Below are 144,179 nucleotides of genomic sequence, written 5' to 3'. Positions count from 1 at the left end.
AAAGGCCGCTCAGCAAGAAGCCACTGCTCCAAAACCGCCATTAAAAAAAGCCAGACTACGGTTTATAACTGCACATGGGGACAAAGATCATACTTTTTGAATAAATGTCCTCCGATCTGATGAAACAAAAATAGAACTGTTTGGCCATAATGACCATTGTTATGTTTGGAGGAAAAGGGGGATGCTTTCAAGCAGAAGAACACCATCCCAACAGTGAAGCACGGGGGTGGCAGCATCATGTTGTGGGGGTGCTTTGCTGCAGGAGGGACTGGTGCACTTCACAAAATAGATGGCATTATGAGGAGGAAAGTTATGTGGATAAATTGAAGCAACATCTCAAGACATCAGAGGAAGTTAAAGCTTGATCACAAATGGGTCTGCTTGGGGTAATTGTCCATTTGGAAGACTAATTTACTATCAAGTTTTAACTTGTCTCAATATGTTGCATCAGATGTCCTGGCCTCCACAATCGCCCGACCTCAACCCAATTGAGATGGTTTGGGATGAGTTGGTCCGCAGAGTGAAGGAAAAGCAGCCAACAAGTGCTCAACATATGTCGGAACTCCTTCAAGACGGATGGAAAAGCATTAATCATGAAGCTGGTTGAGAGAATGCCAAGAGTGTGCAAAGCTGCCATCAAGGCAAAGTGTGGTAACTTTGAAGAGTTCAAAATCTGAAATATTTTTCAGTCACTACATGATTTCATATGTGTTATTTCATCATTTTGATGTCTTCACTATTATTCTACAATGTAGAAAATAGTAAAAAGAAAGAAAAACCCTTGAATGAGTAGGTGTGTCCAAACCTTTAACTGGTACTGTATATATTTCACTGTGACCCGCTGCTGTCTGTCAGGCAATGAGGCAGGCTCTGGCTGAGTGAGTGAGTGAGTGAGTGAGTGAGTGAGTGAGTGAGTGAGTGAGTGAGTGAGTGAGTGAGTGAGTGAGTGAGTGAGTGAGTGAGTGGTAGGGAGGGCCGGAGGGGTGTGTGTAACTATGTGTGTTGAGAGAGCACTACATCTATTGGTCTCCTCACGTGAGCGAGAGGAGACCAGTTGTAGGTAGACTATTTAGATTGTCACTCAGTCTGCTGAGTGGAAGACGGCTCATAATAATGGTTGGAAAGGAGTGAATGGAATGGCATCAAACACATGAAACCTATGTTTGATGTATTTTAACCATTCCACTCCAGCCATTACCATGAGCCTGTCCTCCTCAATTAAGTTGTATACCACGGCTAACGGCTCTATCCAGACAATATGTGTTGCATCACATAAGAATAGCCCTTAGGCGCGGTATGTTGGCCATATACCAAAGTCCCTTGTGCCTTATTGGTTAATCATAGCAGCCAAACTCGTTAAATCGCCACCCATTGATGGAAAATTATCTGTTGAGTTTAATAAGGGCAAGTTATCTTTTCTCTTGTGACATATTCAAACTCCTTTATTGCATCATGTGATAGCATGCAATAATTATTATTTTGAGGAAAAACAAATTTAGCTTCTAATGTCATTACAAGTTACTACGATATTCCTTTTTAATTGTCTCACTAACGTTATGGGGCTTTTAAATGTAAATGTAAATGTAAATGTTAAATGCTTTTTGTACACAGGTGTAAATCCCAGGGGGATGGGGGACCCAGGGGGATGGGGGACCCCCACCCCCAATATATCACTGTAAACATAAGTATGTACATTCAATAATATTAATAATATGCAATGAAAGCACTTGTGCTGATTGTAGACAATTAATAGCGTGTTTCTAAGTTTAAAAGATTGCGCCCCCAACATTTGCCTCACAATGGTTTGAGTTTGAGTCAATGAGAAAAGCTAGCAATGCAATGTAGTGTTCCTTAGCTGGCAAGGTGACAGAGTGTTCGTGTCTAGCTTCTGAAAGGCACTCAGTTCACGTGGCTAACATGAAGTTAATCCAGTCATTCGCACCATAGCGAATTCGTTTTATGTTGGCAGGGTTCACACACACAATGGCTGAATTTGCAGAGCTCTAGCCAGCAAACCAATGGAGCAAACTAAAGCATACATTAGCTAGTAAGCTAGCTAGCATCTATTCCATTTATGTGGCATCGTCAAATATAGAATCTTTGCTATCATCAGTTTATTCTGCAATCAGCATGCAGCTGTAGTACTTCAAGTCCCTGTGATAAGGTTAGAGATAAACTGAACTCCAAACTGAACAGAACTACACTCTTCTACCATTGTCTTAAATATGTTTAATGGTCTCGTAGCAAAAGCTAAATTGTTGCTAGGGGACTTTGAAGCACCTGTGTGCCAATCTTGGAATAAACTGACGATAGCAAATATTATAGCAAACACCACAGAAACGGAATTGGTGCTCGCTAGCTCTGCAAATTCAGCTATTGTGGGAAGCCAGCCAATATAAAACGAAAACATAAACTATATTAAAATTACAAAAGTTTGCATTGTGTAAATGGTGAACTCATACAGCTGTCAACCCTTGTCACTGCAATCTGTTTCACATTTGCTAGCTGACTAGCTAGCTACCTGGTAGATCGAAGCCCATTGTAAAATGATAGAAGATAATAGATGATAGAAGCCCATCTCCTATTGTAGATAACCTGCACACTGTGCGTGTGCAGCCAGGTAGAAAAATGGCAGAAAAAATAATGAAGACGGACATGAGAGCATTTCCTTAGTACACCAAAATGCAACGAACCCTCGTAGCCTAATATCTCAAAGACTAGTTGATAAAATAAGAAATGAGTGAAATGCTAATGGAAATGTTTCATAATGATGTCATTAAACAGAGCAGGTGTAACGGATGTGAAATGGCTAGCTAGTTAGCGGTGGTGCGCGCTAATAGCGTTTCAATCGGTGACGTCACTTGCTCTGAGACCTTGAAGTAGTGGTTCCCCTTGCTCAGCAAGGGCCACGGCTTTTGTGGAGCGATGGGTAACGATGCTTTGTGCGTGTCAGTGGTTGCTGTGTGCAGAGGGTCGCTGGTTTGAGACCGGGTATGGGCGAGGGGACGGACTAAAGTCTATACGGTTACATTTTTTTGTTTGTGTGAATTGGATTCATCCCCTCTACCACACGGAACCCCACTAATCAGCTCTCTTTTGATGACTTCTGTAACCGTAATAGCCTTGGTTTCATATGCATGTTAACATTAGAAGCCTCCTCCCTAAGTTTGTTCTATTCACTGCTTTAGCACGCTCTGCCAACCCGGATGTTCTAGCTGTGTCTGAATCCTGGCTTAGGAAGACCACCAAAAATTCTGAAATTCCCAAACTACAACATTTTCAGACAAGATAGAACTGCCAAAGGGGGCAGTGTTGCAATCTACTGCAAAGAGTTCTGTCCTACTATCCAGGTCTGTACCCAAACAATTTGAACTTCTACTTTTAAAAATCCACCTCTCTAAAACAAGTCTCTCACCATTGCCGCCTGCTATAGACCACCCTCTGCCCCCAGCTGTGCTCTGGACACCATATGTGAACTGATTGCCCCCCATCTATCTCCAGAGCTCGTGCTGCTAGGCGACCTAAACTGGAACATGCTTAACACCCCAGTCATCCTACAATCTAAGCTTGATGCCCTCAATCTCACACAAATTATCAATGAACCTACCAGGTACCTCCCCAAGCCTTAACACGGGCACCCTCATAGATATCATCCTAACCAACTTGCCCTCTAAATACACCTCTGCTGTCTTCAACCAAGATCTCAGCGATCACTGCCTCATTGCCTGCATCCGTAATGGGTCAGCGGTCAAACGACCTCCACTCATCACTGTCAAACGCTCCCTGAAACACTTCAGCGAGCAGGCCTTTCTAATCGACCTGGCCGGAGTATCCTGGAAGGATATTGATCTCATCCCGTCAGTAGAGGATGCCTGGGTATTTTTTTTAAACGCTAACTCAAAAAAGTTCTGGGACACTGTGAAGTCCATGGAGAATAAGAACACCTCCTCCCAGCTGCCCACTGCACAAGAAGATTGGGCTGGTGAAATAAGAAACCCAGGAAAGCACTGAAGGAATCCAACTTTTTCTAATAGAGTAATCTGACTTTAGCGTTGTCAGTCACCAAAAATACTCCTCAATTTGAGTGGCCTAAAATCAAAGAATGTGCTCAACCTCTTTTGTATTTTAAATATTATTTCTCGCTTATATAAAAGTTCCAAAGATATCCAAAACAGTATTGCAAGTGTGGTGCATTTGCATTTCGACAGAGCGTCAGGAATAAACAAGAGCATTGATAAATCCACCATAATTGAGAATTTCAATAAGCATTTTTCTACGGCTCGCCATGCTTTCCACCTGGCTACTCCTACCCCGGTCAACAGCACTGCACCCCCCACAGCAACTCGCCCAGGCCTTCCCCATTTATCCTTCTACCAAATCCAGTCAGCTGATGTTCTGAAAGAGCTGCAAAATCTGGACCCCTACAAATCAGCCGGGCTAGACAATCTGGACCCTTTCTTTCTAAAATTATCTGCCGAAATTGTTGCCACCCCTATTACTAGCCTGTTCAACCTCTCTTTCGTGTCGTCTGAGATTCCCAAAGATTGGAAAGCAGCTGCGGTCATCCCCCTCTTCAAAGGGGGGGACACCCTGGACCCAAACTGCTACAGACCTATATCTATCCTACCTTGCCTTTCTAAGGTCTTTGAAAGCCAAGTCAACAAACAGATTACCGACCATTTAGAATCTCACCATACCTTCTCTGCTATGCAATCTGGTTTCAGAGCTGGTCATGGGTGCACCTCAGCCACGCTCAAGATCCTAAACGATATCTTAACCGCCATCGATAAGAAACATTACTGTGCAGCCGTATTCATTGATCTGGCCAAGGCTTTCGACTCTGTCAATCACCACATCCTCATCGGCAGACTCAACAGCCTTGGTTTCTCAAATGATTTCCTTGCCTGGTTCACCAACTACTTCTCTGATAGAGTTCAGTGTGTCAAATCGGAGGGTCTGCTGTCCAGACCTCTGGCAGTCTCTATGGGAGTGCCACAGGGTTAAATTCTTGGACCGACTCTCTTCTCTGTATACATCAATGATGTCGCTCTTGCTGCTGGTGAGTCTCTGATCCACCTCTACGCAGACGACACCATTCTGTATACTTCTGGTCCTTCTTTGGACACTGTGTTTACCAACCCTCCAGGCAAGCTTCAATGCCATACAACTCTCCTTCCGTGGCCTCCAATTGCTCTTAAATACAAGTAAAACTAAATGCATGCTCTTCAACCGATCGCTGCCTGCACCTGCCCGCCTGTCCAACATCACTATTCTGGACGGCTCTGACTTAGAATACGTGGACAACTACAAATACCTAGGTGTCTGGTGAGGCTGTAAACTCTCCTTCCAGACCCACATCAAACATTTCCAGTCTAAAGTTAAATCTAGAATTGGCTTCCTATTTCGCAACAAAGCATCCTTCATTCATGCTGCCAAACATACCCTTGTAAAACTGACCATCCTACCAATTCTCGACTTCGGTGATGTCATTTACAAAATAGCCTCCAATACCCTACTCAACAAATAGGATGCAGTCTATCACAGTGCAATCCGTTTTGTCACCAAAGCCCCATATTCTACCCACCATTGCGACCTGTACTCTCTCGTTGGCTGGCCCTCGCTTCATACTCGTCGCAAAACCCACTGGCCCCATGTCATCTACAAGACCCTGCTAGGTAAAGTCCCCCCTTATCTCAGCTCGCTGGTCACCATAGCATCACCCACCTGTAGCACGCGCTCCAGCAGGTATATCTCTCTGGTCACCCCCAAAACCAATTCTTTCTTTGGCCGCCTCTCCTTCCAGTTCTCTGCTGCCAATGACTGGAACGAACTACAAAAATCTCTGAAACTGGAAACACTTATCTCCTTCACTAGCTTTAAGCACCAACTGTCAGAGCAGCTCACAGATTACTGCACCTGTACATCGCCCACCTATAATTTAGCCCCAACAACTACATCTTTCCCTACTGTATTATTTTATTTATTTATTTATTTTGCTCCTTTGCACCCCATTATTTTTATTTCTACTTTGCACATTCTTCCACTGCAAATCTACAATTCCAGTGTTTTACTTGCTATATTGTGTTTGCTTTGCCACCATGGCCTTTTTTTTGCATTTACCTCCCTTATCTCACCTCATTTGCTCACATCGTATATAGACTTGTTTATACTGTATTATTGACTGTATGTTTGTTTTACTCCATGTGTAACTCTGTGTCGTTGTATGTGTCGAACTGCTTTGCTTTATCTTGGCCAGGTTGCAATTGTAAATGAGAACTTGTTCTCAACTTGCCTACCTGGTTAAATAAAGGTGAAATAAAAAAAAATATATATAACATTGGTGCCGTGACCCGGATCACTGGTTGCTGCGGAAAAGGAGGAGGTCAAAAGGGGGGTGAGTGAAATGGCTAGCTAGTTAGCGGTGGTGCGCTCTAATAGCGTTTCAATCGGTGACGTCACTTGCTCTGAGACCTTGAAGTAGTGGTTCCCCTTGCTCTGCACGGGCCGTGGCTTTTGTGGAGCGATTGGTAACGATGCTTTGTGGGTGTCAGATGTTGATGTGTGCAGAGGAGCCCGGGTATGGGCGAGGGGACGGACTAAAGTCTATACGGTTACACAGGCAACAGATGGCACACAGACAGCAGAGCTGTGAACAGATAGGCAGGGACAGACTGGCAGAGACAAGGAGTCTCAGGTAAGTTTGTTGAGTCTTTGTTTGTCAACATTATGGTTCTCTCTTTTTTAGACTTGTAAAATAGGGACATAATTGGACAATGCCATGGATACCCCCACTCTCAACTTAAACTGGTGACTGAATCAAGATTTGTTTAAGGCAATGGTATTGCTGTTGTGATTAATTGTGTAGTTTTGGGTACCGGTAGTTAGGAGTACGGTAAACACCTTATTTATTTTCTAGGAGACAGACTGTGAGTCAGTGAGTGTAGTGAAAGGGAAAGAGCCAGGGATAGAGACTTCAGATGACAGTGTCACAGCCACGACAGAACCAGGTGTCAACCTTGTTGCCAGCAGCACCAGTATAGGGGACAGTGGCACAGCATTGTCCAGTTACCTCAGTGATGTCACAAAACCATATCAGCAACACCCACAATTTATAAAACCGCAAACTCTGTGTGTTGACGTTTCAAGAGAAATGGTTTTGCAATTTCCCCTGGCTACATTATAATCCATCAAAGGAGTGTTGTGTTTTCACTGTAGCCAAGGGTTTTCAAGCCAGCCATCTTTTGGCCAAAGGCCAGATGCTGCCTTCGTTAGTACAGTATTTAGGAACTGGAGAAAAGCCATTGTCAAATTCACAGCACATCAAAACTGCCAAACCCACCGCTACTTTGTAACTGTAACATCACACTAGCTAAATCCAATCAGTGCTCAGTTATTTTCAGTAATTGTTGATGGTACTCAAGATGTCTCTGGTGCTGAACAGGAGAGTGTCTGCCTACGTTACGTTGACCATGACCTTGTCTCTCACGAAGAGTTTATTGGGCTATAAAGGATGTCGGAGACAACAAGCGAGGGCATTGCGAAAGTAGCAACTGATGTGTTGTTGAGGCTCAATTTGCCCATGTCTGGCTTACGTGGGCAGAGTTACGATGGTGCTCAAACATGACTGGAAAATACACAGGTGCAAAGGCAATTGTGAGGAGGCAGCAGCCATTAGCCCTCTATGTGCATTGTGGAGCACACTGTGTAAATCTGATTACACAGGACGTCTGAAGATACACATCTGACCACCCTGAAACCCCTATGCCCAACAAGGTGGACTGTGCGGAATACTGCTATTAGAGCTGTGCTAGGGCAGTATAAGCGGGGTACCAAGCAGCCTAGAGGAGATGGCAAAAACTGCATGCAAGACAGCTTCAACTGCCAGTGGATTATTTGAGCACTTCAGGAAGGGCAAGACTGTGTTGGGCCTCACACTTGCCTCTCATGTTCTTGGAGAGCTTGAACGCCTAAACATTTCACTGCAGAAGAAAACTCAGACTGTCTCTGGTATGGAGGCTGAAGTCGAGTGTGTGCAGTCATCTCTTCGGGGCAAGAGAAATGTCGAAAGCTACCTTGCGCTGTATGAGAAAGCAACTACATTGATTGACCACTGAATTCATTGAATCTATTGACACACTCAATATGATTTTCTGGCAAAGCAGTGGATCAGAGCATACTTTTTTAAAATGTTGGATGGTGTGGAGGTTCAGTTTGGCAACCTTTTTGACCGAGGTAGTCTAAACGTCCTGCAAAAGTTGGAAAGAACACTTCTCACGGGGGAGTTGGAGTCTCTAGATCAGTGTTGGCTCCGGGCTAGCATGGGCCAAGAGAGGCTGTAATGTACATGAAGAGGGAAAATATCTGCCAGCAATTTGTTAGATTCATTGAAACCCGCAAATATATGTTTGGTTCTTTTGTTCATTAGTTCAGTAGTGTGTATAGCAGTGGTTCTCAACCTTTTTTGGGTACTGGAACCCCTGCATATTTTGAGGCAAGGCAGGCAAGGTTTTGAGCGGCCCTTAGGGACCCCCACCCCCTCTATATCATATGTAAAGTTACTGGAAACCATGTGGTGCTGAATATGTTCATGACACTTTTTATTTCACAGACCCCTTGCAATTACACCACGGACCCCTGTTTGAGAATCCCTGGTGTATAGTATGATATTTGTTATTTTGTTTAGTCGTTTTCAGTTTTTAGTATGTGACAGTACACTTACTAATAATTTGTTTTATGTTATTTAATTTAAAATGTCATACTTTGTGTGACATACTTGTACATAGCTGTTGTTTGAAGAGTTGAGAATAAGTATGAATGAGTATGAATAAGTATTTTTGAAGGATATTTTGTTTGATTTATTTGGATTATTCATTGAAGTAGTTCTTTCGCTTTTAGAACTGTACTTATTTGGATCTTTTTGTTCTTGTTATTTGGATCTTTTTGTTCTTGCTCATTGTATTTACGAAAACTGCTCCCATACAGTGTACAGTACCATTGCCACCTACTGGCCTTTCTTGGTATTGCTGGTTGTAAATACATACCTTCACACATACTGGACTGATAAGGAACACTGCTATAACCATTAGTAGTAGTCATATTATAATGATTTGAATAAGTTGGGACAGCCCTTCAGTTATCATCAATTCAGTTATCAGTTATCATCAATCATCAATTATCCAGTAGTAGTGATTATTGTTCCTAAATATACATTTAACATATAACAACGTAGGTTGTGTTACAGCACTACTTTTGGTGTTCCCCTCAGGAAATGATATTGAGAAAAGTTGAAATCAGATTTTCGCCCCTGTTTTTGTAGAAATATTGCAACTTCTTTTTTGCTGTGAACATGTTTTTTGGGCTATTTTTCAGGCCTTTTGGTTGGATTTTGAGTCATAATTTTTCTGGAAAGTTCAGGGAACAGAACTGAAATCTGAAAATACCTGAATTTTTCAAGGAACAGAATCAAAACCGGGAACGAAAGTGTTCTATACAGTTCCGGAACAGAAGCATCATTTTAAAAGCAATGGAACCGTTTTTATTTATTTAACTAGGCAAGTCAGTTAAGAACAAATTCTTATTTACAATGATGGCCAAACCTTCCCCTAACTTGGGCGACGCTGGGCCAATTGTGTACCGCCCTATGGGACTCCCAATCACGGCCGGTTGTGATACATCCCGGGATCGAACCCTGGTCTGTAGCAATGCGATGCAGTGCCTTAGACCGCTGCGGCACTCCCTCCAAAGCATAGTCTACTGTAGCCTATTGTCAGGTATACTCACTCTCTGTCCTCTAGGTCATCAGGCTGCTGATTATCCCGCACAGCTGTCACCATCGTCTCACGCACCTGCGCCTCATGACACTCACATGGACTCCATCACCTCCTTGATTATCTTCCCTATATCTGTCACTCCCCTTGGTTCTTTCCTCAGGTGTTATTGACTCTGTTTTCATGTCGGTGCGTTTGTGGTTTGTGGTTTGTGGTTGTTTTATGTATTCAGAAATTAGGGAGAGAGATGTTTTATTCGAGAAGATTGGATTAGTTGGATTTAATAATTGGAAAAAGGTAAGATATATTTTTTAATGATTTTAGAGGTTTAAAAAAGTAACAGAAAAGAATGATATAACCATAACTTTTCAGAACTTTTTTTGCTGATCGGAAAATGGAAAGAAAAAATTGAACGAAAAAAACAACGGTAGTGTTCAGGAGCAAAACGATTAGCAAATCATTTTGGTTTCAACCCCTACTTAAAATTCCTATCCGGGCATTGTAAGATCTGGCATGCTTCAGCAATGCCTGGGCAGAGTAATGTGCCCACTATCTAAACATGATAGTGTTGACTTTTATCAAGGCAACCAAAGGAACAGTATCTTGCTTTATCAAAGAGCGCAGAGTGACGGAAAAGCAGCAAACAAGTGCTCAGCATACACTACCGTTCAAAAGTTTGGGGTCACTTAGAATGTCCTTGTTTTTTTAAAGAAAAGCACTTTTTTGTCCATTAAAATAACATCAACTTGATCAGAAATACAGTGTTGACATTGTTAACGTTGTAAATGACTATTGTAGCTGGAAACGGCAGATTTATTTTTAATGGAATGTCTATATATGCGTACAGAGGCCCATTATCAGCATCTATCGCTCCTGTATTCCACTGGCACGTTGTGTTAGCTAATCCAAGTTTATCATTTTTAAAGGATAATTGATCATTAGAAAACCCTTTAGTTGAGTATTTAGAACATCAGCATTTGTGTGTTCAGTTACAGGCTCTAAATGGCCAGAAACAAAGCACTTTCCTCTGACACCTGTTAGTCTATTCTTGTTCTGAGAAATGAAGGCTATTCCATGTGAGAAATTGCCAAGAAACTGAAGATCTTGTACAACGCTGTGTACTACTCCCTTCACAGGACAGCACAAACCGGCTCTAACCAGAATAGAAAGAGGAGTTGGAGGCCCCGGTGCACAACCGAGCAAGAGGACAAGAACATTAGAGTGTCTAGTTTGAGAAACAGATGCCTCACAAGTCCTCAACTGGCAGCTTCATTAAATATAGTACCCGCAACTCCAGGATGCTGGCCTTCAAGCTTGAAATCTTGCACCCGGAGGCTGCTTTCCTTGTTGCCGTCGATTTTAAGACACGTGATGCCCATCTTCCATTAACACGTCTCCTTCGCAACTAGAGGCGATAAAGACCACTGTTACTTTACCCACAAGAAAGCATACAAGGCCCTCCCTCGTCCCCCACTCGGCAAATCAGATCATGACTTTGTACTCCTGCTTCCTGTTTGAGCTTCTGCTTGTTAACAGGAAGTACCCATGACTCGCTCCATTGAGAAATGGTAATCAGAATCAGAGATTATGCTATAGGACAACTTTGCTAGCACTGATGGGAATACGGTATGTTCAGAGACTCTGCTGATAACATCGACGAGCTAACCACCTCCGTCACCGGCTTCATTGGGAAATACATAGGCAATGTTGTCCCCACAGTGAAGGTTTGCTGCTTCCACAATCAAAAGCCTTGGATTAACACGGAGGTTGGCGCTGAACTAAAGGACAGGGCTACCGCAGAGAGGGCTATTACAGACAACCCTGCGGCTACGGCTGAGGACAGGAATAAGTACATAAAGTCCCACTACGGCATAGACATCAAAAAAGGACAATCTAGGAATAAGGTGGAATCATATTAGGCAGGCTCCGACACAGGGGCTACAGTCCATTACGGATTACAAAGGAAGACCCAGCTGCCATCTGGTGAATGATGCCTCTCTGTCAGATTAACTCAATGCATTTTATGCACGCCTCGAAAATAACAACACTGTGCCGTGCGTGAGGGCCCCCACCACCCCGGAGGACTGGGTGATCTCACTGTCCGAGACCGACGTGAGTAAGGTCTTTAACCAGGTCAACACTCACAAGACCGGGGGCCAGATGGTATTCCAGGGCACATTCTCAGAGGATGCACATAACAGTGCCTTTAGATACTTCTGTCAGATGTTACTATGGAATACTGAAGTATAATTACAAGCATTTAATAAGTGTCAAAGGCTTTTATTGACTATTACATGAAGTTGATGCAAAGAGTCAATATTTGCAGTGTTGACCCTTCTTTTTCAAGACCTCTGCAATCCGCCCTGGCATGCTGTCAATTAACTTCTGGGCCAAATCCTGACTGATGGCAAGCCCATTCTTGCATAATCAGTGCTTGGAGTTTGTCAGAATTTGTGGGTTTTTGTTTGTCCACCCGTTCTCAATGGGATTAAGTTCTGGGGAGTTTCCTGGCCTGGCCAAAATATCAATGTTTTGTTCCCCGAGCCACTTAGTTATCACTTTTGCCTTATGGCAAGGTGCTCCATCATGCTGGAAAAGGCATTGTTCGTCACCAAACTGTTCCTGGATGGTTGAGAGAAGTTGCTCTCGGAGGATGTGTTTGTACCATTCTTTATTCGTGGCTGTGTTCTTAGGCAAAATTGTGAGTGAGCCCACTGCCTTGGCTGAGAAGCAACCCCACACATGAATGGTCTCAGGATGCTTTACTGTTGGCATGATACAGGACTTATGGTAACGCTCACCTTGTCTTCTCCGGACAAGCTTTTTTCTGGATGCCCCAAACAAAGGGGATTCATCAGAGAAAGGGGATTCATCAGAGAAAATGACTTTACCCCAGTCCTCAGCAGTCCAATCCATGTACCTTTTGCAGAATATCAGTCTGTTCCAGATGTGTTTCCTGGAGAGATTTGGCTTCTTTGCTGCCCTTCTTGACACCAGGCTATCCTTCAAAACTATTTGCCTCACTGTTGTCGTGGAAATTTCCTCTATTTACCAAATCATGGGAGCAAACCACACACACAAGTCAGAGTTAGTTATCAAAGTCCATCTTTAATTATATGAGCTCTATCACAATCCTGTGACTCTCAGGTAATTCAGTGTCTCTCAGTGAATTCTCTGAGAGACCCTTCTGCATTGCAACTGCGATCCTTTAATAGCAAAGAACACACATAGTCAGACAGCATAGACATAATAAATCGTTCAGCTTTGTCTCCTTACTCAAACCCCAGAACCATAAACCAATCCTCCATATCAACAGGCATATACCAAATCCATCCTATCTTGACAAGATCACAGAGACACACTGACTGGCACACAGACATTGTGGAGCCAAGAGATACACGCTTGATGAATCCTTGACCTCTCCCCTCTCTGTGGCCCATGCAACTTAGTCTTGACATAGAACAGATACTGCAACCCTGCCACAGTATTATACAAAAATAACATTCTTGATGAGAAGTAACTTACAAACATATGATGAATATAAAACATCTTACCTATGTTACCAACCAATTCTGATTATTTCCACAACACTGTGCATGCAGATGCACTCACACCTGCCTGCTGTCATTCCTGAGCAAGCTCTGTACTGGTGGTGCCCTGATCCCGCAGCTGAATCAACTTTAGGAGACGGTCCTGGCGCTTGCTGGACTTTCTTGGGCACCCTGAAGTCTTCTTCACAACAATTGAACCGCTCTCCTTGATGTTCTTGATGATCAGATAAATGGTTGATTTAGTTGCAATCTTACTGGCAGCAATATCCTTGCCTGTGAAGCCCTTTTTGTGCAAAGCAATGATGACAGCACGTGTTTCCTCGCAGGTAACCATGCTTGACAGAGGTAGAGTGATTCCAAGCACCAGCTTTCAGCCTGTTATTCAAACTCAATGACAGAGTGATCTCCAGCCTTGTCCTCGTCAACACTCACACCTGTGTTAATGAGAGAATCACTGACATGATGTCAGCTGGCCACGACTGTACTTGGCACGTGACATTAACACTTGAAACTGAAACATAGAACATTTGATTTAGTTGATTTATTCCAATGATTTATATATACATTAGATGACTCATCGGGCACTGTTTTGATGCCACCGTGCCTCCCACTTGGTACTCCCCCACCGTTGTAAAAAATATTTTTTAGAAACTATAGAAATGCATTTGTCAATGTCCACACTTTGTTTTTGCCACATTTATTCCAGTACAGACAGCTTAATGTATACGTTTTAATTATATTATGTGAGCTAAACAAAAAAAAGATATAAAAACATTTTCCTTTCATTTTCATTTATTTTACCAGGGAAGATTTAAATTAAATTTTCACAGAACTGCTTGTTGCAATTTCCATGAGGCTCTCTTTTTCATATATCGGTAAGTGGACCTGAGGAAGGGCATGAAAATGATAACATATCCAGTTGTTTGTGTCATCTGTTTTGGAAAAGTACCTGTGTAGTTGCTCACCCATTGCTCACCCAACTCACTCAGGTGCTTCGCTATATCACATTTGACATTGTCTGTAAACTTGTGTTATTTTACACACAAAAAAATTATACAATGATGTAAAGACCTGTGTGTTGTCCTTGTTAATGCAGACAGAGAAGAGCTCCAACTTCTTAATCATAGCCTCAATTTTGTCCCGCACATTGAATAAAGTTGCGGAGTGTGACTGTAATCCTAGATTCAGATCATTCAGATGAGAAGAAACATCACCCAGATAGGCCAGTCTTGTGAGAAACTCGTCAACTTTTAGCTCGTCTCTCAATTTAAAAATACATGTCAATACTTTGCCCCTTGATAACCAGCGCACTTCTGTATGTTGTAAAGGCATTACATGGTCACTGCTCATATCATTGCATTGTGCAGAAAATACATGAGAGTTCAGGGGCCTTGCTTTAACAAAGTTAACCATTTTCACTGTAGTGTCCAAAACGTCTTTCAAGTCAGGCATTCCCTTGGCTTCTCGTGGATGCTGCAGTGTACCCAAGTGGCGTCGGGAGCAACGACTTGCATGTCTCTATGTCTCTATGTCTCCCTGTCATGGTTTTTGCTCCATCAGTACAGATACCAACATGAGCAGCAGCTACGTTTGGCTACATACGGCCCATTAGTGGAATTCCCACAAGAGAGTAATGGGATTGGATGTTAATTATTTGACTACGCTACCTTTATTTGACATTGTGTTGTTATTTCGCTGAATTATTGGTGGATGGTTTAATTTTATTTTGGGCAGTGAAAGTAAACCCGACGGCATTGCGCGTACCCCAGTTGGGAATACCTGGCTTAGATCATAGGAATCACCGTGCTGACATATTTATAGACCTATCCAAGCCTTTGATACTGTTGACTGTCCCGTTACTCATTCAAAGGTTGTCTGAAATGGGCCTCGACCAGCGGTGTAAAGTACTTAAGTAAAAATACTTTCAAAATCTACTTAAGTAGATTTTTTGGGTATCTGTACTTTACTATTTCTATTTATGACTACTTTTACTTTTACTCCAATACATTCTTAAAAAATTATGTACTTTTTACTCCATACATTTTCCCTGACACCCAAAAGTACTTATTACATTTCGAATGCTTAGCAGGACAGATTTGTTTCTATCCAATTCACACACTTATCAAGAGAACATCCCTGGTCATCCCTACTGCCACAAATGCTTTGTTTGTCAATTATGTCATCAATGTGTCCTTGACTATCCGTAAAATAATAAAACAAGACAATCATGCCGTCTGGTTTGCTTAATATAAGGAATGTTAAATTATTTATACTTTTACTTTACCTTTTGATACTTAAGTGTACTGTATTTAATCAATTACATTTGTTTTGATACTTAACTATATTTAACACCAAATACTTTTAGACTTTTACTCAAGTAATATTTTACAGGGTGACTAACTTTATTTGATTCATTTTCTATTAAGGTATCTTTACTTTTACTCAAGTATGACAACTGGGTACTTTTTCCACCACTGGCCTCGACCAGGCGTCTTGCAAATGGTTTGGGAAATATCTGTCAGACAGGACACAATGTGTGCTTTCTGATGGTGTCAAGTCAAGTTACAACAATATTACTAAAACTGTAGGGATCGATTTTGGGAGCTGTCCTCTTGACTATTTCTATAAGTTCTATTGGTCTATCTGCAAAAAACCTGTAACATTCATCTGTATGCAGGTGACACTGTTGTGTACGCTATTGCCCATATGGCTGACCATGCAATGTTGGAGCTGCAATCAGATTGTGTTGCCTTGCAGAAAGTCCTTGTTGTTGCAAAATTGGTACTTAAATGCAGGAATAACTAAATGTATGTTATTTTCTAATTCTCTTCGAGCAGGTTCCCGCCTATAAATATCTGGGCTTTTGTATTGACAATAGTTTGACATTTACAGCGCCATGCTCTACCAACTGAGCTACAGAAGGACCACTTTCTAGTTTATTTTCTTTTTATTGATCATTTTGATGTTGTTGTATTGTTGTCCTCAGGGCACCATTGTAAATGAGACCCTGGTCGTAATGGTTCCCCTGAATAAATAAGTAAAATAATAATTTGGTCCAAGGGTACCAGTGAAAACAAAGTGCCTGGTCACGTTAGTTTTTGGTTACCAATTTGTTTTTTGTTTTTTATTATCATAATTTATTCAAACAGTAATGTACAATTGACCAAAAATAAACCAACCCCTGTCTATGTGTGTGCAGTGCAGGTAGGGCCTATACACTGAGTATACCCCAACAATAGGAACTAATATTGAAAGCGTTCCACAGGGGTGCTGGCCCATGTTGATTCCAATGCTTCCCACAGTTGTGTCAAGTTGGCTGGATGTCCTTTGGGTGGTGGACCATTGTTGATACACACGGGAAACTGTTGAGTGTGAAAACTCAGCAGCGTTGCAGGTCTTGACACAAACCGGTGCACCTGGCACCTATTTCCCCTAAAGCCAAAATGATATCACCTAATTTGCCTACTCCTGTCTATACAGAAAGAAATAAAATCATTCAACATAGGCTACTACACTAGAAAGCATGATTTGGCCACAGATGATCATTAGCTTATTAAAAAAAATAAGCTGTGGATTGTTTTAAATCACATTGCCTAATGTCGGCAGGGCCCGCAATTTGGGCAGCATGCACAGAAAATACCACGTAGATGATTGTTGAGTTGCGACTGTCAGTGAAAAGTAGAGGCTGAGATAGGCATTTCGCAATATTTTATCACAGTTTGGAAAGAAACTCGCTATTGCTGTTATAAAGAGAAGACAATGAAAATGCTGTAATCCGTCTTTTAAAGTTATCAAAATTCTCAACTGAATTTATTGAAAAGTATATATATTATTTGCACAAGTGGAGACCATCAGACATATCCCTGGTGAGTGCGCATATTCATTTTATAATTGGCTAGGTTTCCATCCAATTGGCGACAGATTTTCATGCAAATATTCTATTTAAAAAATAATGTATGTGCATTTTCCGACCAGTGGTATCCCAGCAAAGCAGTGGATTTGGGCCGATTCCGACTGAGAGTCGGGGCACTCGGCTGAGAGTCAGACTCCGCCGACGTCTTGTGACCCGGGTCTGGGCTGCCTTAGGCAGTATTACTTATGGCTAGGATGTGGGGATTGAGCTCAGGACGATTCATGTGTGAGTTATCTGTCCCAAATATATTACTTGGGGCTCGGGTTATTCCGATGTGAGTTATCTGTCCCAAATATATTACTTGGGGCTCGGGTTATTCCGGTTATTCCGGTGTGAGTTATCTGGCCCAAATATATTACTTGGGTCTCGGGCCGATTGGGCTACTATCTGGCAGATGATTACACGGGCTGCTTTATATAATTAACATTTCATTATGTATTTATTTTTCCATATTCTCTCATTGTTTCTGTGATCAAAAAATACAATTTGCATTTAAGAGTCCTGTTTAAGTTGTATTTGAGTATTTTTATACTTTGTGCAGGGTAATTGATAAGCATTAAAAACTTTGGATGGAGCCTCCCGAGGTGCGCAGCAGTCTAAGACACTGCATCGCAGTGTAAACTGCGTTGCTACAGATGCTGGTTCAAGACCCGTCCCTGCGGCGACAGGGAGACCCAAGTGACACACAATTTGCCCAGTGTCGTCCGAGTTAGGGGAAGGTTTGGCCGGCCGGGATGTCCTTATCCCATCGCGCTGTAGCGACTCTTGTGGCGGGCCAGGCGCATGCATGCTGACACGTTCACCATGTGTACGGTATTTCCTCCGAAATACATTTTTTTTTTGGTGGATGGGTATAATTTGTATGCATAACATGTATTATAGTAATATTTAAAATGACTCAATCGGGTAATTTTGTATACATTTATTTACATTTGCATCAGGCCGCTTTCTGGGGGGATTCTGGTAAGATGCCGGCAAAGTCGGGTGAATTCCAGTAGACTGAAACGGTCAGATGTACTTGGGCTGTCATTCATTTTGATTCCGGGCTGAGTCCGACAACCGATTCCTGCCTGATTCAATCAGTTCCGGCCCCCCGGAAGAGGGCCGCTTCTGGGGCGATTCCTCATTGCTAGCTGGGATGTTTCAATCAAATGGACTTGATGCAGATATAAATTGGTGCTGATGATGTAGTGTACACAAAATGTACTTTTTCGCTTAAGTTTTCATGCACCAAGTAAAAATCTAAAGTTTGATGGTTTCCATCGCATTTTCAACTCCATTGATAGTTTTGTCACAGAAACTGTTGCGTTAAATAGCTAATGTGCCTACTCTGGTCTTGGCACCTGCTCTCTAGCCAACAGCTCGCAGATACAATGCTGGTAGGAGGTGCAGGTTGTCGAGTATACAGTACATGAAAAGATTATTGTGGATAAGAGAGAGGATATTTTTATTTGTCAAACGGCAGTCAAACATCGATCATCACGTCACCAGAATAATTTATGGAGGAGGAAATTATATTTTAGATGCTTGTCGGCATCATTTTATTTTCATTTGTTTTGAAGTAGAAAAGTCACCAGAACTGACTTTCTCACAATTGTGGTAAAGGGTACAAAAATAAGAATAATGGGTTTTGACATTTAAATGTAGTTAAAACAGGGGTTCCGTGGTGACATTCTGAACTGTTTGAGTTAGACCAACAGTTGAAAGTAAGGGACTGTATGTTATTTATAATCAAATCCAATTGTATTAGTCACATGCGTTGAATACAACAGGTATAGATAGACCTTACAGTGAAATGCTTACTTACAAGCCCCTAACCAACAATGCAGTTTAAAAAATATGAATAAGAATAAGAAATAAAAGTTTCAAGTAGTTAGAGAGCAGCAGTAAATATAACAATAGTGAGACTATATACAGGGTGTAACTGCACAGATGGGGGATACCCTGTGAAAATCGGACCTCTGAAATTAAAATGGGCGGCCCTCCATTCAGTAAAGCATATTTTTTAGCAGACCCTCCCTGAACACTTGAAAAAAAACAATTGACCCTCCCCTATACACAAAATAATAATTTAAACATAAAGTGGATAACAGAGAACATGCCTACCATGTACTCTCACTCCTAGGACAGACCAGAGCAGATTTAGGAACTGTTCTTCATTTTGAAAGCATTAGATTGAAAAGTAGCCAGAAGATTGTGGATTCGGAGACCACCGTGGCCAAGGGTAGAGGTTCAAAAGATATCCATTATCTGTCATTGTATTTGCAGTAATTTCCTAATGTATTCTATTTTATTACATGACTGGGCAAACTTGTGTTTGCTAAAACTGAAGTTTTAGAAACACCAAGTTTGCCCAGTCTTTAGTTTGAGGATCATGCAGTGGAGTATGCATGCAGTGGAGTATGCATGCCTAGTTTGTTAATTTAGCTTAGCAGATGCTCTTATCACAGTCAACACAAATCTATTTCGGAACAACAATATCATGTAATAAAATAGAATACATTAAACAACAAATGGCTTGAGTATGCCTGCCGAGTATGCATGCCTAGTTTGTAGAATGACTGTATAGCCAAATAAGGGATTTTTCGTTTAATTATAATTTAATTCTAAGTCATTTCAAAAATATATACAATTTTAAACAGTGAAATGTATAGGCATGTTGTTGAAGTGCTGTTGATGATGTGTTGTTGAAATGTTGAGTGCTCCTGCATGCCACAAATGCTTCACAACTGATTTCTTAAAAGGCAGGCTATAGCTTGAAATAATAATAATAATACAAACTAAATCATCCATTTTGACTGATTTAGAGTTAGTATGTTGTTTTAAGAGCCTGTTGAAATGTCAAACATCAATTGATAGTGACAGAATCACACATTGTCACATGGTGTGAGTATCCAAATAGGTCAGATCAGGTATTCAATAAATAACTTCAACCAGACCCCCTCTCACCCACAGATGGGGAAGGAGGGAACTGGTGGGGATGAACAACTCACGCCCTGTTGTAAATCGAGGAGAGAAGTCTCCCTCTCTAAATCCACCAAAGGAATGTGCCTTTGTTTCAAGAGACTCTTCCCGCCAAAACTCTAACACGTTACAATTAGCGCATTCATCCCCCCTCCTACATTTACATTTAAGTCATTTAGCAGACGCTCTTATCCAGAGCGACTTACAAATTGGTGCATTCACCTTACGACATCCAGTGGAACAGCCACTTTACAATAGTGCATCTAAATCTTTTAGGGGGGTGAGAAGGATTACTTATCCTATCCTAGGTATTCCTTAAAGAGGTGGGGTTTCAGGTGTCTCCGGAAGGTGGTGATTGACTCCGCTGTCTCCTCTCCCCTATAACTACTCCCCAGGTCGTTGCTGTAAATGAGAATGTGTTCTCAGTCAACTTACCTGGTAAAATAAGGGTTAAATAAATTAAATAAAAACGTTCAAAAGCGAATACTGGAACAATATTTCTAGCATAGAACATGGGGAATAGTCTGAGGCGATCTATAGAACATTAATGTAATTTTGCTTGTTATTTTGTGATGTCATTAAGAATGTTATAAAGGAAATACTGTAACTTGGAAAGTATACCCACTACATGTCTGAAGTGTCCATCCTATGCGTTATGCAGATACAAGGAGGTTACAACTGTTATAATGAAGGTTATAGGGTTATAATGAATAAATTGACTGTTTATAGATGTGATAGGTAAAGACCTTTAGAGTTTAATTTGGGAGATGGTAACTCTTTAAAGAACTGCTCTCATAGTGCACCAGAAACTAATGAGTTAATTGTTACATGATTAATTTAATTGGGCAACAATTAAACATATTTAGGTAATTAGATAAATAACAGTCTTCAGATTAATGTTAAAGTCAAGATAACATTTTACCTTTATTTAACTGGGCAAGTCAGTTAAGAACAAATTCTTATTTTCAATGACAGCCTAGGAACAGTGGGCTAACTGCCTTGTTCAGGGATAGAACAACAGATTTTTACCTTGTCAGCTTGGGGATTTGATCTTGCAACTTTTCAGTTACTAGTCCAATGCTCTAACCACTAGGCTAACTGCCACCCCATTAGGAGGGATCTTAGACCATTCCTCCATACAGAATTTTTCAAAGAAACCACATTTGTTTAGCAAGTCAGCAAGTCAGTTATGTTTTTTTAAAGTCAGTAAATGAGGCTGAATGAACTGTTTCGCTGCCAGACAAGGCTCTGCTGATAGCCAGGTGTAGATGTGGTAAGGTGTTGTGACTGCTGTTGGGACTCTGCTTGTTGGGACAGCTTTAAGTAGGTCCTAACAGTTTGTGGGCACGGTTTGTCACCATTATAGTGCAATTAATGTATAGTTTAGTGTTGTGTTGTGTAGTGGCTTTGCTGGCATGCATCCCACTTAATTTTAAAAAAATTTTTTGCTTTTTGCCCCACCAAGATTTACATGATAAAATTGCCACTGCTCACACTGCCAGAGAGTGAGGAGGGTATGAGTGAGTGACATAGTGTGAGTGAGAGAGAATGAGAGAAAGTGAGTGACTGAGAGATTGAGTGAGAGTGGGAGTCTCTATCACTCACGTTCACTCACTCTCCCCCTCTCTCTGTCACTCCTTCACATGCACTCTCTCTCTCACTCACTTGTTATGACCTGCTGTTCTCTGTCTCTCATCATATGTTTTTATTTCACTGTTTATCAATGATAAAACATAATGCAAGTTCTCAAGTCTAATATAAATATAATATCATTACACTTATTAAAAGTGTACTTTATACTAATCATTTTTCCAGTATTTTAATATGCTATAAATAAACTATCATCAACCTTCAGTATACTTATTAAAAGTGTACTTTAAATTCATTAAAGTATACTATATGCTCACTATCATTCAACTTAAACACACTCATTAAAACTATACTTCAATTTCAATCACTTTAATTGTAATTTATTATATTAATTCAAAAGACAGTTTTGTTTTTATGAAACTCTGCTTGTGAGTGATCAAGTACACTATAAGTATACAGTGCCTTGCAAAGGTATTCATACCCTTTGTATTTCTTAAAATGTTATTGCGTTAAAAAGTGGGATTAAAATTCTTTTCATTGTAATTTGTTGTCAGCAATGAATTCAAAGTACTCTGTAATGTCAAAGTAAAAAAATTATAATACAAATTAGATAACTAAAATATAACCATTGCATACGAATTCAGCCCCTTTGTTTACAGCAAGCCTAAATTAGTCAAATGTGGCTTAACAAATCACATAATATGCTACATGGACTATGTGTGAAGTAATAGGGGTTGACATTATTTGTTTATGATTAACATTTCCTCTGTCCCCCATACAACATTTGTAAGGTCCCTCAGTCAAGTATTGATTTTCAAGCACAGATTCAACGACAAAGACCAGAGAGCCGTTTGAACGCCTCATAAAAGGGCAGTGATTGATGGTAACACTATCAAATCAGACATTGAATATACATAATCCACAGCATAATTATTCACTTGACCATGCTTACAGAAGCATGGTCAAGTGAATAATTATGCTGTGGATTATGTATTACACCACCCAGAAATATCAAAGATACTTCTGAAATGAGCTGCAGGACAGGAATGAAACTGCATATAGGGATGTTACCATGAAGCGATTGGTGATTGTAAAACAGTTACCGAGTTAAATGGCTGTGATAGGAGAAAACTAAGGTTGGAACAACAACATTGTAGTGACTCCACAATAACGATTTAAATGACTGAGTGAAAAGAATAATACAAATATACAGAATAAACAGTTTCCTATAGCTGGCTAGCTAGTTTTATAGTCATTTATTCTAATAAATTTCAACATTCCAAAAAATATGTTTATAAATCTAGCTACGTTTTATAGGCTCACTACAAGAGTAAGCCAATTTGACAACGCTAAAATCAATGTGTATATATATTTTCTAGCAAGCTAGCTTCGTATTTTTTGCTGACATGCCGAAAATGCAGCCTTGTTGATTAAATTTGACACTTCGCGGCCACAAGTTTGACATGTGACTACAGTTTGCAATTGAATTGTGTGTCATATCAACCCTGCAAGTTGTTCACCCGCTCCCTCAAGATAAATTCAGGGCCGAGGTGGAAACGTAAGTGAATTGGATTTCTACTTAAGATGGCAATCAAACTGCATCCGGTTTCGACTGGGATTCCCGAGAGGGAAAGTGGCTAGCGCAAGGGCTGAGGAGGTAAAAATGACGTGTTTGGACTGCAGCCAGTATCTATTATTTTGGAAAAAAAAGTATGTAATATATTAGATCAATAAAAACAAAGGCAATTAATATACCTATTTTTATTTCTCGCTTTAACTAGGTAACTGTTTTACAATCACCAATCGCTTCATGGTAACATCCCTATATGCAGTTTCATTCCTGTCCTGCAGCTCATTTCAGAAGTATCTTTGATATTTCTGGGTGGTGTAATCTCGAAGATGCATATCTTTCCTTTTTTTAGCGGAAGAAGGCTATACTGACTGTCGAATTGAAACTTAAATGAACATTTATATGAAGCGGAAAAAGTAGCCGGTTTACAGTGAGTCGGCTATTTCAACAATGGCCGGCCCTTATGGAAAACATTTTTATATAAAGACCTTTCTTCCAGGTCTTCCATTGTGGCAGTAAGGGTCATCCTAGCTTTACAGTTCCTATTACAATTATTCCAAATCAATTATTGGGTTGAATGCACACGCGACAGAAATACTATATTAATATAAAATAAATGTGTATTACACATTCCAGTTTCTCTGTGTGATACATGTATATATATACAACTTCAGGTGTATTTTATTCATCTGATCCATAGAGTATATTCGTTTATCAAATATATCAGTTGACACTTCAGTCTATTCTAAAGTAGATCCTTCATGATTAAGAAAACATTATAGATAACATGTTTATTCCTTTACTCACCAAACCCAATTGGTCGGAGATATCTCTCTCTAGCTGATGATTTATATACAGTATAAAACATGAATTCAAACCTCAATAGAACAAAGTAAAACATTGCCAAGGACACCAGTACAATTTGAGAAAAGGGGATTCTAAACAAGTCAAATATCAAATGCAATTATATTACTTGAATCACAATACGTATGATGACCGATACATGGACAATCGTAATTTAATCATAGGTAATATAATATTATGACAGCTGACGGATGGTGACCGCTGACTCATACCAGACCCAAAAGCCTGGGTAGACAGGCTCGGCAAAGGAGGCCTTGAAGCGGTGTATGAGAGACATGGTGTCCCCCACAGTGTAGAATGAGAGGGTGCCTGCTGAGTGGTCCAGGAAGACACCTATCCTGGAGGAGTAGGGTGCATTGATTTCCACCTGGTCTTTACCATATCGGGCGGAATAACTGGAATCGGAGCAGAAAAGGCTCCAGGACTTGCGGTTGTAGCCGATGCGGCAGCTGTCCCCGTAGCCTACTCTCTTGATGCCCTTGTAGGTGACCCCCACGGAGGCCCCCTCTCCACTCCACTCCACCTCCCAGTAGTAGGCACCTCCAGTCAGGGGCTCTTTGCAGAGAACCTGGGGCAGGCAGTCAAACCTGGAGGCACTGTCAGCATAGTCCTGCGGTTCTCTCTTCAGGGCTGCCTTCCTGTTGCCTCTAGACAGGTATAGCTGGCGGTAGGCTGTGTTGGGGTCCAGGGTGAGAGCGCAGGCATCTGAGAGAGGAGAGAGAGAAGGCATGTCATGAGTGAGTGCCACTGTGTGAACTGAATGCTCTTCTTTCAATACTAGAAATTACAAGGTTAGTTATGGAATGTAAAAGGTTGTTTAAAACCAATACTATACACAATTATACAAAACATTGGCTGCATTTAGACAAGTAGCCCAATTCTGATATGTTTTTCACTAACTGGTCTTTTGACCAATCAGATCAGCTCTAAAACATATTTGATGTGATTGGTCAAAATACCAATTAGTGGGATATTTTTTTTGAATTCCCCTTCCCTGACCCCCCTCACTATAATTACAGAGTTGTAGCCACAGCCTTATATATGGAATCTCTTCAGCAGCATATTTTGTCTTAAAAAACATAAATAAGTTCACAATTCTGAACATTACAATTAAGTTAGCAGACTTGATGAATAAGGGTGGGTAATGATGGAAATGGTTTAATGAAAACAAGATATGACATACAGTGCATTTGGAAAGTATTCAGACCCCTTGACTTTTTCCACATTTCGTTACGTTACAGCCTTATTCTAAAATGGATTAAATTGTTCCCCCCCTCAATCTACACACAATACCCCATGTTTGCAAATTTATTTAAAATTAAAACTGAAATATCACATAAACATAAATATTCAGACCCTTTACTCAGTACTTTGTTGAAGCACCTTTAGCAGTGATTACAGCCTTGAGTCTTCTTGGGTATGATGCTACAAGCTTGACACACCTGTATTTGGGGAGTTTCTCCCACTCTTCTCTGCATATCCTCTAAAGCTCTATCAGGTTGGATAGGGAGCGTTGCTGCACAGCTATTTTCAGGTCTCTCCAGAGATGTTCAATCGGGTTCAAGTCCGGGCTCTGGCTGGGCCACTCAAGGACATTCAGAGACTTGTCCCGAAGCCACTTCTGCGTGTCATGGCTGTGTGCTTAGGGATGATGTCCTGTTGGAAGTTGAACCTTTGCCCAAGTCTGAGGTTCTGAGCGCTCTGAAGGAGGTTTTCATCAAGGATCTCTCTGTACTTTGCTGCGTTCATCTTTCCATTGATCCTGATTAGTCTCTCAGTTCCTGCTGCTGAAAAACAGCCACAGCATGATGCTGCCAACACCATGCTTCACCGTAGGGATGGTGCCAGGTATCCTCCAGACGTGACACTTGGCATTCAGGCCAAAAAGTTCAATCGTGGTTTCATCAGACCAGAGAATCTTGTTTGTCATGGTCTGAATGTCCTTTTGGTTGCTTTTGACAAACTCCAAGCGGGCTCTTTTACTGAGGAGTGGCTTCCATCTGGCCACTCTACCATAAAGGCCTGATTGGTGGAGTGCTGCAGAGATGGTTGTCCTTCTGGAAGGTTCTTCCATCTCCACAGAGGAACTCTGGTGCTCTGTCAGAGTGAACATCGGGTTCTTGGTCCCCTCACTGAACAAGGCCCTTCTCCCCCGATTGCTCAGTTTGGCCGGGCGTCCAGCTCTAGGAAGAGTCTTGGTGGTTCCAAACTTCTTCCATTTAAGAATGATGGAGGCCACTGTGTTCTTGGGGACCTTCAATGCTGCAGCAATGTTTTGGTACCCTTTCCCAGATCTGTGCTTCAACAAAATCCTGTCTCGGAGCTCTACGGACAATTCCTTCAACCTCATGGCTTGGTTTTTGCTCTGACATGCACTGTCAACTGTGGGACCTTATATAGACAGGTTTGTGCCTTTCAAAGTCATGTCCAATCAATTGAATTTACCAAAGGTGGACTCCAACATCAAGGATAATCAATGGAAACAGGATGGACCTGTGCTCAATTTAGAATCTCATATCAAAGAGTCTGAATACTTATGTAAATAACGTTTCAGTTTTCTTTATTTGTAATACATTTGCAAACATTTATAAAAAACTGTTTTCGCTTTGTTATTATGGGGTATTGTGTGTAGATAGATGAGGAACAAATTGTATTTAATCAATTTTAGAATAAGGCTGTAATGTAACAAAATGTGGAAAAACGGAAGAGGTCTGAACACTTTCTGAATACACTGCATATAAACAACTTTTAGAAAGCTCATGTTCTGAGCTAGCCATTAAAAGTATAGTCCTCAGATCCAAGTGAATCTGAACAACCCTTTAACTGGAACAGAGTATGGAAAAATATGACCTTGACATCCCATAATCTGAGCCATCAATTTACACTTTATTTGAACTGTATTTAACACCAAGGAAAGTTATATGATGAAATTGACCCCATGCCTAACTATTCACTGTGTGCCCTAAATCAGGTAGGCACAGTCCTTCATATAATGTGGGTGTGACCTGCAGTTAAATGCTTCTGGGACAAAGTTACACATTTTTTTTCAAAGTGCATGAATGTAAATGTTCAATCTGCTATGTTATATTACTTAACGGTGATAGCTCCTTGAATATCTCAGATGATTACTGCTGGCAGGGGGAAGGCATGATATGGGGAGGGTTCTCTGGTCTCTGGGAGGAAATGGGAAGGGAGGGAGGATGTAAAAGCATCCTCAGTTGACAAGGAACCTTGGCTGTTTAAGGGAGTGGGCACTGACAACTAACCTGTGTTGCTAGACGGGTGGAAAACATGGTTACATACCAATTGTACTATTACAAAATCCTTTTTGATCAAAATAATTATTTCTGTATGTATTTCTTACTTTAAAAAAAAGTTGAGTGGAGCCCATAGGTACATGTTATATAAACTGAATATATGAATTGACACTGTACCTGTAAACCACCAAACAAAAATATTCCGAAATATAAACTTGTGACCCTGCAGGACAGGTGTGCACCAGCATGCAGGTAGAGCAGAACAGCTACAGTAGCTCATGTACTATAGACTTGGTTCACCTGGCTGTGCTGCTGTGTGTGCGCCTGCACCCCCTCAGCCAGGTCAGAACTGGTGGTACTCTCTGTAGCCACGGCTAGGACGAGATGACCGACCACTCGGCCCATCTGGTCTGGAAGATCGACCACTTGGCCTATCATCTGGAATACCACCGGAGGCAGAGCCATTTATTTACATGTATAGCTCGGACCACAGTTATTCAAATCTGCTTGTGACCGATGTTTCCCTTTCCGCATGCTCAGTACGCACTTCTATTCTATACCTTGATTGTCCTATTCAGAGCAGGTTTTAAACTTGCTGAAGCTGTAGTGTCCAATAGTTGTAGTAGTCAAGTAACGTAGCTTAGAAAGATTTGCCAACACAGTGATGTCATTCTGTATAACCCTTTTACAAACCTATACTCCCACTCACCGCAGTAAAACGGTATAAAGTTCATTGAGCATGCCCACTTACAAACCTAGTATCTAAGGAATGTGGTAAGACTACTCCCATCACAGCACTAGCCTGTTTCCATGTGGGCTGGGAGCCAGGTAGTATTTTAGACTAACTCCTGTCTTTATAGTGGTTTTAACGCAATTTATGAACAGTAGTTCACACTTAAATGATCAAATAGTATGAATAATTAAATGGCACTAGAATGAACCCTGAGTCCTATAGTATTTGATTAGGTAAGTATAGTCACAGAAGGTGAATCACTAAATAGACGTACATTTCAGGAAGTCTTCTCTGTGCTGGGGCTCCTGGCTTGGTGTCTTGTACACGGCAACAACTGCATCGGCTACAAAGAGAAGGAAATGCAAAAGAAAACAAAAAACATACACAACACTGTATTTGGATTGTACAATATAGCCTGATCCTGCATGCATGGAAATTTACTTTACAATCTTGGGATTTATTAGTGTTTCGGATATCCCCAGAAAATCCAACTTTAATGAGTGCGTGTTTGTGTAGAACTGCTTGATGCGTGTGTGGTGTTCTAAGAGAGTTAACTTATCAGCCAATGTAAATATTCAGGGCCACTTGAGCCACCACCTGACCATTGAGTGCCCTCTAATAAAAATCAAGGTGCTCCGACTACTTTACTATTCCAACAATACTAGAGGAACCATTTTGTTTTCTTACGCACAGCAGAGCAATATAAGGAAATTATAATCACTCCAGGAGCCATTTGAAATTCAGATTATGCCGTGATTGTCCTGTGAAAATGTTATTACTGGAATTTAGCTACAACAGAAGGCAAGCCCATATTTCCTCAGCAACCACCTAACAATGTTGTTTGATGGAGGCCCGGTGGAGTGGTGGGGTCGATATTCTTGTTTTTGAACTAATACCATTCCAAGTATTTTCCAGAATGAGATCAGTGGGGAGTTTCATGTTGATTGACTCACCTTTCACAGTATTTCTCCTTTTGGCTTCATCCAGTTGGCAGAAAGGCATTTTGTTCACTGAAACAGGAAAAGTTCTGGTTGAGTAAATATTCTCTATAAGAATATACTGTAAATTACTGAAGCATTTCCAAGTCCATGGTTTTAAAAAGGACAAAAGCCTGGGGTTTAATCTATTCAGCCATGGCAGTAACTAACTGAAGTTACAGTGCATTATCTCACTTCCTCACCAGTCTTGGCCACTTTGACCAGCTCCTCATTGCTGATGTCATGGAGATGAACCTTCATCTCAGAGACAGCCTTGGTGACGGGTCCGAAGGAGAAGTAGGGGTTCACTGAGACTGTGGGCAGCTCCTCAGCCTCCGTCTGAGCGATTAGCATGTGGTAGCTCTACAACAGAGAGGTGATGACACGTTCATAATTTGAATTGGCTCGTGTCATTTCCTGGCTTCATATTTCCTGGCTTGAATTATTATAGACAGGTTGGTTGTTTAACAACAAAACCGACGCGTGTGCAACTATGGGTCAAAACAGACTGGGTTGAAGATAATAAAGATAAAACTAGCCAGCTACGAGTCTCCACATTGCAGCTTCTTATCATTGTTACCATCTGGCCATCCGGAATCACAACAACACACGGCCTTCTGCCCCATTGAAGCGGCAGGAGCATTGGGCCAGTAACCGAAAGGTCGCCAGTTCGAATCCTGAGCCAACTAGGTGACACATCTGTCAATGTGCCCTTGAGCAAGGCACTTAACCCAAATTGTGCATAGAGTTCTGGTTATTTTGGGGTGATGAGCTTGGCGGGCCACTCAAATATGAGATATATAGTGTTAGGGGGAAGGCAATGTTTAAAATGGCTTGTGTCATTCCTTGGCTTGAGCCCAAATATTATAGTAGTTGTTTTAGGGTGAGGGGTGTTAGACTTTAAAGCCCGAGAGAACTAGCACCTCTGAACATCATTTGCGAACCAAGTGCTCACAGATTTTACGGTGGTTTCTAAAACAAAGCGCACTGAACGATCGCAAGACAAAACGCTAGAACCACATTCGGTGCGATGTGTGCAAGCCTTTAGTCACCTGGATGAAGTGTATGTGGTCCTCTGTGCGTGACAGCTGTGTGATCTCGTTGTCTCGCTTCTTGAGGTCAGCGATCTCGTGGGTCAGACGCTCGAGGTGACCCTCAGCGTTGTTCAGTGCTGCCCTCTTATTGGAGGAAATTAGCTTGGTCATTTCCTGTTGCATCCTCTCGATGGAACGCATCATGTCGCCAAACAACTTCTCACACTCCTGCATAGCCCTCTGGGCTGAGCTCTGGAGAGGAAAGGGGCACACTTAATGGGCATGCTGTTAAAATCTCTAAAGCATTTTGGGTTGTACCAATACACCCAGGAGGTCAGTCATAATGGAACTCTATTGGTGATGTATTGATATTTGTGATCATGAAATCTCTTGGTGGGAAAATATAATTTGTCTCTCCAGGACACACATTAGAAATATATACACTGTGAGTACACCTACAGTATGTTTAGTATGACTTAACAGTCTATTGTAATTGTGTCATTTCACAACCCACTGTGTTTTATGTGCTATAGAGACATGTACCTTGAGTGAATCCACAGCTTGTTTCAGCTCCTCCATCTGCTTAAGCCTCTCATGGATCCTCTCCTGGATCTCTGCCTGGGTGGCACCCAGACGTTGCTATGGATGGAGGACACAGGACGTCAGTGACATAGCCCCACAAGTCAGACAATTATTTCCAAAATATTCCAAATACTGATCAACCGAAATGCTACAGACAAAAATCGTGGCTGAGTGAAGTGGCATCTTTTTCCTCCCCATTCATGTCATTTGAAATGGCCTTCAAAATGCATTATTACAATGTGCATTAGGTTCAGACAATGCAGTAATAAAATCTAGCCAATAGTAGTTCTTGGAATAGAAGGTTGCAACACCCCACCCCAGCCCACACACATTTACAGTAACTGCTTTCACTCATGTGGGTGGATCTAACTGATTGCCTGAAGTATTTGTTTTTGGGGCTTGGCTGATACTAGCTACTCTATTCCAACAATCAACCTGTCGCTCTCAGTCACACAACTGCAGTCAATTGGCTACAGAAACCTTATGGTTTTGAAAAGGCAAATGATTGAAAAGCCTAGAAAAAAGTAGTCATTTTTCCCCCCTGTTACACGAATGGCGTTTGTCATTTAACAATACAGAACATCAACTACTTCAAAGAGATAAATCATCGTAATCGTAATATAAAAGTTTGAATCAAAAATCATGCAAAGCCGTTTTACCTGTTCTTCTGACCTCTCCTGTTCGGCAGATACCATGTCGTGACCTTTGTGCTCCTTCACAGTGCACAGAACACAGATACACATCTGGTCCGTCTTGCAGAAGAGCTCCAGACCCTTCTGATGCTGGGGGCAAATCTGTCTGTCCAGATGGCCGATCTCATCCACCAGCTTGTGCCTCTTGAAGGCAGGGTTCTCATAGTGGGGCTTTAGATGCCTCTCACAGTAGGACGCCAGGCACATCAGGCATGTCTTGATGGCTTTGTGCTTCTTCCCAATACAGATATCACATCCCACATCTTGTGGTCCGGCGTAGTTGTAGTCTGGGTCTGGAGGTGGAGGAGGGTAGGTCTCAGACATCCTGGGATGCGAGTGGGTTGAGTGTGTGGAGGAGCGGGAGGTCTGGAGGCGGCGCGGGGTGGGTCTCTTGTTGTAGGTGACCCGACAACGTGGGCAGTTGTAGGAACCGGTGTGGTCAGCGTGGTCCCAGTAGGTCTTCAGGCAGATGGAGCAGAAGATGTGGCCGCACGGGATGGAGACTGGGTCCCTCAGGTCTTCCTTACACAGATGGCAGCTCTCCTGGTCAGTAGACATGGGGATTGACTGATGCACCCTGGTGCTGTTAGGTTCTTGGTAGTAGTAGGCGAAAGACGAAGTGAGAAATTTTCGGTCTGTCCTGTCCGTCAGGTCTGAGCAAAGTGAGCAACAGGTGCTTCCGCAGCATGTTATATAAAGTAAATAGCCAGGAAGGGAAGGAGACTAAACTGGTTAAGCAGAAACTAGTAAAACGTGGGTGGGGCCAGGTGAGGACAGAGTGTCAATGGAACCATTCAACAGCCGTCAATCAGGAAGAGGAGTGTGAATACAGAAAGTGAGAGGAATGATTGAATTGTGTGATCTCAGGTTTGAACTTTGTTTTGACAGCACTGCAAATAGATACTGTAGTTACAAATATAGATAACTGTTGGTTTCCATAATTTCCAACAGGGACTCTATCCCAGACACAGCTCACATTTTGACCCTTGTGTTGTTTGTTTATGCAGTGCAATATTTTTATTTAACATGTGACATAAAACATGGTTCACTGCACAAGGTTTAATTTCACATTGGATTTCCCTGCACATCTAATAATGTAAGATACGTGTCACACTGGACTTCACTGCACATCTAATGAAGTACCAACATCAGTTGTACACAAGTGATACGTTTCTTTGATAAGTCACACTACAAAAGGGTAAACTATTAGTCTAACCCACTAAATGACAAGAAGTGGTTTGTCTAATCTTTTCAAATTCAGCCATGTTTCAATACTAAGAACCAAGGACAAAAAAACTGGTTGGAGTTGCCTTTTTATCAACAGCACAATTACTAAATATGCCATTAGAATCTTTACCATTAAATCACAATACAGTTTTCAGAGGTTACTTTAATTTCTTTTTAAACAAACTTACAAATAGGCCATCTTTCACACTAGTTCTAAAGTCTGGCCCGATGCTTCGATGAATCCATCAACACCTAGACAATGACAAAACATGTTAGATACATTGTATACACAATTCCATCATACAAGTAGATTTGCAGATCAGTTAAGGTCTACCTTCAGCGTCACAAACAAACACATGGCCAACAGAATCTCAGGTAAGATGGCTTTCAAGATGGCTGATTCCATTTCCCTCATTACTGCCACTTATTGGTAGACCTCTGACAATGCCCGATCTATTACAATATTTTAAACATTAAACACATTCTTCTAAAATGCATTCTAATTTTAAATGTACTCTCTGTCAGTTAATGGAAACAAAAAAGATCAATGACCATATATCTCAAATGCCATAGGGAATACATATTTTTTTCTCAGGAGGCATAGGGAGGGGGCATGTTTTTGCATGTAAGAATTGTCCATATAGCGAGATGAATCTGAATCTGTTAACATTGTCACTGATAAATGTGGCCCCTAGTTCAGGAATTTGGCTTCAGAGTATTGCTGCTGGTTGATAGCCTCCAGCTTGTAGTGAGGGCATGGCTGTGGGGAAGAGTGATATGATGGATGCCCACTCAGGTCCAGGTACACACTGACCTCTTGGTACTTGGAGAGCTAAAGCCTGGTTGCAAATCAAAGAGGGGAGGGTAAAGAAGACATTTTTTGTGGACTTTTCTTTAGAGTGACTAATGACAAAACGAATCCCCTTGCCCTTCCGCTATAAATTAAGTTGGCTGGTTGGAATCTGGCTTGAGCAACAGGAAGTGACTTGCAATAGGTGTTCATCACCCTGCTATGCGATTGAGAGCAGTTAATTATCAACTGTTTATTTCCCATTTCCCTTCCACTCATTTCCCCTCAATCCAAATCCTGATTCTAATTGGATGTTATTTTTTCTCCACATTTCTCCTCTTCACATCAGCCTAAACATTCCTCTGTCCATTCCAAGATGGCTGTCAGCTTGTTAGCTCTGTGGAGTTTCAGGGTTGTTAAAAATGAAGAATGTAATGTGACCAGGCTAGATGGCCCAGATAACACCAGTGTAAAGAAAACTGCTTTTAAAAAAGTACATTGTGTTAGTCAGAGCATAGTGGCTATATTCTACACACCAAATGTCATTTTTATAGGGTCTGCAAGTCATCCTGAACAAGTACTGTAGCTGACATGCTACTCACAAAATGTCCAGTGTCATGTTTGACGAGATGGTTGCAAGAGATTATTGCACATGAGGTGATCTGGTCAGTTTTTTGTGTTGTAGAATGTAGGTAGAGATTGAAATCTAGGTTTAACCTGAAATTGCCCCAGGGCCAGGGAAATTATAACATGATCAACATTTGCCAAGCAATTCATCTTATTAGTTCTAGATATTTAAAAAACAGTTTCTTTACAACTCTCTAATTCTAAGTTTGGGGTTTCAGTGTCTGACCGTTTTAGGAGAAGCCTTGATATTTTTATAGCTGGCTCACTCACAGCAGTAGTGCTGTTACAATTATCCAGTTTGTAAATCTGTGAATCTTGCACACACAAAACAGAAGACCGCAATGCTTTATTTATTGGTTGGATTGACTCTGTACTTTGTTTGGGTATACCAAACATTAGGAACACCCCCTTTTGCCCTCAGAACAGTCTCAATTTGTCGGGGCATAGACTCTACTGCAAGGTTTTCGAAAGCGTTCCACAGGGATGCTGGCCCATGTTGACTCCAATGCTTCCCTCAGTTGTGTTAAGTTGGTTGGATGTCCTTTGGGTGGTGGCCCATTCTTGATACACACGGGAAACTGTTGAGCGTAAAACAAAACAGCAGCATTGCAGTTCTTGACACAAACCGGTGCACTTGACACCTATTACCATACCCAGTTCAAAGGCATCTTTTGTCTTGCTCATTCACCCTCTGAATGGCACACATACACAATCCATGTCTTACATTGTCTCAATGGATTCACTGGTTGCTTTCATACATTTCCATGCAGAGCCAATGTTAAATCTACAACCTACATTTGCATAATACATTTCTGTTTCCCAGGTACTTTTCCAAGTGAACTGTCCAAAGTACCACACAAATGTCATAAAAAATATATATTTAATCCACATCAACAATTGTCCCTTTTTGCCCCTATTTGTTGTGGAGGGCTGTTCTGCAGTGTGCAGCAACAACCTGTTCCCTGTGATCTGGCCCCTGTCCAGACTCCTCCTCGCCAGCCCTGTGTATCTGCCAGCCAGCACTAACAAAGGTAACCATTGTTCCAAGGCAACACTTGTAAATACTTTGTCTCTCTCCATATTCTGACCAATCACACACAGACACAGCTGGGTCTTTGACTTCTAGGTTGCGTATCAAATGGCACCCAATTCCCTACACAGTTCACTACCTTGACCAGCAACCTATGAGCCCTAGTGCACTATATAGGTATTAGGGAGCCATTTAGGAAGTAATCCTACACTCACACAGCCATTTTGTAATTTCTTACTCACTGACTCTCCACAACAACATCCCCTGACTGAAATCTCCTGGTTACCCCTCACTACACCTGATGCAAGAGAATGTTTGGTTTAATGAATGTTGACCTTTCACCTTGTAAACCATAGGGTTTTATGCCTGACTGATCAAAAGACATAACTAGGACATGTTTATGCATTTATGACAACCGAACTGCTTCCTCACCCAATAACTTTGAGTGATGGGCATTAGTCTTTGAGTTTATTAAGTACATTGCAAGACATTGCAGGCCTTGTGCATTGCTTTTCATAAAAATGGGAAGTGTCTGTACCTAATCAGATGAGCCTAACTTGTATACCTGTGTGTTGTTACTGTATAACTAGATTATTTTTTTTCACATAAATCAAGACCATGCATTTGGCAGTGTATGACCCTTTCCATCATAGTCTGCCTCTTTCTCGCTCTCGCTCTCTCTCTCTCTCTCTCTCGTTAATCAATAAGGAAAACAGAGGGCTGCTTTTACTCTGGATTGGTCTACTTTCCTGGTATCTGATCCACACACAAAAAAAGAGGAAGAGAAACTGGCTTATCAGAAACCTGACCAAATATGGAGAGAGGCGAAACTATCTCTAAAGTGCAATGATGTAAGATATGCAATGAGGGAGGAGTTGCGTACACGGCCTTACGCAACCGGTTGTTTCGGTGGCCCTGTAATTTAAATAATTGTAAATTTAGTATGCCTATCAACTCTTCTGGAATAAGATAATTCAGCAAACCATTTTATCTCTAAGGTCCACTACCTCACACATTACCTTGTGGCTACAGGGTAATGGCTTCTCATTTAGGTCCTCTTTAGTGAACTAGTGAGAGAGAGAAATGTGTACTACAGTATGGCAACATCCTTGGCCCAATAGGAAACCCAGGTGTAAATTGAAATGCAAATGAGATAATTAGTTCATGATGTCAGAATTGATCCAGAATTCTAGGGTGAGAATGGGCCATCCCACTGGGCACACACGTTAATTCAATGTCTATTCCATGTTGGTTTCATTGAAACAATGTTTATTCAACCAGTGTGTGCCCAGTGGGATGGGTCTTTAAAGCGAAACCAGCAGTTGAAACATTAACAAAGCATCCTCCCGGTCCCTGTTTCCATAGAAAGCTGAGGGATTGGCCTGGAGAAATGTATCAAAGAAATGTCAGCAACTCTGGTATGCTCCCATGGTGAATTAATCAGATACACAAAAAAAAAGACAACGTTTTGATCCGAGTTTGATCTTCGTCAGGTCATAGACAAATTAATAAACAGAGCTATGGATGCAAGGACTGACCATCCATGATATCAAAAATAGTTTTACCATGTTTTGAAGCTATATAGTGTTAGTTTACATTTACTTTGTTTACAAACATTGTAGTACAACAAGCTTATATTTGGGGTTCTGATTGGGTATGACACTTGAAATAAGCTCACAAGTTATATTCTTCAAGTATCAATGGGTACATATAATTAATTTTTAATTACAAAAATGTATGTAGCAACTGCAGATTGCCCCTTTAAAGGCTTACTCTTTAAAGCCTTTGTAATATTACTGTAATATTACTAAATACGCCTGTCATGGGAGAAAGAGGATAGGATGACACTTGGCAATATAGAAACCAAGGTGTGTTTCTTGAAAGATGGACTCTGCTGGTTTTAGACTATAGCTAATAAAGACACAGGATATGTATATCCTGTACATACCAAATACTAAAGTAACAAGGGGACTTAAGTCATGGGCTAGATGTGCATTTTTACATAGCACAATATCTTAAAAATATGTGAAGCATTCAGATCGACATCAGACAGATAAACCTGTAAGAGATAGGAATGTTTTGTCAAACATGTTTCTGTGATTGCAATGTTCTCTTTTGGCTGCCTCAAATTAGCATTTTTTTTCTCTCTCTGTTTAACACACACCATATCTACTTTTACTACTCAATGCACCTCTGGTGGAGGCTGCTCACAATAATGGCTGGAACGGAGCAAATGGAATGGCATCCAACACATTGGAACCATGTGCTTGCTGTATTTGAAACCATTATACATATTCCGTTCCAGCTATTACCACGAGGCCTACCTCCCCAATTAAGGTGCCACCAACCTCCTGGGATGCATCTGTTGGGCAGTTAGACTAGTTCAACAGGCTGCTGTTTAAATATATACAATAACTTCTGTCCTGAACTCTAACTGCTCTTTGTCAAAACACCTGTGGCAGGCAGTTCAAACAGTGACAGGTACCGCTGTTTGTTTTGGGTCACAAATGATAGAAAAAGATCCCCTCTGAAATTTGAAAGGTATCCTATCCTGTTTGTGGTGGCAGCAGGTTTGTTTGTTCAGTGGGTGGACTCCTGCCCCTTCAAAACCTGATCTTCCACAAAATGTGCATTTATGTCTATTCAACTGCATCTAATGTAGGGCCTATGACATCTGAAATTCTGTTCACTTTTCCAGTTGAGTTTGAGGGTGAAAATGGGAAAAAATGTTTATATTTGAAAACAATGCTGTATCTCTATCTCTGTATCGTAGTCTCTGATCAGCACACAAAACAATGATTAACTGATCCAGCCTACAGTGTAGTTTGTACACTATCAAGTCAAATACAGTTTAAAAAAAATAGAATCAGACCAAACACTGAAACCCCCCAAAAATGCAGGCATATTTAGCAGCAGTTAGTGCCTCCCTGTGTGATACAATTCATTCATTCTCCCTGCCTCAGCCTATCCCCTTTTTATTTTTTTAAATCTCCTTTCAGCCTGCCCCCTCGCTCTCTCCCCCTCCCTTTAAGTCTCCTTACAGCCTTTGCTCAACCTGTTTATCTGAACTGGGCTGAGCTCCACATACTCTCTCAGGCAGCACAGGGGTAGAGCCTGCTTTCAATCAATAACCTCTGGAATTCAGAAATACAAGTAGGTCCTGTCTCTGGCAGGCTCTGCCACACTCTTGTGGACGGCGGACTCCCTAGTGCACTGGTTAGATCCCTCTGTGGATTCCTCTGTCTGTCTGCCTTTCTCTCTCTCTCTACAGTTCTGAGGAGTGTTTGTGTAGTGTAGTGAGTAGCGACGATGGCTGATCCCACGTCTTCGGATTACTTCAGCTGCCCACTGTGTGTGGGGCTGCTGAGAGACCCCGTGGCTATCCCCTGCGGACACAGTTTCTGCATGGACTGCATCAGCGGCTACTGGAATGAGGCAGACTACACAGGGATCTACATCTGCCCCCAGTGTAAGATCACCTTCACCCAGAGGCCTGTGCTCAGGCCCAACACTATGCTCACCAAGGTGGCAGAGAAGATCAAGAAGACTGGTGCCAACCTCAACCTGAACCTCACACCCCCAGGGAACACCTTTGCTGGGCCTGCCGACGTGCCCTGTGACTACTGCTCTGGAAAGAAGCTCAAGGCTGTTAAGTCCTGCTTGAACTGCCTGGCCTCATACTGTGAGAAGCACCTGAAGCCCCACTATGAGTCAGCCACATTCAAAAGGCACAAGCTGGTGGACGAGCTGGGGAACCTGGACAGAAAGATCTGCCCCCAGCACCAGAAGTCCCTGGAGCTGTTTTGCCGGACTGACCAGATGTGTATCTGTGCCATCTGTACTGTCAGCGAACACAAGGGACATGACATCGTCTCAGCCGAGACAGAGAGGAGTGAGAAACAGGTAAGGAGAAGAGACATGTTTCTTTCTATCCGAGTGTCAGGCTTAACTGTGAGTTTTATGGGAGTAGCCCAGACCTTGACTTGTAGGTTTACAATTTTTCACAGAATGATTTGTATTTTGAAATCAAAATATTAATAATTTAAACTGAAATCAAGTGTGATGTGAGGATATCTGGATACTTTACATACAATGTAAATAACTTGTTCAGTCGGTCATATGGCAGAAATCAGTACTCACAGAAGGTACAAGGCACAGTCACTTTTAAGGGGAGTGTTCTAGAACTGACTCAAAGGTTAACTGACTAATGGTTTATTCACCAACACCTCCTTCCCTCCTAAAGAAGGAGTGAGCGAACAGAACTAGGTAGTTAGTCAGAGGGGAAATACGGGACAGGGATGTGAGTGAGTGGCCAGTGGATTATGGTGGTGCGTGTTGATGATACAGGAATGTGGGGTTAGGCAGACGCGTAGTATTCCCAACCCCCACTCCTCCACCCCCCCGTTTGTACTTTGACCCAGCTAGCTCACCAACCAGCGAGCGTTACCACCCACTCCTGCAGGTCAGGCAAGCACACTCACACATCCAAAAAAGTACACCTCTCTGATTAGCTGTGAGTTTGATCGAGGAATGTGTTCTTAATATGTGGTAAAGGTTTGTGGTGTTCCAGCTGTGCTTGATGAGACAGTGTTCCCAATCTGATAGCCATGTTCCCGGCTTACAAACAGGGGTCTCAAGTCCCAGGAAGACCCAAATACACCAAGGGCAGACCCAGGGTTTCTAGCCTGGTGTATTTGGGGCTATTTTATTACAGAAACTAGAGACTCTAGTTTCCTGGACTGAACTTTGAAACCCACCTATGGGAAGGGGCTGGGTTTAAGCCTGGTAGTGGGGATGGTGATAATGGAATGCAGTTGTACCAGAATGCAGAGACTGAATCAAGGCCTTGTCTAACCGCATGTCCTATTTATGATCAACAAACCATTGACCTGACCATGACCAGCCACTGCGTCCAAATCAGTCTCTATTCGAATGGACTGCCAGAATTGGCAGTCAAAAGCTACAGTTTTTAAAACAGCCACCGTTGGGCCACATCACACTAATATACAGTGTGTTACTTTTACATTAGTATCACCAATATTTATGACATTAATGTATATCAAGGACATTTATATGACATCATCGTAATACTGTGAAGAAAAGATTTTTACAAAGGCCATAATTCAGCCTTTCTGTTTGCTAAATGGGGAGACTGGTTCCTCTCATCCCCAGATTTACAACCTGACTCTCCTCTCCCATGGCTTCACTCCTTCTCTTTCACACTCCCCTGCCTCTCTTCCCCCTATCCCCTCTCCCCAGATTCCCCACATTCCTTGAGCTTATCTTGAAGAATGGGCTGGTAGGTTTTGAGTAAAGGCTGAATTAGCTCTCTCTCTCCTCCATTACTGTATAGGCCAGTATGTGTGCACCTTCAAACATCTCTTTAGAAGTCAGGCTCAGGCATACAGCAGTAGTTTCACATTCCTGGCATGGTCAGGATTCCATGAGGCTGTTTTTTCCCCCTCCTTCGGAGGTAAAGCCGCCCATTCTGAAGTAGATCTTTAGAGCTAAGCTTATTATGGGAAAAAGGCACTATTACTCTCATAGTATAATCGCATCTTTGTCACATAAGATACGTTTTTTAACTTCATAAAGAAACACAAACGACCTATTAACTAATAACAGTATGAGAAATAAGCATTCGATTTTAATTGCAGAGTATAACATAAACACATGCAATGCCCCTCAAGATAACGCTGTACACTGTCACTGTTAACCACAAATAAACCATTCAGTGACATTACATAATCAATGCCAAGTTGGAAGGCATAACAAATCTAATGATACTAATCGTGAACTGAATGACATGCAAGGCCCTTAAATATTCACTCACGGGAGGCTGCTGAATGGAGGACGGGCTCATAATGATGCCTGGAATGCGATACCATTCCATTGATTCCGTTCCAGCCATTACTATGAGCCCGTCCTCCCCAATTAAGGTGCCGCTTGTGACTCACTTGTAAGAGGCATTGTGTTGATGATTCTGTGGTGTCACCTAAACAGAAACTCCTGGGAGTTGCTCAAGCTGAGATCAGACAGAAATGTCAGGACAGGGTGAAGGAGCTGGAGGAACTGAGAACAGCAGTGGACTCACTAAAGGTAAGGAGAAAATGTCTTGAAAACATTGTCTGGGGATTGTCTATTTCATACACTAACTCATAACTGCTCTGTCATGTTCAATGTTTAAAAAAACGTTAGATATAATTTTCTTGTTAAACTACATTCCTGATTCCCAATTAAAGCAGAGAAATGTAGATCAAATTAATGTGCGATGACCTTCTGCATGGCAGCCTGTAACTCACGATGTATCAATGATGACTGTGTCTTGTCTAGAAATGTACAACTAACTTATGTGTATAGGCCTCTTGACCTGCGATAAATTAATCATTAACTGTGTTGTCCAGAGCTCAGCCCGGAGGGCCATGGCGGAGAGTGAGAAGATGTTTGAGGATATGATCCGCTCCATCGAGAGAATGAGGTCAGAGGTGACAAAAATGATTGGCATCAACGAGAAGGCTGCATTCAACCAGGCTGAGGGGCTGGTGGAGAGGCTGGAGCAGGAGATAGATGAGCTGAAGAAGAAGGAGACGGGACTCAAACAGCTGTACAGCACTGAGGACCACATCCACTTCCTACAGGTGAGACTGAGAGGACGACATACAATTACATACGGTATGTTCTGAATATTCTGTAGTACATACAGTACATTCACTTATGTGGTCAGTGGATGTCCACTAAATTGTAAAGTGCAAGAAAATTGAATCTATAAAAGGTTCAATATTGCAATGATATTAAGCAGCAATCAAAGTCATGGATCTCTACAATATGTTCCTCTGCTGCTCGTTCATTGTTGGTCCTTGAACATGCTTATTTGATGACACTCATTATTATTTTTATACAGAACTTCAACTATCTGTGTACTCCCACGGATGATGGCTTTATCCCCAGAGTGTCGGTGAACCCAGACTTCTCGTTCAGCGCAGCCAGGAAAGCCGTGGCAGAGATCAAGGATCGTCTGGAGGAGCTGGGTAGAGAGGAACTTGTGAAGATCTCCAAGTCAGGTCAAAACAACATGCATAGCCCCCGTTTCCAGTCTTTCCCGTGTCCTATTTCAGAAGCAATTGTCTGACCTGTGAGACTAGAACATATACAGTGCCTTGCGAAAGTATTCGTCCCCCTTGAACTTTGCGACCTTTTGCCACATTTCAGGCTTCAAACAAAGATATAACTGTATTTTTTTGTGAAGAATCAACAACAAGTGGGACACAATCATGAAGTGGAACGACATTTATTGGATATTTAAAACTTTTTTAACAAATCAAAAACTGAAATTGGGTGTGCAAAATTATTCAGCCCCTTTTACTTTCAGGCAGCAAACTCTCTCCAGAAGTTCAGTGAGGATCTCTGAATGATCCAATGTTGACCTAAAGGACTAATGATGATAAATACAATCCACCTGTATAAATGCACCTGCACTGTGATAGTCTCAGAGGTCCGTTAAAAGCGCAGAGAGCATCATGAAGAACAAGGAACACACCAGGCAGGTCAGAGATACTGTTGTGAAGAAGTTTAAAGCCGGATTTGGATACAAAAAGATTTCCCAAGCTTTAAACATCCCAAGGAGCACTGTGCAAGTGATAATATTGAAATGGAAGGAGTATCAGACCACTGCAAATCTACCAAGACCTGGCCGTCCCTCTAAACTTTCAGCTCATACAAGGAGAAGACTGATCAGAGATGCAGCCAAGAGGCCCATGATCACTCTGGATGGACTGCAGAGATCTACAGCTGAGGTGGGAGACTCTGTCCATAGGACAACAATCGGTCGTATATTGCACACATCTGGCCTTTATGGAAGAGTGGCAAGAAGAAAGCCATTTCTTAAAGATATCCATAAAAAGTGTTGTTTAAAGTTTGAACAAGCCACCTGGGAGACACACCAAACATGTGGAAGAAGGTGCTCTGTTCAGATGAAACCAAAATTGAACTTTTTGGCAACAATGCAAAACATTATGTTTGGTGTAAAAGCAACACAGCTCATCACCCTAAACACACCATCCCCACTGTCAAACATGGTGGTGGCAGCATCATGGTTTGGGCCTGCTTTTCTTCAGCAGGGACAGGGAAGATGGTTAAAATTGATGGGAAGATGGATGGAGCCAAATACAGGACCATTCTGGAAGAAACCTGATGGAGTCTGCAAAAGACCTGAGACTGGGATGGAGATTTGTCTTCCAACAAGACAATGATCCAAAACATAAAGCAAAATGTACAATGGAATAGTTCAAAAATAAACATATCCAGGTGTTAGAATGGCCAAGTCAAAGTCCAGACTTGAATCCAATCGAGAATCTGTGGAAAGAACTGAAAACTGCTGTTCACAAATGCTCTCCATCCAACCTCACTGAGCTCGAGCTGTTTTGCAAGGAGGAATGGGAAAAAATTTCAGTCTCTCGATGTGCAAAACTGATAGAGACATACCCCAAGCGACTTACAGCTGTAATCGCAGCAAAGGGTGGCGCTACAAAGTATTAACTTAAGGGGGCTGAATCATTTTGCACGTCCAATTTTTCAGTTTTTGATTTGTAAAAAAAGTTTGAAAAAAAAAAAGTTTGAAATATCCAATAAATGTCGTTCTACTTCATGATTGTGTCCCACTTGTTGTTGATTCTTCACAAAAAATACAGTTTTATATCTTTATGTTTGAAGCCTGAAATGTGGCAAAAGGTCGCAAAGTTCAAGGGGGCCGAATACTTTCGCAAGGCACTGTACAAACAGTGTCTAACTGACCATCATTTGTTTTATATCTAAAAACAATACACAGCATATCTGAAATTCTGTTAACAGTAACCAAGACACAATGTTTTGCTGACTACCTTTTTATATTGCCCCTCACAGTGAACGAGGTCCCTGTTTATACGACAGAAAAGAGAGAGAAAAGCAGCAGAGGTGAGTCTTGTGATCAGTGTACTGTATATATGATGTTTGTTCGTTGTGTAAAGTTAGATGACACACTAGCAAACAAAAAATGTAATAGTTTGGGAGGTGAAGGCCTATGAAGAAATTCAGTGCTGTGGATTTGAATAGACATTGAGACATTGTCTTCTATTTTCACCTTCTAGTCATAGACGTCATGACAGTGGACAGCCCTCCTCCACCAGAGCCCAAGACCAGATCAGAGTTTCTGAAATGTAAGTACATATATGTTCAATTAGCACCTACTCTCAAACCTGTTTCCAGATCTGTTTGTGCTTTCTTACCAACGCCTACAATGACCATAGGAGTTGGCAAGATAGTACAAACCAGATCTGAGACCAGGCTTATTATCTCTTCATAAGTCTGTTGACTCAAACCTGTATCACAGAACAACACTAATGTTGACCCATTTCACACCACTCCCCCAGACTTCTGCCAGCTGAGACTGGACCCCAGCACAGCCTACAAGGAGCTACACCTGTCGGAGAGCAGCAGAAAGGTGATCCGAACCAGGGACCTCCAGCCCTACTCTGACACCCCGGAAAGGTTTGACAGCTTCGCGCAAGTGCTGTGCCGCGAGGCCCTGTCTGGTGGCCGCTTCTACTGGGAGATCGAGTGGAGCGGGGAGTTCTCCATGGGGGTGGCCTATAAGGGAATCAGCCGCAAGGGGAAAGGATCGCTGTGTCTGCTGGGCTATAATGATAAGTCTTGGAGCCTGCTGTGTTCTGATACAGGGTACTCAGCCTGGCACAACAGGGCAGATAAAGCCATCAATGCGCCCCATTCACCGAGGATAGGGGTCTACCTAGACCACTCGGCAGGGGTCCTGGCCTTCTTCAGTATAGGCAACCACATGACTCTCCTGCACAGGTTCGAAACCATGTTTGTGGAGCCCCTCTATCCCGGCTTTGGAGTTGGAACCTCGGTCAAGATCTGTCAACTCAAATGAACACTAACATGTGCCTCTTATTCCATGGTGAAAAATATAATCACAGTTTTTTTAAAGGACGTTTTGGTTTATTTTTCACACGGTTCGCTAAGCATCATTTGTAATTTGTTTTTGTTTTTCTTTGAGACTGACTGTGCCACATTGCTCTATCCAAGAGTTCTATTTTATGAATTTTCTAAACATTTGAATGAGCAAAGGTCGTAATAATTACATTGTATGTAAACATATAACCTTTATCTGACCAAGTATTCCTTATCTAATGGTATTTTGAAAAACTAGTATCTACATGGCCAACTAAATGTGTTTGTACTGTATGTTACAGTTAGCTTTTTATGACAAGAATAACTATTTTTAATAAAGATGAAATGACTACTCATATATATATATACACACAAAAGTTCAACATTTGTAGATTTGGCTATTTCAGCCACACTTGTTGCTGATAGGTGTATAAAATTGAGCACACAGCCATGCATTCTCCATAAACAAACATTGGCAGTAGAATAGAACTGAAGAGCTCAGTGACTTTCAACGTGGCACCGTCAAAGGATGCCACCTTTGTAAGTCAGTTTGTCAAATGTATGCACTGCTAGAGCTGCCCCGGTCAACGCTAAGTGCTGCTATTGTGAAGTGGAAACATCTTGAAGCAACAAGGGCTCAGCCGCAAAGTGGTAGGCCACACAAGCTCACAGAATGGGACCGAGTGCTGAAGCGCGTAGTGCGTAAAAATCATCTGTCCTCAGTTGCAACACTCAATTGCTGAAGTTCCAAACTGCCTCTGGAAGCAAAGTCAGCACAAGAACTGTTTGTCGGGAGCTTCGTGAATTGGTTTTCATGGCCAAGCAGCCTAAAATCATGATGCGCAATGCCAAGCATCAGCTGGAGTGGTGTAAAGCTCGCCGCCATTGGACTTTGGAGCAGTGGAAACGCGTTCTCTGGAGTGATTAATCACGCTTCACCATCTGGCAGTCCAACAGACGAATTTGGGTTTGGCTGATGCCAGGAGAACGATACCTGCCCCAAGTCATAGTGCCAGCGGTAAAGTTTGGTGGATGAGGAATAATGGTCTGGGGCTGTTTTTCATGGTTGGGGCTAGGCCCTTTAGTTCCAGTGAAGGGAAATCTTAATGCTACAGCAAACAATGCCATTCTAGATGATTCTGTGCTTCCAACTTTGCAGCAACAGTTTGGAGAAGGCCCTTTCCTGTTTCAGGATGACAATGCCCTCCGTGCACAAAGCGAGGTCCATACAGAAATGGTTTGTCGAGATCGGTGTGGAAGAACTTCACTGGCCTGCACAGAGCTGACCAATAGTATGTGGACAGCTGCTCGTCGAACATCTCATTCCAAAATCATGGGCATTAATATGTAGTTGCTGCTTTAACAGCCTCCACTCTTCTGGGAAGGCTTTCCACTAGATGTTGGAATATTGCTGCATTCCAATTCATCCCAAAGGTGTTCGATGGGGATGACACTCATGATTATTTTATATATATATATAGCATATATACTGCATATATATATACCACATACAGTATATTCCGGTCTCTGACATTGCTCATTCTGATATTTCTTAATTTCTATATTATTTTTCGTGATTATGTGTGTATTGGGTTTAAATGTTTTTATTGATGTGGGTATTACTGCACTGTTAAAGCTAGAAACATTTCGCTGTTCCTGCGATAACATCTGTAAATGTGTGTACATGACCAATAAACTTTGACTTGATATTTGTGTGCCTTTGACCTAATCTGTCTAAGATGTAATCAACTTGCAATTTATTTTCAAGGCAAACCCAAGGCTGAGTGTACCCTTAATTTTTTATTTAATAGAATAACTACATTTTTTCCCCCAAGGGGAACTTCAGTTGTGGCTAATTATAGTACAAATTGTTTATATTATCATCATCATTATTTTACATGAAATGACTGATTAGTTTGTGAGCTGTCAAATCAAATGAGGCATTTTTCTTGAGGAGAATCTGTTTGATGTTAAAGTTACATAAGCTGTTTAAGGACTTAATGCTAACATGGCCTGTTTAAGTCAACTAGGAGATTATTATTTGCTTCATTCCAGTGTATTTGCTTCATATTCCTGTGTATTTATCAACTCAAACATATGTTTAATCCATATAAACAACATGCCCAATGAAGTAGCTTCAAGTTTAGATAACACCACAATGATTTCTGTAATTCTACTTCAAGACAAATGTTTGTCAAGTGTTCTCTGCTCATAGGCTTCTTCTTATTTTTTTAGGTTTTGTGGTTGACAACACCTATTTGTGTCTGCTTCTTCTCATCCCCATCCAGCGTGACAACCTCTGACAGACTCCTCCTCCTGACAGTACCTGTTTTAATGGTCCAAAAATATTCATAGTTCATATACACACACTAGGCTCACAGAATAGGTTATATTACAAACATGTTTTGCCCAAAGCAGCCAACTAAAGTAATGTAGTTAACTTGATCATGGGCACAGTGGACATTTATATCTGTGATGTTCAAATTATTTCTTACCCGTGTCTTACTTGCTTAAGGACCCAGTCACCCCTGCCTGTACCTGACATTGTTGAAAAACAAGTCAATAATGAATGAAGATTGTTACTCAAAGCAGCCAACTAAAGAAATGTAGTTAACGTAAGTTCAATCACAAAGTCTGGTTTGAGTGCATCTCCTCGGTTTCATTCAGTCCTACAACACAATTCATAGTGCATTTCATCATGGGCACAGTGGAAATGTATATCTGTGATGCTTAAATGTTGTCTTACCCCCAGAGTGAGAGTACCCTCAGGTCTCCTTGCTGAGGGTGGAATTAATCATGCACAGCTTCTTGTGGGGTGAGCATGTTCTGCATGTCACGCCTCATGTCTAAAACATGGGAAAAGGACAAAGTCAAAATGTCAATGCATCTAAAAATTCAAGTGGTCCCTCAACACTCAACTTTCATCGTCTGTTCTTGTTTTCCCAATCGACAGTCTGAATCTTCCTCTTCTGCCATGGTGGATGAGCTACGTTTTCTAGAAAATACAGGGCCAGACCCAAGTGTTGTCACTGGGTTTCCGGTCTTCCCATCTGAAAGACGAAAAAGAGAAAAAAACTTTGCTAGCAAAAGTTGATTACCTAAATGGTAACATCTATATTAAAATACCATAACCCACAGACTTTCCTATAGTAAGGGTAAAATAGACGGGGCTTTTGTCTATCTGCAGATCTAAAATCCTACTATGTGGATGGGACATTTCTACTGGGCTGGAGGAATTATCTGGGATCAGGACAGTCTAGGGTACTATTTGTCTAAAGAGGCAAAGTATTGTGATGAGCTATATGACTGTACTTCTGATTCTAATTCTCAAGACAAAAGTTAAAACCCTCAGCCTTAAGGTCATTGAGGAGATCAACAGTTTATTTTACCTTTATTTAACTAGGCAAGTCAGTTAAGAAGGGGGATCGTCTGAAAGCAATCGACATGCAGGGATGTAGTAAACAAGGATTTTGGGCACTGGCCAGCAGACGATTTCTACATTCAGGTCCTAATCTGTGGTTTGTAAAGGCAAATTGTCACTACTGTGTCAGGTTAGTGTGTCACATTGTCTACTAGCAGAATCTGAAAAGTACTAGCCTTGGGCTAGTTTAATTTCCATCCCTGCTGACATTTCTAACTGACTTCACAGGCCATTTTTTATTTTATCTTTATTTAACTGGGCAAATCAGTTATGAACAAATTCTTATTTTCAATGACTGCCTGTTCAGGGGCAGAATGTCAGCTCGGGGGTTTGAACTTGCAACCTTGCGGTTACTAGTCCAACACTCTAACCACCAGGCTACAAGTCATGTACAACCATTTCTATTTTGTAAAAACATTACGTAGTTTTGTAAACTAGCTAGCCAACTTTAGCCAATGTGGCTAACTAGCCAACCAAGGTTCCTAACTACAAGGTGATATTTAGCCAGGCAGTTAACATTACCTCACTGTTTGTGTAGTCAGCCTTTTCTAAGCTAACCAACTATCCTTGCCATGGTGCTGGCCTAATGTTAGTTAGCAAGTCTGACTACACGAACGGTTAGTTATCTATCTAGCTAAATATAGCTTCTCTGGTGGGCTAATGCTAGCTAGCATGTCACCACTTGAATGGGGAGCTGGCTAGCTCACTCAAGACTAACGTTATTTATAGGCAAATATGTTGACACAAGTTAACTTGTCTGAGATAGATTTGCGCTGTTATCAAAACGTCACACTTAGGGTACGTCTACACGAAACACAGACCGTACATGGAAAGATATGGTCTATTTCAGTCATGGATCAAATCATTCTGGGTCGGCAGGGTAGCCTAGAGTGTTGGACTAGTAACCGAAAGGTTGCAAGTTCAAATCCCCAAGCTGACAAGGTACAAATCTGTCTTTCTGCTCCTGAATAGGCAGTTAACCCACTGTTCCTAGGTCGTCATTGAAAATAAGAATTTGTTCTTAACTGACTTGCCTGGTAAAATGAAAAAAAATCTGCTGGTGTTTTGATACTTATTCACAATTTTAATGGTGACGTTCTAGAATCCACATCTTCACAAGACCGGAGATGGGTCATAGTAACTGTTAAAACTTGACAATGCTGTTTTTATCATTTGTAATGTATACGGACATAGCTCACATGCTCCTAATAAGACCCATTTTACCAAGAAAGTACAGGATTTAAGCAACAAATACTCAGAGGCTTTTCTAATTATTTCAGGGGATTTTAACGAAACACCTGATGCATCTGCTGATCGTTTTCCTCCTAGAACGAGTCAAAGCCAACAGAATAGCAATATTATCACTACATCATGCAAGGATCTCTGTGTTAAGGATGCCTGCCATTATTTCAATCCGGACGCACAGGGTTAATGCAAATGCTTTCCGTTTGAGTTATATTAGGTTTTATTTTCATCGTTTTCAACCTGGACCAACAAATCTATGTCACGTAAAAGAGTTCCGGAGTTCTAAATTGAGCAGCTGCTGAAAAATGAGCTCCTGTATATATTGAGATTTAAATGGTTTTTTAGAGTGAAGTACATCGGAAAAAAATCAAGAGAAAACTGCAAGACTCAATAGAAGACAAAACAAGGAACAAACCGAAAAAGACAGGCTAACTATTTTTCATAAAATTGTACAGTTATCTTAGCTAGCTGAATTGCTAGCAGAATTGTTTACTTGTTGCTAAGCAGTTGCTAGGGACTCTCCTGGAAGAAGCTAGCTAGCTTACAAAGAATAACAACAAAAAATATCTAGTTAACAGAAGAAAGGAAGACAAAATAAGGACAAAAGAAGGACAGAAGAAAAAGGAAAAGAAAGAGGACAACAAAGTGAAACAGTCAGCACTTCTATTGCAACTTCGTATTTCGTCGTCCTAACGTAGTCTACACTGCTATCTGCCCAGCAGCTAGCCAGCTAGCAAACGTCCACCGTCTACCGAATAGCAGCACTGTAGAAACTATTACACTCAACTGAACGACTTGATTAGTGTAGTGTTAGCTAGCTACATAGTTGTCTTTGCTGTCTTCGTATCCAAGATAATTGTGTAGTTTAGAGCGTGTAGTCTTAGAGTGATTATCTTAATTTACCGAGGTTAGCTAGCCAGCTATTTGTCGTCCTTAACGTAGGAGACACTGCTAGCTAGCCAACAGCTAGCCAACGTCTACTGAATAGAACTTCCGCACTCAACAACCCGGTCGCATTCCGCTTCGCTCCACAGGTAGTATCACATTTTCATTTCATTTCATTACAGCACAACGGTTTGATTTGTTTGATCGTAGCTAGCTACATAGCTAGCTACATAGCCGTCTGTGTATCAAAGATAATTGTGTAGTCTAGAGCGATTTTCTAGGTTAGCTAGCCAGCTATTGTCGTTCTTTTAACGCAACGTAACGTAATCAACACTGCTAGCTAGCCAGCTAGCCCCGAATAGCAGCACTGTAGAAACTATTACACTCAACGGAACGACTTGATTAGTGTAGTGTCAACAACGCAGCCACTGCCAGCTAGCCTACAAAGTCAACAACGCAGCCACTGCCAGCTAGCTTACTTCAGCAGTACTGTATCATTTTAATCATTTTAGTCAATAAGATTCTTGCTACGTAAGCTTTACTTTCTGAACATTCGAGACGTGTAGTCCACTTGTCATTCCAATCTCCTTGCATTAGCGTAGCCTCTTCTGTAGCCTGTCAACTATGTGTCTGTCTATCCCTGTTCTCTCCTCTCTGCACAGACCATACAAACGCTCCACACCGCGTGGCCGCGGCCACCCTAATCTGGTGGTCCCAGCGCGCACGACCCACGTGGAGTTCCAGGTCTCCGGTAGCCTCTGGAACTGCCGATCTGCGGCCAACAAGGCAGAGTTCATCTCAGCCTATGCCTCCCTCCAGTCCCTCGACTTCTTGGCACTGACGGAAACACGGATCACCACAGATAACACTGCTACTCCTACTGCTCTCTCTTCGTCCGCCCACGTGTTCTCGCACACCCCGAGAGCTTCTGGTCAGCGGGGTGGTGGCACCGGGATCCTCATCTCTCCCAAGTGGTCATTCTCTCTTTCTCCCCTTACCCATCTGTCTATCGCCTCCTTTGAATTTCATGCTGTCACAGTTACCAGCCCTTTCAAGCTTAACATCCTTATCATTTATCGCCCTCCAGGTCCCCTCGGAGAGTTCATCAATGAGCTTGATGCCTTGATAAGCTCCTTTCCTGAGGACGGCTCACCTCTCACAGTTCTGGGCAACTTTAACCTCCCCACGTCTACCTTTGACTCATTCCTCTCTGCCTCCTTCTTTCCACTCCTCTCCTCTTTTGACCTCACCCTCTCACCTTCCCCCCCTACTCACAAGGCAGGCAATACGCTCGACTTCATCTTTACTAGATGCTGTTCTTCCACTAACCTCATTGCAACTCCCTCCAAGTCTCCGACCACTACCTTGTATCCTTTTCCCTCTCGCTCTCATCCAACACTTCCCACACTGCCCCTACTCGGATGGTATCGCGCCGTCCCAACCTTCGCTCTCTCTCCCCCGCTACTCTCTCCTCTTCCATCCTATCATCTCTTCCCTCTGCTCAAACCTTCTCCAACCTATCTCCTGATTCTGCCTCCTCAACCCTCCTCTCCTCCCTTTCTGCATCCTTTGACTCTCTATGTCCCCTATCCTCCAGGCCGGCTCGGTCCTCCCTCCCGCTCCGTGGCTCGACGACTCATTGCGAGCTCACAGAACAGGGCTCCGGGCAGCCGAGCGGAAATGGAGGAAAACTCCTCCCTGCGGACCTGGCATCCTTTCACTCCCTCCTCTCTACATTTTCCTCCTCTGTCTCTGCTGCTAAAGCCACTTTCTACCACTCTAAATTCCAAGCATCTGCCTCTAACCCTAGGAAGCTCTTTGCCACCTTCTCCTCCCTCCTGAATCCTCCTCCCCCTCCCCCTCCTCCCTCTCTGCAGATGACTTCGTCAACCATTTTGAAAAGAAGGTCGACGACATCCGATCCTCGTTTGCTAAGTCAAACGACACCGCTGGTTCTGCTCACACTGCCCTACCCTGTGCTCTGACCTCTTTCTCCCCTCTCTCTCCAGATGAAATCTCGCGTCTTGTGACGGCCGGCCGCCCAACAACCTGTCCGCTTGACCCTATCCCCTCCTCTCTTCTCCAGACCATTTCCGGAGACCTTCTCCCTTACCTCACCTCGCTCATCAACTCATCCCTGACCGCTGGCTACGTCCCTTCCGTCTTCAAGAGAGCGAGAGTTGCACCCCTTCTGAAAAAACCTACACTCGATCCCTCCGATGTCAACAACTACAGACCAGTATCCCTTCTTTCTTTTCTCTCCAAAACTCTTGAACGTGCCGTCCTTGGCCAGCTCTCCCGCTATCTCTCTCAGAATGACCTTCTTGATCCAAATCAGTCAGGTTTCAAGACTAGTCATTCAACTGAGACTGCTCTTCTCTGTATCACGGAGGCGCTCCGCACTGCTAAAGCTAACTCTCTCTCTTCTGCTCTCATCCTTCTAGACCTATCGGCTGCCTTCGATACTGTGAACCATCAGATCCTCCTCTCCACCCTCTCCGAGTTGGGCATCTCCGGCGCGGCCCACGCTTGGATTGCGTCCTACCTGATAGGTCGCTCCTACCAGGTGGCGTGGCGAGAATCTGTCTCCTCACCACGCGCTCTCACCACTGGTGTCCCCAGGGCTCTGTTCTAGGCCCTCTCCTATTCTCGCTATACACCAAATCACTTGGCTCTGTCATAACCTCACATGGTCTCTCCTATCATTGCTATGCAGACGACACACAATTAATCTTCTCCTTTCCCCCTTCTGATGACCAGGTGGCGAATCGCATCTCTGCATGTCTGGCAGACATATCAGTGTGGATGACGGATCACCACCTCAAGCTGAACCTCGGCAAGACGGAGCTGCTCTTCCTCCCGGGAAGGACTGCCCGTTCCATGATCTCGCCATCACGGTTGACAACTCCATTGTGTCCGCCTCCCAGAGCGCTAAGAACCTTGGCGTGATCCTGGACAACACCCTGTCGTTCTCAACTAACATCAAGGCGGTGGCCCGTTCCTGTAGGTTCATGCTCTACAACATCCGCAGAGTACGACCCTGCCTCACACAGGAAGCGGCGCAGGTCCTAATCCAGGCACTTGTCATCTCCCGTCTGGATTACTGCAACTCGCTGTTGGCTGGGCTCCCTGCCTGTGCCATTAAACCCCTACAACTCATCCAGAACGCCGCAGCCCGTCTGGTGTTCAACCTTCCCAAGTTCTCTCACGTCACCCCGCTCCTCCGCTCTCTCCACTGGCTTCCAGTTGAAGCTCGCATCCGCTACAAGACCATGGTGCTTGCCTACGGAGCTGTGAGGGGAACGGCACCTCAGTACCTCCAGGCTCTGATCAGGCCCTACACCCAAACAAGGGCACTGCGTTCATCCACCTCTGGCCTGCTCGCCTCCCTACCACTGAGGAAGTACAGTTCCCGCTCAGCCCAGTCAAAACTGTTCGCTGCTCTGGCCCCCAATGGTGGAACAAACTCCCTCACGACGCCAGGACAGCAGAGTCAATCACCACCTTCCGGAGACACCTGAAACCCCACCTCTTTAAGGAATACCTAGGATAGGATAAAGTAATCCTTCTCACCCCCCTTAAAAGATTTAGATGCACTATTGTAAAGTGGCTGTTCCACTGGATGTCATAAGGTGAATGCACCAATTTGTAAGTCGCTCTGGATAAGAGTGTCTGCTAAATGACTTAAATGTAAATCTAGAATAGATGTATTCCTAATTTCCCCTTTGTTATAGATGTAGCTCATCAGTTGGCTCCCTTTTCTGATCGTCACTTGATTTCCTAGAATTTACAAGATACTAAAAAATCAAAAGGTACTTGAGGATATTGGAAATTAAACAACACACTTCTTAAAGATACTACTCTCATTGAAAACATCAAATCATTAGCTAAAGATATTTTTGGAAGAAAATACTTGGGTCATGGAAGTAGATGGGAATTTTTCATATATAAAGTCAGAGTGGTAGCCATTAAACGCGCCAAAGAGCTGATGCAATTAAAGAACCTTGGAGACAAGGAGATGATGAGCAAGCTTGGCAGTTTTCTAAATAAAGATAATCTATCTGAAGAAGAGGAGTCTGTATTCAAGTCTTTACAACTAGAATTAGAACAGCTTTACACGGATCTGGCAAAGGGTGCCTTTATAAGGTCAAGAGCTAAATGGACTGAAGAGGGGGAAAGAAACACTAGGTACTTTTTTGCACTTGAAAAGAGAAAACTACAAAAGAAAATCTATAACTGCACTCAAAATTAACGATGTTTTATGCAAAGATCCCATTACAATATCATCATTTGTCAATTCCTTTTATAAAAACCTTTACAGCTCTCAATTTCAGGAAGATGGTTGTGAAAGCTATATTTGCCACATTCAGAATTATGTCCCTTTAATTGAGGATGATTTCCACTCAGTTTGCGATTCACCTGTGTCAATTGAAGAAATTAGAGAGGCTCTGAATTCTATGGACAGTTTTGGGAGTTCTATTGCATCTTATCCATTGCATCTTATCCTACCTCATTTGCACATGCTGTATATAGATTTTTCTACTGTATTATTGATTGTATGTTTGCTTTGCTTTATCTTGTGCAGGTCGCAGTTGCAAATGAGAACTTGTTCTCAACTAGCCTACCTGGTTAAATAAAGGTGACTTTTTTTTTTACTACAAGACGCGATTTTTTATATGTTTCAAGATTGCATTAAAAGCAGGGAAATTGTCTCCACTATGAAACAGGGCCTTATTTCATTGATTCTGAAGCCCGATAAAGACCCTTCTCTCATTGACAATTGAAGACCAATTACTATATTACATATTGATTACACATTGATTGCTCTTGTTTATGACAAAAGATTAAAGAAAGAAATAGATACCATTATAAATTAGACTCAAACAGGATTTATGAAGGGCCGTCACATAAGCTCAAACATTCGTTTAGTCTTGGACCTTATAGATTATTCAGATGCAATTGACTCAGATGTGGTTGTCTTATTTTTGGACTTCTGTAAAGCCTTTGACACAATTGAACATGAATTTCTGTTTAGGTCTCAAACTTTTTGGATTTGTTGAACAATTTATCAAAGTAATTTGCATGTTTTACAAATATATAAATAGTTCTGTGTTACTAAACCTTCATACTTCCAAAATATTCACTATCAACAGAAGTGTACGACAGGGGATGCCCAATTTCGCCATTTTTATTTATTTTGGTTGTGGAACTTCTATCTCTAGATATTCTGAATAAAGCAAATTTGTATGGCTTAACCATTTTTTAACAAAGAAACTGGCTGATGATACTATTGGCTACAAAGAGATCTTTCTACACTTGGAGAGTACTACTGTCTTGTTTTGTGTACCCCTCATTATCGTTATGGGTAAATACTGCTACTTGTAAAAAGATCAGTAAGACCTTTCTTGACTTCATTTTGAAAAATAAGTCTCACAAACTGAAAAGTCAGTCCTTTCTAACAAAAGAGCTGAAGACGGTCTAGAAGTGTTGGATTTTGTTGACATACATAACACTTTCAAGATAAAGGTTGAAAAAGATGTTTGATCAATACTGATTCAAAATATGGTATTTCATTACAAATAATGTGTTTAATAAGTTGGGAGGTCTTAAATTTTTACTGGAATGTAATTATATTCCTGAACGATTACCTGCTAAATTGGCTAGGTTTCACCAACAAGCTTTAATGGCCTGGAAAATTTTCAGGCCATTAAAGTTTCCTGCAAAATTCTTCCCCACATAAAGCTCTTTTATGGAATAATTCAGACATAACTGTAAGGAGTAAGTCATTGTTCTACCACAGCTGGCATGAGAGGAATATTGACTTTGTTCTTGATATTTTCGACAACAAGGGTAATATTCTCACATATGAACAATTTATAGCATTGAAAGAGTTTCCAATACCTTTCGGATAGTTTATTTCTGTGATCAAAGCCGTACCCAGTGTTCTAACTACACTAATGAAAACTCATCTTAGCTTTGGTAATGATCACAAATTTTATCCAGAACTCAGATCGGAAGGGCGTAGGCTTACTTGAGAAATCTTTTTGTAATAAATATATAAGACAAATTCTTCATTCACAAAACCAACTTACACCGAGAGGAAAGTTTTTCTGGAACATGCTTATTACTGACATTGTCTGGAAAAATGCATGGTTAAGGTCTTACAAATATTGTATACCAAACAAAGTTAAGGAAGTGCACTTCAAAATTTTACATAAGATATATCCATATATCCATATGATTTCCAAATTGGTGCCTATGAATGATATCTGCATTTTCTGTGAAAAAGAAGGTGAGAATCTGTCTCACTTGTTCTTTGAATGTAAATTTGTGTCAGGATTTTGGGGAAACCTTGCAAAGTACTTATTTACCATTATGAACACTACCTATGTTTTTGACATCAAATCATAAATCAAATCAAATTTTATTTGTCACATACACATGGTTAGCAGATGTTAATGCAAGTGTAGTGAAATGCTTGTAAGATATAAAAATATATAATATGTTACTATTTCAATGATAACAAGACCACTGAAATGATTGTGAATTTTTTTATTCTTGTTGCCAAATACTTCATACACAAACAAAAAATCCCAAATTCTATATCAAAATTACAATTTAAAAAAATGTAATTTAACAATTTTATTAAAACATTAACCCTAGTGAACAATAGCAAGAATAACATTTTCCTAAATCACGATAATAAGATTTTTTCAGAGTGATTACAATTGCACTAGAATTGTTTTCTTTTTTTTATATTATTTTTTTGTTCCAGTATTTTCTCGTTAATACCTGCATTCTGTTTTGTATGATGTAAGAATGTAAAATGTTGATCTGTATTTAGATTTTTTTTTAAGACAAAAAAAAAAGAAAACATAGACCCTATATGAAGTGGTTCTAAAATAGAATACGTAATTCCCAAACATTCTATTTTCTTCTTTCAAATTGTATTTGTGTTTATTTATTGTTTACTTCAGTTTATTTAGTAAACACATTCTTAATACTTTAAAAAAAAACTGCATTGTTAGTTAATGGATTGTAAATAAGCATTTCACTGTAAAGCCTACACCTGTTGTATTCGGCACATTAGAAAAATACAATTTGATTTGATTCTATGAATTTATGACAATAAAAAAGACCGCTTGTCAGAAAAATTGAAAAAGAAAAGTGGCATATTATTCCCGGGGGTGTATATGGTCAGATTTCATGTGCTGAAACGCTGTCAATTCCACTTTAAATCGACATCCATTAATGGAAAATGGTCTGGGGAGTAATAAGGTTGAATGATCTTATTGTCTTGTGGCATAGACAAATTCCTTTAATTTCATGTTAAACTGGCAATAATAATTATTTGATGGAGACGTCGTTACAAATTACGTCGATATTACGTCATGGAAAAGGGTTTATTGGATAAATGTGGCATCTACTCTTGCTCCAGAAAAAAAGTGCTAGTTTCAGGATTTGTTCGCTGGTTTTGAGTGGTCGTTGCTCTTATTACCTGGCAACCCTGGGGCCACCCGTCTGCCTTGGAAACCATAGAGATGACGAATATGTTTACACACGTCATCACTAGCTATTAAGCAAGGGATGTTTTACGTTGCATGTGTTAGCTATATATTGTGTTAGAACTATAAAGTATTGGAATCAGAAGAAAGTTTGCATATTGTTTTAAAATATAGTTATCTACCTTTTTCATTGTTGAGTAGCTTGCATTTAGCAGCTTGGTACTGATAATTAGCTAACGTTAGCAGATTTGTTCAGCCAGCAACGCCTAGCAGCTAGCTAACGTTAATCTGGACAAGCTATCAACACAAGTGAAGGGGAGATGTTCAAAGCAAAACTGCTTTTAATTGGACCAAGTGAGGTAAGACGAAAGAGCTATTTACACATTAGTTATTTATTTTGCGGCTGGCTAGCAATGATGAATTGTTTGGATTCATTGGGTACGATATGTATCATGGTGTCTGTTTCTGCTCTCTTTGACTACTCCTTATGGTATTTGCATTCCAAACACTCACTTGACAATTACAGCAATGGAGTTGGCAAGAGTACAAACAGATGAGACCAGGCTAGGTTAGATGGGTTGTAAATGAAAGATATTGGCATTTATCTCTCCAGTGAAAATTGATGAAACAGATCTTCCGTTGTGTTTCAGTCTGGAAAAACAGTTCTAGCCAACTTTCTCTCTGACACCGTGGAGACAGTAGGAGGGGAATACTGTCCTACTCAAGGTGTCAGGTAAATTGAGGACTCATATCTCCCAGTTCCAGCATCAGATCTGTCAATCAGCAAAAGCTTGGTAGCGGATGTCTACAACTCCAAATGATGGCTTGTGCACCATTTAACCATTGTGTTGTTCCAAGGATACTGGAGTTTGAATCTCAGTATGAGGGAAGTGGGGACAAATCCTTGACATGTGAGGTGGAACTTTGGGACTGTGCTGGAGATTTCAAGTAAGGACCAATAGTGCTTTTTCAAACACGTTTCAAACTCATTTCACAGCTGAACTGTACACCGAACACAGAAATTTGCTCAACAGAATTAGTCAAACAACCGTTTCAGTAGTCTAATTTACTATTCTGTCCATCACCATTCACAGCAAAGAGTACTGCATTGCAGTTATGTCAATCTAATCAAAGCTACAATTCTTCCAAATTGTCGTTTCCGATGCAGGTTTGAGTCGTGCTGGCCAGCATTGATGAAAGACTCCAATGGTGTGGTGATAGTGTTCAACCCAGACATGCCACGCCACCTAACGGAAGTAGAGACATGGTACTCCATGTTCATCTCCTCACAGGGGCTACAGGACAGGCAGTGTCTACTGATGGCACACCACAAGCCTGGCAGTGGAGTAGATAATGGACGACCCAACCTAGGTAGGACTAATTATCAACAAGCTTGTTACATTGTATCTGTCCTTTGAATGACATTTCAATATTTCCAATGCCCCCGCTGCTAAAGCGACCTTATGTGAGTACATGCCATTTAAGGCCCAACAATTAAGTACCTTACCATTTTATTTGGAAAAAATAACAGTAAAAGTAGCTTCTTAACAAATAGCTAATGCTCAAGCAAGACATTTGCTAGGGCTGTGTAGGAGTGGTCTGAGGGACCTAATTGGATGAGCCTAATGGGAGTTATGTAACCCGAACTAGCTGTTATTGAGGTTTGAAAATCCTATTGGTATATTAACTTATACCACCTGGTGATGTCACCAGGAAGGCCAAAACTCCATCCCACCAAAACAGGTGGACATTTCAGGCTCTTTTCAAACAGCCCTTACACTAAATGTTTCAGTTTTTCCAACCCATCACATGACTGCACTGGGCCTTCAGACAGGCCATACACCAGTGCTTTTCAATTCATACCTAATGAGGACAATTATCAGTTGCATTTCTTTGACATGTTTTGTCGTGTGTGTAGCTTCGCATTTGAACAGGTTACCATTGAGTCACTCTAACCTGGAGGAAGATCCTGAGGATGTGCGGCAGGGGTTCCGCAGGTACTTGGAGAACATTGTGCAAACACTGTCAGAGAGCCGGGAGCGAGAGGAGATGTCCATCATTACTTAAGATCATCCCGAACCAAAGCTTCATCTATCGAAGGTTGGATTTAGACTCCACTAGATACTCTGCAGTCAAAGGCTCTGCAACCACTGACTTTAAAAAAACATTTTACACACAGGTATTTCTAACTTTAATGAATCAGCTGCACTTGTGCTTTTCCAAAACATAATTCCACCCTATTTCCAAAGTTGGTGGCAAAAGTAACCAGAAATGAAATCTTTCAAATGCACTTGAATATTTTGTGTGCAGACAAATGCTTAAAATTGTCTACTTTTATAAATTCTGAAAAATAAATGCAACATGTAATGTGTTGGTCATGTTGTGAGCTGAAATAAAATATCCCAGAAATGTTCCATATGCACAAAGCTTATTGCTCTCATGTTTATATCCCTGTTATTGAGCATTTCTCCTTTGTCAAGAAAATCCATCCAGGTGTGGCACATAAAGAAGCTGACTAAACAGCACAATCATTACATTACCTGGGCCGGCAGGTAGCCTAGCAACCGACTAGATCAAATCCCCAAGCTGACAAGGTAAAAATCTGTTCTGCCCCTGAACAAGGCAGTTAATGGCCTAGGAACAGTGGGTTAAGAACATTCTTAAGACTTGCCTAGTTAAGGTTAAGTAAAAACAGGTTGCTAGGCCTTCATTGTGCTGGGGACAATAAGGCCACTCCAATGTGCAGTTGTCTCAATGCCACAGATGTTAAGAGGAGCATGCAATTGGCATGCTGACTGCAGAAATGTCCACGAGCTGTTGGCAGAGAATTTAATGTTAATTTCCCTGCCATAAATTGGAGGAAATTCGTTTTAGAATATGGCAGTCCATCCAACCGCAGACGGTTGAGCAGTTTGCTGTCAACTTATTTAAGTGACCCATGGTGGGGTTATGGCAGGCATAAGTTACGGACAACGAACAGTTGCATTTTATCCATTGGCAACTTGAATACACAAATAACATGACAAGATCATGAGGCCCATTTTAAGGTATCTGAACAGATGCATACATCTGTATTCCCAGTCATTTGAAATCCATAGATTAGGGCCTAACACATTTAAATTAACTGATTTCCTCGAACTCAGTAAAATCTTATTTGAGTCTATTTGTTCAGTACATTTCCCACTAAAATGTTTCAGAAGAAAGTTGGCAACTTCAATATATATGATAGCTATCCTGTAGTGTCATGATAGTTGTAAATGTTCCAAGTTACAGTGCTAAAGTTCTTTAAACAATATACATTTATTAATTGGATTTCCAGTTGAGGTGGAAGTTAAGAGCAGAGCAACCAGACAGTCCGATTTATACAGCGTATCCAACAATGCCTCCTTTCCCGATGCACTCTCCAATGTAGAACCACATCAACACTTCAGTGCACACCAATCCATTTCTGAATGCGTCCTGTAACAAAAGTATATTGAGATGAATGCCACACAAATACCAGCAAGTCACACCTTAAAACAACGTGAATCTATTCAGAGACAATTCCATATTTCCCAAATGGTTACGGTGTAGACCTAATGTCTACTCTAGTGGATTGTGGCTTACGTCAATCTTAAGAAGCACTTATTTTGTTTATGAAGGGACTACTTGTTAAACACCCACAGTCAGAATCCAATGGGTAAAATAAAGAAATAGCTAGCTACTTATACAGTATTGCAATTATTTAAACAATCTTCCCAGTTTTCACCTTCACTGTGGTCTGTCCAAGGCGTCCACTGTTGACACCGGTGACAATGTTTTTGATCCCAATAATGGCCTGGGGAATCTCGGCAGGGGAAGGGGGCACGAGCTCGACTTTAGCATAGTGCCAGAAGGTCGCTAGACGGGGCTTGGAGTAGGTAGCAGCGGCTGAAAGAACATAATATACATGTTATGAAATGTGTCCTCTGCTGAACACTTGGGTCATGCTAGACAAGAAACATAGCTAGCATAAGAGTTTCCAGGTGAGATACACAAATTGCTATATACAGCCTGAAGCCAATGCCTGCAAAAATGTGTAAATATTCCTTACAAGACAGAATGTTGGATAACATTACATGTAAAAATGACCTGGCTGACACAATCACCAGACCTCAATCTAATTGAGATGGTTTGCGATGAGTTAGACCACAGAGTGAAGGAAATGCAGCCAACAAGTACTCAGCATGTGGGAACTCCTTAAAGACTTTTGGAAAAGAATTCCAGGTGAAGCTGGTTGAGAGAATGCCAAGAATGAACCAAGCTGTCATGGTAAAGGAGGCTACTTTGAAGAATATAAAATATATTTGGATTTGTCGTAACCAAAAAAAGTGTACGACATGAGCTCATGTGTTATTTCAATTGATGTCTTCGCTATTCTACAAAGTAGAAACGTTTTTTTTTTTTAATCAATTAAAACCCTGGTATAAGTATTTTGACTGGTACTATAGATTGTCACATACACCATCCAGTAAAATGTGTTCTTTTACAGAGTCAGCCATAGTAGTATGGCGCCCGTGGAGCACATTAGGGTTACGTAAATTGCTGAAGGGCATAGCAACACCTTTTTTACCTTGTCGGTTAGGGTGTTCGAACCAGCGACCTTTCAGATACTGGCCCAACACTAACCTCTTGGCTACCTGCCGTCCATTTACACAAATTTTGCAGGAATTAGCTTCAGGCTGTATATACCAATTACATTTGGTATTAAAGCATGATTAAATCAGACTACAGTTGAGAGCTAGGTGACTCAGATTGTCAGAACACCTGAGGTTGACATTTAGCTAACTGCCTACATCAAATATTAAATCTGAGGCTACTTAGGTAATTTAAGTTATTTACTATACCGTTAGCCAGCTAGATAACAAGCTAACTTAGTTACTAACTACAGTACTAAAATGAGTAACCTCATATAGTTAATGTTCATTTGGAGACACATTTTTATTCATTTTTGTTAGTTAGCTAGTTATCAAGTTTGAGTAGTTAGTTGCAGTCGGGAGAATGTGCTAACGTAGTTAACATTGACAGCAGAACCAGGCCATGCAAGCTTGACTGTCAGTTAGACTGCAATAACATGCATGTTTAAAAGCGTCAAGGTTTAGCTAATGTCCAAACGAAATAATTAGACTTACCTCCGATCAAAGTAGGTACTTTGGCCACCAGTTTCTGGACTGCCTGTGCCATGATGCTTTATTTTGAGTAATTTTCACGACTTCTCTTACCGGCTTGTCTGCTGCAACTGCGAATGTCACCTCCAGCTAGAAGGACCCTTCAAGTGGGGCTGCCTTATGAATTGCCTGAACAGAAATAGCTGCAGCGCTGCCTCATGTAACGCGTGGACACAGAATGGATGTAATCTGGTGTGTGCTTGTTATTCTTTTCCCCCACGTAATCCTTCTCAAAGGTGAACAATCTGTTTTTTATGGCAACAACAGACTGTAACAAATTGAACCAAGTGTCGGTAAATCTCCTCACTTTCTTTCCACTATATCTGATCTGAAAAAGCACTGGATAGGTACACATATAATATAGCAGACTTCTGCCATATTGCTTTCACCGATTTAATTTTGACATTTTCACTTAGGGGTGTACTCACTTTTGTTGCCAGCGGTTTAGACATTAATGGCTGTGTGTTGAGTTATTTTCAGGGGACAGCAAATTTACACTGTTATACAAGCTGTACACACTACTTTACATTGTAGCAAAGTGCCATTTCTTCAGTGTTGTCACATGAAAAGATATACTCAAATATTTACAAAAATGTGAGGGGTGAACTCACTTTTGTGATATACTGTATATACGGTACTCGATACCATCTACTGCATCTTGCCTATGCCGTTCTGTTCCATCACTCATTCATATAGCTTTATGTACATATTCTTTATCCCTTTACACTTGTGTGTATAAGGTAGTAGTTTTGGAATTATTAGGTTAGATTACTCGTTGGTTATTACTGCATTGTCGGAACTAGAAGCACAATCATTTCGCTACACTCGCATTAACATCTGCTAACCACGTGTATGTGACAAATAAAATTTGATTTGATTTAGAATGTGTTGGACTACGTTAGTCACCTTCGTGAGCGCCTACACCAAGCCTGTGCTCTCACAAAGGAAGCTCTGTGTTCCTCACAGAGGAGTATAAAAAGACACTATGATAAACAGGCTGTTTCTCGTCCACTACAGCCAGGTGACCAAGTACTGGTGTTATTGCCTGATCCAGGATCTTCACTGTCAGCTCGTTTCTCTGGTCCTTATTTAATTGAAAAGAAATTAAGTGAAACTCATTATGTGCTTCAAACTCCTGATAGAAAACACCAATCTCGTGTGTGCCACATTAACATGTTGAAGGCATATCACACCCGACCCATCACCCAGTTAGATAGTTCAAAAACAGCGGAAGGTACTACTGTCTCTGCTTCTGCTGCTATGATAGTGGGCTGTCACATTGATGATGTTGATGGAGACGGATTAGAGTTGCGCAATACTCAGCAGCAGTGCGTTAGATTGCCCAACTCGGAAATGCTGCTCTCTCTCAGGCCGACGATATTGTGAGGCTACTACACAGTTTTCCATGTCTCTTTAATGATGTTCCTTCTCGCACAAGCATGTTGGAACATGACATTATTGTTGGAAATGCTGCCCCTATCAAGCAACACCCATATCGTGTCAACGCTTCTAAGAGGAAGATAATGATGGATGAGGTGAGATATTTGTTGGAGAATGACCTGGCTACGCCAAGTTCAAGCCCTTGGAGTTCTCCTTGCATTCTGGTTCCTAAACCTGATGGTACGTCCAGGTTATGTACAGATTATCGAAAGGTAAATTCTGTCACAATGCCAGATTCGTTTCCGTTACCCAGACTGGACTACTGTATCAACACTGTTGGTGCTGCTAATTATGTAACTAAGTTGGACCTCTTAAAAAAGGTTACTGGCAGGTTCCGTTAACCTCACGTGCTTCCGAGATTTCTGCCTTTGTGACCCCAGACCCCCTTCCTACAATACTCTGTCATGGCTTTTGGGATGCGGAATGCACCAGCTACTTTCCAACGACTGGTTAACGCCGTATTAGCTGGCGTTCCCAATTGCAGTGCCTACCTTGATGATCTAGTGATTCATTCGTCTGAGTGGTCAGATCATGTTGACTCTCTAAGGGTAGAATGTGAACATTTGGCAACTGCTTCTCCTAACCCTGAACTTGGCCGTGTGAGTTTGGGAAGGCTACTGTTACCTATCTCGGCAAAGAGGTCGGCCATGGACAGGTGCGCCCTGTTGATGCCAAGGTCTTGGCTATAACTGCATTCCCCGCACCTACCACCAGATGAGAGCTATGCCGCTTTTTGGGGATGGTTGGCTACTACCGTAGGTTCTGTAAAAACGTCTCTGCAGTAGTTGCTCCATTGACCGATTTATTCAGTCCGGCAAGATCGTTTGAGTGGTCTTCTGATTGTAAGGTAGCTTTTGATACTGCGAAAACACTCTTATGTAATACCCCTGTACGGATTTTGAACAACAGTTTAATTAAACTTGAGGTAGATGCTAGTGCCAGAGGTGCTGGTGCTGTTCTACTTCAGCAGGACAAGAGTGGAGTGGATCTTCCTGTTTGCTATTTTTCACAAAATTTTAACAGATGTCAGAAAAATTATGCAACTATCGAACAAGAAGCTCAAGCTTTGTTGTTATCTCTGCAATACTTTGAAGTATATATTAGTTCCAGTGCCCTACCAGTGATTGTATATACTGATCATAACCCCTTAGTGTTTCTCCTCCGGATGTACAACCAGAACCAGCGCCTTATGGATTGGGCGCTTATTGTGCAAAATTATTATTTGGAGATTCACCACAAAAAGGGTTCTGATAATGTATTGGCAGATGCTTTGTCTCGTGTGTAAATATGACAATGTTTGGTATGTTTTGTAAATACTGTGGTCGCAATCCCCATGGGTTGCTCTTTTAATAAGGGTGGCAGTGTTACGGATACAGGCATCCTGTGTGTGTGTATCCTGTGTGTGTATTTCTTTTCTCTCCTTCTCCCCTCCTCACAGGTGGCAATCATCATTCCCCAATCAGAAGACACACCTCCTCCTGTTTCATTACCCAATCACATCCCCTTTCCCTTGGTTTAAAAAACCCATTCAGTTGTTTTCTCCAGAGCTTGTTCTCTCCCTCCCTCTCTATTTGTATGCAGAGGTCTTGCTTTTGGTTTTTACAACTACATTTCACTTAGCCTGTTATCCTGTGAGTGTTGGTGTTTGTTTGATGGTGGGAAAGGGGGTACCAAGACAAGTTGCCCATGGGCACACACTACCCGTAGGTAAACTTTGTCTAAATACACTAGTTAGAACTGGGTGGACCACCCACTGTATTTTTGGTTAGTTAGCTAGCTGTTGTTGAAGCAGGTAGACTAGCTTAGGGGTGTTTTTGAATACTTATTTCTTTCCTTGGGTCCAGCTTAGCCCCTTTTCCAGCTCCCATTTACTGTGTGTTTAAAAATAAACCATGAGTGTCTGACTGTAATTTAGTTGTCTGTGGTTTTTCGTTCTCACATACAGTGCCTTGCGAAAGTATTCGGTCCCCTTGAACTTTGCGACCTTCTGCCACATTTCAGGCTTCAAACATAAAGATATAAAACTGTATTTTTTTGTGAAGAATCAACAACAAGTGGGACACAATCATGAAGTGGAATGACATTTATTGGATATTTCAAACTTTTTAACAAATCAAGAACTGAAAAATTGGGCGTGCAAAATTATTCAGCCCCCTTAAGTTAATACTTTGTAGCGCCACCTTTTGCTGCGATTACAGCTGTAAGTCGCTTGGGGTATGTCTCTATCAGTTTTGCACATCGAGAGACTGACATTTTTTCCCATTCCTCCTTGCAAAACAGCTCGAGCTCAGTGAGGTTGGATGGAGAGCATTTGTGAACAGCAGTTTTCAGTTCTTTCCACAGATTCTCCATTGGATTCAGGTCTGGACTTTGACTTGGCCATTCTAACACCTGGATATGTTTATTTTTGAACCATTCCATTGTAGATTTTGCTTTATGTTTTGGATCATTGTCTTGTTGGAAGACAAATCTCCGTCCCAGTCTCAGGTCTTTTGCAGACTCCATCAGGTTTTCTTCCAGAATGGTCCTGTATTTGGCTCCATCCATCTTCCCTGTCCCTGCTGAACAAAAGCAGGCCCAAACCATGATGCTGCCACCACCATGTTTGACAGTGGGGATGGTGATTTCAGGGTGATGAGCTGTGTTGCTTTTACACCAAACATAACATTTTGCATTGTTGCCAAAAAGTTCCATTTTGGTTTCATCTGACCAGAGCACCTTCTTCCACATGTTTGGTGTGTCTCCCAGGTGGCTTGTGGCAAACTTTAAACAACACTTTTAATGGATATCTTTAAGAAATGGCTTTCTTCTTGCCACTCTTCCATAAAGGCCAGATTTGTGCAATATACGACTGATTGTTGTCCTATGGACAGATGCTCCCACCTCAGCTGTAGATCTCTGCAGTTCATCCAGAGTGATCATGGGCCTCTTGGCTGCATCTCTGATCAGTCTTCTCCTTGTATGAGCTGAAAGTTTAGAGGGACGGCCAGGTCTTGGTAGATTTGCAGTGGTCTGATACTCCTTCCATTTACATTTACATTTAAGTCATTTAGCAGACGCTCTTATCCAGAGCGACTTACAAATTGGTGCATTCACCTTATGACATCCAGTGGAACAGCCACTTTACAATAGTGCATCTAAATCTTTTAAGGGGGGTGAGAAGGATTACTTTATCCTATCCTAGGTATTCCTTAAAGAGGTGGGGTTTCAGGTGTCTCCGGAAGGTGGTGATTGACTCCGCTGTCCTGGCGTCGTGAGGGAGTGTGTTCCACCATTGGGGAGCCAGAGCAGCGAACAGTTTTGACTGGGCTGAGCGGGAACTGTACTTCCTCAGTGGTAGGGAGGCGAGCAGGCCAGAGGTGGATGAACGCAGTGCTCTTGTTTGGGTGTAGGGCCTGATCAGAGCCTGGAGGTACTGAGGTGCCGTTCCCCTCACAGCTCCGTAGGCAAGCACCATGGTCTTGTAGCGGATGCGAGCTTCAACTGGAAGCCAGTGGAGAGAGCGGAGGAGCGGGGTGACGTGAGAGAACTTGGGAAGGTTGAACACCAGACGGGCTGCGGCGTTCTGGATGAGTTGTAGGGGTTAAATGGCACAGGCAGGGAGCCCAGCCAACAGCGAGTTGCAGTAATCCAGACGGGAGATGACAAGTGCCTGGATTAGGACCTGCGCCGCTTCCTGTGTGAGGCAGGGTCGTACTCTGCGGATGTTGTAGAGCATGAACCTACAGGAATGGGCCACCGCCTTGATGTTAGTTGAGAACGACAGGGTGTTGTCCAGGATCACGCCAAGGTTCTTAGCGCTCTGGGAGGAGGACACAATGGAGTTGTCAACCGTGATGGCGAGATCATGGAACGGGCAGTCCTTCCCGGGAGGAAGAGCAGCTACGTCTTGCCGAGGTTCAGCTTGAGGTGGTGATCCGTCATCCACACTGATATGTCTGCCAGACATGCAGAGATGCGATTCGCCACCTGGTCATCAGAAGGGGAAAGGAGAAGATTAATTGTGTGTCGTCTGCATAGCAATGATAGGAGAGACCATGTGAGGTTATGACAGAGCCAAGTGACTTGGTGTATAGCGAGAATAGGAGAGGGCCTAGAACAGAGCCCTGGGGGACACCAGTGGTGAGAGCGCGTGGTGAGGAGACAGATTCTCGCCACGCCACCTGGTAGGAGCGACCTGTCAGGTAGGACGCAATCCAAGCGTGGGCCGCGCCGGAGATGCCCAACTCGGAGAGGGTGGAGAGGAGGATCTGATGGTTCACAGTATCGAAGGCAGCCGATAGGTCTAGAAGGATGAGAGCAGAGGAGAGAGAGTTAGCTTTAGCAGTGCGGAGCGCCTCCGTGATACAGAGAAGAGCAGTCTCAGTTGAATGACTAGTCTTGAAACCTGACTGATTTGTATCAAGAAGGTCATTCTGAGAGAGATAGCGGGAGAGCTGGCCAAGGACGGCACGTTCAAGAGTTTTGGAGAGAAAAGAAAGAAGGGATACTGGTCTGTAGTTGTTGACATCGGAGGGATCGAGTGTAGGTTTTTTCAGAAGGGGTGCAACTCTCGCTCTCTTGAAGACGGAAGGGACGTAGCCAGCGGTCAGGGATGAGTTGATGAGCGAGGTGAGGGAGAAGGTCTCCGGAAATGGTCTGGAGAAGAGAGGAGGGGATAGGGTCGAGCGGGCAGGTTGTTGGGCGGCCGGCCGTCACAAGACGCGAGATTTCATCTGGAGAGAGAGGGGAGAAAGAGGTCAGAGCACAGGGTAGGGCAGTGTGAGCAGAACCAGCGGTGTCGTTTGACTTAGCAAACGAGGATCGGATGTCGTCGACCTTCTTTTCAAAATGGTTGACGAAGTCATCTGCAGAGAGGGAGGGGGGTGGGGGGGGAGGATTCAGGAGGGAGGAGAAGGTGGCAAAGAGCTTCCTAGGGTTAGAGGCAGATGCTTGGAATTTAGAGTGGTAGAAAGTGGCTTTAGCAGCAGAGACAGAGGAGGAAAATGTAGAGAGGAGGGAGTGAAAGGATGCCAGGTCCGCAGGGAGGCGAGTTTTCCTCCATTTCCGCTCGGCTGCCCGGAGCCCTGTTCTGTGAGCTCGCAATGAGTCGTTGAGCCACGGAGCGGGAGGGGAGGACCGAGCCGGCCTGGAAGATAGGGGACATAGAGAGTCAAAGGATGCAGAAAGGGAGGAGAGGAGGGTTGAGGAGGCAGAATCAGGAGATAGGTTGGAGAAGGTTTGAGCAGAGGGAAGAGATGATAGGATGGAAGAGGAGAGAGTAGCGGGGGAGAGAGAGCGAAGGTTGGGACGGCGCGATACCATCCGAGTAGGGGCAGTGTGGGAAGTGTTGGATGAGAGCGAGAGGGAAAAGGATACAAGGTAGTGGTCGGAGACTTGGAGGGGAGTTGCAATGAGGTTAGTGGAAGAACAGCATCTAGTAAAGATGAGGTCGAGCGTATTGCCTGCCTTGTGAGTAGGGGGAAGGTGAGAGGGTGAGGTCAAAAGAGGAGAGGAGTGGAAAGAAGGAGGCAGAGAGGAATGAGTCAAAGGTAGACGTGGGGAGGTTAAAGTCGCCCAGAACTGTGAGAGGTGAGCCGTCCTCAGGAAAGGACATTTCAATATTATCGCTTGCACAGTGCTCCTTGGGATGTTTAAAGCTTGGGAAATATTTTTGTATCCAAATCCGGCTTAAAACTTCTTCACAACTGTATCTCGGACCTGCCAGGTGTGTTCCTTGTTCTTCATGATGCTCTCTGCGCTTTTAACGGACCTCTGAGACTATCACAGTGCAGGTGCATTTATACGGAGACTTGATTACACACAGGTGGATTGTATTTATCATCATTAGTCATTTAGGCCATTCAGAGATCCTCACTGAACTTCTGGAGAGAGTTTGCTGCACTGAAAGTAAAGGGGCTGAATAATTTTGCACGCCCAATTTTTCAGTTTTTGATTTGTTAAAAAAGTTTGAAATATCCAATAAATGTCGTTCCACTTCATGATTGTGTCCCACTTGTTGTTGATTCTTCACAAAAAAATACAGTTTTATATCTTTATGTTTGAAGCCTGAAATGTGGTAAAAGGTCGCAAAGTTCAAGGGGGCCGAATACTTTCGCAAGGCACTGTACTTTTTCACTACTATATGAGTTATGTTATGGGTCTCGTTACCATCCACCTTAGACTGCCGGACCAAAGGGATTCGTAACAGTCCCCATGTGCAGTGGCAAACCGTAGTCTGGCTTTTTTATGGCGGTTTTGGAGCAGTGGCTTCTTCCTTGCTGAGCGGCCTTTCAGGTTATGTCGCTATAGGACTTGTTTAACTGTGGATGTAGATACTTTTGTACCTGTTTCCTCGAGCATCTTCACAAGGTCCTTTGCTGTTCTGGGATTGATTTGCACTTTTCGCACCAAAGTACATTAATCTCTAGGAGACAGAACGTGTCTCCTTCCTGAGCGGTGTGGTCCCATGGTGTTTATACTTGCGTACTATTGTTTGTACAGATGAGCGTGGTACCTTTAGGTGTTTGGAAATTGCTCCCAAGGATGAACCAGACTTGTGGAGGTCTACAATTTTTTTCTGAGGTCTTGGCTGATTTCTTTTGATTTTCCCATGATGTCAAGCAAAGAGGCACTGAGTTCGAAGGTAGGCCTTGAAATACATCCACAGGTACACCTCCAATTGACTCAAATGATGTCAATTAGCCTAACACAAGCTTTAAAGCCATGACATAATTTTCTGGAATTTTCCAAGCTGTTTAAAGGCACAGTCAACATAGTGTATGTAATCTTCTGACCCTCTGGAATTGTGATACAGTGAATTATAAGTGAAATAATCTGTAAATAATTGTTGGAAACATTACTTGTGTCATGCACAAAGTAGATGTCCTAACCGACTTGCCAAAACTGTAGTTTGTTAACAAGACATTTTTGGAGTGGTGGAAAAACAAGATTTAATGACTCCAACCTAAGTGTATGTAAACTTCGAACTTCAACTGTATATAGGCTAGTGTTCCATCAACAGCTGTTGATCAGACAAGGTTGTTGCTTGAAATACATTTCCGGTGGCAGCAGGGGGCTCCCTTACCCACAAACTGCTGTCGTCTGATGCTGAGGATGATGACATCAGTAGTTCAAAGACATACCGGTATCTGCCAAAATAAAGGAAACAGTTGAGTAAATTTAAGGATACAAAGTATACTGAAAGCAGGTGCTTCCACACAGGTGTGGTTTGAGTTAATTAAGCAATTAACATCCCATCATGCTTAGGGTCATGTATAGAAAGGCCCAGTTTCCCATTATTTTGGCTACCATGGATAGAATAAGAGATCTCAGCCACTTTGAAAGAAGGGTCTCAAAGGGACATAGAGTGTGTAAAGGGTTGTGTGACGGTGTGTGTTTGTCAGTCACCAGATCTGAACCCGATTGGGAGATTCTGGTGCGGTGCCTCAGATAGCGTTTTCTACTACCATCAACAAAATACCAAATTATGGAATTTCTTGTGAAAGAATGGCGTCACATATTCTTTCCTATATTAGATCGGACATTTATACATATCCTCTGATAAAAAATTAAAAAACAACTCACCAAAACATGAATATTCAAACAAATCTTATCTTGGAACAGGTTATAAATAATTGTCTTTATTGTAATCTTCTGAACTGCGTTCAGTACACAGAACTTGCATTGTTGAAGTTGATAGAACAATTACATCAACAGAATGATAAACAAACCAAATAAACACAAGATAAGACATTATAGTAAGACAAAAATAAGTTTTGGTGGTGTAAACGGTCTGTTATTCCACTATAAATAATCAATATCCAGCAGCATCATTGCCCATCATACCAGTGCAACACTCCGAAGGATAATCAATGATCATCATTAGCCATGCATGAATACAGTGCAAAATTCTGCACTGACTGGCATTTCCCAAAACGTGTCATATGCGGAGCTTAACACAATGCAAACATAACATGATAGATTTTCTGGCTGAGCCACAGTGGCACGTCACATTCTTCTCGCCCTAAAATCAGTCTGCAAAGAGATAAAATGCCCTTGGATGGGTATTGCACACATAGCATGGATAGGCTACAGCAAAGAATTCTCTATCATTTGCAGAACATATTTTGGGGGGGGGGATATCCAGCTCTTGTACAAAGACGTTGGATGTGCATCTTTTTCCATACAGAAAAACAACTAAGCAGGTCAGAGACATAACATGAGCACTAAAAAATATCTGAGGAGGAGAAATTGTGTGTATGTGACAAATAAAATTTGATTTGATTTGATTGGAATTAGGTAAAACTGACAAAGCAGAGAGACTATTGCTATGTGTAAGAGATTCAAGACAATCTGTTCTGTTGTCTTCCTTTATTAAGAGACTAAGACTAAGCCACAGGAACAGAGACTAAATATACATTATCATTCTAATCCTGTTTTAAGGCTGAATTCACATACAGCTCCCCAACCACACTTGTAGCCTGGTCCCATACTGTATGTGAGGTAGCCAACTCTTCTTTCTTGTCATGCCAAACATAATGTATCATCGCATGGCAATGATTGAAGAGTTGGTTACAGCACATACATTTCTACTCAACTGGCTCTCCCTCTATAATAGAATACTGCACAATGGACTTGAAACTAGGTATAATAACATCCTGGTATTTTTTTTAACAGAAATTACAATATCGGTAAGTACTATTCAGACATCCTCAGACTTCTGTGTCTGCTGTCGAGTTCACATCTTTGTATCCCTGCTTTAGAATGTACACCATCACTGTCAAGGAATCATGGGTATCCAGAGTAAATGTCAAAAAGAAAGAACAAGTCAAACTCTGGTACCAACTTGGGTAAATATTTGGGGAGGGAATAAGATAATACTTTAGTGGGTCACCATTCCTCTATATAATGTTTAAAATTTTATAGTTCATTATTTCCTTCCACAAATCATCATGCAACAATTAGTTGCTGACCCCTTCAAGCAGCACTTTTCACATGGATATATAAAAATAAAATAAAATACAAAAAAGAAGCAATAAACATACATCAAAAAGTGCATTTGTACATTTTCTTTACAGCATAACATACTCACTGTACAATCATTTGATTATATACTGACATTATTATTACAAGTTCTGAATACACAGGACATGGTGGTGTTATAAATCCATTGTGCCAATTATAATGAGGATTACGACGTAGCATAGTTTGAGTCAGAAATCTTTCCATAGCAATATAGTCTATTGGAAAAAAAGATTTGCATTGCCTTGTGACACAGAGAAGCTTGGCTAAACATAGCTGTGTGTATGGTTGTGCATGTGTGTGTGTGTGTGTGTGTGTGTGTGTGTGTGTGTGTATCTATGTCTGTGTATGAGTGTTAGCATATGGTCTATGTGCAAATAATGTGCATTGAAGCGAACAGAGCTCAGACCATTCCAGTGCAGAGGCACCAAAACTGCCCAGCCATTATCTCAAGTACCTAGCAACAATGGTTTTCACAACACACATGTGCCTGTCAGACTGCCAGAATGCAAAACAACAGAATAGAACAGTAATTGAATTTCTCTAGAAGAGAAGGAGTCGACATTCTTTTTAACAAGCAAAAACAAGCAGTTTACACTTTTTGTCTTGGGTCCAAATGGTGACACCATTTGATTTGCAGGAAAGCACACATTGTCTACCACAGAGTTGGCTATTGCAATTACACAAACAAACAAAAAATAAGTCACTCCTTAAGTTCAGCCATCAAGTCCCCCTCATGTCCAGAAAAACACTGTATTATCTTCTGTTGAGGGGGCTGCAGTCCAGTAAAATGTCTGTGAAGATCCACTATGTTTTAGAGTCCAGTTCTGGAATGTTCTCCCAATCAACTACAACACAGCATGGTTACAATAGAAACATAATGTTGAGTGTCAATGTTTGGGAAGTAGACCCACACCCTCTCTCACTCTCCTCATCTGAAATGCATTCTGATTATGGGGCTGTGTCCAGATTCTCAACACTTCTCCAAAGGTGTGCACAGTCTTGCATACTACCCTGTCAGGGAGTTCACATTCTCAAGTCCACTTATGTCCATCCATCTTTGATTTAATTGACCAAATGAAACCTGCCATATTCTGTGGTCCACATCCAGAATAGTCAGGGTGGTGGGCTTACCCAAAAGATCCTGGGAAGACTATGACATCACAGGAAATGGAGACAAATGACGACATATTGTTATGGATCTTCTGGCTGTCTTTCTGCCATCTCTGGTGTATACTCTTTTAGAGAGAACACTGTCCAGTGATTTGAAACCCCTGGAACTCTGTTCCAAGACCAATTCTGTGATCCAGTGGGACTCAGTTCCATTGCAAACAGCCAAAGGAGAGGGAGGGATATTTTCAGAGAAGTTTCTTTAGTCCAGACCTCCCCCAGCCCTGAAGTCCTCTTCTCATGTCTCATGTTCACCACATGTCCATATTTCAACCTTTTTGTCCGGGCACAGTGTTTGTGCAATTGTCCTTTGGGATGTCTTTGGGTTTCAGTAGAAATGTATAAGGACAGGAGAAGTGTAGCCTTGCGGGTGGAAACAAACTGACACAGTCCTGTCCTATCTCGGACCAAGAGGTTTGTATATCCTTAACCTTCGTACATAGGACAGGAGTTGAGCTCTTGGATGCAGTGCAGTGTGGGCTGTTGGGATTGTCCCCCACCAGCTACTGTACATCTCCTCTTCATTCCATAGAGACACATGCTTTATACTGTAGTTACTATATTGGGTATCTGTTTGTTTGTGTATAGTTCTTTTACACAGTATTGTTGGATAATAAAGGTTAAATACTGTAAACAAATTGGATTACTGTAAGGACATTTTAAACTAAAATGACTTATAGTAAGGGAGGGGAAACTATAATTTGTGGTCTTAAGTTATTGTCCTTTTTAAAAAGATAAAAAGATAAAACCTTCCAAAAAAAATGTAATGTAATGTGTCTTATCGCTCTGCTATGACTTTGTATTTGAGCACCAGGTATGTAGCCAGTCTGAGGACCAGGAAGAACACACCCAGAACCAGGAAGTCCACATAGAGCTTAGCATCCTCCACGTCCAGTAGCTGTAGAACCTCCTCGGGCTTCTGGAACTTACACACCACCCCAGGACACTCCAGCTCCGAACGATTCATCCCATAGATGGACAGAATCACCCCCTCAAAGCCATACCTGGTAGGAGAAGTGGAGAAGGAGAAGTTGGATGAGTAATACAAACACTTACACCTTGCACAGAGTAACATAATGAGCAGGTTTACCAGATTGTTGGAGAGCATTCCACATAACCCAAGCTGGAAGACACAGCATAATATCCTCTCAACACATTATGATATTCTCTAATTGGTTAATTGAATGTCCTGCACTTGAGCACGAAGGTAGCAAAGGAAAGGATTCAAATTATTTTATAGCCCCAACATAGCAGACTCACCTGACATAGGACACATAGGAGCTCCATTGCAGGTACTTGGGGATGGTGTCAAAGTTGACAAAGAATCCAGAGAACAGGAGCACTGGGATGGCTGTGACTGGGCCCACGAAGGTCGCCACCTGGAGAGAGGGAAGTTCAGTTATTCACAAAACAACACCACAACTCCTCTGAAGAGTGGGAAAGTGAGTGAGTCAGTGTGCAGGAGCAGACTGCTATATCATTTTGAAATTATAAAACAGGGATATCTGCTGTGCTTGCGCAGGCCAATTGGTTGTGTGTGGTAGTACCGGTCTGTAAACGGCTGACCCACAGTACCTGTAAGGAGGTGGAGGCGGCCCCAATGAGGAGGCCTAGGGACTGGGCTACCAGGGCTGTAGAGGTGGACAAGGCCATGAAGAGCAGGTACCGCACTGCCTCAGGAGGCTGCTCTGTCATCCAGTACACTATACTGCAGTACATGATGGGACAGATCACCTGGGGGGGAGGGAGAGGGGAGACATAAAAACAAAGGCAGGGAGGGGAGAGTGGTAAAGAGAGTGAGGGAGCAAGAGAGATACACATACAGAGATAGATTGAATGTAGTTGTCTCATGCCCTAAGGAAGCGACCATATAGTATTATTTTCTCTTGCTGTTTTGTAAAGAAAAATAAATCAAAGTCAACTTAGCCACACAGCTCACCTGGAAGGGTATGTCTGCCATGGTTTTGGCCAGGAAGTAGGCTTTCAGGCTGTACCAGTAGTTGAGATGTTCCCTCAGAAACACTGACATCTCCAGAGGAACTGTGAAACACATAAACCGCGTATGAGTACAATACATTTATTGTTAACGGTACAACAACTAGTGTGGTCTCAGATCTGTTTGTGCTGTCTTACCAACTCATATGGACACATCATAAAGTAGACCATGGGACCATTAGGCAAGACAGCACAAACAGATCTGAGACCAGATTGCAAGAACATGTTCACAAGGTAACATTGTTCCACCCTCCCCATGTTCTCGCTGTCTCTTACAGGTGAGGACGGTGGGCATCAGGGCAGCGAACATGAGGAAGAGCATGGAGAAGAAGAGGAAGCCAGTGTTGTTGAAGACCTTGCTGGCATCATTGCCAATGTTGAGATAGAGCAGACCGATCAGAATTCCTATACATATGTGGGACATCACTCTGAGGTGGGTTAACACCTGCGAACACACACAGAAAAGCATGCCTCAATTTAGTACGCAACATAATCAAATCAAATTTTATTTGTCACATACACATGGTTAGCAGATGTTAACGCGAGTGTAGCGAAATGCTTGTGCTTCTAGTTCCGACAATGCAGTAATAACCAACGAGTAATCTAACCTAACAATTTCACAACAACTACCTTATACACACAAGGGTAAAGGGATGAACAATATGTACATAAAGATATATGAATGAGTGATGGTACAGAACGGCATAGGCAAGATGCAGTAGATGGTATAGAGTACAGTATATACATATGAGATGAGTAATGTAGGGTATGTAAACATATAAAAGTGGCATTGTTTAAAGTGGCTAGTGATACATGTATTACATAAAGATGTCAAGATGCAGTAGATGGTATAGAGTACAGTATATGAGATGAGTAATGTAGGGTATGTAAACATTATATTAAGTGGCATTGTTTAAAGTGGCTGGTGATACATTTTTTACATCCATTTTTCCATTACTAAAGTGGCTGGAGTTGAGTCAGTATGTTGGCAGCAGCCACTCAATGTTAGTGGTGGCTGTTTAACAGTGATGGCCTTTTCAGTCTCTCGGTCGCTGCTTTGATGCACCTGTACTGACCTCGCCTTCTGGATGATAGCGGGGTGAACAGGCAGTGGCTTGGGTGGTTGTTGTCCTTGATGATCTTTATGGCCTACTTGTACTTGCTGTTCACTCATCCACACAATGTATTGATTCACCCGTTCATTTTATTTTAAAGTTTACTAATTCATTTCAGACACACACAATGCAAGTCAATATTAAGATTATTATTATTATTATGTGAATTGCTTACCGTATCCCTGCATATCGTTAATAGTGTTCTTCTGAACAGAACGCAGAACTGTGACCAGGTACTGGTGGCAAAGCTGTGTTTCTCCATCGTTCCTGTGTACTGTGTATCCTGTGGACAGACATAGAGAGGACAGAACATAGGACACAATTAGATCCCTTACACAGTTGGAGTTGAAAAGACATGCAATGAGTGAATAGGTAAAAACGTATGGGTATTGACTGAGTGAGTGACTCCTGAGTGATCTCATCACGCTGCATGACTGTGTGCTGCAGGTCAGTGTGGGACTGTGATGGTGAGTGATTCATGTCGGTCAGTGTGCCACACTCACGCTGTGACTGTTAGAGTGGCCAGATGAGGCTGGGTCACTCTTGTCGCTGGAGTTCTTCTTGCCCTCTTCTGAGCAGAGTCCTCCCTGCACAGCCTCAAACAGCACCGAGTTCAGGTCCCCATACTCCCCAGAGGCCACCTCAATAACTAGAGACAGGGGACACAGAGGAAAAACAAAGAACAAAGGACAGAGTTAGTGAACTAAGAAGAAGAACCTTGATCCACTAAAAAGGACCTTGAAAAATATTTGCATTGTCACACTCATGCACGCACGCAAGAATGCATGCACGCACGCACACACACACACACAGGATCTTATGCTGACTTACTGAAGTCTGCAGGGTTGTGGTAGGTAGGACAGTGAAGGCCCAGGTTCTTCAGGTAAGGGATGAGGTAAGGGACAGTGCCATGGTATATACACTGGCCCTGACTGAGGATGTAAAGCTAAAGAAGGAAACACAGAGACAATCACAGTATTATTTACATATCCTTGCCTGATGTAATATCAGTCTCTGAATTATACATGGCTAATGCCTTTATGTATTATGCATGCTAATGCTTTGACATAACAACTGAGCTCGAAACATGGTCTAGAGCCTTCAAACTCAACTCTAGACCTTGAAGCCAGCTCCACTGCATTTTTTTCATTGTTCCCCTCTAATCAGAGACTGATTTAGACCTGGGACACCAGGTGTGTGCAATTAATTATCAGGTAGAACAGAAAACCAGCAGGCTACGGACATCATAACCAACAGTATAGACCTCACTTTCATTACGACAGTTAAAATAATGATTAGGCTAATGACAAAGCATATGGCAGTCAGTCCTAGATACTGTACAATACCATACATACTGTTAAATGGCATAAAAGCTTGAATTTAGTTACCTTATCAAACATCTCAAAGAGCTTGGCGCTGGGCTGGTGGATGGTGCAGATGATTGTCCTCCCTCCCTGAGCCAAGGACTTCATGAGAGAGACCACCTGGAAACAGGATGCGCTGTCCAGACCACTGAGAGAGAGAGATGACAAACGTTAGCTTGTGCTTGGTGACTATTCCTTTACGCAGCGCAGCAACAAAGCAGATTCCCACCCAACATCATTGTTAGGCAGTATTTCCTCTGTGTCTGTGTGTACCAGGTGTGTCAGTATACCAGGTGTGTACCTACCTGGTAGGCTCATCAAAGAACATGACAGGGGGATTGTTGACCAGCTCCTGGGCAATGGCCAGTCTCTTGCACTGCCCACCAGACAGAGAGATGGTGCGGGTCTGGGCACACTCCTGCAGTCCCAGGGCCGTCAGGATCTCGTCTACCTGGTGGCCAGACACAGAGAGACACATAAACATACACTACTATAAACATTTGAACGTTACGATTTCCAGGCAATGTCTTTCTAGTTGATATGGTGTTGCCCTGTAAACCTGGGATGTTATATGTACAGTATATACAGTATTGTAGAGCAGCCCGGCCCCCAAAGTGACTCTTCTTATCAACCCATTGTCTCACCTCTGAGAAGCAGGAGTTGCATCCTGTAGGTCTGATATCTGATTGGAGTTTAAGTCATAGTATTGGTCAACAACTCATTCATTGTCTGTCTCTTTTATTTGTTCCAGACCAACTGTGGTGACACACACATTCTCTCTCTCTCTCTCTTTCTATGTCTCTTCCATGAGCTACGGGCCATGGCATTATTTCTCCCTCACTCTCTGATCATGCCTAGAATAATGTTATAATTCCTTTTACAAAGTAATTAAAAACACACACAATATTACCCCACTACAGTAAATGGTGACATGTGTGTGGACACCTGCTCATCAAACTTCTCATTCCAAAATCATGGGCTGATATAAGCCTCCACTCTTCTGGAAAGGCTTTCCACTAGATGTTGGAACATTGCTGCTGGGACTTGCTTCTATTCAGCCACAAGAGCATTCATAAGGTCGGGCATTGTTGTGCGATTAGGCCTGGCTCGCAGTCGGCGTTCCAATTCATCCCAAAGTTGTTCGATGAGGTTGGCGTCTGTGCAGGCCTGTCAAGTTCTTCCACAACGATCCCGAGAAACTATTTCTTTATGGACCTCGCTTTGTGCACAGGGGCATTGTCCTGCTGAAACAGGAAAGGGCCTTCCCCAAACTGTTACCACAAAGTTGGAAGCACAGAATCGTCTAAAATGTAAGTGTATGCTGTAGTGTTAAGATGTCCCTTCCCTGGAACCCAGGGGCCTAGCCCGAACCATGAAAAACATGAAATATATTGGCATAAATAAGAACAAATCTAAGATGTTAATTCTAGAGCTTGTTGAATTTTTACTTGGGAAAACAGCAAACTATGATACCACTGTGAAGTCCCAGAGGACATAAGAGCTCAAAATAGAGCACTTGCAATCAGAACTCCAGGCATGTAATTTCTACTTGACATACAGAGAGATTCATTATAACAGAGCACAATAGGCACCAAAGTGATTTGCCTGTTTCGGATACAGTCCAACCTACGGGTGTGGTGTGTGCATCCATGCTGCTCTCTGGTGTGCGAGGGGACCAAGCTACTTAAATATCTTCCACTGCAGTAACTGGGACAGGCACAGAGGTTAATCCCAAACAGCCCACAAAGTTTTATTGTGATTTCTGTAAAAGGGAAGGGCTTATGGTCAGGTGCTGTTGGAACGTAGGCAGAGGAAATCCTCCTGCACATTTTAGACAGCCTGCCGGCCCTCAGAGTAGTACCAACTAGGGAAAGGGAGATACCTAGTCAGTTGTCCAACAATGTATTCAACTGAAATGTGTCTTCCGCATTTAACCCAACCCCTCTGAATCAGAGAAGTGCGGGGGGCTGCCTTAATCAACATCCATGTCTTCGATTGCCTGGGGAACAGTGGGTTAACTGCTTTGCTCAGGGACAGAACAACATATTTTTACCTTATCAGCTCGGGGACTCGTTCCAGCATCATTTCGGCTACTGGCCCAATGCTGTGTTAGGTTTTGTAACTCTTGTCACAGAAGTAGTAATACGATGCAGAAATGTTGGGATTTGGGGTTTGGTAGACCATCTAGATTCTACTTTCAGCATAGGTTAGATTTGGAGCTTTCTCGTAAAATGTTGGATGCTGATTATTTGACGATGATGTGTTAATAATATCTTCCTTTGCAACTCAATCATTTGTATATCCATTTGAGATGGCTATAAAGGTTACTTTTGTGAATCTGCTTTATTTGATGTATACAGAGTGATAGACAAAATGTAATGGCTACTGTTAAGACCCAAAGAATAGTTTGTTTTAGTTTGTTTTCCTATGCGTTATGTGTGTGTGCGATGAAAAGTCATTGCTTTGTTTCTCACAAAATGGCCTTAGAAATTTCACCATTGGTATGCTAATGTTGGGTGCTATAAACTGAGATGTTAACACATTTAATTTTCAAATGTGACTCTAAATGTGAAACTAGGCACGTGTCACTACTTCACAGGAGCGCCATGAACGTAAATGTTTTTTTGGCAGAAATGCCTTTTGGAACATGTGAACTTTCATGTGCCTTAAAAACAAACTTATATAACATCTGTAAATACGAATAAAATAGTTAAATTACGAGCCTAGTTGGTTTTAGCCATGGCAAAATTCAGCAACCTTCCTGCTAGCCATGATTGGCTGAGATAATGAGTGGGCTGGAAATGCCCCCAGATGAGTCTGCCATGTAGCACGCTTCTGTGTATTATATGAGCTGGTCAGTACGTGTAGGTAATCCTTTGTAACACTGCTTTAAAAAATATATATATCATATAGTAGAACTGCATAAGTGTTGCTCTCCACTTTCTGGAGAACTGAGTTTTGAAGTCAGTGGAATTAGAGCATGATAGCTAAGGAGACAGAGAAAATTCTGCCGTTTGATTGCAAATATGCAGACAGAGTCGAAAAGAGAACACACAGAAGGCTCCAGATTACATCTTCAAACTAAGGGCAACCATGGCATCCGTGACAGAGAGGGAGAAGCGTCCATACATGTAAACAGGTAAGAGAGTCTAGCTAGCTATTTTCAGATAGCATTTTTAGATATTACCCATTTCTAATTTTGTCAGAAATTCATTTTCATTTCAAGCTAATGTGTACTGTTAGCTAGCAAGCGTACGTTAGCTGGCTGGCTAGCTAACTTTACATGTTTGATCTGTGTAGTAATATGATTCATATCGCAGAGACATATCGCAGAGCCATTAGCTAGGTAACATTGAATCTGGTTGGTTAGCTACCTGCAGATCCATGCAGGGTAGTAACGTTATGAGTTGGGATTATGGTTCATTGTTTAGCAAGCAGACTACATGTCTAAAAAAAAGACTTCTCTATGCAAGTAACTATTTCAATAGAATGTTTATGATTTCACTGTGACAAATGTTGATAGACATAGCTGGTAAATTTGCTCTGGCTATCTACTCTGATTTCAGAGTATTCTCGTCTGAGTGAGCCACGGTGCAGAATAACTGAAGAATTTACGAAAGCTAAACACCCGTTGAATTTGGCCGGTGTCTGTTAACATTGGCAAAAAAAGCTTAATTAAATTGTTGCCAGCAGCACAGTTACAGTCACCAACACTCTGAATAACAAAATAACAGCCTAACCAGCTCTGCTCGGGTGAGTGAAATGGTCAGTGTGAGCTGTCCTCTCATTTGTAGTTAGCAAGCCAACCAATGTTAGCCATTTAGCTTGGGTACTTGACTGCTGTTAGGTCAGATCGCTTGGATCTACCCTACTTTTCGGCCAGAGCGTTCAGTGTGCTCCCCGAGAGCGAAACGCTCTGAATTTACAAAAGCCCAGAGCTCACACTGGCACTCCAGATTCAATTTACCCGTAGTATAAACCAGCCTTTAGTCTTGAAATCTTTGTTTCTTTAGTGAAGCCTCACATATGAATCCTTAATTGTATTTTTTATCTTTATTTAACTTCTTGGATATAGGGGGAGCTATTTTAATTTTTGGATGAAAAACGTTCCCGTTTTAAACAAGATATTTTGTCACGAAAAGATGCTCGACTATGCATATAATTGACAGCTTTGGAAAGAAAACACTCTGACGTTTCCAAAACTGCAAAGATATTGTCTGTGAGTGCCACAGAACTGATGTTACAGGCGAAACCCAGATAAAAATCCAATCAGGAAGTGCCGCATTTTTTTGAAACCACCTCATGCCAATGACTCCTTATATGGCTGTGAATGGGCCACGAATGAGCTTAGGCTTTCTGTCGCTTCCCCAAGGTGTCGACAGCATTGTGACGTATTTGTTGGCATATCATTGGAAGATTGACCAAAAGAGACTACATCTACCAGGTGGTCGCTTGGTGTCCTCCATTGTAATTAATTGCTTAATCTCCAGCTGCAGTATTTTTCTGTTCGCTTCTGAGAAACCAACTGTCACAACCGATATATTATCGAATAGATATGTGAAAAACACCTTGAGGATTGATTCTAAACAACGTTTGCCATGTTTCTGTTGATATTATGGAGCTAATTTGGAAAAAAGTTCGGCGTTGTAGTGACTGCATTTTCCGGTCTTTTTCTTAGCCAAACGTGATGAACAAAACGGAGCTATTTCGCCAACACAGACAATCTTTTTGGAAAAAATGAACATTTGCTATCTAACTGAGTCTCGTCATTGAAATCATCCGAAGTTCTTCAAAGGTAAATGATTTTATTTGAATGCTTTTCTTGTTTTTGTGAAAATATTGCCTGCTGAATGCAAGGCTTAATGCTATGCTAGGCTATCAATACTCTTACACAAATGCTTGTGTAGCTTTGGTTGAAAAGCATATTTTGAAAATCTGATGACAGTGTTGTTAACCTGTTACTCCTACCCCCTACTTTTTTGAACATTCTGCTAAAAATTGTGCAACATTTCAGCGCCCTGCTGCTCATGCCAGGAATATAGTATATGCATATGATTAGTATGTGTGGATAGAAAACACTCAGATGTTTATAAAACTGGTTAAATCACGGCTGTGACTATAACAAAACGTGCGTTTCATCGAAAAGCGCAGGAAAATCTGATCACTGAAAATTGGAAAATATATCAATGCGCCACTTGCATGAATTGTCTATGGGAAAGCAAATTACCTGGAGCCGAGATTGCAATTCCTACAGCTTCCACACGATGTCAACAGTCTTGTCATTTGCCTAGGCTTTGTTTCTTGGTCAAACGAAGAAGAGACAGACGATTTCTTCAGGTCTCGGACCGGATATTTTGGTTGAGATTTACCCGGACATTATTTCCAGACGTACCCCTATAGAATATACATCGCCTCGTGATCAATTTGATCGCTTATTAACGTTTACTAATACCTAAAGTTGCATTACAAAAGTATTTCGAAGTGTTTTGTGAAAGTTTATCGTCAACTTTTTTTATTTAAAAAAATGACTAAGCTTGTGGGCTAAGCTTGTGTTTCAATATATTTATTTCATTTCATTTGCGATTTTCATGAATAGAAAAAGTTGCGTTATGCTAATGCATTATAGTTTAAATATTTTTCTGTCGATTTCCCAGCCAAGCAGGATGAACAAACGTGACGTTTTTTGCCTACAAAAATATTATTTTTGGAAAAAAGGAACATTTGCTATCTATCTGGGAGTCTCCTGAGTGAAAGCATTTGAAGTTCTTCAAAGGTAAATGATTTAATTTGGTTTGGCTTTTCTTATTTTTGTGAAAATGTTGCCTGCTGCCAGTACAGCCTAGCATAGCTGCTTGTCTAGCGTTGGCTGTAACGCATATTTTGAAAATCTGAGATGACAGTTAACAAAAGGCTAAGCTTGTGTTTGAATATATTTATTTCATTTCATTTGCGATTTTCATGAATAGGAAACGTTGCGTTATGGTAATGTGCTTGAGGCTATGATTACGCTCCCGGATACGGGATTGCCCGTTAACTAGGCAAGTCAGTTAAGAATAAATTCTTATTTTCATTGACGGCCTAGGAACAGTGGGTCAACTGCCTGTTCAGGCCTTGTCAGCTCGGGGATTTGAACTTGCAACCTTCCGGTTACTAGTCCAACGCTCTAACCACCAGGCTATCCTGCCGCCCCCTTAAAAGAGATGAATGGGTGGGGCTAAAGCTTAAAAGGGTGTGATGCTGAATGGGTGTAGACAAAGAAGAGCTCTCCAGTCGGTACCAAAACGTTCAAAGGCCATTTTCTCAAAAGTGAGGTTACAAGTTGATCAACTTTCAAAGCAGAATTACTTACCCATTGTTCCTCAACGGTAGTGTATGATATAACATTTTCTAGCTCTAAGTCTCTACTTTTATCCAATGTAAAGGAAACACAATTTCAAATTTTGCTACATAAGACCAAATCGAGCCAGTCAGTCACAAATTGTTTGTGAAACCAGTTGCTTGACAGTTGTCTTGATTTAACTTCAATAATTGTTCTTGATTATTTGAAAATTATGGTTCTATTGTTTATTTTCTCATTTTCAAGGTGAATCTATTTTCTCACAAAGGGAGGAGAATTTGAGTGTTTTAATTTAAAATACTGTATTTTATGATACAGTGATCTTTGATATATTTTATATTAATCTGACTGATTTGATAAAAATACATCTGCATTTTCTATTGACCAATCCAAACAGATAAAGACTCTTATGTTAATTTGGATTATGTGGATTAATCTGTGATGTACCTTAATTTCTGTGTTTTGATCTTTCAAAGAATAACACTTTCTAGCTTGCTTGCAGGAAAGGTGTTACCTAACTACATTTACATGTCTAAAAAAGACAATTCCTGAAGTGATGCTGCTAGGACCATGAACTGCTGGTCTGAAGATTGTCTAGTGACTGTCCGGTTTTGAACACTTCTGCCTGATGCAGAATGAGATGTGTTCAAGAGAGGATTATGTAGGGCAGCCCAGCCCCCGTAGTGGCTCTTCTTATCAACTATAGGCAAGAATTTCCTCTGTGTTGTCTTAAGGGTGCCTCGTTATCTCTCCAACCCCTATTGTCTCATCTCTGAGAAGCAGAGGTTGCATCCTGTAGGTCTGATATCTGATTGGAGTTGAACTTTGCAGTAATACTATTGATCAACAAACTCCATTTATGAATCCTAACAGCTCAGATGCTTATAAAATATTTTAGATTCATTGTCTGTCTCTCTTATTTGTTCCTGACCATCTGTGGTGAATTTCTCTCTCTCTCGGCAATGGCACAAGACATGGTTTCTTTGTTTATTTCTCCCTATCTCTCTGATCATGTCTAGAATAATGCCTTGTAATGCTTGTTAATGCATTGTGACTTAATCTTATGCTTTGTATAATGTTATCATCCCTTTTACAAAGTAATTAAATACATTTATTGACCTTTCTGTTACTGCAACTGAGCTATTGTCTCTTGCATATTGTTAAATAATCTTTATGGAGTCAGATACACCTTTTAATAGGACAATTGCACAGTCTTATCATGAGTCACATGATGAAATCACCAACAAATTATCATGGTCCAAACACACCAAGACAGTCGTAAAAAGATTTGGCATGGTACCCCAGATCCTCAAAAAGTTGTACAGCTGCACCGTTGAGAGCATCCTGACCGGTTGCATCACCGTCTGGTATGGCAACTGTTCAGTATCTGACCGTAAGGCGCTACAGAGGGTAGTGCGCAAGCCCCAGTACATCACTGGAGCCAAGTTTCCTGCCATCCAGGACCTCAATTTCACCAGAGCATCAAGTCTAGGTCCAAAAGGCTCTTTAAAACCTTTTTGGGATAGGGGGCAGCATTTTCACTTTTGGATGAATAGCATGCCCAGAGTGAACTGCCTCCTACTCTGTCCCAGATGCTAACATATGCATATTATTATTGGTATTGGATAGAAAACACTCTGAAGTTTCTAAAACTGTTTGAATGATGTATGTGAGTATAACATAACTCGTATGGCAGGCGAAAACCTGAGAAAAATCCAACCAGGAAGTGGGACATCTGAGGTTTGTAGTTTTTCAAAGCTTAGCCTACCGAGTACACATTGAGATATGGATAAAGTTGAACTTCCTATGGCTTCCACTAGATGTCAACCGTCTTTAGAAACTTGAATGAGGATTCTACTTTAAAGGAGGGGCTCATGAGACCTCTTTGAGTTAGTGGTCTGGCAGAGTGCCTTGGTCTCATGACGCACGCTCCCGACAGAGTTACCTCTCGTTCCAGTGCTTTTCTTCTTCAATAATGTTCCAGTTGGAACATTATTGATGTTCTATGTTAAAAACATCCTAAAGATTGATTCTATATATCGTTTGACATGTTTCTAAAGGACTGTAACGGAACTTTTCAAGTTTTTGTCTGGACGAAGTGTCTGCGCCTCATGAAGATGGATTACTGGGCTGAACGCATTAACAACAAGTGGCTATTTGGACATAAATGATGTCATTTATTGTCGAACTGGGATTCCTGGCAGTGCCTTCTGATCATCAAAGGTAATTTAATATTTATGGTGTTATTTCTAACTTTGTTGACTCCAAAATGACGGATATTCCTCTGGCTGTTTTGGGTTCTGAGCGCCGTTCTTAGATTATGCTTTTTCCATAAAGTTTTTAAAAATCTGACACAGCGGTTGCATTAAGGAGAAGTCTAACTTTAATTCTGTGAATAACAGTTGTATCTTTTATCAATGTTTATTATGAGTATTTCTGCAAAAATCACTGGATGTTTTGTTATCAAAACATTACTGTACGTAACGCGCCAATGTAAACTGAGATTTTTGGATATAAATATGGCCATTATCGAATAAAACATACATGTATTCTGTAACATGATGTCCTATGAGTGTCATCTGGTGAAGATCATCAAAGGTTAGTGATGCATTTTATCTACATTCTGCTTTTTGTGACTCCTATCTTTGGCTGGAAAAATGGCTGTGGTTTTTTTTGACTTGGCTATGACCTAACATAATCATATGTTGTGCTTTCGCTGTAAAGCATTTTTGAAATTGTGATGGGTAGATTAACAAGATGTTTATCTTTCATTTGCTGCATTGGACTTGTTAATGTGTGAAAGGTACATATTTCAAAAAAATATGTACCTTTAAAACCTAGAAAGGTTTTAACAGCCATAAGCCTGCTGAACAATACATCAAATGGCCACCCAGATTATTTACATTGACCTCCCCCTTTGTTTTTACACAGCTGCTACTTGCTGTTGATTATCTATCCATAGTTACTTTACCCCTACCTAAATTACCTCGACTAACCTGTACCCCCGCACACTGGCTCAGTACCGGTACACCCTGTATATAGCCTCGGTATTGTTATCTTATTGTGTTACTTTTTATTTTATTTTTTACTTTAGTTTATTTAGTAAATATTTTCTTAACTCTATTTCTTGAACTGTATTGTTGGTTAAGGGCTTGTAAGTAAGCATTTCACGGTAAGGTCTACAGCTGTTCTATTCGGCGCATGTGACAACATTTTATTTGATGTGAGGTATTTATAATATTATATATCAAATATTATCCCACTACAGTATATTAAGTCAAACTCACCAATTCCTTTTTCACTTCCATGCTCTCTTTCATCTTCAGATTGGCAGCCACCTAATATAAGAGAGACATAACATGAGAAAATGAAGGGTCAGGTCCATGCCAACCACCTTATCCAACAACATTATCTATTCATCTAACAGTGACCTCACCATCATGGTCTCCATGGAAGTAATAAGGTTACCTCACCATCATGGCCTCCCGCGTGGTGTGGCATGGCAGCAGCATGTTTAACTGTGATCTCATCATCAAAGCCTACATATGTGAGGTGACATCACCATCATGGCCTACATGTCTAACAGAAGGGTGAGCTCACCATCATGACCTCCTGTGTGGTGAGGTGTGGCAGCAGCATAACTAACTATGACCTCACCATCATCTCTGTGGTGATCTCACCATCAACATGTCTAACAAGCAAGGTGACCTCACCATCATGGCCTCCCGCGTGGTGAGGTTTGGCAGCAGCATGTCGTCCTGCATGATGTAACAAGACATCTTCCTGAAGCTACGCAAATCCCTCGGCCGCCCGTTCACCAGGATCTGACCCTTCATCCCCGTCTCTCTGTTACACAAACATAGAAACAGACAGTAAATGAGTGACACTTGCATCTGATCTGAGTGATCAGAGACTGTTTTATTCAATATGGTCTTCCTGCATCTTGGCCACTTTCTCAGATCAGAGAAAGTCCATGGTTTCCTATCTCAGTACAGTAGTGTAGGACTGCTGTGTAACAGTTCCCCCCCACCTGTTCTCACCTGGACCAAGCCCATTCTGACCCGTCTCACCTGTACCCAGCCAGGATGTTCATCAGAGTGGACTTGCCAGCCCCTGACGGCCCCATGATGCCGATGAGCTCCCTGCTACAGAACCTTCCTGACAGACACTTTAACAGGGCCTTGTAACCTGTGACGGGAAACACAACAGTCAGTAAACAACAACAACAGGCTCCAAACACTTGAGCAGGGCTTTTGCAACCTGAGGGACAAGAAACAAAGCAACACTCACAATCCATACCGACTCTTAACCGCAGGTCTGGGATGATCCAGATGGTAAACAAGTTAAAGGTCGAGAGGGAGGGATGGAAACAGTGAAATGTAAAAGGGATAAGGGGATAGAAAAGGAGGGGAGGGAGACAGAGGGTGATTAAAACCAATAAGGAGAGGTATGGGAGGAGACATCAGGATTAAGACTGGAACAGACAGGGAGATTGAAAGGGGGGATAGAGAGATGGATCGATGAAGAGCGAGGAATATTACATCCCCAGAGCTCTGGCCAACGGTGCCACAGAGTGCATTAAAGCAGGTATATGGCTGTCTGTCAGTTTCACTGCCTATACTGTTCTGGAACTCTCTCACTAGCAACATACATTGAGAGAGCATTACATTAATTCAGAGAGCAACAGTAGTACACAAGGTATGTCTGTCATCAGTCTATACAGCATTGTGGAGCCCTCTCACACTGAGCATCTATAACAAAAACACAACAAAATACAATATACAGAGTGCTTGTTCACATATCATTGGTCACAGTTACAGGCTTTGGTTTTTCCATTTATATTTAGAGGTTGGACGTTAGCACATGGGGCACACAGATTGGTTTCACCTCGTTAGTCAGTATGTGTTACACCGGCGCTCGTTTGTCATCTCATTAGTGGGAAGGTGTTTTACCTGTGCTGTCCCAGGGCTCCTGTTGTCTTGAGAGATGTGGAGGTTTAACACCTTTTAGTTTGCTCTCCCTAATTGATTTCTAGACAGACAATCCTTTGTCTGATCTTCCCTGTTTCTGTTTTTCTTCCTGTCTTAAGTTTGGTGTGTTTTTTTTGTTTTGTTTGCCTCTTCTTGGTCAAATTTAGTGGGCGCTAATGGTGGGTGTCTTTCTGGTCCCAGTTGTTGTTGCTAGTCAACTTTCAGTGGACACCCCTGTGAGTGTCTTTTAGAACCCCACCTAAAACCCCACCTGTTTTCTTTTGGTTGTTTTCAGTGACTCTGTTTAGTTCCCCTTTCTGTTTGAGCGACAATTTGTTTTTTTCTTGCTGGGGAAGAGTTACATATCAGCACAATATATTGGCATAGATGCAATATGCATTCCTTGCTCTGATGGAAAAGTAGTGTTCAGACCCTGACCCAAATAGCTTAAGAACACCTGCTCTTTCAATGACAGACTGACCAAATGAATCTATCGTCGTTTATTAAATACACAGTGCCTTGCAAAAGTATTCATCCCCCTTTGTCATTTTCCCGATTTTGTTGCATTTACAACCTGTAATTTAAATAGATTTTTATTTGGATTCCATGTAATGAACATACACAAAATAGTCCAAATTTGTGAAGTGAAAAAAAAAAAAAACTTGTTTCACAAAATACAAAAAAAAACAACAACTGAAAAGTGGTGCATGCATATGTATTCACCCCCTTTGCTATGAAGCCCCTAAATAAGATCTGGTGTAACCAATTACCTTCAGAAGTCACATACTTAGTTTTAAAAAAGTCCACCTGGACTTCATTACTCCCTGATTACTTATCCTTTATATAGCTCTCTTTTGTTATCAGTTTTGGTTAGGCAGTATTGGTTATGTTTTTTTGTCGGATGTTTGTCTTGTATCGTTCTATGTTCGTTAATATTAAACTCACTAACTGCACCTGATTCCTGACTCCCTGCGTCAACATTACAGAATAATGCCTCACCAAATGGAAGCAGCAGTTAATGACGACATCTCCCAAATGGTCAGCGAACAGGGACACCTACTTTGCCAACATCATGACCAGCTGGCACATCTGGATGAGGTCCTGCACGTTCTTCAACGTCTCGACAATTCACTAGGGGCGCCACCTCAAACAAGCGGAGGACAAGTCGACCCAGTGAGCCTGCACCCCAGCCCATCCAACAGTCCGCCCAGGTCAGCGATGCCCGTTTGTCCCTTCCCTCTATTCCACTCATCAGATGGGAGCCCCCACCACGGAGAGGTCCAAGGTTGCCACGGTTATTTTCCTGGACGTCAAACTAACCTTCTTCGCGAGCGTTGGCACCCCCATCGCCTCTCTCCCTCCTTCGTTGACCGTTCGGAGTCAGAGCCTGAACCCATGTAGGTAGGGGCCACACGCCTCCCCGCGGCTGAGCAACGCCGTCAGAGACAGTTAGGGTTATGTCCTTATTGTGGCCAGGAGGGGAACCAGCTTCTACGGTGTCCGGTACGTCTCAACCCGGAATCCACGAGAGCAGAGGGACGGCCCTGTGATTATCCGTCTCCTGGGTTAGGCATGAGTACTCCATCACTTTGCGGCAAACCTTTTTTTGTATCGATTTCACTAGCTGGCTGTCCCTCATCTATTGTTTCTTCAGCTCTAGTACATTCCCATGCAGCAGGGAATTTTATTGACCAGGATCTTGCCTCCTACCTGCACAACACCTCATACAAGGTCTCCTCTCCATTTCCAGTCCAAGCGTTGGACATGCGACCATTGGGACCCAACACTATTACGCACATCACAGCTTCACTCACCCTCACAGTGGGACCCAAGCACCAGGAAAGCCTTTCTTTCCTCATCACCTCCGCACCTGTGCACAACGTCATCCTTCGCCTTCCGTGGATCCAACTCCATAATCCCACCCTCTCCTGGTCAGAGAGGAGGATTGACACCTGGGGTCCAGGATGCCGGAGGACCTGCTTTTCCGCACTCTGTGGTTCAACGTCGGTGGAGGGCCCTATGAGTGTCTGCCAGCCCATCAATCAGTCCTCCCGTATCAATGGCCACGTGTTTTGGGACGTAGATGTGGACATCCGACAGCCTCTGGAGAGGGAACCCACTCCTGCCACCTGCCTTCCAGAGCGCATCTACGCCCCCATTGGGGTCAGAGATCGGCACACATATCCCTCACCATTGGACACCCAGGTATGGCAGCAGCGCCTCTTCAACCTCAGGAGGCTGAAGAAATTCGGCTTGTCACCAAAAGCACTCACAAACTTCTACAGATGCACAATCGAGAGCATCCTGGCGGGCTGTATCACCGCCTGGTACGGCAACTGCTCCGCCCTCAACCGTAAGGCTCTCCAGAGGGTAGTGAGGTCTGCACAACGCATCACCGGGGGCAAACTACCTGCCCTCCAGGACACCTACACCACCCGATGTTACAGGAAGGACATAAAGATCATCAAGGACATCAACCACCCGAACCACTGCCTATTCACCCCGCTATCATCCAGAAGGCAAGGTCAGTACAGGTGCATCAAAGCTGGGACCGAGAGACTGAAAAACAGCTTCTATCTCAAGGCCATCAGGCTGTTAAACAGCCACCACTAACATTGAGTGGCTGCTGCCAACACACTGTCATTGACACTGACCCAACTCCAGCCACTTTAATAATGGGAATTGATGGGAAATGATGTAAATATATCACTAGCCACTTTAAACAATGCTACCTTATATAATGTTACGTACCCTACATTATTCATCTCATATGCATACGTATATACTGTACTCTACATCATCGACTGCATCCTTATGTAATACATGTATCACTAGCCACTTTAACTATGCCACTTTGTTTACTTTGTCTACATACTCATCTCATATGTATATACTGTACTCGATACCATCTACTGTATGCTGCTCTGTACCATCACTCATTCATATATCCTTATGTACATATTCTTTATCCCCTTACACTGTGTATAAGACAGTAGTTTTGGAATTGTTAGTTAGATTACTTGTTGGTTATCACTGCATTGTCGGAACTAGAAGCACAAGCATTACGCTACACTCGCATTAACATCTGCTAACCATGTGTATGTGACAAATAAAATTTTATTTGATTTTATTTGATTTATCACCAGCACCACTCAATACCTTTCTAAGAAATATTGGTGGCCCACTTTGGCGCAGGACGATGCTGTGTCAACTCATGTCAACACATGTTCAGTGTGTACACAATTTAAATCTCCTTGGCACAATTCAGCAGGTAAAGTCTTTCACCTTCCTTGGTCTCATCTTTCCATTTTGTCACTGATCTCCCCTCCTCTCCTCATTTTGGTGGTTATGGACAGATTCTCAAAATCATGCCGTTTCATCCCTCTCTCTGGTCACCCTTACCACTCTCTAGGTCGTCAAGGCACTGTTCCAGCAGGTCTTCCAGCACTATGGCCTTCCGGGGAATATCGTCTTCAATCATGGCCCTCAATTCACATCCCATGTATGGAGTGCTTTCATGGAGAAGCTGGGGGTCACGGTCAGCCTCACTTCCGGGTACCGGTCTCAATCTAATGGGCAGATGGAGCGGATTAACCAGGAGCTGGGGAGGTTCCTGATGATTCACTGCCAGGGCCGGCAGTAGGAGTGGGCCCGATTCCTTGCTTGGAATGATACGCCCAGAATTGAACCCCTTGGGTTGTGCCGTGGCGGAGATCTTTGTGGGCTATACTCGGCCTTGTCTCAGGATGGTAAGTTGGTGGTTGAAGATATCCCTCTAGTGGTGTGGGGGCTGTGCTTTGGCAAAGTGGGTGCGGTTATGTCCTTCCTGTTTGGCCCTGTCCGGGGGTGTCCTCGGATGGGTCCACAGTGTCTCCTGACCCCTCCTGTGTCAGCCTCCAGTATTTATGCTGCAGTAGTTTATGTGTCGGGGGGCTAGGGTCAGTTTGTTATATCTGGAGTCCTTCTCCTGTCCTATTCGGTGTCCTGTGTGAATTTAAGTGTGCTCTCTCTAATTCTCTCTTTCTCGCTTTCTCTTTCTCTCTCTCGGAGGACCTGAGCCCTAGGACCATGCCTCAGGACTAACTGACATGATGACTCCTTGCTGTCCTCAGTCCACCTGGCCATGCTGCTGCTCCAGTTTCAACTGTTCTGCCTTATTATTATTTGACCATGCTAGTAATTTATGAACATTTGAACATCTTGGCCATGTTCTGTTATAATCTCCACCCAGCACAGCCAGGACTGGCCACCCCACATAGCCTGGTTCCTCTCTAGGTTTCTTCCCAGGTTTTGGCCTTTTCTAGGGAGTTTTTCCTAGTCACCTGCATTGCCTGCTGTTTGGGGTTTTAGGCTGGGTTTCTGTACAGCACTTTGAGATATCAGCTGATGTACGAAGGGCTATATAAATACATTTGATTTGGTTTGATTTGAATTCATTATAACATTCCTCCACCGGGCTGACTCCCTTCCAGTGTGTTCTGGGTTATCAGCCAGCCCTGGCTCCGTGGACTCCGAGCCAGACCGAAGCTCCTGCGGTGGACGAGTGGTTATGGCATGCAGAAGAGGTATGGAACAGTGCCCACGTGAGACAGCGTGCCGTCCTCCATCAGAAAGAGCAAGGGATCACCACCACAGTGAGGCTCCCGTGTTCCCTCCTGGTGATCGCGTCTGGCTCTCCACCAAATAAAACACAATTCTATTGGTCAACTACACATGGTTATCAGATGTTAATGCGAGTGTAGCAAAATGCTGGTGCTTCTAGTTCCAACAGTGCAGTAATATCTAACAATTCTCAACAACTATCTAATACACACAAATCGAAAGGGGTGAATGAGAATATGTACATATAAGTATATAGATGAGCGATGGTTGAGTGGCATAGGCAAGGTGCAGTAGATGGTATAAAATACAGTATATACAGTGGGGCAAAAAAGTATTTAGTCAGCCACCAATTTACCAATTGTGAAATTCTCCCACTTAAAAAGATGAGAGAGGCCTGTAATTTTCATCATAGGTACACTTCAACTATGACAGACAAAATGAGATTTTTGTTCTCCAGAAAATCACATTGTAGGATTTTTAATTAATTTATTTGCAAATTATGGTGGAAAATAAGCATTTGGTCAATAACAAATGTTTATCTGAATACTTTGTTATATACCCTTTGTTGGCAATAACAGAGGTCAAAGGTTTTCTGTAAGTCTTCACAAGGCTTTCACACACTGTTGCTGGTATTTTGGCCCATTCCTCCATGCAGATCTCCTTTAGAGCAGTGATGTTTTGGGGCTGTTGCTGGGCAACACGGACTTTCAACTCCCTCGAAAGATTTTCTATGGGGTTGAGATCTGGAGACTGGCTAGGCCACTCCAGGACCTTGAAATGCTTCTTACGAAGCCACTCCTTCGTTACCCGGGCGGTGTGTTTGGGATCATTGTCATTTTTTTATTTCACCTTTATTTAACCAGGTAGGCTAGTTGAGAACAAGTTCTCATTTGCAACTGCGACCTGGCCAAGATAAAGCATAGCAGTGTGAACAGACAACACAGAGTTACACATGGAGTAAACAATTAACAAGTCAATAACACAGTAGAAAAAAAAGGGGAGTCTATATACATTGTGTGCAAAAGGCATGAGGAGGTAGGCGAATAATTACAATTTTGCAGATTAACACTGGAGTGATAAATGATCAGATGGTCATGTACAGGTTGATATTGGTGTGCAAAAGAGCAGAAAAGTAAATAAATAAAAACTGTATGGGGATGAGGTAGGTGAAAATGGGTGGGCTATTTACCAATAGACTATGTACAGCTGCAGCGATCGGTAAGCTGCTCAGTTAGCAGATGTTTGTAGTTGGTGAGGGAGATAAAAGTCCCCAACTTCAGTGATTTTTGCAATTCGTTCCAGTCACAGGCAGCAGAAAACTGGAACGAGAGGCGGCCAAATGAGGTGTTGGCTTTAGGGATGATCACTGAGATACACCTGCTGGAGCGCGTGCTACGGATGGGTGTTGCCATCGTGACCAGTGAACTGAGATAAGGCGGAGCTTTACCTAGCATGGACTTGTAGATGACATGGAGCCAGTGGGTCTGGCGACGAATATGTAGCAAGGGCCAGCCGACTAGAGCATACAAGTCGCAGTGGTGGGTGGTATAAGGTGCTTTAGTGACAGAACGGATGGCACTGTGATAAACTGCATCCAGTTTGCTGAGTAGAGTGTTGGAAGCAATTTTGTAGATGACATCGCCGAAGTCGAGGATCGGTAGGATAGTCAGTTTTACTAGGGTAAGTTTGGCGGCGTGAGTGAAAGAGGCTTTGTTGCGGAATAGAAACCCGACTCTTGATTTTCGATTGGAGATGTTTGATATGAGTCTGGAAGGAAAGTTTACAGTCTAGCCAGACACCTAGGTACTTATAGATGTCCACATATTCAAGGTCGGAACCATCCAGGGTGGTGATGCTGGTCAGGCATGCGGGTGCAGGCAACAAACGGTTGAAAAGCATGCATTTAGTTTTACTAGCGTTTAAGAGCAGTCGGAGGCCATGGAAGGAGTGTTGTATGGCATTGAAGCTCGTTTGGAGGTTAGATAGCACAGTGTCCAAGGACGGGCCGGAAGTATATAGAATGGTGTCATCTGCGTAGAGGTGGATCAGGGAATCGCAAGAGCAACATTGATATATACAGAGAAAAGAGTCGGCCCGAGAATTGAACCCTGTGGCACCCCCATAGAGACTGCCAGAGGACCGGACAGCATGCCCTCCGATTTGACACACTGAACTCTGTCTGCAAAGTAATTGGTGAACCAGGCAAGGCAGTCATCCGAAAAACCGAGGCTACTGAGTCTGCCGATAAGAATATGGTGATTGACAGAGTCGAAAGCCTTGGCAAAGTCGATGAAGACGGCTGCACAGTACTGTCTTTTATCTATCGCGGTTATGATATCGTTTAGCACCTTGAGCGTGGCTGAGGTGCACCCGTGACCGGCTCAGAAACCAGATTGCACAGCGGAGAAGGTAGGGTGGGATTCGAGATGGTCAGTGACCTGTTTGTTGACTTGGCTTTCGAAGACCTTAGATAGGCAGGGCAGGATGGATATAGGTCTGTAACAGTTTGGGTCCAGGGTGTCTCCCCCTTTGAAGAGGGGTATGACTGCGGCAGCTTTCCAATCCTTGGGGATCTCAGACGATATGAAAGAGAGGTTGAACAGGCTGGTAATATGGGTTGCTGCAATGGCGGCGGATAGTTTCAGAAATAGAGGGTCCAGATTGTCAAGCCCAGCTGATTTGTACGGGTCCAGGTTTTGCAGCTCTTTCAGAATATCTACTATCTGGATTTGGGTAAAGGAGAACCTGGAGAGGCTTGGGCGAGTAGCTGCGGGGGGGGGGCGGAGCTGTTGGCCGAGGTTGGAGTAGCCAGGTGGAAGGCATGGCCAGCCGTTGAGAAATGCTTGTTGAAGTTTTCAATAATCATGGATTTATCGGTGGTGACCGTGTTACCTAGCCTCAGTGCAGTGGGCAGCTGGGAGGAGGTGCTCTTGTTCTCCATGGACTTCACAGTGTCCCAGAACTTTTTGAAGTTGGAGCTACAGGATGCAAACTTCTGCCTGAAGAAGCTGGCCTTAGCTTTCCTGACTGACTGCGTGTATTGGTTCCTGACTTCCCTGAACAGTTGCATATCGCGGGGACTATTCGATGCTATTGCAGTCCGCCACAGGATGTTTTTGTGCTGGTCGAGGGCAGTCAGGTCTGGAGTGAACCAAGTGCTATATCTGTTCTTAGTTCTGCATTTTTTGAACGGAGCATGCTTATCAAAAATGGTGAGGAAGTTACTTTTAAAGAATGACCAGGCATCTTCAACTGACGGGATGAGGTCAATGTCCTTCCAGGATACCCGGGCCAGGTCGATTAGAAAGGCCTGCTCACAGAAGTGTTTTAGGGAGCGTTTGACAGTGATGAGGGGTGGTCGTTTGACTGCGGCTCCGTAGCGGATACAGGTAATGAGGCAGTGATCGCTGAGATCCTGGTTGAAGACAGCGGAGGTGTATTTGGAGGCCAGTTGGTCAGGATGACGTCTATGAGGGTGCCCTTGTTTACAGATTTAGGGTTGTACCTGGTGGGTTCCTTGATGATTTGTGTGAGATTGAGGGCATCTAGCTTAGATTGTAGGACTGCCGTGGTGTTAAGCATATCCCAGTTTAGGTCACCTAACAGAACAAACTCTGAAGCTAGATGGGGGGCGATCAATTCACAAATGGTGTCCGGGACACAGCTGGGAGCTGAAGGGGGTCGGTAGCAGGTGGCAACAGTGAGAGACTTATTTCTGGAGAGAGTAATTTTCAAAATTAGTAGTTTGAACTGTTTGGGTATGGACCTGGAAAGTATGACATTACTTTGCAGGCTATCTCTGCAGTAGACTGCAACTCCTCCCCCTTTGGCAGTTCTATCTTGACGGAATATGTTATAGTTGGGTATGGAAATCTCATCAGGGTTAGCAGAGTATGCTAAAGCAGTGAGTAAAACAAACTTAGGGAGGAGGCTTCTGATGTTGACATGCATGAAACCAAGGCTTTTTCGATCACAGAAGTCAACAAATGAGGGTGCCTGGGGACATGCAGGGCCTGGGTTTACCTCCACATCACCCGCGGAACAGAGGAGGAGTAGTATGAGGGTGCGGCTAAAGGCTATCAAAACTGGTCGCCTAGAGAGTTGGGGACAGAGAATAAGAGGACCAGGTTTCAGGGCATGGTAGAATATATTCAGGGCATAATGCGCAGACAGGGGTATGGTGGGGTGCGGGTACAGCGGAGGTAAGCCCAGGCACTGAGTGATGATGAGAGAGGTTGTATCTCTGGACATGCTGGTTGTAATGGGTGAGGTCACCGCATGTGTGGGAGTTGGGACAAAGGAGGTATCAGGGGTATGAAGAGTGGAACTAGGGGCGCCATTGTAAACTAAAACAATGATAACTAACCTGAACAACAGTATACAAGGCATATTGACATTTGAGAGAGACATACAGCGAGGCATACAGTAATCACAGGTGTTGAATTGGGAGAGCTAGCTAAAACAGTAGGTGAGACAACAACAGCTAATCAGCTAGCACAACAACAGCAGGTAAAATGGCGTTGACTAGGCAGGGAGGGTCGGATTAACTACACACAGAGCCTGAGTGCGGCTGGGGCCGACAGATAAAACATAAACAAGCAGAATGGAGTACCGTGATTAATGGACAGTCCAGTATGCATCAGCTATGTAGCCAAGTGATCAGTGTCCAGGGGGCAGCGGTGGATGGGGCAGGGAAGCTGGACTGGCGAGTGTTATCCAGGTAAAAAAAAAACGAACAATTACGAAATAGCTTGTAGCTAGTTAGCTGGTTAGCTTCTGGAGGTTCTTGCGTGTGTTCTAAAAATTAAAAATAATAGCGATTCCGTATCCCATTGGGTGAGGCAGGTTACCGGAAGGTATAAACAAATAAAAAATCGAAAAGAGATAGAAAGTAAATATGAGTGAGTGTTTGGGACGCGGCGATTCAGATGGTTAGCAGGCCTGTGCTAACAAGCTAACAGTTAGTAGGCCAGGGCTAAACAAGCTAGCAGTTAGCAGGCCGAATTAGCAGGCAAGGAGATAGCAAGGGCTAGAGAGTTAGCCTTTGGGGGACGTCGCGATGGGGTGAGTCTGTTTATTCCTCTTCATGCGGTGACATCGATAGACCGGTCTTGGGTCCGGATATTGTAGCCCAGGAGTATGCTACGGTGGTAGCACAGGAGCTCTGGCCGGGCTAGCTTCAAGGTAAGTGGGTGGAAACGCTAGCCAGGAGTAATCATCCGGGGTTGCGGTTAGCTAGATAGCTAGTTGTGAAGATCCAGCTGAAAATGTTCCGTTTGCGGTGGGAATCCGGGGATAAAAAAAATAATAGGTCCGTTATGCTCTGGTTAGAGTCGCGTTGTTTGAACTGGCGAGAGCTTTCCGAGCTAAAGGTTAGCTGATGACCGGTTAGCTGAAGACTGCTAGCAATGTTTTGCTGACTGATAGCTGGTAGTTAGCTGGCTAGCTTCAGTTGAGGGGTTCCGGATCCGAAGTAAATATAAATACTTTAGGAAAAATAGCTACATTGGGTGAGGCAGGTTGCAGGATAGTATTTAGAAGTTAAGGTTTCGCAAAATTCTTTAAAAGATATGCGAAGAAAAATATGTAAAAACTGAAAAAATGATATATACAAGGGACACGACATGACAAGACGTCTTACTGCTACGCCATCAAGGGTTCACTGTCATGCTGTCATGCTGAAAGACCCAGCCATGTTTCATCTTCAATGCCCTTGCTGATGGAAGGAGGTTTTCACTCAAAATCTCACGATACATGGCCCCATTCATTCTTTCCTTTACACGGATCAGTCATCCTGGTCCCTTTGCAGAAAAACAGCCCCAAAGCTATATGACATTCTCCCAATCTTCTTCTGGATCATCCAAATGCTCTCTAGCAAACTTCAGACGGGCCTGGATATGTACTGGCTTAAGCAGGGGGACACATCTGGCACTGCAGGATTTGAGTCCCTGGCGGCGTAGTGTGTTACTGATGGTAGGCTTTGTTACTTTGGTCCCAGCTCTCTGCAGGTCATTCACTAGGTGATCATTTTGACCCCACGGGGTGAGATCTTGCTTGGAGCCCCAGATCGAGGGAGATTATCAGCGGTCTTGATTTTCTGATTATCAGTGGTCTTGTATGTCTTCCATTTCCTAATAATTGCTCCCACAGTTGATTTCTTCAAACCAAGCTGCTTACCTATTGCAGATTCACTCTTCCCAGCCTGGTGCAGGTCTACAATTTTATTTCTGGTATCCTTTGACAGCTCTTTGGTCTTGGCCATAGTGGAGTTTGGAGTGTGACTGTTTGAGGTTATGGACAAGTGTCTTTTATACTGATAACAAGTTCAAACAGGTGCCATTAATACAGGTAACGAGTGAAGGACAGAGGAGCCTCTTAAATAAGAAGTTACAGGTCTGTGAGAGCCAGAAATCTTGCTTGTTTGTAGGTGACCAAATACTTATTTTCCACCATAATTTGCAAATAAATTCATAACAAATCCTACAATGTGATCTTTTGGATTTTTTTTCTCATTTTGTCTGTCATAGTTGAACTGTACCAATGCTGAAAATTACAGGCCTCTCTCATCTTTTTAAGTGGGAGAACTTGCACAGTTGGTGGCTGACTAAATACTTATTTGCCCCACTGCACATGTGATATGAGTAATGTAAGATATGTAGACATTATTAAAGTGGCATTATTTAGAGTGGCATTGTTTAAGTGACTAATGATGAATTTATTAAAGAGCCCAGTGATTGGGTCTCCATGTGGGCAGCAGCCTCTCTGAGTTAATGATTGCTGTTTAGCAGTTTGATGGCCTTGAGATAGAAGCTGTTTCTCTTTCTCTCAGTCCCAGCTTTGATGCACCTGTACTGATCTTGCCTTCTGGATGATAGCGGTGTGAACAGGCAGTAGCTCAGGTGGTTGTTGTCCAGGAACCTCCCGCTCTGCGTGTCCTGTAAGAAGCGGGGCCGAGTCCCCGGGGCCTTTCAAGGTCCTCCGGAGGGTCAACGAGGTAATTTACAGATTACAACTCCCCACTAACTACCGGATCTTTTCATGTTTCCCTCCTTAAGCCATTGGTTCCTGGTGTCCTGGCTGATGCCGTCCCCTACGACACCCCTCCGCCTCCCTTGGACATCAAGGGGAGCCCTGCCTCTGCTGTCAGATCACTCCTGGACTCCCGATGTCGTGGGAGGGGTGCTGAGTTCCGGTGGACGACATTCTAGATCTCAAAATCATCCGAGAATTCCACCTTCGCCATCTACTCCTGCTCTCCCTCTCGACGTCGCCGGTCTACTAACCACCGGTCCTGGCCATCCATCTTTACGCACACCTGCGTCTCATCATCAGTCACACCTGGACTTCATTACTCCCTCATTACTTACTTACAAAACCCTTTATAGAGCACTCTTTTGTTATCAGTTATCAGGCACTATTGGTTGTTTCCTGTCAGATGTTTCTCTTGTTTTCTATCGTTCTATGTTCGTTAATATTAAACTCACTAACTGCACCTGCTTCCTGACTCCCTGCATCAACGTTACATTAATCCATTTTAGAATAAGGCTGTAACAAAACAATATGTGGAAAAAGTGAAGGGGTCTGAATACTTTCCAAGTGCACTGTATACGGCCAATACATACAGGTAGAAAAAGGGCAGTTCATAATCAACAATTAATCTGTACACTATACAGTAAACATCAGTACACTCTGTCAACTACAATATCAACTGAATACCAGCCTGCTGTCTTTTAATACAGTATTGTATAGTATTGTATCCCAGTATTGTATGGAGAAGCTGTGTCTCTCATTTAGAAGCTGAATAGGTTATTCAGTTCACAGATATTATATAGAGTCTGACTGTGACTGAAACCCTCTGGCAATATTACAGGTCACCTTCACCACATACATACATACACACACACACTTCTTCATCCCCAGCACATTCCTCCTGATGTCTAATGGCTGCCATTCCCATCCTCACCCCTCCTCCCCCTCCCCTGCAGTGTATTACATCCATTGGATACACCACAGACAGACAGGGGAGCAGCCCCCTGTCAGAAAAATAGCTCTTCCTCTGCGTGTAGCGCATACTAATGATCTAGCCTACTGCTGCGGGTGGAGTGTCTAACTCTGTGTTGCTGATGTCGCATACTGATGTGGTTATTCACCCTGACATTGTCTGCTGTGTCATAGAAAGAGGTGAGATAACTTTCCTCCATATTGTTTATGTCACATACGGTAAGACTATTGCCCATTCACGCAGCGAGACACAGAGACACAGACACATGCACAAACACAGACACATGCGTAGGCACAGACGCACATACGCACCCACACACCCTTCTTCCGCCTCCCTTACACTGCTCTCATGTGGCTATGGGCTCAGGGTAGTCTGGAACTTTCAGTCTCTCTGTGGTACAGCACAGGAGATCATAGTGTATCACACAGTCTTCAGTCCAAGCAAGCCTGATTTCAGAGGTGTCCATATACTGTAAACAGGATTATTAGGGAAGTCGTTCTCGTTGCAAAGCATTTAAATGTTTGAAACAAAACTATTATATTAATCTGACTAATAATAGTATTATTGTGTGCATGTAACCATACTCAATATGTCTAGATGATTTATGCCAGTAGTTACCTACAAGCTGAAATTCCACACGCCTTGTGAATGAAGCAGAGCCGTTGTGGGACGTGAGGAGTGTAGAAATGACCAGGTGTGTGTATGCGTGTGTGGATCAGATAGCAGGAAATAACAGAAGGAAGAGCTCCAGGGATGCAGTGAGTCTGTGAGAGAGATACGAGGCAGTGGAGGGTTAAATAGGGCTAAGGCCAGGAAGGTTTCAGTCAGTCAGACTCAAAATAGTCTCTGTGTGAACTGAATAACGTACAGTATTCAGCTTTTATATGAGAGAATCAGCTTCTCCATACAATACTGTACAATCTTACATTAAAAACCACTAGTAGAACCAGTTGGCTGGCCTTCAGTTGCTTTTGTAGTTGATGGCATGTACTGATGTGTATAGTGTAAAACATTTACAGATTAATCATTGATCGCTCATGAACTGCACTTTTTCAACCTGTATGTATTGCCTGTATATATCCTTGTCTATGCTTGATTGTGTTTTGATTATGTATGCACACCCTCCTGCATTTCCCCACAGGGACAACACAGTCATTATCTTATCTTAGGCATCCACCTATGCATATCTATATCTATGCATATCTATGTTACCGAAGGGGTAAATAGTCTCTCAATGAACTGAATAACCTATGCAGCCTCTATGGGAGACAGACACCACTTCTTCATACAATACTGGGACAGGCTACAATACATGTAGCTACACATATAAATAAGGGCACAGACCACAGACATACCTTTACATGTGTATATGGATAACAGGGAAAGGAGAGGTTAGCTACATGCAGAGTTGAACAACAAAACAGTGGGTAAAAAACACTGATTGAATGGAGAATGCTGATGTAACAACATTTCAATTCAATGCATGAACAAAGGGGTTAGTTATCGATCAGACCAGCCTTCAGTCAGGAATCTCTCTCTCTACCCCATTTCCCATTTGGACCCAGACACAGGCTCATACGCACACATGCTCATTCGAATGTGCACATGCAGGCTCTATACATACGTACGCACACACACGCATACGCACACTGTCTTCCGGTCTGACCATGTGATTCCATTACTGTCTGCCCCTTTTGTCTCTACTATCATTACTACTAGACATGAAGGTACTGGACCACTTCCACCACAATGTCCCTAATGGACATCAATAACATAAGACCAACAACAGCAGTGATGGAATGTGGATCTGACTTACTGCAACACCATGCTTCATGTTCAATGATTGTGGTTGTGTTATCTACGAGTGGAATGCACAGAGCCCCTCTACAAACACAGTGGAATACACATCTACCCAACACCCATAATGGACATCAATAGAACATGAGATAAACAACAGTAGAAAGATAGGATGTATGACAGAATCAGACATACTGTATTATTATGCGCCATGTAGCCCATAAATGAAGAACCTGTAGAGGACACAAAGACATGGTGTAGGGGTGTGGTCTAAGGAGGACGTTGTCGTGACAGAGAGGTATGGCCAACCAGAACCATTTTGTGTCATTCTGGAGACTCCAAGGCTCCGAAGTTGCTCATTAATCAGGCTGGTGGGTTTAAATTCCATTAATATTTAATGAGCAGATCAATCGTATATTGGGCCTGTCTGTCTGCCTGGTGTAGCCCATAACCTGGGTGTATCGTACATCGTGAGATGGGTTTGAGGGCAGGCTGCTTGTGTAAATTATTTATTGTGTCTAAACTTTGCTGAACACAGCACAAATATACAGCCTGGCAGGACAGACATGTGTGTGTGTGCGTGTGTGTGTGTGTGTGTGTGTGTGTGTGTGTGTGTGTGTGTGTGTGTGTGTGTGTGTGTGTGTGTGTGTGTGTGTGTGTGTGTGTGTGTGTGTGTGTGTGTGTGTGTGTGTGTGTGTGTGTGTGTGTGTGTGTGTGTGTGTGTGTGTGTGTGTGTGTTGCATACAGATCATTGGTCCTTCAAGCTGGATACTCCAGACACACAGAGAGAATAAGAAGAGTTCAAGGAGTAAGCAAATCTACCAAGATAGGTATGGTAAGGTCTTATAATTCACTGTATCACAATTCCAGAGGGTCAGAAGTTTACATACACTAAGTTGACTGTACCTTTAAACAGCTTGGAAAATTCCAGAAAATGATGTCATGTCTTTAAAAGCTTCTGATATTCTAATTGACATAATTTCAGTCAATTGAAGGTGTACCTGTGGATGCATTTCAAGGCCTACCTTCAAACTCAGTGCCTCTTTGCTTGACATCATGGGGAAATCAAAAGAAATCAGCAAAGAACTCGAAAACAAATTGTAGACCTCCACAAGTTCATCCTTGGGAGTAATTTCCAAACGCCTGAAGGTACCACGTTCATCTGTACAAACAGTACGCAAGTATAAACACCATGGGACCACACAGCCGTCATACCACTCAGGAAGGAGACACATTCTGTCCCTAGAGATGAACGTACTTTGTTGTGAAAAGTGCAAATCAATCCCAGAACAACAGCTAAGGATCTTGTGAAGATGCTGGAGGAAACAGGTACAAAGGTATCTATATCCACAGTAAAACGAGTCCTATATCGATATAACCTGAAAGGCCGCTCAGCAAGGAAGAAGCCACTGCTCCAAAACTGCCATAAAAAAGCCAGACTAAGGTTTGCAACTGCACATGGGGACAAAGATCGTACTTTTTGGAGAAATGTCCTCTGGTCAGATGAAACAAAAATAGACCTGTTTGGCCATAATGACCATCGTTATGTTTGGGGGGAAAATGGGTAGGCTTGCAAGCCGAAGAACACCATCCCAACCGTGAAGCATGGGGGTGGCAGCATCATGTTGTGGGGGTGCTTTGCTGCAGGAGGGGCTGGTGCACTTCACAAAATAGATGGTATCACGAGGCAGGAAAATTCTGTGGATATATTGAAGCAACATCTCAAGAGTCAGGAAGTTAAAGCTTGGTCGCAAATGGGTCTTCCAGATGGACAATGGCCTAAGGACAACAAAGTCAAGGTATTGGAGTGGCCATCACAAAGACCTGACCTCAATCCCAAAGAACATTTGTGGGCAGAACTGAAAAGGCGTGTGTGAGCAAGGAGGTCTACAAACCTGACTCAATTACACCAGCTCTGTCAGAAAGAATGAGCCAAAATTCACCCAACTTATTGTGGGAAGCTTGTGGAAGGCTACACCAAAACGTTTGACCCACATTAAACAATTTAAAGGTAATGCTACCAAATGCTAATTGAGTGTATGTAAACTTTTGACCCACTGGGAATGTGATGAAAGCTGAAATAAAAAAATCTCTCTACTAATTATTCTGACATTCTTAAAATAAAGTGGTGATCCTAACTGACATAAAATAGATTTTTCACTAGGATTAAATGTCAGGAATTGTGAAAAACTGAGTTTAAATGTATTAAGCTAAAGTGTATGTAATCTTTAGACTTTTAGACTTTAGACTTCAACCGTAGATACATAAATTAATCTATATGATATATACAGCCATCACCAAATAAAGATTCTCATTACTTGGCCATCATGCTCTGTGATGTTATCAGGGTCATGTTCATTAGGGATCAAATGAAAGAAAACTAACTGAAACAGGGAGGGACTATCTGAATTTGTCCAATAAGAGTCTGGAAGACATTTTGCTACAGTGCGCCCTAACAAATATGACCCTGTTGTATTGTTTTTGTAGGGGTGGTGTATGGGTGGATTTATAGCTCAGCTACCTATCTATCTTTAGTATGTGTGGTGTAGGGGTGGTGCATAATGTCTGGGTGGTGTGTGGGCTGCAGTACCTCTCCTCCTCCAGCAGGGGCCCTCTCTGATGGTGTACGACAGCTCAGTGAACTCTATGTCCACAGCAGAGCGCCGAGGCAGGTGGGAGAATCGCTGGGCCTCCGTAATGTGGTTCTCCACTTTCTTTAGGTGGGTGAGCAGCGGGGCCTCCGTGGGCACACCCACACCCCCAGGGAGTTTGGTCTCCTCCATGGGGATGCTGACAGAGACAGACGTCTCTAACGTCCTCTCAGCCATACTAACAGACTGGAAAAAAAGGGGGGAACTGTCAGTTACTTTAATACTACAGATATCATGTAATTATTACACATGTTATTATTGTGATGAGTGTGTATATGAGATGAGATTCTACAAGTAGGTTACCCAGCAAACTGGGAACATTCCCAGAACATTGCCTAAAATTCCCATTAAGTTCTCGTTAGAGTTTTATCTAACATTAGGAAATATCCTTGGAATATTCTCCTAACATTCACTAAAATGTTGTGCACAACATCTGTAACAACCACCACAGAACATTCTCCAAAAGCTATTAGGTTTCCAGAAAATATAATAACAGTCATGTTTTCTCAGCAAACCAAAATTGGTTCTGTGAAAGTTCCCAGAACATTTGTGAGGTTGCGGAAAATGTTCTCTTAAACCAAAAACTTTCCAGTCATGCTGATGAGCATTGTAATAATAAATAATAATATATGCCATTTAGCAGACGCTTTTATCCAAAGCGACTTACAGTCATGTGTGCATACATTCTACGTCACAACGTTTGTATAAAACATTCATCTCTTGTTGCAAGAACATTCCCAGAATGGAGATCCCAAAATATATGTTCCGAAAACACAAAAGACAGAAGAAATGTGTTCCAGGAATGTTCTTGCAACATCAGGTGACTATTTTTTACACTATAGAAGAAACAATGTAGAATCATCCACACAACTGGACAGTATTTGTGTTTTGGGAACATGCCTTTAAGGATGTCCCCACAATGTTCTCACCAGACTGTTCCAACAACCTAATGAAACATTCTGGTAACCTTTAAAGAACAGATTAAATGGGTTCTAGGAAAGTTCTTGCAACACCAGACAAATGTTCTATACTAATAGTCTATAGTCATAAGCATGACAGGACAGTATATGTGTTATGAGAACATTTTCTGCGACCTACCAAATGTTCTGTGAACTTTCACAGAACCAATTTTGGTTTGCTGGATATTCTGTTAAATCCCAAAGCAAATAGGGCAGAATAGATCCATGTTATGTTATCATACCATGAGATATAAATAAACCCAATTCTCTGCCATGGGCTTGGAGGTTTGAGTATTGAAATGTAATGAAAGTGATTGATTATCAAGCAATTGAGTGAATGATGACGTGACAAACTGACATTGATTGACTGTCAAAAACAAACTCTGCCAGGCCTACTCCATAAGGACATGACCTGGACAATCAGTTTGTAATGTAAGGATGGTGTTGCTCTATATAAAGCTGTGAACAGCGATGATGAGACAGTGGAAACAGTGTTGTAGTGATTGCAGACATGCTAGACAAGCTCTTAGAGGTCCGACGGTTTTGGCGGTGCTAATGTGATTAGGGTTATAGACGTCCCAAATCACACCCTATTCCCTATATAGTGCACTACTTTTTACCAGAGGCCTATAGGGAATAGGGGTCCATTTGGGACACAGATTTGGTCTAGTTGTATAACGTTGTAAGAGGTTTTATTAGGTCTACAGCATAGACAGGCTGGATGTGGGGGATCTTATTCCCGGACGGTACGAGGAGTGGAGGATTTGATTACAGACTAGCAGAGCCTTATAGTGCTGAAATGGCTAATTCACGAGAAACCTCCTGGCCTACATGGAGTATCCCCCCTCCCCCACTGCTCGAATCCTGACTCCCCACTCACTCTGGCCTGGGCAACGTGGAGGAGACACGTAGCACCACACAAGCCAATTAAGAGGAAATACACCAATATTTCACATTAGCTTTCACACACACACTTTATACTACCTGTACACCTACGCTTACCACACCACAAAAATAAAACTTTTCTGGGGTACAAAATCTGAGTCCTTCCTATCGAAGGTTGGTTGGAACACGACACCTGTCTGTTTTGTTCTGCTTCCCTTGTTTTGCAACTCGCATATCAAACCTGCTCTATTGATTCTAGCTCCAATGAATTATTCTAGGGGGGACTTGGTTTCCCTACTACAGCATGAAAGGCAGGCAGGCAGAGCAACACCAACACTATTTATGGGTTGCACATTGTCACAATATTTTTGTTAATGTTTTTTTGGAAGACTGACTCCCGACTGAACGTTCTACTCAAGCTGTCTGAAGCTCATAGCTAGGCAGTCATAATATACAGTACACTACAGTGCATTCGGAAAGTACTCAGACCCCTTGACTGTTTCCACAATTTATGTTACAGGCTTATTCTAAAATGGATTAAATCATTTTTTCCCCCTCATCAATCTACACACAATACCCCATAATGACGACTCAAAAACAGGATTTTTGAAATGTTTAAACTGTATTACAAATAAAAATGGAAATATCACATTTACATAAGTATTCAGACCCTTTACTTAGTACTTTTTTGAAGCCCCTTTGGCAGCGATTACAGCCTTGTGTCTTCTTGGGTATGACGCTACAAGCTTGTATTTGGGGAGTTTCTTCCATTCTTCTCTGCAGATCCTCTCAAAATCTGTCAGGTTGGATGGGGAGCGTCGCTGCACAGCTATTTTCAAGTCTCTCCAGAGATGTTCGATCAAGTTCAAGTCCAGGCTCATGCTTGGCCATTCAAGGACATTGAGACTTGTCCCAAAGCCACTCCTGCGTTGCCTTGGCCGTGTGCTTAGGATCGTTGCCCTGTTGGAAGGTGAACCTTCACCCCAGTCTGAGGTCCTGAGCTCCCTGGTGAAGGTTTTCATAAAGCATCTCTCTGTACTTTGCTCCGTTCATCTTTCACTCGATCCTGACTAGTCTCCCAATCCCTGCCGTCAAAAAAAATCCCCACAACATGATGCTGCCACCATCATGCTTCACCGTAGGGATGGTGCCAGGTTTCCTCCAGATGTGACGCTTGACATTCAGGCGAAAGAGTTCAATCTTGGTTTCATCAAACCAGAGAATCTTGTTTCTCATGGTCCAACAGTCCTTTCGGTGCCTTTTGGCAAACTCCAAGCCGGCTGTCATGTGCCTTTTACTGAGGAGTGGCTTCCATTTTTATTTATTTATTTCACCTTTATTTAACGAGGTAGGCTAGTTGAGAACAAGTTCTCATTTGCAACTGCGACCTGGCCAAGATAAAGCATAGCAGTGTAAACAGACAACACAGAGTTACACATGGAGTAAACAATTAACAAGTCAATAACACAGTAGAAAAAAAGGGGAGTCTATATACATTGTGTGCAAAAGACATGAGGAGGTAGGCGAATAATTAAAATTTTGCAGATTAACACTGGAGTGATAAATGATCAGATGGTCATGTACAGGTGTGTAAAAGAGCAGAAAAGTAAATAAATAAAAACAGTATGGGGATGAGGTAGGTGAAAATGGGTTGGCTATTTACCAATAGACTATGTACAGCTGCAGCGATCGGTTAGCTGCTCTGATAGCAGATGTTTGAAGTTGGTGAGGGAGATAAAAGTCTCCAACTTCAGCGATTTTTGCAATTTGTTCCAGTCACAGGCAGCAGAGTACTGGAACGAAAGGCGGCCAAATGAGGTGTTGGCTTCAGGGATGATCAGTGAGATACACCTGCTGGAGCGCGTGCTACGGATGGGTGTTGCCATCGTGACCAGTGAACTGAGATAAGGCGGAGCTTTACCTAGCATGGACTTGTAGATGACCTGGAGCCAGTGGGTCTGGCGACGAATATGTAGCGAGGGCCAGCCGACTAGAGCATACAAGTCGCAGTGGTGGGTGGTATAAGGTGCTTTAGTGACAAAACGGATGGCACTGTGATAAACTGCATCCAGTTTGCTGAGTAGAGTGTTGGAAGCAATTTTGTAGATGACATCGCCGAAGTCAAGAATCGGTAGGATAGTCAGTTTTACTAGGGTAAGTTTGGCGGCGTGAGTGAAGGAGGCTTTGTTGCGGAATAGAAAGCCGACTCTTGATTTGATTTTCGATTGGAGATGTTTGATATGAGTCTGGAAGGAGAGTTTACAGTCTAGCCAGACACCTAGGTACTTATAGATGTCCACATATTCAAGGTCGGAACCATCCAGGGTGGTGATGCTGGTCAGGCGTGCGGGAGCAGGCAGCGAACGGTTGAAAAGCATGCATTTGGTTTCACTAGCGTTTCAGAGCAGTTGGAGGCCACGGAAGGAGTGTTGTATGGTCACTCTACCATAAAGGTCTGATTGGTGGTGTGCTGCAGAGATGGTTGTCCTTCGGGAAGTTTCTCCCATCTCCACAGAGGAGCTCTGGAGCTCTGTCAGAGTGACCATTGGGTTCTTGGTCAACTCCCTGACCTAGGCCCTTCTTCAACGATTGCTCAGTTCGGCGTCGGCTTCTAGGGCCTAAAGCAGTGTTCTAATGGTTGGTCGAGTTCTAGGGCTTAAAGCAGTGTTCTGTCGGTTGGGTTCTAGTGCTTAAAGCAGCGTGTTAATGGTCAGTCGGGTTCTAGGGCTTAAAGCAGTGTTCTAATGGTCGTTCGAGTTCTAGGGCTTAATGCAGTGTTCTAATGGTCGGTTGAGTTCTAGGGCTTAAAGCAGTGTGCTAGTGGTCGGTCGAGTTCTAGGGCTTAAAGCAGTGTTCTAATGGTCGGTCGAGTTCTAGGGCTTAAAGCAGTGTTCTAATGGTCGGTGGAGTTCTAGGGCTTAAAGCAGTGTTCTAATGGTCGGTCGAGTTCTAGGGCTTAAAGCAGTGTTCTAATGGTCGGTCGAGTTCTAGGGCTTAAAGCAGTGTTCTAATGGTCGGTCGAGTTCTAGGGCTTAAAGCAGTGTGCTAATTGAAGTTCACTAATGGAATGTCAATCAATAGAGGCCATGGTCAGTTCGTTTTCTCCTTTTCCTCAATCTAGGATGTAAGGTTTGAGCCATGCTAAACATAATTGATACTTTACAGTAGGCCTATAACAGCACCACACAATGCAGATTGGAGTTTTCTTTATTCCATCTGTTTTAAGGGCAACTCTACCTTCAGGGAAGAAACTGATGTGATACAGTGTTGACTCCTTGCAGTTTTGCTGTGAGATATGTTAGCTTTAATTAGACTTGGTCTATGTAGCTGATGCTACATCGTATAATTGTACACTGCTGCACTGCTGTGTATCATTTCAACTACAGTTGAAGTTGGATGTTTACATACACTTAGGTTGGAGTCATTAAAACTTTAAAACTCCACAAATTTCTTGTTAACAAACTATAGTTTTGGCAAGTCGGTTAGGACATCCACTTTGTGCATGACACAAGTAATTTTTCCAACAATTGTTTACAGACAGATTATTTCATTTATAATTCACTGTATCACAATTCCAGTGGGTCAGAAGTTTACATACACTAAGTTGACTGTGCCTTCCAGATTCCAGAAAAAGATAGGCTTTAGAAGCTTATGATAGGCTAATTGACATAATGTGAGTCAATTGAGGGTGTACCTGTGGATGTATTTCAAGGTCTACCTTCAAACTCAGTGCCTCTTTGCTTGACATCATGGGAAAATCAAAAGAAATCAGCAAAGACCACAGAAAAAACATTGTAGACCTCCACAAGTCTGGTTCATTCTTGGGAGCAATTTCCAAACACCTGAAGGTACCACATTCATCTGTACAAACAATAGTACACAAGTATAAACACCACGGTGCGAAAAGTGCAAATCAATTCCAGAACAACAGCAAAGAACCTTGTGAAGATGCTGGAGGAAACAGATACAAAAGTATCTACAGACTTCAACTGTATGTGGCAGCTTAGGCCTATGCGACTTCCTATTGACTTGATACAAAATAACACACTTCAAACTACCTCTAATATCTTGTCAAGTATACGTCCATTGCTTGTAATTGTGCTTTCTCCCACTGCAACTTATTATAAAGCTCTTTGTGGATAAATCAAGCTGTCTGAAGCTAGGCAGTCATAAGGGGCTGAAGCCAGCCGCACCTACAGTATACTCTGATGACTCACTGACTGGGCCTTTACATATTGTAACAGGACTAGGTGTTGAGCAAATAAATTGCTGCATTTCTACCTCCTAAACCCATTGAGACAGAAACCTGAACCTGCAGAAAGACGGTACTTTACAGGTAAAGCCCCTTGTCTGCATTCGGAAAGTATTCAGACTCCTTGACTTTTTCCAACTTTTGTTATGTTACAGCCTTATTCTAAAATTAATAAAATATTTTTTACCCCTCATCAATCAACACACAATACCCCATAATGACAAAGCGAAAATAGATTTTTTGATTTTTTTGCAAATTTATTAAAAATAAAAAAACTTATTTACATAACTATTCAGACACTTTGCTATGAGACTCGAAATTGAGTTCAGGTGCATCCTGTTTCTTTTGATCATCTTTGACATGTTTCTACAACGTGATTGGAGTCAACCTGTGGTAAATTAAATTGATTGGACATGATTTGGAAAGGCTGTCGATATAAGGTCCCACAGTTGACAGTGCACGTCAGAGCTAAAACCGAGCCATGAATTCAAAGGAATTGCCCATAGCTCTCCAACACATTATTGCGTCGAGGCCCAGATCTGGGGAAGGGTACCAAAACATTTCTGCAGCATTGAACGTCCCCAAGAACACGGTGGCCTCCATCATTCTTAAATGGAAGAAGTTTGGAACCACCAATACTCTTCCTAGATCTGACTGCATGGCACCGACCACTAGCACACTGCTTTAAGACCTACAGTGCCTTGCGAAGGTATTCGGCCCCCTTGAACTTTGCGACCTTTTGCCACATTTCAGGCTTCAAACATAAAGATATAAAACTGTATTTTTTTGTGAAGAATCAACAACAAGTGGGACACAATCATGAAGTGGAACGACATTTATTGGATATTTCAAACTTTTTTAACAAATCAAAAACTGAAAAATTGGGCGTGCAAAATTATTCAGCCCCTTTACTTTCAGTGCAGCAAACTCTCTCCAGAAGTTCAGTGAGGATCTCAGAATGATCCAATGTTGACCTAAATGACTAATGATGATAAATACAATCCACCTGTGTGTAATCAAGTCTCCGTATAAATGCACCTGCACTGTGATAGTCTCAGAGGTCCGTTAAAAGCGCAGAGAGCATCATGAAGAACAAGGAACACACCAGGCAGGTCCGAGATACTGTTGTGAAGAAGTTTAAAGCCGGATTTGGATACAAAAAGATTTCCCAAGCTTTAAACATCCCAAGGAGCACTGTGCAAGCGATAATATTGAAATGGAAGGAGTATCAGACCACTGCAAATCTACCAAGACCTGGCCGTCCCTCTAAACTTTCAGCTCATTCAAGGAGAAGACTGATCAGAGATGCAGCCAAGAGGCCCATGATCACTCTGGATGAACTGCAGAGATCTACAGCTGAGGTGGGAGACTCTGTCCATAGGACAACAATCAGTTGTATATTGCACAAATCTGGCCTTTATGGAAGAGTGGCAAGAAGAAAGCCATTTCTTAAAGATATCCATAAAAAGTGTTGTTTAAAGTTTGCCACAAGCCACCTGGGAGACACACCAAACATGTGGAAGAAGGTGCTCTGGTCAGATGAAACCAAAAGTGAACTTTTTGGCAACAATGCAAACCGTTATGTTTGGCGTAAAAGCAACACAGCTCATCACCCTGAACACACCATCCCCACTGTCAAACATGGTGGTGGTAGCATCATGGTTTGGGCCTGTTTTTCTTCAGCGGGGACAGGGAAGATGGTTCAAATTGATGGGAAGATGGATGGAGCCAAATACAGGACCATTCTGGAAGAAAACCTGATGGAGTCTGCAAAAGACCTGAGACTGGGACGGAGATTTGTCTTCCAACAAGACAATGATCCAAAACATAAAGCAAAATCTACAATGGAATGGTTCACAAATAAACATATCCAGGTGTTAGAATGGCCAAGTCAAAGTCCAGACCTGAATCCAATCGAGAATCTGTGGAAAGAACTGAAAACTGCTGTTCACAAATGCTCTCCATCCAACCTCACTGAGCTCGAGCTGTTTTGCAAGGAGGAATTGGAAAAAATGTCAGTCTCTCGATGTGCAAAACTGATAGAGACATACCCCAAGCGGCTTACAGCTGTAATCTCAGCAAAAGGTGGCGCTACAAAGTATTAACTTAAGGGGGCTGAATAATTTTGCACGCCCAATTTTTCAGTTTTTGATTTGTTAAAAAAGTTTGAAATATCCAATAAATGTCGTTCCACTTCATGATTGTGTCCCACTTGTTGTTGATTCTTCACACAAAAATACAGTTTTATATCTTTATGTTTGAAGCCTGAAATGTGGCAAAAGGTCGCAAAGTTCAAGGGGGCCAAATACTTTCGCAAGGCACTGTATACAGATCCCTGACATACCAATGGACTCAGCATTTTTACAAAACAATTTGTATCCATGTTTCCTATATAGTGTACAACTTTTTAAAAATCAGAACCCTATTATCACATTATGCTCTGCAGAACCCCAACGAACCATAACGGGTTCATCCCAACAGAACCTGTGTATCCCAAATGGCACCCTTTCCCAAGTAGTGCACTATAAAAGGAATAGGGTGCCATTATGGACGCAGCCTGGCAGACCATAATGGGGTCTCTCTCTGTGAGATCAAGGCTGCCCTGTTCTTACCTCTCTCATGCATTGCCCTGCCGCCTGGCCACGTGATGGAATCGGGAGGTAATAAGGTGTCACATCTAAAGACATATGGTTAATGTCTTTCGTCTGTAGCCTTAGCTGATACATTGCTGGCAGTAAGGAATCCCAGTGCTTGTCTGTCCTAATGAGTAATTACTTGGTAATAGCCTAGAGAAGTGGCACAGGTTCTCTGTTTCAGAGGCACCTGTTACTATGTTCCCCATGATGATGTAAACATTAAACCATCTATTGAATCTGTGTTCTTTGAGCTCTCTACCTCTCCACAAGAACAAAAGGCTAAACCTAAATATGGTTGTGCTGTACATGGGCTAATATGAACATACTGTACAATCCTGAGGTGTTTGGCAGGAGGGTGGATGGAGTGAAACAAGAGAGGTTGTCCCATGCTGTTCCATGCATTACATCACTAATACATGCATTATCTGAAATAGATTGCTATTCCACGAACACACACAGGCCTACATGCAAGCATAAACACAATACACACAAATATAAACAGCTCATTTTAAATTCTTCACATTATGAAACATTTACAAATGATGCATTAATTAATCCAACATACTTTTTCTTGAGTGTTGACTTGACCAACAATAGAGCACTCCGTTCCCATTTATGAAGAGCACTGCTCAGTTCATCCCTTTACAATGAAACAGCAGACCCAGCAACAAGAGATGGTGCCCAACGAGCCAGTCCCGTGCCAGGCAAAGATCGTCACTGTGTTCCAGGCTCCATGAATGTTCGGTTCGGTTACGGCGCGATGGAGAAGGATGAGGAAACGATGTTTTCCCACCCAAAAAAAGATCACTAGGTGCTTGCTAGGCTACATAATATCTACCGCAATTATTGTCGAAATGATCAAATCCCCCTTCTGGACGGAACAAGTGTGGTATGATGATTGTCAGAGATTAATAATTCAACAAATGCTGCATCTTTAGTCAATCAATCAGGAGTGCGTTCGATTTTTGACAGGTTATAGGCTAAATCAGACGTGTTTTACTTAGTTAATTCCCGTATCCAGAATACCTATTTCACAAACGTCCTTGCCGCGGTGTTGATTATATTTTTTTCCTCCGTCTCGTCTCCACGTCCTCTTCTGGCTTGCTGCAGTAGCTCAATAGCACGCAGTACCGTTATCTTGCCGGTCAGTGCCTCTCTGGCACGCCCGTCGGTCTGTGTTTCAGGGCGTTACTGGCAGGTTTTGCGAGGAGATAGTCCATAGGAAGCCCAGGCTGAATGCTTTAAAGAGCCATGATGATGTGATTGTTGTGTTTGATGTGTAGGACACATATGGATCGGGCTTATGGGTTTTCACCTGAATGACATCAAAAAGCTTTGATAAACCCCACACAAAGTTGTATTACGGGGTGCCAACAGTAGTTTAGAAATGCGATTAACATATAACACAGCATAATAATACTTGAATATTTGTGCAATTACAAAAATGTATCGCACTATTTGTACCATTCCTTATTGGGCATAACGATTTGGAATGATTTGGCACATAGCCTATAAGCATTGACGACCACGTCGTAGCCTATGCTGTGTGTTGCCCATAGCTACAAAGAAAATCCGATTGAAAAGTCGATACACCAATCCATTGTTTGTTTATTTCATCTTAGTGATGTAAGCAATACAAACGTAGGTTGTAGGCTATCGAATGCACCCACCGATGTGAATTTATCCGCGCGCGGTCTCTTTAAAGACCGCACCTGCGCATCTGTCTGGTGCTGATGCTGCAGTGCCCGGGTTATTTTCGGTGAAACAGTCGGGGTTACTCCCGTTCAAATAACGCCCTAAAAATCACTCCGTGGGAAGAAACCAAAACATATTTGGTCTGTTTATTTTTCGCCAGCCAACGTTGAATATTAGCCTACCTCATAAGGTACCATAAATAAGCAATTATGTCATGCTCGTCTTGAGCGGGTATAAAGTACTTTACGCGTGTGGATTCTTGCAAAGATACGGTCTTATTCGTCTTTAAATGGTTAGCCTGTTTAAAAAGATAGTGGACCATCACAATTATCATTGTGTAACTAAGTCCAATGATAAGAGTAATGGCTGCAATTGCAGTTATTCCGTACAATAGCCCTATAATTAAATAAGAAAATATAAATACAATGAATAACCATTCTAGACATTTCTGTTTAAGAAAATACTAGGCCCTCTTCTGGTGTAATTTGCTGTGACTTTGTGCATCATAGATAAAGTCAGTAATTGGTCTAAGATGAATATATTCATATGGAACAGCTGACCTATAAAGATGCACTCCTTACATTTGCATAGGAACGATTTCATAATACCGTTTTTTTTATGGCGTTGGTGCAATTTTCACAAGTATGTGGTACATTGTCAAAACTCTTAGTACAAAGCTCAAAACAGATTATCAAAAAGGCAATTGTTTTGAAACGAAGGACAGTATAAATTGACTAAGGACATTACACTAAATCAGTCACTTTTTTTCACCAAACCTAATCAGTGTTATCTAGAAATACATGTTTGACATTGCAATACATGTTAATATAAAGTAATTGCCTTTCACAATGCAATGCTCATATTACTTTTGATATGATTCTCTCTTTTGTTAAGACATTTCACCATTACTTAATCTGACTGCTCTTAATTGATGATCACTTAAACTTTTGGCAAACCTATAGATTTTACATGTGCATATTTCTACAGATTGAAAGCTACATAATGAAAATGTCTGAAATAGAAACATGAAAAATATATACACGTACTTGAATGTACTTCTATGATTATGACTTTACTTCACAGTAAGTTAAAAAAAAAACCTGATAGACAAGATATACTATATACAACAGATGTACTGTATGTAACAAATCAAATAAAAGTTTATTGGTTGCGTACACAGATTAGCTGATGTTACAGCAGTTGCAGTGAAATGCTTGTTTCTAGCCCCACTACAATGCAGTAATACAACATCCAAATCATCCAGAAAGTCCAAAACAAATAATAAATGCATCCCCAATACACCGAGTGTTCAAAAGACAGTGTTATTTCTATGACTGATCAGGTAAAAGCTATGATCCCTTATTGATGTCACCTACATCCACTTCAAATCAGTGTAGATGAAGGGGAGGAGACCGGTTAAATAATGATTTTTAAACCTGGAGACAATGGAGACATGGATTGCATATGTGCGCTACTCAGAGGTTGAATGGGAAAGACAAAACACTTACAGTGCCTTCGGAAAGTATTCGAACTCCTTGACTTTTTCCACATTTTGGTAGGTTACAGCCTTGTTCTAAAATTTATGAAATTGTCTTTTTCCCCCCTCAATCTACACACAATATCCCATAATGGGATAGGAGGAGGAAAAACAAGATTAATTTTGTTTTGCAAATTTATAAAGAAATAAACATAAATATCACATTTACTTAAGTATTCAGACCCTTTATTCAGTACTTTGTTGAAGCAACTTTGCCAGCAATTACAGCCTCGAGTCAAAAAATAAAAAAATTGTCACATACACATGGTTAGCAGATGTTAATGCGAGTGTAGCGAAATGCTTGTGCTTCTAGTTCTGACAATGCAGTAATAACCAACGAGTAATCTAACCTAACAATTCCAAAACTACTACCTTATACACACAAGTGTAAAGGGATAAGTGATGGTACAGAACGGCATAGGCAAGATGCAGTAGATGGTATCGAGTACAGTATATACATATGAGATGAATAATGTAGGGTATGTAAACATTACATTAAGTAGGATTGTTTAAAGTGGCTAGTGATATATTTTACATCAATTTCCATCAATTCCCATTATTAAAGTGGCTGGAGTTGAGTCAGTGTGTTGGCAGCAGCCACTCAATGTTAGTGGTGGCTGTTTAACAGTCTGATGGCCTTGAGATAGAAGCTGTTTTTCAGTCTCTCGGTCCCAGCTTTGATGCACCTGTACTGACCTCGCCTTCTGGATGATAGCGGGGTGAACAGGCAGTGGCTCGGGTGGTTGTTGTCCTTGATGATCTTTATGGCCTTCCTGTGACATCGGGTGGTGTAGGTGTCCTGGAGGGCAGGTACAGAACAGGGCTCCGGGCAGCCGAGCGGAAATGGAGGAAAACTCGCCTCCCTGCGGACCTGGCATCCTTTCACTCCCTCCTCTCTACATTTTCCTCCTCTGTCTCTGCTGCTAAAGCCATTTTCTACCACTCTAAATTCCAAGCATCTGCCTCTAACCCTAGGAAGCTCTTTGCCACCTTCTCCTCCCTCCTGAATCCTCCTCCCCCTCCCCCCCCCCTCCTCCCTCTCTGCAGATGACTTCGTCAACCATTTTGAAAAGAAGGTCGACAACATCCGATCCTCGTTTGCTAAGTCAAACGGCACCGCTGGTTCTGCTCACACTGCCCTACCCTGTGCTCTGACCTCTTTCTCCCCTCTCTCTCCAGATGAAATCTCGCGTCTTGTGGAGGCCGGCCACCCAAGAACCTGCCCGCTTGACCCTATCCCCTCTCTTCTCCAGACCATTTCCGGAGACCTTCTCCCTTACCTCACCTCGCTCATCAACTCATCCCTGACCGCTGGCTACGTCCCTTCCGTCTTCAAGAGAGCGAGAGTTGCACCCCTTCTGAAAAAACCTACACTCGATCCCTCCGATGTCAACAACTACAGACCAGTATCCCTTCTTTCTTTTCTCTCCAAAACTCTTGAACGTGCCGTCCTTGGCCAGCTCTCCCACTATCTCTATCTGAATGACCTTCTTGATCCAAATCAGTCAGGTTTCAAGACTAGTCATTCAACCGAGACTGCTCTTCTCTGTATCACGGAGGCGCTCCGCACCGCTAAAGCTAACTCTCTACTCCTCTGCTCTCATCCTTCTAGACCTATCGGCTGCCTTCGATACTGTGAACCATCAGATCCTCCTCTCCACCCTCTCCGAGTTGGGCATCTCCGGCGCGGCCCACGCTTGGATTGCGTCCTACCTGACAGGTCGCTCCTACCAGGTGGCATGGCGAGAATCTGTCTCCTCACCACACGCTCTCACCACTGGTGTCCCCCAGGGCTCTGTTCTAGGCCCTCTCCTATTCTCGCTATACACCAAGTCACTTGGCTCTGTCATAACCTCACATGGTCTCTCCTATCATTGCTATGCAGACGACACACAATTAATCTTCTCTTTCCCCCTTCTGATGACCAGGTGGCGAATCGCATCTCTGCATGTCTGGCAGACATATCAGTGTGGATGACGGATCACCACCTCAAGCTGAACCTCGGCAAGACGGAGCTGCTCTTCCTCCCGGGAAGGACTGCCCGTTCCATGATCTCGCCATCACGGTTGACAACTCCATTGTGTCCTCCTCCCAGAGCGCTAAGAACCGTGGCGTGATCCTGGACAACACCCTGTCGTTCTCAACTAACATCAAGGCGGTGGCCCGTTCCTGTAGGTTCATGCTCTACAACATCCGCAGAGTACAACCCTGCCTCACACAGGAAGCGGCGCAGGTCCTAATCCAGGCACTTGTCATCTCCCGTCTGGATTACTGCAACTCGCTGTTGGCTGGGCTCCCTGCCTGTGCCATTAAACCCCTACAACTCATCCAGAACGCCGCTGCCCGTCTGGTGTTCAACCTTCCCAAGTTCTCTCACGTCACCCCGCTCCTCCGCTCTCTCCACTGGCTTCCAGTTGAAGCTCGCATCCGCTACAAGACCATGGTGCTTGCCTACGGAGCTGTGAGGGGAACGGCACCTCAGTACCTCCAGGCTCTGATCAGGCCCTACACCCAAACAAGGGCACTGCGTTCATCCACCTCTGGCCTGCTCGCCTCCCTACCACTGAGGAAGTACAGTTCCCGCTCAGCCCAGTCAAAACTGTTCGCTGCTCTGGCCCCCAATGGTGGAACAAAATCCCTCACGACGCCAGGACAGCGGAGTCAATCACCACCTTCCGGAGACACCTGAAACCCCACCTCTTTAAGGAATACCTAGGATAGGATAAGTAATCCTTCTCACCCCCCCTTTAAGATTTAGATGCACTATTGTAAAGTGACTGTTCTACTGGATGTCATAAGGTGAATGCACCAATTTGTAAGTCGCTCTGGATAAGAGCGTCTGCTAAATGACTTAAATGTAAATGTAAAGGTACAGTGCCTTGCGGAAGTATTCGGCCCCCTTGAACTTTGCGACCTTTTGCCACATTTCAGGCTTCAAACATAAAGATATAAAACTGTATTGTTTTGTGAAGAATCAACAACAAGTGGGACACAATCATGAAGTGGAACGACATTTATTGGATATTTCAAACTATTTTAACAAATCAAAAACTGAAAAATTGGGCGTGCAAAATTTTGGAAAATTTGTTTAGCTCAGTTACCTTAGCTTTCTTGGGAACAGGAACAATGGTGGCCCTCTTGAAGCATGTGGGAACAGCAGACTGGGATAAGGATTGATTGAATATGTCCGTAAACACACCAGCCAGCTGGTCTGCGCATGCTCTGAGGGCGTGGCTGGGGATGACGTCTGGGCCTGCAGCCTTGCGAGGGTTAACACGTTTAAATGTTTTACTCACTTCGGCTGCAGTGAAGGAGAGTCTGCATGTTTTGGTAGCGGGCCGTGTCAGTGGCACTGTATTGTCTTCAAAGCGGGGAAAAAAGTGATTTAGTCTGCCTGGGAGAAAGACATCCTGGGCTGGTTTTCTTTTTGTAATCCGTGATTGACTGTTGACCCTGCCACATACCTCTCGTGTTTGAGCCGTTGAATTGCGACTCTACTTTGTCTCTATACTGACGCTTAGCTTGTTTGATTGCCTTGCGGAGGGAATAGTTACACTGTTTGTATTCGGTCATGTTTCCAGTCACCTTGCCCTGATTAAAAGCAGTGGTTCGTGCTTGGGTATGACGCTACAAGCTTGGCACACCTGTATTTGAGGGAGTTTCTCCCATTCTTCTCTGCAGATCCTCTCAAGCTCTGTCAGGTTGGATGGGGAGCGTTGAAGCACAGCTATTTTCAGGTCTCTACAGAGCTGTTCTATCGGGTTCAAGTCCAGGCTCTGGCTGGGCCACTCAAGGACATTCAGAGACTTGTCTCGCAGCCACTCCTGTGTTGTCTTGGCTGTGTGCTTAGCGACATTGTCCTGTTGGAAGGTGAACCTTCACCCCAGTCTGAGGTCCTGAGCTCTTTAGAGCAGGTTGTCATCAAGGATCGCTCTGTACTTTGCTCCATTCACCTTTTCTTCGATCCTGACTAGTCACCCAGTCCCTGAAAAACCTCCCCGTAGGGATGGTGCCAGGTTTCCTCCAGATGTGACGCTTGGAATTCAGGCCAAAGAGTTCAATCTTGGTTTCATCAGACTAGAGAATCTTGTTTCTCATGATCTGAGTCTAGGTGCCTTTTGGAAAACTCCAAGCGGTTTGTCACGTGCCTTTTACTGAGGAGTGGTTTCCGTCTGGCCACTCTACCATAAAAGCCTGATTGGTGGAGTGATGCAGAGATGCTTTTCCTCCCTGACCAAGGCCCGTCTCTCCCGATTGCTCAGTTTGGCTGGGCAGCTAGCTCTAGGAAGTGTCTTGGTGGTTCAAAACTTCTTCCATTTAAGAATGATGGATGCCACTGTTCTTGGGGACATTCAATGCTGCAGAAATGTTTTGGTACCCTTCCCCAGATAAGTGCCTCGACACAATCCTTTCTTGGAGCTCTACAGACAATTCCATCTACCCCATGGCTTGGTTTTTGCTCTGACATGCACAGTCAACCTTATAGACAGATGTGTGCCTTTCCAAACCATGTCCAATCAATTGAATTTACCACAGGTGGACTCCAATCAAGTTGTAGAAACATCAAGGATGATCAATGGAAACAGGATGCACCCGAGCTCAATTTTAAGTATCATAGCAAAGGGTCTGAATACTTAAGGTATTTACATTTTTTAAAATAATTTAGCAAAAATGTCTAAAAACCTGTTTTCACTTTGTCATAATGGGGTCTTGTGTGTAGATTGCTGAGGACGAAAAAAATTATACATTTTGGAATAAGGCTGTAACTTAAGAAAATGTGGAAAATTCAATGGGTCTGGATACTTAGTGCCTTCGAACGGGGTATGGTAGTAAGTACCAGGCGCACTGGTTTGGAGCATGTCAAAAACTGCAACGCTGTCAAGAATGGTCCATCACACAAAGGACACGCAGCCAACTTGACAACTGTGGGAAGGATTGGAGTCAACATGGGCCGGCATCCCTGTAGAACGCTTGACACCTTGTAGAGTCCATGCCCAAAGGATTGAAACTGTTCTGAAGGCAAAAGGGGGTGCAACTCAATATCACATAGGTTTTCATGTATCCAAAATTAAGCTGATGGGGTGTTTTTTTTTGGGGGGGGGGGGTCACACCACTTTACTAAAATTGCATTGGCCAATACAGTACTCTAATACCATAATACAATATATTCCATTTACGTAACAGACACTTTTATCCAAAGTGACAACACTCCACATTTTGGTATGTGACCCCAATACATAAGTACCATACAATAATGTAAAATACAATACAATATAGATATATGACTGCCATCCCCATAAGCATACCACTCTCCTTCAGGCCATTGATGAGGCATGCAATGATTTTCACCCAGACCTATGTGAGGCTTGGAGTCACCATGCCAAAAGGTTTTTCCCCAGGTGCATGAAAAATTAGGATGCTCAAAACAGGTTTGATGCAAACTAGCACCTGCTAAACATTGTATTTCATTTGATTACATTGTGAAAGATGTCTTCAATGATCACCCCTGGGATAGAAATGGAAATGTGATGTTCAGTCAAGTTTAAAATGGGCAGTGCGAGTACATTGCCTAATGTGAAAACAGTGTAACGTAGTGTAATTTACAGTACTGTAGCATACTACATACATTCAAAAGTATCTTATATTTTTTGCTATTACATTAATGGTTGTTAAAATAATTAGTCATTATGTTGTGTTTTGGTGATTAAACCAATGTATTTCACAGTAGGATTATATTGTGGCTCAATGTTTGTGTGGTATGTCTCCCCCCACAAAAAAATGAATGCACAATGAAAGCTTTTGAACATAAGACTGGCTGCGTTACAAATGTTATAAGTTTGGAGTTTTGTCCTAAGAGTTTTGAAAATTCACCACATACTTGTGAAAATAGTAGCAAGCGATAAAAAATAACTAAGAAACTGTGTTGCACCAGTTTCCAGGCCTTTAATGTTTTGGTGTTGGGACTGCAGCAACACCATGTGGTTATTATAGATATTAACACAGTCATGGGTTATTTTGAGATTGTTGACATTGAGCACAACACAGCAATGCTAGGAAAACCTTTAACAATAATATATCATGTTTTGGCCAGTATTGAAACTGGATTCTGGAAAACTGCAGAAAAACATGTTTCAACAATACAGTCATTGCAAAGCCTTCAGAAAACTGCTAATTTAAATAAGGATATTAATGCATTAGAATAGAGCATAAAGCTCCCCGAGGTTATATCTGAAGAAGGATTAAGTCCACTTAGTGTCCACTGTCTCCAGGCTCTTTATCTTTATATTGTATTCACCTCATATTTCACCATGCCACCTGAGGGAACACAGGGTCAGAGGGCGAAGATCGATAGATTTCTGCTTTATTATATCAATGACAAGCTCACACGTCACTTTCTATTCACAATATGCTTGAAGAATGGCCTTGTGAAAAAAGTTCTTAAATGGAGCAAAAGGGAACATTTGAAAGAAAAGCCATTTTCTTAGGCGGCAGGGTAGCCTAGTGGTTATTATGAGCATTCGACTTGTAACTGGAAGGTTGCAAGTTCAAACCCCCGAGCTGAAAAGGTACAAATCTGTCGTTCTGCCCCTGAACAGACAGTTAACCCACTGTTCCTAGGCAGTCATTGAAAATAAGAATTTGTTCTTAACTGACTTGCCTAGTTAAATAAAGGTAAAATAAATAAAAAGGCGCAGTGTTGATTTGTCATACGCGTGAGTTCTTAAAGAGCGTGCTGACCTTATTCCACAATGCCTTTTGCTGAATGGATAAATAAGAAACATAAACCATGGCAACATGGGGCTGGAATGTGCTCAAACTGGGATCACTGGGGTCAGGTACAGTTGAAGAAGTGCTCTTGTGTGTGTGACAAAGCAAGAGACACCTGGATTTGAGACGCAGGTAGTATCATCATAATGGCACCAGGACTTACAACTCTCCTCTCTGTGGCTCTTTCGCAGCTGTTGATACTGGGGACACTCACACAGGGAGGTGAGTTCCAATTATATTTATTGGGTGCTCTGACATATTACAGCTAAAGTGCCACATTCACATCTATATATTGTGTTGCTGTAGGTCATGGCCTGCAAACAGTATCGCTCATGTCGGTTGATTGAATATGAAAGTAAATGTCAGCGTACACATTGAACTGTCACTAATACTACATAATGCTAATACTTGTCTTTTAATTTACGGTTATCATGGTTTCATATCGAACACTAAAGAGAGTACATACCCGCTTGAAGGGTCATAAATAAGCCTTCATTATCTTGGGTTCTTGTTGCATCTTGTAGGTCCAGTGAGGGTGGCAGTGCCTATCAGGCTGTCTGTGTGAGAGTGAGCTGTCCAATGGAGAATTGGTTGGTCAGTCAGGTCTACTCCAGCTCGGTGGTGGAAGCGGGAGTACTATTGGGGCCCATGAGGAGACTGGAGGACCCAGACCACGACTTTAAGTAAGGAACATTGGTCAGTATTAGCATCATTATTAACACTAAACACAAATTTAAATACATTTTATTTGACAGAGAAGTCTATGTAATCTCTTGTATAATCATACATTTTCAGGCTTAATTCTATACATTTTACAATGACATACTTCCAGAAATCAAAGTCAATTTCTCTTATCAAAATGTTGTACGGTATGGTCAGTCATCATAGCCTATCCTGCCTTGTTGTGCATGATGAACTTACACTTGTTGCTCTCCATTTAATAGGTTCACAGAGAAAGAGTTACCCAGACTTTGGGCTGCCCCTGGAAGCGTGTGAATTGAGTGGCTGGAAATGAGGCCAATCAGACCTCCTGGGAGCTACTGTCAGAGTCCTCTGGGGTTCAGACCAGGATGGATGCAGGTTCTTGCGGGTCTAAAACAGTGCTTATGAATCATCTCTTATTCTTCTGTTCTCCCAGTATGTACAACACTATTCCATTCTGTGTGTAATAAGCAGTTGTTAGCATAGCATTACTAAGATAAAATAATGTTTGACTTGGCCATGTTCATTTCATTGCAGGAGTTGGCTGCTACAAACGCAAAGAAAACAAACATATCCTGAGGCTCAGCTCTTGATCGAAACAAACAAAATTAAATAGAATGGATTCAAAACAGAATGAATCTAGATCCCTATGGTCTAAACACAGAGTTGGATTTATAAGACAATGACAAATCATCAACAACTAACATTGTTAGTGAGGAAGCACCTTTGACTTTGGACAACCATCTACATCTGGGTAACTCTTAAGCAATACAGACAGTCCAACCAATGGCTGTAACATAAGGAGAAATGAAGACACACTTCGTTAATATTGTATATCCCCATCCATTTAGAAATACACATTGCATATTATGTTATTCCAAGCTATCCCCACATGCAGTACAGTAAACATGCTGTTAGATAGTTAACCTGGTCCTCCTCTCTGACTTCCACCGACACCTCTACTCTCCTCTGGGCTGCGGTGGGTAACAAGATTAAGGTCTCAGCTCAACAACTAGCTCATTCTAGGTTCCAGGACAGATTGAATGAGCAGGTTGAGCTAAAGGACAACTCGTTAATCCCAACAGAACCTCTACACTAGGAGAGGCCTCCCCCTCTATCGTCAAAACTGTTAATATACGCTGCATGATGAGTCCTTTATGTAGTCAGGGAGTTTGTTTAGGAAACTGAGGAAAAGTAGTGTCTTTACCTCCACTGTGTTCTATACGTTAACCCTATGAGGTTGTTGAGGTTAGGACCGCAGTCTCTCACGACAGACTGTTGTTAGTTCCACAGAGATGTCTCGCTAGGTTTCCCTTTGATCCTCTTTTTGACAGCAGATGAAGCAGCAATAGTCCGACGAGGATTCAAGCATTCCGATTGAGATTCCAATGAGGATCTGTGATGTTAGGCTGTTCACCGATATCCTTGCGATGGTTTTGGAATACATATTCTAGTCACTCAATAGTGGAATTTGTCCGTCTTTTAACCTAAAGATACTTAAAGATAAAATACATTGTGGGGAAGTGTTTGTTGTGTGGGCCAAAGATTTTAGAACTTGTGAAATATGAATGGGTTACCTTAAGTTGGATATCAAATTTAATAAACACATTGTGAACAAATTATTAACCACACTCTAGAGTAAACATTTTTCAAGAACTCAACAAACTCACACCCATTCCACCCATTCATTGAAACGAGCTAATCTGGTTTAACTTCATTGCCTGCTAGTTGACATACCCAGTTATTTAGCTATCATCAGTCAATGGACTGTACCACTCAAGGGCGTAAAAGTTTACTACTTACCACAGGCGATGTGACAATCACACAGGCACGTGTCACAGCGGGTGAACCAGCGCTTCCAGTCAGGATTCATCTTCCTGCAGTTGTCAATGCCGTAGCAGCCCTGCTTAAGAGGCCCCATGTAGGACTTAAGAGGACAGGTGGAGGAGCAGGTAGCTGTTTCTAGCTCCTTCTCAGTGATCTCCACACGGCCCTGACGACACACCCCTGGCCCAGGTAGAGAGGGGGGACAGGGGTAGAGGGGATGGGGTGTGGAGGAGCAGAGACATGAGGTGTATGTGAGAGAAGGAAAGAAAGGTAAAGGACTTAATATAGTACGATAGTGAGTGTACTAAAATGTGTTCCCTGAGGTGTTAAGGCAAAATTAATGGTGATCAATAAGCCTGTATGAACAAACAGGCTACTCACTGAGACTACTGTGAGCTGGCTACATTCACACAATGACATCGAACGCTACTTCTTTACACCTACAGGGAGTAGTGACGTGTAGTGGAGACAAATTAATTGGGTCTTTGATCACTATTGAACAAAATGGGCAACTCACTGAGACAGGAGGGTTTGGGGGTCCAGCCTCCATTGGACTGGCAGGCTCGGGCAGGGTCCCCCACCAATAGGAAGCCAGAGCGACAGGCATACCGGACAACTGAGCCCACCCACCAGTCGTTCCCATACACCATCCCATTATAGTCCACATCAGGCCTCCCACAGTTCACTGAACCACACAGGACAGAACAAACACCATAGAACAAGAGCAAACAGGACAAACACCATAGAACAAGAGCAAACAGGACAAACACTATAGAACAAGAGCAAACAGGACAAACACTATAGAACGAGAGCAAACAGGACAAACACCATAGAACAAGAGCAAACAGGACAAACACTATAGAACGAGAGCAAACAGGACAAACACCATAGAACAAGAGCAAACAGGACAAACACTATAGAACAAGAGCAAACAGGACAAACACCATAGAACAAGAGCAAACAGGACAAACACAATAGAACAAGAGCAAACAGGACAAACACAATAGAACAAGAGCAAACAGGACAAACACTATAGAACAAGAGCAAACAGGACAAACACTATAGAACAAGAGCAAACAGGACAAACACAATAGAACAAGAGCAAACAGGACAAACACTATAGAACAAGAGCAAACAGGACAAACACTATAGAACAAGAGCAAACAGGACAAACACCATAGAACAAGAGCAAACAGGACAAACACAATAGAACAAGAGCAAACAGGACAAACACTATAGAACAAGAGCAAACAGGACAAACACCATAGAACGAGAGCAAACAGGACAAACACCATAGAACGAGAGCAAACAGGACAAACACAATAGAACGAGAGCAAACAGGACAAACACAATAGAACGAGAGCAAACAGGACAAACACCATAGAACAAGAACAAACACAATAGAACGAGAGCAAACAGGACAAACACCATAGAACAAGAGCAAACAGGACAAACACCATAGAACGAGAGCAAACAGGACAAACACAATAGAACGAGAGCAAACAGGACAAACACCATAGAACAAGAGCAAACAGGACAAACACCATAGAACGAGAGCAAACAGGACAAACACCATAGAACAAGAGCAAACAGGACAAACACTATAGAACAAGAGCAAACAGGACAAACACCATAGAACGAGAGCAAACAGGACAAACACCATAGAACGAGAGCAAACAGGACAAACACCATAGAACGAGAGCAAACAGGACAAACACCATAGAACGAGAGCAAACAGGACAAACACCATAGAACGAGAGCAAACAGGACAAACAGAGCATGCGCAAAGTAGAGAATAATGACTAATATACTGTATGAGAAGATAAAGATAGTACAATGCATTTCCAATTGTAGTTTGATACATTTCAGTGTACTGACAAATTCATTCATTTCCTGTTGTTAAGGAAAATACAATTTGATAGAATTTTTATGTAATTATGATGAATGTGCTACACTACAGTGAGAGAGCAGGGTACAGCAGATAAAGGTTACATGTGGGAGTGGTACCTCTGCAGAGCGATTTATAGCCAAACCAGCAGCAGTCAGAGTCCCCACAGCGATCCTTCTTCAGTTCCTGGTGTCTCCCCTTACAACCTCCCATACAGATGGGGGCTGTGCCTGACCAGTAGGTGTCATCCACAGGTTCTGGCTCTGGAGCCACCTCTGTCACACCTGAATCAGATCAGTTCCATCAGATAATATACACTAAGTTACCTGTCAAATCTGAATGAAGCATTTCAATTTCATCAGATTACATACATCCTGGAGCTGATTTAAGTCACTTTGGATAAGACAAACCGCTAAATGACTCAAATGTATGTACTGAACCAAGGGTAAACCTCACGAAAGTTATGCACTTTCATTCAATAACCATCACGAGTAATACTGTTCTAGTAAATTATCTTACCGCTACCTTCCTCCTCCATTAACTCAGGCAGCTGTGCGAATACCCCGTGTGAGGACCCCAGGAGCAGAAGCAGCATTGAAAACAGTCTCATGGTTGCCTGTCTTCTGTCCCTCAGTAGCAGTCTCTACAAGCAGGAGAGGTAAACACCTCAGTTCTGAACCAAAGAAAAAGCATGCATGGATGTTAAGGAGTTTCTCTTCAAACTTCCATTTAAATCTCCATAAAAAGGCACAGAAGCATGCCAAGAAGTCTTCAGGTGTTCTGCATGAACTCTATCTGCAGTAGGGTCCAGAGATAGCGACCGAGTAAGGAAGCAGAGCACAGTGAGTGCTGCTAACACTAAGCTCCTAGGACTGGTTAATCTTTTAAACACAGCTAACAACAACAACCCATCCACTACTACCACAGATATAATACTATGCGCTGTGCTTACACAGAGCCATAGAATGGGTTGCAGATATATTCATGTACATTATACAGTTTTGCATGGATGTGCAATTGTAGTGTATAAGAAAAGGAGGCGAGAAATAACAAGATATTGTTTGTTATAAGAATGGCTTTCTTGAGTGCATTGCAATAGCTGCACGACTAGAGCAAAAAGTATTGATTCCATCTCTGCCGTTGAATAGAATGGCAACAATCAAGAGCCTCAACATCCTATTTCAGTCCTGTACGTAGCCTCTCTGTGTCTGCCAGTCTTGTCCATCATTGGAGGAAGTGTCTGACGGGCAACAAGCCGGATGCAAAGAGCACCACTAAGTGGATTAGATTCTAGGCCAGAGAATGCTCTCTTTCACACCATGCACACACAGGCACGCACACGCTGTAAATCCATTTCTGTGGGATAATTAAGCGCAAAATATAGATAAGTATTATATTATACACAACGTTCTGCTTCACTTGATAGAGAATCATCAGTTCACATCTACATGCAATGTTCTGAAATGTGCGTCAAACTAAATATACACGCTCTAAAAAGGTGAGTGACAGCAATGCAAAATACGATACAAGCCAATAAAAAGCACAATCTGTTTATTGCCCAGGACCAAAAAACAAAATGTCAAATCAAACAGCTGAGGGGTATAATAAAAAGCAGGGTCAATGAGTTAGCCAGCTAACTTAGATAAACAACCAGCAATAACTATTCATTTTCTGCTTATTTCATTTAGACTTGAATCAACACATTTTTGTTGTAGCCCTGGACAAGCACACCCGATTCAACTAATCATCAAACCCTCAATGAGTTGAATTAGATTCAATTCTCCAGAGCAACAAAATTGTGCGTTGTTTGGGTGTATTTGAGGACTGGAGTTGGAAAACACTGAATTAAGGCGTCCTCATGCTTCCCAGCCAAAACAATTTGGCAGAGTTTATGCATATATTAAGATGACATTTTGTGACGTTTTGGAGGCAAGCCGAAGTTCGGAGCCGAAGTTGACACCCCTTTGTCTGTGACTGGTCAACAGTATGGATTCTTGAATAGTCTGTTGTCATTCAACGAGAGACGACTCATTTTCAAGCACATTTCTTCCTTTGAAAAATACTTCACCAAATATCTTAGATATAAAATTGCACGACGAAGATATCTTCGTCAAAAACATCAAGATTAATTACAGATTTCTTGAGTCATCTTAGATTAATTCTGATTAGACAAACAGTACTATTGTCGCTTTTTTTCTAATTTTTCAAGCAAAGGTCATTTAAGGGTGTTTGCGAGCACACTCATAGGTGCCAGCCGAACTGAAGCATGCTGACGCCTTTAGACCAACACATTTCAACCCCCCCAAAAATATAACAAGTTATATAAGACTACTTAGTCAGCTGGCTAACTCATTGATCCTGCTTTATAGTATACACCTATGAAGTACATTCAGCTCAGCTCAAAGTTGTTCATAATGCAAAACATAGCAACTGTCCTGGTCTCCAACAATGGCGGATCAGACGTTGGAAAACAACTCTTCAGTCCAAGAAATCACATCCACAATATCAACTCCATATCTTCTGACAGAGTGCTATGAGGAGTGTGGGCCCTGCAGTGAGGGCAGGTAAGGCCAGTCCTGCTGGTTAAATCCCAATATTTAGGAGCCACTGTTCACTTCAATCAATACTATGTGAATCCTTGAAGAGTTCCCCCTCCTCATAGTCAGTAGACAGGCATGCTAAAAAAAAACGGTAAAGCTCTCCCATCCTTCCCTTAGTCCTGGTGCCTCTGTGCTGTGTCACTGCTCAGTATCTCGGAGGAACAAGCCATTAGATGAGCAGCATGTCTATGTGAGGGGTTGTAGTGGTTATACCACCTGCATGCCCAGCTGCTGAGCAGTGTCCTGTAGCTGCAGGATCACAGTGTCCTCCCCTGCCTGAGACGAGTCCCCCCCAGTCAAATCATAGAACACACCCCCCTCCTGCTCCCCCTCCAACAGCACCCCTCTCAGCTCCACCTGTACCTCCGTGGAGTGTGCTACTACCCTGGCATCCTCCCCAGGCCCCAGGATATCTGTCCGGGCAGCGTCCTCCCCTCCCCCTCGTGGCCCTCCGGTCTCTCTCTCATCAGTTGCTCGGTCAGCTCCACACTCTCATAGCGGATCAGCTGCAGACGCATGAAGCCATCCTCATGCTCCCTATACCTGGGAGAGAGAAGGAAGACGGAGGTGTTAGCCACAAGACCAAAATGATGCCCAAACGATGCTCAAGACTTTCATTCACCTAGTAATGATTCTGGAGTCAAACTACTTGCATTGAATGAGGCCTTGTTAATACAAACCACCTCCACATAAACATGCTGTTAGATGCAATCTCAACCACATGCACTTTAGAATTGGTTGTCCTAGTATGCTGGCTATAAATGTTACGCTTGCTATGTTGGTACCTGAATCGGGGGTGTCCAGGGGGCCATTTGAACTGGTGCTTCTTGCGGAGGTGGGCAGTGAGGTTGTTTCCCCTCGTGAAGCACTGCTCACAGACATGACACTTGTAGCGAGCCACAAAATCTCCCTGAGTCGTCAACACAAAAAGCAAACATCTTAGAAAATAGGTCACGCATAGTTTTGGAATGGATCACAATTAATAGAGTTGTTTTTTCATGGCTGACACAAACCGTACTTCATATTGTCCTTTTCAGCACATTTCCACCAACTGTGATGGACGCATGACCAGGCCAGCCCAGCACAGTGCAGCAGTGTAAAAAGGATAAACATTTGTAAATATCCCTAACTCACCTCATGTACTTTCTTGTAGTGGTTCTTGATGGAGTGCAGTGAGCGTGTGGTGTAGTCACAGTTGGTGAAGTCACAGCGGTAGGCCGGCTCAGTGCTGTGGGTGTCCAGGTGTTTACGAAGGTCGATCAGGTTCTTACAGCTGAGGAGAGATACACACACCACAGGAAAGACGGGTTAGGATGGGTTTTGCCCATACTATCGTTAACACTTGCACACACTAAACAGGTACTCCTTCGATATAATTCACTTTCATAATATTGATTGAGTATGGACATGATCTCTGTCAGAAATCGATGGTGTTGGCTTATATTACTGACCGGGAGCCCTGGGCATTACCTAACTATTTGCCAAATGTATTAACCTACCTGTACTCGCAGTATTCACAGCTGTAAGGCTTCTCGTTGCTATGGCGGAACTTTATGTGGTTCCGCAGTGATGAGGGGGATGGGCAGGTCATGTCACACAATGGACACTTGTAGTGATTTACTAACAGCAGAGAAGGAGAGAGAAGGAAAAAAAGATACAGATCAGAGCACAGTATTACTGGGCATCAAACGACAGCAACGTGTAATAGAAATTACAAAGGGGGTTCAAGGGACTGACCATGATTCCTCATGTGGTCCCTCAGTAGTCTCTCTGTTGCAAAGCGTTTGGAGCAGTGGGAGCACTGGAACCTCTGACCTAGGAGAGACAAGGGACCACAGACACACAGTAATATGTCAGTCATTAAGTAAATGTGTTACTGTGTTATACTCCACAATGTTAGCAACGGCATTAATCCAATCCACCCCTGACCTTTCCCTCTCACCCTCGATGGTGGTCTGCCGTCTGATGTGGTCAAAGAACTTGGTGTTGTTGGCAAACATCCCTCCACAGATTGGGCAGGCCACCACCTTCTCCCCAGTGTGGCTCCGCAGGTGCTCCCGCAGCTTAAAACGCCCTTTAAAAGTGGCCTCGCAGTCTGGAGAAAAGTCAGGGGAAAACAAGTACAGGTGATACTCTCAGTAGCAGTTACACTCTGGTTCCAGGTCACATGACATCAGTAATAACCTGATTTTACCTACCCTCAATTCCAAAATAATCAAAAACCCCACATCCTTCAACTGAAACACACAAACACCTCTACTTCTCCATGAAAAGTTGTAAACTAGCCTGTGTTAATCACTGCTGCCATTTTTACAGGGGTCAATGGACTCACCCTTCCAGCCACAGCGCACCAAGAGCTCCTTATCAGTAGAGGGTACATCCATACACATACTGTGCATCTCCACATGGCGGTAGAACCACTCTGGGTTGGCAAGGGAGGGTTGCTGCAAACGCACACACACAAAAACATGTTACTCTCATAGTAATGAACTTATGAAGACCAACAAATGTGTGAAAACTTCACCACTTAAACTGATATGCTTAAACCGGTCCACTTGAATAGATTTGAGCCCATCTAAATGAAAGAGTAGTGTGTGTTTCGTGCCCGACTGTTCACGTCCCTGGTCTATGCCCGGCTTAATGCCATGTCTGTCTGTCCACAAGCTTCACATCTAAGCTTGATATAACCCACACGAACAGTGTCTCACCTCACATTGCTCCCACTGGCAGATGAAGTTGTCTGTGATGTCAGGCACGATGTTGCGGTTGTGGAGGCCAATGGTGCAGGTGCCGATGCTGGGCTGGGCCTTGAGTACCCCCTGACCCCACTGCTTCAGCTTGGTGTGGTAACAGTGGAAATAGACGTGGCGCTTAAACTCCTCGGCACTCTCCACAGAGCAGAACCCACAATCTTTCCATAGACAGCTGTGCTCCTCTAGTGACATAAAACGAACAAGATACATGCATATGGCATTGTACAACATACAACTATTGTTCCACAATAGCCTTTGATAGCTACTTTTATCTCAAATAAAAATTCAGGTTAGACTTTTCCTCTCTTATGCATTGCATCTCTCACACAGAGCGTCACTCCACGTCGGAGGTACTGAGTGGCTGTGAAAAGAGAGTAATCCATGCTCCCCTTGCCCGCTCACCAAATGAGTAATTTCCCCCGTCCTCTATGTCCAGCGCCTTGAGGTGACCCTCCACATGCTCGCAGAACTCCTGCATCCGATCGAACGACTCTTGGCAGGACCCCCACTCACACGCCAACTCCAGCAGTGAGTCCTCTTTTCTCGCCCGTTTGCTTGCAGGAGGCATCGAATCTCACACTATACGTTCACATGAACGATCGTGTCTAACGCAAAAAGCTAACCTTCTATGAAAACGAAAATATCCTTGCTAACAAATGGTAGCCAAGCTAGGAATGAGCAAATGAGCTAACTCACGGCAGTAGTATCCACGTGTGACAACAACGTTATGATGTCGTGTTGAAAAGTAATGTAGCTAGCAAGAAAGTGTTTTAATGAAAAATCGAAAACAGAATTGCTCAATTATTTAGACTAGAAAGAATAACCAAATATACAATTGAACTACCCAACCTGGATGTTGTTGGACAAATGTTTCGCAATGAGCTCCTATCAGAAATCTTCACCTTCTTCTTCGTTGGAATTGGGTTGGCGGGTCGCATTCTACCTTCAAGGTGCATACATCGCCAGCTACTGTACTGGAGTGTAAGGCCAGTCAAGGCCTAACGACATTACATTCTCTTCGTTAGTTCTGTTCCACTACACCCCTTCCGTCCCGTTTCCTCCCCCAACTCAGTGGCGACCCATCATTCAGGGCAGGTTATTTTAAGGAATAAAATATTTTGGGGGGGCATTAATACATGTCACATATCAGTTTGGAAACCATGTAAAAAATAATATATTTCATTGAGTTAATAAAGCCATTTTTGTTTTCTTGAGTAAGGCAGCTCCAAAATGCAGGTGTTTCAGCCAAGCTCTGTGCTTTCTGTGGTGGTGGGGCAAGCCAGCAGAAAATACGGAGCGTTGCGCCATGATTGGCTCAGTGCTCAGTGTCATGGGGACACTACAGTTGTGGCCAAAAGTTTTGAGAATTATACAAATATGAATTTCCACAAAGTTAGCTGCTTCAGTATCTTTAGATATTTTGTCAGGTGTTACTATGGAATACTGAAGTATAATTACAAACATTTCATAAGTGTCAAAGGCTTTTATTGACAATTACATGAAGTTGATGCAAAGAGTCAATAATTGCAGTGTTGACCCTTCTTTTTCAAGACCTCTGCAATCCACCCTGGCATGCTGTCAATTAACTTCTGGGCCACATCCTGACTGATGGCAGCCCATTCTTGCATAATCAATGCTTGGAGTTTGTCAGAATATGTGGGGTTTTGTTTGTCCACCTGCCTCTTGAGGATTGACCACAAGTTCTCAATGGGATTAAGGTCTGGGGAGTTTCCTGGCCATGGACCCAAAATATCGATGTTTTGTTCGCCGAGCTACTTAGTTATCATTTTTGCCATATGGCAAGGTGCTCCATCATGCTGGAAAAGGCATTATTCATCTACAAACTGTTCCTGGATGGTTGGGTGAAGTTGCTCTCAGAGGATGTGTTGGTACCATTCTTTATTCATGGCTGTGTTCTTAGGCAAAATTGTGAGTGAGCCCACTCACTTGGCTGAGAAGCAACCCCACACATGAATGGCCTCAGGATGTTTTACTGTTGGCATGACACAGGACTGATGGTAGCACTCACCTTGTCTTCTACGGACAAGCTTTTTTCTGGATGCCCCAAACAATTGGAAAGGGGATTCATCAGAGAAAATGACTTTACCCCAGTCCTCAGCAGTCCAATCCCTGTACCTTTTTCAGAATATCAGTCTGTCCCTGATGTTTTTCCTGGAGAGAAGTGGCTTCTTTGCAGCCCTTCTTGACACCAGGCCATCCTCCAAAAGTCTTCACCTCACTGTGCGTGCAGATGCACTCACACCTGCCTGCTGCCATTCCTGAGCAAGCTCTGTACTGGTGGTGCCCCGATCCCGCAGACGGTCCTGGCACTTGCTGGACTTTCTTGGGCGCCATGAAGCCTTCTTCACAACAATTGAACCACTCTCCTTGAAGTTCTTGATGATCCGATAAATGGTTGATTTAGGTGCAATCAAACTGGCAGCAATATCCTTGCCTGTGAAGCCCTTTTTGTGCAAAGCAATGATGACGGTACGTGTTTCCTTGCAGGTAACCATCATTGACAGAGGAATAACAATGATTCCAAGCACCACCCTCCTTTTTAAGCTTCCAGTCTGTTATTTGAACTCAATCAGCATGACAGAGTGATCTCCAGCCTTGTCCTCATCAACACTCACACCTGTATTAACGAGAGAATCCCTGACATGATATCAGCAGGTCCTTTTGTGGCAGGGCTGAAATGCAGTGGAAATGTTTTTTGGGATTGCATGGCAAAAAGGGACTTTGCAATTAATTGCAATTCATCTGATCACTCTTCATAACATTCCGGAGTATATGCAAATTGACATCATACAAACTGAGGCAGCAGACTTTGTGATAATTACTATTTGTGTCATTCTCAAAACTTTTGGCCACGACTGTACGTCACCTCGAAATCTAAGGGTAAACTATGGAAATTCTAGCCGTTTGGGTGCTGCCATAGAGTTACAGTACATTAGAAGTGCTCATCCAAGAAGGCTCACGGTCATTGATAAAGAAGGCTCACGGTCGTTATATGATCAAATTAAGTCAAATCACGTTATATGTACAGTATCTTTGATTGGACTGCAGTCATTATCTTGAATCAAGTTGACAATCTACTGGTCGAATCCTTTTCAGTCCTTGTCGTATGAATACAAATAATGAAGAGAAATTACAGATAAAATGTATTGGTGCTCATCGGCCATTGGACATAAACATTACACAACAAGTTGAAAATTGCAAATTCAACAATGCGTGGTTTGGAAGGAAGTGAGCACAGCACAACAAGGTGAGTACAAAAATGTATTGCATGCTGCTGCATACATGATGTAATATGCCAGGGATGTATGTACAGTTGAAGTCGGAATTTTATATACACTTAGGTTGGAGACAGTAAAACTAGTTTTTCACCACAATTTCTTGTTAACAAACTACAGTTTTGGACATCTACTTTGTGCATGACACAAGTAATTTTTCCAACAATTGTTTACAGAAAGATTATTTAACTTATAATTCACTGTATCACAATTCCAGTAGGTCAGAAGTTTACATACACTAAGTTGACTGTGCCTTTAAACAGATTGGAAAATTCCAGAAAATGATGTCATGGCTTTAGAAGTTTCTGCCATCATTTGAGTCAATTGGAGGTGTACCTGTGGATGCATTTCAAGGCCTACCTTCAAACGCAGTGCCTCTTTGCTTGACATCATGGAGGAATCAAAATAAATCAGCCAAGACAGAAAAAATGGTAGACCTCCACAAGTCTGGTTCATCCTTGGGAGCAATTTCCAAACGCCTGAAGGTACCACGTTCATCTGTACAAACAATAGTACGCAAGTATAAACACTACGGGACCATGCAGCGGTCATACCGCTCAGGAAGGAGATGCGTTCTGTCTCCTAGAGATGAGTGAAAATCAATCCTAGAACAGCAAAAGACCTTGTGAAGATGCTGGAGGAAACAGGTACAAAAGTATCTATATCCACAGTAAAACGAGTCCTATATCCACATAACCTGAAAGGCCGCTCAGCAAGGAAGAAGCCACTGCTTCAAAATCGCCATAGAAAAGCCAGACTATGGTTAGCAACTGCACATGGGGACAAAGATCGTCCTCTGGTCTGATGAAACAAAAATAGAACTGTTTGGCCATAATGATCATTGTTATGTTTGGAGGAAAAAGGGGGAGGCTTGCAAGCCGAAGAAGACCACCTTCCACTGTACGTAGCGTTAGAAATAAGGTTCATGAAATCCTTCATATATTTGCCATTTCTCAGACTCACTTTGATAATTCATTTGATAATACAGCAGTAGTAACACATTCCTGTCTCTTCTGTAGAAGAGACAGAAATGCTTATGGGGGAGGTGTTGCTGTATATATATTCAGAGCCATATCCCTGTAATGCTTAGAGAAGATCTTATGTCAAGTATTATTGAAGTCTTGTTTTCAGGTTCACCTGGCACATCTAAAGCCTTTGCTTTTGGATGTTGCTATAGGATACCAAGTGCTAACAGTCAGCATCTAAATAATATGTGTGAAATGTTTGATAGTGTATGTGATGCAAATAGGGAGGTCTACTTTCTTGGGAACCTGAATATTGACTGATTTTCATCAAGCTGTCCACTCAAGAGGAAGCTTCTCACTGTAACCAGTGCCTGAAATCTGGTTCAGGTTATTAATCAACCTAACCAGGATGTTTACAACACTACAGGAACACGATCATCCACATGTACTGTAGAACTTTATTCTGAAGCTGTATCCATACAAATTGAATGTAGTGATCACAATATAGTGGCTATATCCAGGCAGGTAATTTGGCTACCCAACAAAAGTGTTAAAGCGGCCTTTACTGGTTCTAACAGTAGACATATCAGCTTGATGCCAGCGCTTAGCAAAATGTTCGAAAAAATGGTGTTTGACCAAACACAATGCTATTTCTCTGTAAACAAATTAACAACAGAGTCAGCATGCTTATAGAGAAGCGCACTCAACATGTACTGCAATGACACAAATGACTGATGATTGGTTGAAAATTTCGATAATAAGAAGATTGTGGGAGCTGTACTGTTAGATCGTGGATTCAGAGCTATCTATCTAATAGGACTCAGTTTTCATTCATTGAAGCTTCTCTAATGTCAAACATGTAAAGAGTGATGCGGTAGCATGGCAGCTCTCTAGGCCATCTAATCTTTTCTATTTTTTTTTAACCAATGACCTGCCACTGGCATTAAACATAGCATGTGTGTTCATGTATGCCGATGATTAAACCGTATACACATCAGCAACCACAGCTAATGAAGTCATTTAAACCCTTAACAAAGAGTTGCAAGCTGTTTTGGAATGGGTGGCCAGTAATAAACTGGTCCTGAACATCTCTAAAACTAAGAGCAAATCAATCCCTAAGTTCTAGACTTCAGCTGAATCTGGTAATGAATGGTGTGGCTGTTGAACAAGTTGAGGAGACTCAATTACTTGGTTTTACCTTAGATTGTAAACTGTCATGGTCAAAACATATACTGTCGATTCAATGATTGTAAAGATGGGGAGAGGTCTGTCGGTAATAAAGGGAGGCTCTGCTTTTTTGACTCCACACACTCCACAATGCAAGTCCTGCAGACTCTAGTTTTATATTTTATCAGACAGGCCACCAGGGGTCTTTTCACAGTCCTCAGGTTCAGAACAAATTCAAGGAAATGTACAGTATTATAAAGAGTCATGAGTGCATGGAACTCTTTTCCATCTTATGTAGTGCAAGTGAACAGCAAACCTGGTTTTAAAAAAACAAATAAAGCAACACCTCACGGCATATGTGTCGGACCCCAGTAAGACTAGCTGTCTCTAATGGGGATTCTAATACATCAAATCAAGATCACTTAGACTCTAATTCTAAATGTAATTTCACCAACCATGCTGTTGGTGGCGGTGACGCGCCATCCTCTCTGGCACAATTCGACCTGTCTGAGCTCATGTCTCACAGTGTCTGTGGCATGAGACGGTATCTGCTGGAGACAGACCCTATTGGGACCACCTGCCTGTCTGCCTTTCGGACAATGACTCCCAATGTCCCAAAGCCCAAACTATATTAGGGCAGAGTCAAAACCATCTCGTCATTATATACAGTATTTCCAAAGACAGTACCAAATATTTTTATAACTAACCCAAGATGGACCACAGCCTGTCGTTTCAAATGGGAACAAATTATTCATATTGGGAAGAACAAGCAAGGAGGGGGGCAGAGCCAAGCACGAGCTAGCGAGATCCTATTGGCGGTTCTAGAATGTATTTCCTTATTGTCGTTAGGGAACGCCTACTCTGTGAAGTGAGCATGTGCAATAACTAAATTCGCCCTTGCATTCCTAAACAACGTAGTTTTTTACAACTTTGGAAAAAGGTCAAATCTATGAACTGTCCACTCTGTTCGTAACCGATTTGAGTTTTGGGAACAGAAAACTGTGTTGAGATAAAATGTTTCATTGATGAAAATATTTGCATAAAGTTGACCAAAATCAATCTCCATCTTCTCCCACTCCCGGCCACTGGGCTTCCTCTCATCACCATATTTGGTAGTTAGTGGAAACAACAACTGGATGCTTCACACTTATACATCCGGTGAAATATCTGGCTCATTGTTCTGTGACAGTAATGTTCATAGTCAGTAACCTAACATAGCAGGCATAGAAAGACATCTCAGCAGAGTTCCCAAACGGACGTTGAAAATACTATTTCCCTGAAAACCCGGCAACATCACTTTCTGCCAGTGCGCTTTCTGTCCAATTAACCTAACGTAGCACGTCTTTCTTTCTGATCCTGACTAGAGAAAAATAACTGTCAGGGGAGATTCTCTTCTGCACTGTTCAACCAATTCAGTAAATGTAGAGGATGAGTTAAGCTGGAGTGTAACCAAAGATGATCTATTACATTGACAAGATAGTCAAGTGACCGCTCTTACAATGGAAATAAATGTCCTCAATTATGGAAGGCAGGCGGGAAGGAGGATAGAGACGAGATCAGATAGGACCATTCTAGCCAATGAGTGGGCAGATATGTGTAACGATGTGCGCTGAGACTCGGGAAACAAGTTCAGGGAGTGAGTGTTTTAATAAATAAACACAACATAATACAAAACAAGGAACACTAACAGCACACAGACAAGAAACACAAACAATAATGCCTGGGAAAGGAACCAAAGGGAGTGACATACAGTATATAGGGAAGGTATTCAGGGAGGTGATGGAGTCCAGGTGAGTCTAACGATGGTGACAGGTGTGCGCCATAACGAGCAGCCTGGTGACCTAGGCCCGACACCGACCAAAATTACAATCCCAGGGATCAGGAGCAGACCGGTCACCTTTGCTGAGGTGCGGAAAACTTAGCAATCCGGCTGAGATGCGGAATCATGGCGACCTAGAGCGCCGGAGAGAGAGCATACATGACGATACCCCTCCCCGGCGCGTTTGGCTCCAGCCGCAGGACGCCAACCAAAGGGACGATCCCGGGGATCAGGAGCGGATTGGTCACTCCTGCTAATGCGCGGGAACCTGTCGCCGGCTGGGGGGCAGGAACCTGACAGACCGGCTGAGGCGGGGGAACCTGGCGATCCGGGTGAGGCATGAGAGCCTTACTAGCTGGCGGAGGCAGGGGAGCCTGTAGTGGCTCCCGGACCCGAAGTCATTCCCATGGACACAATATCAACAAAAACCACTCCCCTGATGCTTCTCTTAGGTGAGGCGTTATTCTGTAACCGTGTGCGCTGAGAGTTGGGAAGCAAGTTCAGGGAGTGATTGTTTTAATAAATAAACACAGCGTAATGCAAAACAAGAAACAATAACAGCACACAGACAAGACACAGAAACAATAATGCCTGGGGAAAGAACCAAAGGGAGTGACATATATAGGGAC

The 144,179-nt window shown here is 42.6% G+C and overlaps 7 protein-coding genes across 9 annotated transcripts; 2 read left to right on the top strand and 5 right to left on the bottom strand.

The window, feature by feature from the left end:
- Window positions 1-22,138: 22,138 nt before the first annotated feature.
- On the bottom strand, window positions 22,139-32,187 carry ftr83 (finTRIM family, member 83). The gene is made up of 7 exons (XM_035781339.2): window positions 31,462-32,187; window positions 30,764-30,859; window positions 30,239-30,472; window positions 29,390-29,549; window positions 29,163-29,219; window positions 28,484-28,552; window positions 22,139-24,924 (listed from the first exon to the last, which is right to left on the bottom strand). The coding sequence occupies exons 1-7, from the start codon at window positions 32,050-32,052 to the stop codon at window positions 24,395-24,397; spliced, it is 1,737 nt and encodes a 578-aa protein (XP_035637232.1). The 5' UTR covers window positions 32,053-32,187; the 3' UTR covers window positions 22,139-24,394.
- Window positions 32,188-38,224: 6,037 nt separating this feature from the next.
- Window positions 38,225-46,822, top strand: ftr82 (finTRIM family, member 82). Its single transcript, XM_035781338.2, has 7 exons — window positions 38,225-39,071; window positions 41,172-41,267; window positions 41,573-41,806; window positions 42,070-42,229; window positions 44,067-44,117; window positions 44,291-44,359; window positions 44,573-46,822. Exons 1-7 carry the CDS (start codon window positions 38,478-38,480, stop codon window positions 45,091-45,093), a joined length of 1,725 nt encoding a protein of 574 aa, XP_035637231.1. The 5' UTR covers window positions 38,225-38,477; the 3' UTR covers window positions 45,094-46,822.
- Window positions 46,823-57,949: 11,127 nt separating this feature from the next.
- ift22 (intraflagellar transport 22 homolog (Chlamydomonas)) lies at window positions 57,950-60,583 on the top strand. Its single transcript, XM_035781337.1, has 5 exons — window positions 57,950-58,528; window positions 58,820-58,902; window positions 59,028-59,117; window positions 59,338-59,540; window positions 60,088-60,583. The coding sequence occupies exons 1-5, from the start codon at window positions 58,490-58,492 to the stop codon at window positions 60,234-60,236; spliced, it is 564 nt and encodes a 187-aa protein (XP_035637230.1). The 5' UTR covers window positions 57,950-58,489; the 3' UTR covers window positions 60,237-60,583.
- An 867-nt stretch (window positions 60,584-61,450) lies between these two features.
- On the bottom strand, window positions 61,451-63,487 carry atp5l (ATP synthase, H+ transporting, mitochondrial F0 complex, subunit g). The gene is made up of 3 exons (XM_035781336.2): window positions 63,320-63,487; window positions 61,918-62,078; window positions 61,451-61,628 (listed from the first exon to the last, which is right to left on the bottom strand). Exons 1-3 carry the CDS (start codon window positions 63,369-63,371, stop codon window positions 61,530-61,532), a joined length of 312 nt encoding a protein of 103 aa, XP_035637229.1. The 5' UTR covers window positions 63,372-63,487; the 3' UTR covers window positions 61,451-61,529.
- An 8,914-nt stretch (window positions 63,488-72,401) lies between these two features.
- Window positions 72,402-117,719, bottom strand: abcg4a (ATP-binding cassette, sub-family G (WHITE), member 4a). Its single transcript, XM_035781335.2, has 15 exons — window positions 117,099-117,719; window positions 107,741-107,987; window positions 89,850-89,967; window positions 89,493-89,625; window positions 89,067-89,117; window positions 79,748-79,893; window positions 79,467-79,590; window positions 78,910-79,024; window positions 78,582-78,727; window positions 78,254-78,361; window positions 77,240-77,408; window positions 76,908-77,008; window positions 76,544-76,702; window positions 76,229-76,347; window positions 72,402-75,972 (listed from the first exon to the last, which is right to left on the bottom strand). The coding sequence occupies exons 1-15, from the start codon at window positions 117,144-117,146 to the stop codon at window positions 75,747-75,749; spliced, it is 2,010 nt and encodes a 669-aa protein (XP_035637228.1). The 5' UTR covers window positions 117,147-117,719; the 3' UTR covers window positions 72,402-75,746.
- Window positions 117,720-125,473: 7,754 nt separating this feature from the next.
- On the bottom strand, window positions 125,474-131,777 carry si:ch211-117m20.4 (inactive serine protease PAMR1). 3 transcript variants are annotated; one of them, XM_035781334.2, is made up of 5 exons: window positions 131,470-131,777; window positions 131,070-131,234; window positions 129,580-129,747; window positions 129,039-129,242; window positions 125,474-128,722 (listed from the first exon to the last, which is right to left on the bottom strand). In XM_035781334.2, exons 1-5 carry the CDS (start codon window positions 131,558-131,560, stop codon window positions 128,718-128,720), a joined length of 633 nt encoding a protein of 210 aa, XP_035637227.1. In that variant the 5' UTR covers window positions 131,561-131,777; the 3' UTR covers window positions 125,474-128,717. The 3 variants fall into 3 exon arrangements, 2 of the variants coding, with proteins under 2 accessions (XP_035637227.1, XP_035637226.1); XM_035781333.2 differs by having other exon boundaries at window positions 125,476-128,731; XR_008060645.1 differs by lacking the exons at window positions 125,474-128,722; window positions 129,039-129,242; window positions 131,470-131,777 and having other exon boundaries at window positions 129,605-130,663; window positions 131,070-131,200.
- Window positions 131,778-132,484: 707 nt separating this feature from the next.
- On the bottom strand, window positions 132,485-137,342 carry hinfp (histone H4 transcription factor). Its single transcript, XM_035781331.2, is given in 10 exon segments — window positions 132,485-133,991; window positions 133,994-134,093; window positions 134,336-134,460; window positions 134,685-134,823; window positions 135,050-135,170; window positions 135,288-135,365; window positions 135,493-135,645; window positions 135,883-135,994; window positions 136,259-136,485; window positions 136,706-137,342. Coding segments are annotated over 10 exon segments (1,455 nt in total). The 5' UTR covers window positions 136,872-137,342; the 3' UTR covers window positions 132,485-133,757.
- Between the last annotated feature and the right edge of the window lie 6,837 nt (window positions 137,343-144,179).

Source organism: Oncorhynchus keta, chromosome 11, assembly GCF_023373465.1.
Source record: "Oncorhynchus keta strain PuntledgeMale-10-30-2019 chromosome 11, Oket_V2, whole genome shotgun sequence".
Lineage (NCBI taxonomy): Eukaryota > Metazoa > Chordata > Actinopteri > Salmoniformes > Salmonidae > Oncorhynchus > Oncorhynchus keta.
This window is presented reverse-complemented; position numbering and strand designations above follow the sequence as displayed.

Bases quoted from the DNA above. Each gene is read 5' to 3' on its own strand.
- ftr83 (XM_035781339.2), bottom strand. From the start codon at position 32,052: ATGTCTACTGACCAGGAGAGCTGCCATCTGTGTAAGGAAGACCTGAGG. The intron at 30,473-30,763 runs GTACATGTCTCT...TTTCCTCTCCAG, and splicing joins AAGCTGTGGATTCACTCAAG to AGCTCAGCCCAGAGGGCTAT. The intron at 28,553-29,162 runs GTGAGTCAATCA...TTCTCTTTGTAG, and splicing joins AAGGAGAAATACTGTGAAAG to CCGATGCAGTTGTTGCCGTG.
- ftr82 (XM_035781338.2), top strand. From the start codon at position 38,478: ATGGCTGATCCCACGTCTTCGGATTACTTCAGCTGCCCACTGTGTGTG. The intron at 41,268-41,572 runs GTAAGGAGAAAA...TGTGTTGTCCAG, and splicing joins CAGCAGTGGACTCACTAAAG to AGCTCAGCCCGGAGGGCCAT. The intron at 42,230-44,066 runs GTCAAAACAACA...TGCCCCTCACAG, and splicing joins TGTGAAGATCTCCAAGTCAG to TGAACGAGGTCCCTGTTTAT.
- ift22 (XM_035781337.1), top strand. From the start codon at position 58,490: ATGTTCAAAGCAAAACTGCTTTTAATTGGACCAAGTGAG. The intron at 58,529-58,819 runs GTAAGACGAAAG...GTTGTGTTTCAG, and splicing joins TTTTAATTGGACCAAGTGAG to TCTGGAAAAACAGTTCTAGC. The intron at 59,541-60,087 runs GTAGGACTAATT...TCGTGTGTGTAG, and splicing joins TAATGGACGACCCAACCTAG to CTTCGCATTTGAACAGGTTA.
- atp5l (XM_035781336.2), bottom strand. From the start codon at position 63,371: ATGGCACAGGCAGTCCAGAAACTGGTGGCCAAAGTACCTACTTTGATC. The intron at 62,079-63,319 runs GTAAGTCTAATT...ATGTTCTTTCAG, and splicing joins AGTACCTACTTTGATCGGAG to CCGCTGCTACCTACTCCAAG. The intron at 61,629-61,917 runs GTGAAAACTGGG...CTTTTGTTACAG, and splicing joins TTGGACAGACCACAGTGAAG to GACGCATTCAGAAATGGATT.
- abcg4a (XM_035781335.2), bottom strand. From the start codon at position 117,146: ATGGGAACGGAGTGCTCTATTGTTGGTCAAGTCAACACTCAAGAAAAA. The intron at 89,968-107,740 runs GTACTGCAGCCC...TTCCCGTCACAG, and splicing joins CCCCTGCTGGAGGAGGAGAG to GTTACAAGGCCCTGTTAAAG. The intron at 89,626-89,849 runs GTGAGACGGGTC...TTTGTGTAACAG, and splicing joins AACATCCTGGCTGGGTACAG to AGAGACGGGGATGAAGGGTC.
- si:ch211-117m20.4 (XM_035781333.2), bottom strand. From the start codon at position 131,560: ATGAGACTGTTTTCAATGCTGCTTCTGCTCCTGGGGTCCTCACACGGG. The intron at 131,235-131,469 runs GTAAGATAATTT...GATCTGATTCAG, and splicing joins AATGGAGGAGGAAGGTAGCG to GTGTGACAGAGGTGGCTCCA. The intron at 129,748-131,069 runs GTACCACTCCCA...TGTGTGGTTCAG, and splicing joins CTATAAATCGCTCTGCAGAG to TGAACTGTGGGAGGCCTGAT.